Source organism: Mustela nivalis (genome assembly GCF_964662115.1).
Source record: "Mustela nivalis genome assembly, chromosome: 2".
In the NCBI taxonomy this organism is placed as follows: Eukaryota; Metazoa; Chordata; class Mammalia; order Carnivora; family Mustelidae; genus Mustela; species Mustela nivalis.
Window position 1 is genome coordinate 157,469,931 of NC_139021.1, and position 121,896 is coordinate 157,591,826.

At 39.0% G+C, this 121,896-nt stretch overlaps 1 protein-coding gene and 1 long non-coding RNA gene across 14 annotated transcripts in view; both read left to right on the forward strand.

Annotated features, from left to right (window-relative positions):
• LOC309860302 overlaps positions 1-11,554 on the forward strand; it is a 75,937-nt gene extending 64,383 nt beyond the window's left edge. The window contains exons 3-4 of the long non-coding RNA XR_014309305.1: positions 7,744-7,836; positions 11,484-11,554. This is a non-coding gene — a long non-coding RNA (uncharacterized lncRNA). The remainder of the gene's footprint in view (positions 1-7,743; positions 7,837-11,483) is intronic.
• Positions 11,555-28,863: 17,309 nt separating this feature from the next.
• R3HCC1L (R3H domain and coiled-coil containing 1 like) lies at positions 28,864-121,636 on the forward strand. 13 transcript variants are annotated; one of them, XM_082722218.1, is made up of 10 exons: positions 29,083-29,454; positions 47,003-47,111; positions 83,947-84,020; positions 85,367-85,397; positions 86,245-88,052; positions 101,061-101,236; positions 106,070-106,140; positions 107,015-107,110; positions 107,597-107,737; positions 120,855-121,636. In XM_082722218.1, the coding sequence occupies exons 5-10, from the start codon at positions 86,259-86,261 to the stop codon at positions 120,920-120,922; spliced, it is 2,346 nt and encodes a 781-aa protein (XP_082578344.1). In that variant the 5' UTR covers positions 29,083-29,454; positions 47,003-47,111; positions 83,947-84,020; positions 85,367-85,397; positions 86,245-86,258; the 3' UTR covers positions 120,923-121,636. The 13 variants fall into 13 exon arrangements, with proteins under 13 accessions (XP_082578332.1, XP_082578335.1, XP_082578334.1 ...); XM_082722214.1 differs by lacking the exon at positions 85,367-85,397 and having other exon boundaries at positions 29,041-29,126; positions 83,947-84,028; XM_082722212.1 differs by lacking the exon at positions 85,367-85,397 and having other exon boundaries at positions 29,041-29,126.
• Positions 121,637-121,896: the final 260 nt, after the last annotated feature.

The window sequence follows — 121,896 nt, forward strand, 5'->3', positions numbered from 1 at the left end:
TTCCAGCCCCACGTTTCCTGGAACTCAGGAGGGGGACAGAGCCCTGGACAATCGTCACTGTTTCTTCCTTCCCTGGGGGATTCAGGAGTAGATCATCTCTTCCCAAGCTCCAGTTCTCAAAACCAACTCTGATTTTACAGCTTTGTAAGTGTTCTTAGAATAGTAGTGAGCGGTCTCCTCTCTATAGGCCCCACAATCCCTGGTCCAGAGCTGTGTGGCTAGGCAGATGCCCAGCAAATTGTAAATTGAATGACTTCATGGAAAACCCTGAGAACGTCCATGAGTGATTTCCAAACAGCCACTCTTCATCTCAATACATCTTAACATGTCCCTGCATCCATCTTCGTGTCACTTCTTCTGGTTCTAGAAAGAATGGTGTCTCCTATCCCCTCCCTTTTAAACCTGACCCCTCCATCTCTGCTGTGCCCCTGTCCTTGGGGAACAACTTTCCCAGCTGCTCTGGGACAGGTCAGCAGGCCCTGATGGCCTCCCCTCCACGGGCTCTAGAAACCTGGATGGATCCTGCTTTGAAAGACCAATAGAACTCATTTCTATATCCTCTGGAGGGCCTCCATATACATGATTTCATGTAATCCTCCAGAGGAGTAAACCCATTTCACAGATGAAATGGGTTAGTTACCCAAAGTAACTAGATACCAATCGTACAGTAGGGCCTGCTGCAGGAAGGAACTATGGGGCGTGGTCTAGCGGGGGCAAATCACAGTGTTGGTTCCTTAGTGCCAACGACAGTGCCTGGGACATGGTTAAAGCTCCATAAGTATTTGTTTGATGAATAAACGAATGGATGGCCATTGTGTTTGTTATACTTTTCTGTTCATTCCAGATCTGTCTATCCAACATCACTATCGTTCTAGCTCTTTTACTCCAAGGACTTTTCTCTACCCTGCCCCCAACCATATCTCATGGTTAGTTCTCATCTTCTCATTGTCCCATGGTCTCCCCATCCTGTAAAACACTCCAAGGATCCCAAAGCTCCCATCTACTCACTTCCATTATTTGTAGAACCCTTTCCCTCCCTGGGGTCTTAAGGCTCCCCCCTCCTCCAGTTGCCTGAATACCCTTATCTCTTCCCATCTTTGCTCAGCTCCCTACAAACCTGCACCACGATGGGCTATTTCAGCAAAGAACTAGGGCATCTCTTGCCTCAGACCTCTGGCCACTGCTCTGAATGGCTCTGAATGGCTCTTTGTCTTTCTTTCTCTGCAAAGGGAGATTGCCTGAGAGCCATGCAGGTCAGCGTCACTACAAGTGCATGCTGACTGGCTTCAGCTGCTTGACAGCTTTTTAAGAAAAAATGTGCATTTAAACAATTTTATAAAGGGGAAAAAAAAATCTCTCCACCTCCTCACACCAACCGTTTACATAATTCAGTGACCTTTTATGAACCATAACATTGTATTAGCATCATTTTCCAGGGTAGAAATCAACTCATCCATCCTATTTCATACTGTACCTCGTTCACCTAACATTTTTCTGTATACACTTTCTTCATGTTTTGACAGAGAACTCCTATTTATCACTTGAAATGGTTATATAATATTCCATCATATTAATGTTCCATGGTTTACTTAACCATTCCTCGATTGTGGAGCATTTGGGGGCTTGCCAGGATTCTCCTGTTATGAACAGGCAGCAGTAAACATCTTTTTGCAAATAGTTCGTATTTCCTTTTCAGTTATTTTCATGGCATATATTCCCAGAAGAGAGATTATTGGGTCAAAGGCCAGAAACATTTTTGTGGCTTTTTTTTCTTTTTTTTACAAAGTGCCAGACTGGCCTCCACAAAGACTTTACCAATTTGCAAATCTTGGGTCCTTTCATTCATATTTTGTAGCCTCCTAATGATTTTCTGCAGAGTTGGTCCAAATCTCCAGGGTCTGCCTGGGGCTTCCAGCCACCCTCACCCTCCAGAGGTGATTTTACTGAGAAAGTTACAGGCACGTGTCTCCCAGTTTGCTCAACTCTCTTCCATGTCAACATTTCTCTTTTCACCCTGGCTCCCCTCCTAGGGTGATCTCTGAGGAAAAGATGCCCAGTTTCTTCCCAGCACACCTCCCTGCGGCATAGTTGACCTTGTTCCTTCCTGTCTCTTCAAAATCATGCGGCACTCACTTTTCGACCCTTTATAGCATCCATCTCTCTTGCTCTTTCTCCACAGCCCACAAGCATCCCCTTTTTATCTCCCTTTTCCTAAAAGGCGTCAGCAATTTCCCTTCTCTCCCAAACTATTCTCTTCTGTCGCTGTCCGTCTTTCTGAAGGGATGAGCCTCACATCACCTTCTCACCTGCCATTTCCTTCTCTGTCTTTTGCTCTTTCGTGGATGACCAATGCTCAACTGAAGTGGCCATCTCGAAGCCACCAATAATTTTCTTAGTCACCCAAACAAGTGATTTTTTTTTGTCAGTCATCGTCCTTAACACCTTGTTGACTAGTGTGTCCACTTGGAAATTTTTTCCTGCCTGGGGTTCCATGGCAGTGCTATTCCCTTAGAGCCCCTCTCTCCTATCAGTGTTGTGCCTTTAGAAGAATCTGTCCTTGGATCTTTTAGTCAACTTCAAATTACCGCTACCTCTCATTCTATGGCAGCCAAGAGAATTAGGGGAAATTGATCCTGACTGATCTAAGGCTATGAGTATAAACCCATTTCTTACCACAATAATGGTTCAGGGGAAAGCAGAACAGTGCCATCACCATGGGACATTTACTGGTGACCTATGGTTACTCCGTGAGATCAAAGCTCAAGCCTTATGTTTCATAGTTGAGGAAATCCAGTGCTTTCTCTCCTCTTGGAGATCAGTGATAAAGCATATCAATCTAACTGCTAATTGCTGTTGGCCACCATCTTAGAACCCTGAAGCAATCTAGTATGAAGATGAAGTCAAAACGCAGAACAGAGCAGAGCTGGGAGAACTGAAGCATAACCGATCCAGACCCCTGATTGTGTAGGCTGGTCAGAAGCGGGGATTTTTCAGTCACATGAGTCAATAAATTCCTTGTACTATTGAAATCATAAGGCTTAGGGCTTCTGTTACTTGGAATTGAAACTTGTAACCATTATCGCCCTCTTCACCGTTTCCCTTTATACTTTTTATCTCATCGCTCTCCCCCTTTCTAGCAGGTTCCATGATCCCATCTATGTGGATGATTCCTCTACAGCTCTGTCTCCCCATTTCCAATTCCAGCATTGCCAGCTTTTTACAGAGTAGCTGTATGTGGTCTATGAAGCTTTCATTTTAGTATTCAACACCACCTATTTCACTACCACCCAAGCCAAATCAGCTTTATTTCCCTCCTCCATGTCTGATCATTCAGTTGCCCTAGATCGAAACTGTAGAGTCATCCCCATGCTTCGCTCCTCCACGTCCCACTATCAATGGTTATGGTCTCACACTTAAACCTCTGGCTGTATCCTCACCTTCATTATCTCGCACTCATGTTGACTCTCTTCCCAGTTGGTCTTTCCTGCCTCCCGGCTATCCCAGCTGCTGACCCAACACAACACCTTTAGCAGAAACGTCTTCCTAAAACAGCAAAGCAAGAAAGCATTTTCAATGATTTGTCAGTGTTTCAGATTTAGACCACACTTTGCATCCTAATTCTGTAAGTCTTCCACCGCAGGGTCTCTCCTGATCTTTCTGATATTATAATCCCGTTACTTTCTCCTTGGTGCCCAAGAGACGGCCAAAGTGGGCTGTTTCCAATTTCTTTCCCATCTTGCTGCCAGTGAAATGGATCCCACCTGGACCACCTTCCCTTCTTATTTCATCCATTGAAATACTGCTTATCCTTTAAGATTCATCTCAAAAGACATCTCAATAAGGTATATTCTGATTTCCCCGAATAGATACACATTTCTTTGTCGAACGCCTACAATGTGTAACTCTCGTGACACTCATCAGAATAGAGAAGTAGACTTTTATTTTTGTATCTTTTAAGCACAGAGCACGGGGTCTTGGAAATAATAAGTGCTTAAATAAATACTCCCTACGTTAGCCTGAATCAAGGGCAATGTTATGGAGAGGAGATGCTGTAAGAAGGCGCCGGACAAGGAGTCTTACTCTTTTACCTGCAGATTCACTAGAACCTCTTTTTTTTTCTTTTTCTTTCTTGTAAAAAAGCTAGGGATTGGTCAACTACTTTATTTGGCACTAACTACGACACTTGAGAACTCTTGCATCCTGGGATGATTCGGAGCCATGGTTCTCTGAGCTTGGTCCATATGCATATTCCTGGAAGCTGAGGGCTGATATCTGAGCAGTATAGCTATTAAGCCTGGCGGGGCGGGGGGGCTAGAGAGGGAAAATGACACAAGATGAAACCAGAGAGGGAGACAAACTATAAGAGACTCTCAATCTCGGGAAACAAACTGAGGGTTGCTGGAGGGGAGGGAGGTAGGAAGGATGGGGTATCTGGGTGATGGAGACTGGGGAGATTGTGGGGAGCACTGTGTATTGTGTAAGACTGATGAATCACAGACGCATACTCCTGAAACAAATAATACATTATATGTTAATAATAATATAAAAATTTAAAAACAAAAAAACCACAATGGGGCACCTGGGTGGCTCAGTGGGTTAAGCCTCTGCCTTCAGCTCAGGTCGTGATCCCAGGATCCTGGGATCGAGCCCCACATCAGGCTCTCTGATCAGCAGGGAGCCTGCTTCCTCCTCTCCTCTCTCTACCTGCCTCTCTCCCTAGTTGTGATCTCTCTCTGTCAAATAAATAAATTAAATATTTAAAAAAAACAAAGCAAAACAAAACACAATGGACTAGGAGTCCGTGGACCTGAGTTCTGGGCCTGGAATTTCACTAACTAGCTCTGTGGCCTCAAATAGGTCTTTTCACTGCTCTGAGACTCTCTTGCTGCTTTACTTGTGAGACAGTACAGTCAGGTCACAATGTTTCTCAAAGCGTGGGCCTCAGAACACTTGCATCAGAGTCCCCCAAAGGACTTCTAAAAATTGAAATTCCCTGGACCCAAACCAGTACTGCTGAAAATGACTCTTGGGAGAGAAGGTCTAGGGGGTCTGCATTTGAGCAAGCTCCACGGTGAGTAACATTCCCACTCAGGTTAAGGCCTCTAGAATTTTGGAATTACAAAGTTCCTTCTATTCTAAGATGTGGGGGTGACTGGGTTCAGTAGCAATTTCAATTATTTTGCGGTGGTAAGTAGAATGGATACGGGAGTAATCCACAGGGCTTCTTGCCTTCAAAGTGTTTGTGAAGCGAAAGGTTAGAGCAACCTTGGTGCACGGCCTGCTTCCAGGGCCCTAGCCCCAGGCCCTCGCTGCAGCTGCTGGCTGCCTGTGGGTCCGCCTGCTGCCTCTTTTCTCATCCCTCCCTCTCTCTCTCCCCCTTTCTTTTCTCCTGTTCCTTTCTTCTCTTCCCCTCTTCCCCTCGCCCATCTTCCCCCCTTCCTCCTCCTCCTCTCTCTCCCTTCTTCCTCCTTTTCTTTTTCATTTCTATTTCCCATTCTTTCCAAAATCCCATCTGCACCTGCGGAAACACATCATTAGCAGAACATTCATTTGCACTTACCTAATATCCTATTTTTTTTTTTTTTATGAAGTCTTTCCGGCTCCCTCAATCAGCTATGAACATTTCCTGCTCAGAACTCTTAGAGCACTTTGAACCTCTCTTATGCCATTAATCATATTTGGCTGTGTAATATTTCTAGGTCTACTCTATCGTGTGCCCCTGGGGAAAAGGCTGCTTTATCCATTGTTATTCCCCCCTTCTACAGTGCCTAGCATGGGGCCTTGCCCACGTTGATAATACTTCGCACATGTATAGCATATTTTGGTTTAATAAACATTTTCACAGACATTGGTGGATAGCAGACACTGGATAAGAATTTGCTGAATGGATCCATGAATGAATTCCTCTATTTTCCTTGTCTGGGATTTGAGCTTATCTTATCTCTGTCTTGGAGGGAGGCTTGGACCCTGGCAAGGCCATTGAGCTTGGACTCTGAGGTCTGAGTTGGAAAGCTTTTTCTCCCTTTTAACAGCTGGGTAGTTGGGGTGAGTTGTTTAACCTCTCTGAACTGTGATTTTTATCTGTAAAGTAGACAGACAATATCTTATTTCTAGGGTTGGAGATGATGAACAAGTACCTGTGAACACATCTGGCACATAGCAGATAATTTTAAAATACTAGTTAATGGAAACTCTTCCCTTCCCCCAACACTTCACTTCTATTGGACTGTCCCTTAGGACAAACACTGGCTTTTCTAAATCTTTCCCTCCAGATTCATATTCTGTGTCTTGGTGCACTGCATACAAAGATGTGCAGAATACATTTTGTGGACTCTTAAAAAGTCAATGTGATAAGGCGAAATACATATGGAAAACACACAAGCTGAAATGAACAGACTGTATTTGTTAGGAATCTTTGCTGCAAGGTCTATAAGCCCAAGTCAAACAAGCTTAAGGGGATAAAAAAAAGAATTTATCGACTCCCACAAATGAAATGTTCTAGAGTGGGTCTGGTTTTAAGCACTGCCTCATCCAGGGGTTACAATCCCAGGGTGAGAGTGCTGTCTCTTTTTCTCCAGCTCCGAGCCCTGCTTCTGTGGCTTCATTCTGAGGCAGGATCTCTAGTCGGTGGGAATGGTGGCTACTTGTTTGTGAGCTAAAAGGGCTCACAACCTATCTTTGTGTCTGCATGCAAATCTCATGGAAGGATTCTTATTGACTCTGCTTGGGTCCTGTGCCCGCATATAGACCAGAGAGTGGGTCCAAAGGATGTAGTACTATGGTTGGCTCAGTCTGGGTTCCTTGCCCACCCCTGTGGCCCATGGGGAAGGACGCAGTGGTTGACCAACAACAAGAATGAGGGGGAGGTATTTCCTCTAAAAGAAGGGATATTGGAGAACAAAATTTATTTAGTGAACAGGTAGAAAAATACATCCTTTTCCATAAGAGGCTTTACGTTTAAAACTGCTTGCTTTGTCTTATTTAAGGGGCCCAGCTTTATTCACTGTTATTGGGGAAAATAAAACCATTGAGTGCCACTAAAGGCCCAGGACCAAGGTCTGGGGTAAAGCTGTGTTTAAAAAAAAAAAAAAAAAAGCAAGTGGGGGCTCCTGGGTGGCTCAGTTGGTTGAACATCGGACTCTTGGTTTCCACTCAGGTCAGGATGTGATCTCAGGGTCAGTGGGATGGAGCCCGGCATTGGGCTCTGCAGTCGGCGTGGAGTCTGCTTGTCCCTCTCCCTCTGTTCCTCCCCAACTCGCACACTCTCTCTAAAATAAATAAAGAAAATCTTTAAAAACAGAAGAAATGAAGACCAGCTTTGAAAATTCTGTGAGCAGAGAAAATCAGTTGGGTCATACAAACAAAGCTCGATTTAGTTTATTTGCAAGACTAACTTGACCTGGGTCATTCTTGGCTTATGCCTCTGAAAATTTTAAGCAAAACTTAAGCTGTTTCCCAAGGTTGATGGGAAGTAACCACTGACCACTTTCCTAGCTTCTAAAAAAAAATCTTGACATTATAACCAGTCTCTGTGAAGAAAAAACAGTCCCTGCTTTCTCACTATATATACTGCTTTGTAAAGATAGACTGCCGAGCCCCATTCCATGTTTTGGCTTGAGTGCTCCCAGTTTGCAAATTGCCTTTTTGGTGTGTGCATGCTCAACTTCTACTAATGGCTACTTTGGTGATTCACTGGTATTGCTTCTACTATTTCTGAACTTTGACATTTCATGGTGTGGGAAGTGGAATTCAAAGAAGACCCCTATGACTCTGAGGCCCCTGAGTGGACAGGTGCTGGTGAATTCCCTGCTGTCTTGCTGCCCCTGGGATTTGAGGGTAAGTCTCTCTTGAATCCGAGCGCCACTCTCTTTGTGTTTGGAGCTTTCTGACTATATTGTGCATTTTGTTTGCTGAAGCGCTTTGGTAAGTCACTATTCTGTTTAAAAGGGTGGGGTGCGTGTGATTTTCTGTGTTTTGGAACTGCTGTTGAAAAATGGGCGCCTTCATAGTTAAGACATCTTAGGAATTCTAAAGGCAGAGATGAGTTCCACCTGATCTGTGGGCCACATTCCTGTGCCTCTTTGGAAAACGGATCAACTTTTGGAATTGTAGTGGCCACTTTGGGGAAACTTTAACTTAGAGAAGTTTATCTTAAGGGATATCCTTAAAAGAGAGATTCCAAACCTCAGAGATGACGAAATGCATTCTTTGAGTGGTTTTCAGAAGCTTCTCAAAGACAAAATGACTCAAAAACAGCTCTAGAAGGATCTTGATGGCATACAAATTAAAAATCTTTAGTGAAAACTCTTTGATCACAGGAATAAGTAAACTTAACTTTGTCTGCCAGAAACACAATTTGGATACAACTATTTTTTTAAGTTTTTTATCTGGTTAAAAATTTTAAAACAACAGCTCTAAGATCTGTCTGTATGTTTATGTATGTCCAAGCACATACATTATAGATATGTGATATTTTTCTGCCTCTGAATGACATTGCCAAAATTAATTTGTAAAAAGCTCTATTTAATTGTCTTAAAGAAAATTAAGCTTTTATATAAATCAAATATACTTTCAGAAATATAGAAACTAATAAAATGTTTTTTAAGTTCACATGATCTGGGATAAAGTTTGATAAATAAAAGCTAGGTTAAGTTTGTTGGTTTAAGAAAAGCAGACGTGTCTTCAAAATTTGTCAACATGAAAAACAACTTAAGATGATGGTTAGTTGTGGGGCACCTGGGTGGCTCAGTGGGTTAAAGCCTCTGCCTTCGGCTCAGGTCATGATCCCAGGGTTCTGGGATCGAGCCCCGCATCGGGCTGTCTGCTCCGCGGAGAGCCTGCTTCCTCCTCTCTCTCTCTCTCTGCCTGCCTCTCTGCCTACTTGTGATCTCTGTCTGTCAAATAAATAAATAAAATCTTAAAAAAAAAAAAAAGATGATGGTTAGTTGTTTAATAAGTCATTAAAGAGTAATTGTTAAAGCAAGTAATTTAAATACATGTAAATAATATGGAAATTTTATGTTAAGTCAAACTAAATAATGAATATTCTTTAAATATCTAAATTGTTTACAAATATGATACTTGTCAAATAAATAAATCTTAAAAAAATAGTACACAGGTAAAAAATCAGAATTTGATTTTCTATTTGTTAGAATCATAAACTTTGAGATTATTGGTCTGCTCATAAAAAAAAATTGTGAACAAAGTTTCTTTATCTTTAATGTAATCTGCCTAGAAAACAAAAATTGTTTTGATTTATGAGACTTTTGATTACTTAAGAAAAATTAGTCTTCTTTATTGAAAGAACTGTTTTTTACAGCTATGTAAATTTTTGAATATGTTAAATTTCATGGGAAGCATTGTCAAATAAGAAGTGATGCTAAGGGGCGCCTGGGTAGCTCAGTGGGTTTAAAGCCTCTGCCTTCAGCTCAGGTCATGATTCCGGGGTCCTGGGATCGGGCCCCGCATTGGGGCTTTCTGCTTCCCCCTCTCTCTGTTTCTGCCTACTTGTGATCTCTGTCTGTCAAATAAATAAATAAAATCTTAAAAAAAAAAAAAAAGAAGGGATGCTAAGCTTTCTTTAGGTATAGATTTGTATGAAATTCTTAAAAATCTGACATGTCCTTGTATAATGTTTTCAATCATAATTCCAGATATTACCCTAAAATATTGTGCATCACAAAAATATCCACATTTAGTGGCTAATTGCATTGTGTGTGTGTGTGAGAGAGAGAGAGAGAGCTCTCGTTAGATCTCTAACGATGGCCATTTTTAAGTCTTTTATCTGCAGACAGCTTTGCTCTGATGCTTTTGCAGAAGTGTTCCTGCAAACATGCTTCATGTTAAAAAAGATCCATGGAAAAGATGGAAAAGATCTTGACAAGTATCCTAAAAGGCAAGTTTCTGATAACTTTAAGATCATGCACTAAACTGAGCAAGAATTTCTAAAACTTTTATGGAAAACAGATTAGCTATTAATCCAATGTAAAGCAAAAACAAGAATTAATTCCATGACATTGAGTGACCTGATGAACATAATTATAATTTTTATGACTTTATTCAAAACATTACTAGTTCTTTAATGTATCATTTTCCATATTTGAAGGGGCTTTTCTTTCCTTTCTTTAAACTGTCTATACCTTATAGCAATTTGGTAAAATCTATCTTTGCAACAAATGTTGAACATTTACGTTTTTCTCCCTAGCTGATCCCTCCAGAATTCTGAAACTCTTACTAAATTTTCTTATTTTTTCATGACAATGTAAGTGCTTGCATAAGTTCCAAAAGAATCTATTCTCCTTGTTTTAAGACACAATTGGACAAGTCCTTGTCTTGGTTTCCAAGCCTTGAGAAGCTTTCAAAAATCCAATCTGAGATTCCTTATGAAAAGTTCTAGCAAAGCAGATTTAAAAGAACTTATATGTTCAATCACTATTCCTGCTGCACTTATGTCAATAATCAGGCCGAGTTATTGAAACTAGACTTAATTTGCAAACAAACTAGCCTTACTTTGGTTGTCTTTGATAGATATGGGGATAATTACAGAGAGAAAAATTGTTTCAATAATGTGCTTTTGTGGATACCAGATATGATTGCTGCTAATTGTCTTTGGGGTTTTGTTTTCTAGCCGTAAACTGGGCTGGATCCTGAACTTTTCCAGTTTCCTCTAATATTTGGCTAGAACCCTCCAAACTAACCTTTCCAATTTTCTCCCACTCTTTGGACTTGGAATCACTGTGAAACTAAAACTGCCCTTTTCCTGAAGCCATGCAGGCTAAAGCTGGACGACTTGATGTAAACTTCAGGGAAATCAGCGCAACAGCTCATGTGTGGACAATTTTCATGCCTGTGGCTATGTGGCTACTCAGAAGGCTCACCAGAGACATTCATACTGCAAACCAGGAAAATTTGTCCGATTGCCACTGCCCACCCTCACTGCCATCCAAAGATGCTTGGAACCCGATGTCTAGAAAAATTCTCACTGGCTGCTGTTCAAATACAGAAACTGAATTTATAATTTTCTTCAAACTATTAACCTTCATTTTTCTTTTTTTTTTAAATGATTTTTTAAAAAAAAAAAGACTTTATTTATTTATTTGACAGACAGAGATCACATGTAGACAGAGAGGCAGACAGAGAGAGGGGGGGAAGCAGGCTCCCTGCTGAGCTGAGAGCCCAACACGGGGCTTGATCCCAAGGACCCTGGGATCATGACCCGAGCCGAAGACAGAGGCTTTAACCCACTAAGCCACCCAGGAGTCCCCTTTTAAAAGATTTTATTTTTTTATTTGACAAGAGAGAGAGCACAAGTAGCAGAGAGTCAGGCAGAGATGTGGAGGGGAAAGCAGACTCCCTGCTGAGCAGAGAGCCTGATGTGGGGCTCGATCCCAGGACCCTGAGATCATGACCTGAGCTGAAGGCAGAGGCTTAACCCACTGAGCCACCCAGCCGCCCCAACCTTCATTTTTCTTATGTTCCCACAGAAATGCCTCATTAAATCTCCTGCTTGCTCACATTGCATCAAAGCCTGAGGTGAAAGCTTGCCTGTCAGCACGTCCTGAAAGAAAACGTCCTCAGGTTCATCCTGTCCTGAGTGGCCACGAGGATATGGGTTTGTTAACACATAGTGTTGTGCCTGTGTAAATAACTTAAAAAAATTATAATACATTTGAGTTATTTAATCGGTTAAATCATGGCTCTTGGGAAATCTCTGCTCTGGGCAATTTCTCAATCCTTGGCTCCTGTTCTCCTTACAGTCATCATATCAACCTCTCTAGTGTGTTACATACTCTTGAGGGTTTTAAATGCCCGGCGGCAGCCACTCGAATGCCAAATGGTATTCATCAGGCTCAGAGAAAGAATGAAATCAACAATAACCACAAATGATGAAGACGGTGGCTGTGTAGCCCTCTGGCCTGACAGCTAAGCTCAGGGCAACACTGGACGTGTGACTTTCATCAGATTCCATCAGGGCTGCGAATGGAGAATAGCGCTCTACTGGTTGGTCGTGCTCTCAGCCTGCTGAGACAATGACTAAAAGGGGAGAATTGTTAAAATAAAAATTAGGGACGCTTGGGTGGCTCAGTGGGTTAAAGCCTCTGCCTTCAGCTCAGGTCATGATACCAGGGTCCTGGGATTAAGCCCTGTGTCGGGCTCTCTGCTCAGCAGGGAGCCTGCTTCCCCCCACCTCACTCTGCCCGCCTGCCTGCCTACTTGTGAACTCTCCCTGTCAAATAAATAAATAAAATATTTTTTTAAATAAATAAATAAAAATTAAAAAAAGAAATTAAATGGAGACCAGCTTTGAAAATTCCTTGAGCAGACAAAACCCGTTGGGTCATACTAACAAAGCTCAATTTAGCTTATTTCACAAGACTAACTTGGCCTGGGTCATTCCTGAAACTTCTAAGCCAGACTGAAGCTGTTTCCCAAAGTTGATGGGAGGTAACTGTGGACCACTTCCCTAGTAAGTAAGAAAATGCTGACATTATAACCAATTCCTGTGAAGAATAAACAGACCCTGCTTTCTCATTATGATAGTCCCCAGGCCCCATTCCGTATTTTGGTGTGAGTGTTCCTGGTTTGCACACTGCCTTTTTGGTGTGTGCACGATCAACTTCTACTAATGACTATTTTGGCGATGGATTGGTTTTAATTGTGTGTGTGGTTTTTTGTTTTGTTTTGTTTTGTTTTGTTTTTCGGAATTTTGACAGCAGTGGTGAAAAACACTGGCTTCCTCTCACATAGCTTCCAGTCCAATGAGACCCCTGAAACCTCTCCCTGCATGGGCCATCACAGTTCCTAAGCACTCTCCGCTACATACGACCCTTGGTTTCCAGGGATGATTGCCAGCAGACTCCAGTTACGGTGCACAAATGGGGAGAAGTATCACTTTACGCCGTTATCACCCACTTAGAACCATCCCTTTGTCGGCTGAACCAGTGTCTCCTGGCAGATATCACAGAATCAGAGACAGTGAGATGAAAGGGCGATAAGGCCGGCTCCCTTCAGAGGCTTGTGCTCAGTTCTTGGGGATCCGACAAGGGGAAGATTGGGGGAGTTCTGTGGGTTCTTTTCATTTCACTCTGTATTTGTAATTTTAAAAATGTTGAGGGACGCCTGGGTGGCTCAGTCAGTTAAGCATCTGCCTTGTGCTCAGGTCATGATCCCGGGGTCCTGGGATGGAGCCTCTCATCAGACTTCCTTCTCAGTGGGGAGTCTGCTTCTTCCCCTCCCTCTGCCCTGCTCCTGCTTTTTTCTCTCTCTCTAAATAATAAATCTTTAAAAATTGTTTTTAAAATGTGGAGGGGTGCCTGGGTGGTTCAGTTGGTTGGGCGTCCAACTCTTGATCTCAGCTCAGGTTATGATCTGGGGGTTGTAGGTTTGAGCCCCATCTTGGGCTCCATGCCGGTTGTGGAAACTACTTAAGGAAAAGAAATTGCTGAATTGTGGTAAAATACACAAAGTATAAAATATACCATGTTTGTCAGTTTAAGTGTATAGTTCAATAGTATTAAGTACATTCACACTGGTGTGTAACCAGTCTCCCAAACTTTTTTGTCTTGTGAAATTGAACCTCTATATACATTAAGTAGCAACTTTCTATTGTCCCCTCTCCCAGCCCTGGCAACCACCATTCTACTTTCTGTTTCTCTGAATTTGACTAGATACTCTTGGAAGGGAAATCCTACAGTATTCGTCCTTTGGGGACTGGCTTATTTCACTTAGCACATCTCCTCAAGTTTCACTCATGTTAGTAGCGTGTCAAGATTTTCCTTCCTTTTTACTGCTTACAAGATTCCATTGTGTATGTCTATACCACATTTTGTGGATGTAAGGTTTTACAGGCTCCATCTCCTCCCGGGTTTCGGCAGGAAATGTAAGGTTTTACAGGCAAGATACACATGACACCAGGCGAGATAGGCACAAGGCAAGGTTTATTAAAGGCGCCCTCAGGTGAGGTTCTGCGACTTGGGAGAGGAGAGTCCGGGAAGTTGTGCGCAGGTGGGGTTGACTGGGTCTTTTATCTGGGTTAAGACAGGGCATAGGTTCACAGCCATAAGTAAGGTATTTGGGGTGTGGATTCACAACTATATATGGTCAGGTATTTGGTGATTGGAGGGTAGGGGGAGTCCTGATGTTCCTGTTTCCTACATAGGTATCAGGTTACTTATGGTGACGTGTCCTCGGCATACGTCCTACTGGCAGGAGAGTCATGGGTTAAGGAACAGGGCGGCCTAGAAGATGATGGCCCGGTGGCCATTTTTATTGTTCCTCCTGCATTCCTGGGGCCACCAACCTAACAACAGACACTTGGGTTACTTCCACTTTGGGGCTACTGTAAATAATGCTGCTATGGACATCATGGGGAAGATCAGCTCTGATGGCCGGAGCCTGGGTGTTCTGGAGCTTGGCCACATTGGCCTGAGGTGGGACCCAAAAGGAGTCTGAAACGGACAAGTCCTGTGTTAGACCGGAAGGCGTGAGGGCTCAGAGCTCCCTCTTCTGGTGTAGGCTGAGGTAGAGGGAGGGATGGTTTCCTGGGCCTGAGGAAGTATGTCCAGGTTTGAGGGAGAGGATCCAGAAGGAAGGGAAATGCCAAACTTTCTCTTCCTCCCAATATGTCCAGCCCTGGCCCTGATGTCACACTTTGTTGACCCATCTTTGGAACTCTTGTCAGGCCATTGGAGATGACTTCTAAACTATAGCATTGTACTAATGACTTTAGGAGAGATCTGGACTCATACTCCCAGAACCACCGTCTTCTTCTTCTGAGCCTCCATCAAGGCTCCCCGCCCCTGACAGCAGCAGCAGCAGCAGCAGCAGCAGCAGCAGGTGGGCAACCCCAGCCCACCTGCCAGCAGAGCATGGCCTCCTGCTGGCCATCGCGCAGCCCCAATATTACTTTTGTTTGCCAGAGTCTCCTCCATCAGACTCGGTGATTCATCTGTTTCTCTGTCGTCTGCGTGAGACTGAGGTTTGGAGCCAGCCATATGCTATGTGCCCGTGCTGTTCCTGGCACCGAAGAGGCAGGTGTTCAATGTGGCTTTGATGGAAGGTGGGAAAGTAGTAGTTCTAAACACTGATCCAACTGGAGGCTGTGTGGTGGTGCCCAGCGTGAGTCGAGTGAGCTGGAGGTTGAGCCAAATAGAAGGCGAGTGTCTAGGGGACTTTGAAATGGCTGCCAAAGACAAGGGAATTGCTTGTTGGAACCAGGCGACCCAGGAGCAGGTTTCACGGCGTGGTGGATCAATACTGTTCTTTCTAAGGAAACAAACAGAATCGATGCCAGCTGCCCCGGGACTCTGAGCAGATCTGAAAGCCATGGGGCCCGTGGATGGAGGCTTCACGCTGACTTGGCAGAATCCAACCATGTGTACCTATTTGGGAGACCAGAAGACACTTCATTGAATTTCATAATTGGAATAGTATCAGGGCCACTGGATATACGGAAATCTAGCAATAGAGGAACATGCAATTGAAGGGGCAAAAGAGTCCTTTGGTGTTTGGGCCGCCATTCTTGGGCCATTCCCTACCCCTCTACCCACAGCAGACATTGCCCACTGACATCTATGCTTGCTGAGCAGAGAGGCAGCCTCCAAATGTTCTCCCCGGTGTTTGAGGTAGCCACTGCCAAATGTTCATGCCTGGGACTTAATGCGAAGGCTTTTCACCTCCCCTGATTTAATTCAACCTCACATCATTCCAGTAGGTCTCCTCTCTACAGCTTTCTGGAGGGCTGCTCTAGGGGCTTGGAGCCTATTTGGTTGTTGAATAACTCAGACAGTTAAATCTCCAATTCAATTAAAACACACTGTGTTCTTACTGCAGGAAAGGGCTGGGTTAGGTGTTGAGAAGGGACTTGTTTAAGCAGTTCCAGAATCAGCTTCCTTGTAATTCTTCCCATTGGCCCTAAACTTGCCTTATGGAACACACGGAGTATGGTTCTCCACTGGGACCTGACAGTCCTTCCACCACCTGAAGATGATTATGCCTTCCCTAGCTCCTTCCTCCCTCCTTTGTCTTAATTTTGTGTTTTTTTCTAGAGGAACTCTTCTAAGTGCTTCTAGCTGTTTCTTACAGATTTGGGCTTTCAGACCTCTCATTCTCTGGTTAACCTCCTGGGGTCATGCCCCCAATTTGTCTACCTTCCTCTCCAGTTGTGGCGCCCAGAACACACACAGAGTACAAACTAACACAGAAGGACATTTAGGTAAAAGTCTCATTTTATGAAAAGGAGTTCACCACATTGACAAGGTGCATCAAGGTGTCTCTAGGCATAGCTTGTTGGAGGTGAATCATGCAGACCCTTGCGTGGACCGACTCCTGTTAATCTTCATGATTTAACAATTATCCTTAGAATTACAGAGGCTCAGGGTTCTGAAGACACTTAAAAAGGCACAATCACGCCCATCTGATGATCTAAATCCAGGTTGTGTGATGCCCTGTGAACGATGGAGGTCTCCGGGATCTCCTCTAGAGAAAAGGTGATTTTTGAAGGCAGGCCGTTCCATTTGTTGACTCCTGTGTTCAAGAGTTCCTCTTTCTGGGGCACCTGGGTGGCTCAGTGGGTTAAAGCCTCTGCCTTTCGCTCAGGTCATGATCTCAGGGTCCTTGGATCGAGCCCCACATCGGGCTCTCTGCTCAGAGGGGAGCCTGCTTCCCCCTCTCTCTCTGTCTGCCTCTCTGCCTACTTGTGATCTCTGTCTGTCAAATAAATAAACAAAATCTTTAAAAAAAAAAAAAAAGAGTTCCTCTTTCTTCGTTGAAACCTGCCTCCTTGTACTGTTAGTCTTTTTTTTCAAAATTACTGAGAGTTTCATTTGCTCAGCAATATTCTAGGCATGGTGTGTTCACAGGTCTAGGCGTGCCTGTGGACATGCAGGCTCCAGAGGGGTCATCAGGGGGGAGGAGGGAGGGCAAGTAAACTCAGATTTTTGTCTCCAAGGAAGTGACACTCTTATGGGGGAAGGGGAGGTCACACACACACACACACACACACACACACCCCAAGATCACCATCCCAACTTGAGCTAGATACTGTGTGGAAGGACAGAGGAAAAGGTAGTTACTTCCAAAGAAAGGAGCAGAGATGGCTTGTCCTTGTGTCTACACAGCAGCCAGTTATGTCTTTAAAAACCAAATTTGATCACGTTCCTGTCCCACTCAAAACCCTCCATGGCTTCCTATCACACTCAGAAGGGAAGCTGATTTCCTCCCAGTGACCTATATGCCTTGCCTGGCACCTGGACACTTCTCACGACTCACATGAACTCTTGCACTTTTCTGTCTGGTGCCTCTGACCTCCTTACTGTTCCCTGAACCCACCAGATTCCCATCTTAGGGCTCTCACCTGTATGCATTCCTCCAGGCCTCCCTGTGGCTTGCTTCCTCACTTCATCCAGTCTCTGATTGATTGTTACTTGTGCTGAGAGACTTAAAACCCACCCCCTGCCATGACTTGTTACTTGCTGTTCCTTTACCTTGCCTTAGTTACTGAATAACATTTATTACCACCTGACATTATCCTACATTTATTTATTAATTGGCAGTCTCCTAGTGGAATGGAAGCTTTAGAAAGACATGGGTTTTATCCATTCTGTTCCTGCAGCATCGCTAGTGTGACAGACAGGGCCTGACATGTAACAGATACCAAATAAATATTTGAGGAGTGAATGAATAAGTCAATCTTCTGAATAACTTCTCCTAAAAGATGAGCAGCAGTTGATGTTAACATCCAGTGTACTTGATTATAGTTTCCAGAAACAAGTTCAATCTCTTTGAAAATGAGACCAAATCGTTTCTCATTTGAAATTTGGTGGTGGGTCATACTTTTCATGATTTCTCAAAGATTTTTTTTCTTTTTCTTTTTTTTCTCAAAGATTTTGATGGTGGCTCTGAGATGTGCAAATTCTTTTGGCTCTCTGGGAGATTTTCCACATAGGCCTAGGGACCTAGACAAATCGCATGCACAGAGAATTCACATCTATCATGAGGGTTATGTTCTCAAGTCAGCAGAGAAAGCTAAAAGGGACATATCACTGGAAGTTTCCTTGAATATCCGCAACATTGCAAAAAATCACTGATTCCTCAGTTGTGTTCCCCAGGCATTGGTTGGTCTGCATTGGGAGCCCTGCGGTATGCAGAATGTGGATCTCTGAACACCCAGATCATTCCTAGTCAGCTAGATGCTTTTCCTAGAGGAGGTGTTTGGGAGCTGATGCTAGGGAGTGCTGGAGCCAGACTGTCTCATTTTCACCCTGGCTCTATCACTTACTTACTTGCTATATGATTATTGGCAAGTTACTCAACCTATCTATGCATTAGTTTCTTTCCTTCTTTCTTTTTTAAGATTTTATTTACTTATTTGACAGAGATCACAAGTAGGCAGAGAGGCAGGCAGAGAGAGAGGGGGAAGCAGGCTTCCTGTTGAGCAGAGGGCCCGATTCAGGGCTCGATCCCAGGACCCTGGGGTCATGACCTGAGCCAAAGCCAAAGCCAAAGACTTAACCCACTGAGCCATCCAGGCACCCTATGCATTAGTTTCTTCATCTGTGAAATGGGAGAGTAGTAGCGCCTGCCTCCTACGGTTATACTGAGGACAGAGTTTAATCACGTATGTGATTAGACCAGCACCTGGCACACAGTAAGTATTTCAGTTAATATCAACAATTATTTTTTATTTCCCTTTTCATGTTCCAACTGGAACATGGACTCAATGAGTAGAAAAGGCAGTCAGAATGTGTTAGACTCTTTGAATTGTAATTGCTTGCTCATTTTCTCCTGGTCTCTTTTTTCTTCTATTTCCCCAAATGCCAAGAGTTGAATTTGTATGATATGACCTTGCTATATGTTGTGTAGGGGCTTTTCTTCTGTTGGGATTCTATCCATTCTTATACTGATTATCACACGATTTCTAGTTTGAACACCTTCACAAAGACTAGAGAAGGACGTGGAACGTCTTGACCTCCTTGCCTCTGTGACCCGTACATTCTGAATTTTCCACCACCAGTGGGTTTAGTCTTTCCGTGCTGTTCTCCTCCAAACACGGCTATTGTGTCCTTTTGGCTCCTTTTAGCTTTTCCTGGAGAACTGGCTCCTTCTCTAGCTTCAGCTTTTTTGGACACTATTTTTACAGATTCATGTTCTTTCCTTTCTTTTAGCACTGAGAAAGTAAAAAAGTCAGGAAGAAAGGCAACACTGCAGAAAATTCATGAAAAATAGTCAGCCAGTTTTTTTTTTTTTTTTTAATGTGAAGAACAGAAGAGAGAGAGGAGGCTTGAGGAGTTGGCATGAGGAAAAAGAAGCATTTGCTGTTATATACAGCAGGAGCTGCTGTCCTACCCAATGTGATGAATTCCCAGTGGCCAGAGCTGCGGGAGACAAGCAGGGCTCCTGGGAGCAGCCCGCCTGGGATAGGAGCTGACTGTGAGGGTGTGTAAGCCAGATTTGGCCACCTCTGTTCAGTTCAGTTATTATAGGTATTTGTTTTCTTTCTAAGGCCCGAGACCGAATTCCTTGTTTCTGATAGTGAGGCTAGGGAGGGAGGAGCTTAGTAAGATCAGGATAATATTATTGGGATCATCCTTTGATCCAATCCTTGTTCATTCATTCCTTCAACAAATATTTACTGAGTACTTCTGTTCTAGACACAGTATAAAACATTGAGGATAGCAAGGAGAAGTAGAACAGTCTCTCCTCTTAAGTCACTTCTGTCTAGTGAAAAGGAGAAGTGTGAACAGGTAAGGCTCATAGAGCGGCGAAAGGTTAGGGTACCCGGCTGGGAGCCCCTGAAACAATCCCCTGCCAGTGATCCCTAAAAGTACCAGGAGATGGGCGAGCAGCTGAGACAAAGGAAGAGTAGGAGCTGGGCTAGGCATTATATTAGAAGGTTATTGCTGTGGACAATGGGGCTCAGTTCCTTTGGGATTTCTCAGAGCTAGTATAGAGGCTGTCTCAGGGTTATCCCATCAGAGGGTAAGAATCTGGGGTATTGGCCCCGTAACTCCCCCCTTCTGGCTTGCCTTGCCCTCTCTGGGGGAGCACATGCTTGGCCGTAGGCACTAGAAATCCATGACTGTGTAGGAAATGATGGTGCCAAGAGTATATAGGCAGGCACTGACTGGGTCTGTTAGCTGCGCTTAGAGAAACAAGCACATGCTACTACCGAGGCTCCAAAAAGGGGCTCCCAGATCAACTGGATTGGGCCCAAGAAGTCTTCCTGGAAGAGGAGACAGTTGAGCAGTGTCCTAAGGGTTACATCACTCCGCAGCTGTTTGGCAATGGCACAGGCAGAGTCCCTGAGGCAGGACTACATTAAAGATGTTGGATTGAGAGTTCTGTCTAAGGTTAAAACAATTCCTACTTATCACCCTACCCATGGGGCTTGGGGAAGTTGAGAGCGAGACAAGAACTGAAATGGCTGACATCCTCACGGTGCTCTCCTCTCCAGAACTGGAGAATGAGAGAGAGAACAGTGAGCAGTGAGCTTGTGTTTGCTTTTTGCAAAGAAAACCCGAGGACTTTCTGGGTTTGCCCCAAACCTACCCCAGGTTTCTGTCTCCTTGGAGTTAGGTGCTTCCTCAGAACCTCCTTCCATCCCACAGCCCTGCCCAGCCCCCAGATGCTCGCTGCCCTCCCCCCTTCATCAGCACCACCTCCCAATTAGACCAAGGATGTGTCAGTCGGCTGCCCAGAATTGCTCTCCCCACCTTTGGCTTGCCCTGAGCAGAGTTCAGGTTGCACATTTCCCGACACTCAGAGAGACCCATTAATATTTAGCAAGTTACATTTCCAAAGCACTTTGCTAACACGAATTGATCTTTCCAGCACCCCCTTGTGAGACAGCTCAGTACTGCTAGCCGTACTGGGGACAGGAGGCTTGGGGAGGATCAGCTACTCGGGCTAGGGCCATGACTGGGGTGAGTGATGGATCCAGATCAGAACCAAAGATCGATGACACCAGTTGTCTCAGCCACCAGACAGAACTCCAGAGTGGCCCCAACCATCCCCTGCCCCCTGCCCTGCCTGGGATGTCTTGGAACAAACCCAGCCTTCTGAAGGTTTAAATAGAATGGGTTTGTCACCTTTAAGAGCGGATTGCTCACAAACCAGCTACTGTTTATGGACCCCTTGTGATGTGTCAAAAGCTGGGACGGATCATTTAGTTCCCACAACCCCTGTCTACCCTCTGTGATGTCACTACTATTATCGTCACTGTATGCATTAAAAAAAATGAGGTAAAGGAGGATTAAGTAACTTGCTTGAACTTGCTAGTTGATGCTGGAGCTACTATTTAAAACCAGGCTATTTTGTTTCAGAACCCTCTAACTGTGACGAACCAGCTTGAGGGTGGGTAAGAGGGACTGGGTTAAGCAGAATTACTCTTCGAGAAGTTCTGCTTACTCCCAGGCAATCCGTCATATGCTTTGCAAGATGCTTTGCGGAGGTAAAGGAACTGAGGGTAGGAGGCTGTCAGCTACAGCCTTCTCGAGGAATGAGAGTGTAAACTGAAGTCGTTGGTTACTTGATTTCCTCTGGTTTTACCCTTGGCTTTCCACTCCCAGCCTAAAAGGACAGAGAAACCAGTTCATGCAATAAATGAATGTGGGCCCCTTGGGCCATGCGTTGTCTTAGTTAAGGCACTCATTCTGGTGGGGTAGAGACACACGTAGGTGGGGAGCATTATGACCAAGGATGATGAGAGTTCACAGGGAGAAGGGGAAGAAGTGACTTGTTGGTCCAGAGCAGTTCTGTGGAGGTGATGTCAGTTGGATCCTGAGGGAGGAGAAAGGAGAGAATGGGCACTTGATGCTCAGGGCGTCGCATGTGCAAAAGGAAGGGGATGCGAATAACACAGATACTTGGAGAGTAACAAGAAGTTCTGTCTGCCCTGAGTTGGCCTTCTTAACTTGAGTGGGCCAGTTTCAGGTCCTGTCATCCTAGGAGGACTAGATGATGAACTCTAGGATATCCCTGAGAATAAAACTATTTATGACATGTCTAGCCAAATTCTTGCTATTCTGCTGAGTAGAAAAGATGATTTGCTTAACAAATACTCATCAGGTTTCTACTCTAGGTAAGGCAATGTGCTGGGTGTTGTTGACAAGGAATCACAACTTTCTGAGTGATATGGGGCCATGGAAAATAGTTTGGGACTAGGAAGGAAACTAAAGTAGGAACACTGTGCCTCTACCACTCTCTTAAGAGAGAAATAATTAGCTTTGAGATTTAAAAAATTAAGGTGTTCCCTACTCACCTCGGTCCTCTATGGGCACAACCTGGCGTAATGCTCATGCCCCTTCTCCTCATTTAGCCAAAACCATTCCCATCCATCTTAGGACTTAATCTTCATGATTAACCAATGAGGTAGGTGGCTTTGGTGGGTCTCCATTTAACAGATGAGGAAACTGAGGCTTGGTGAATCATCTATGTTATCTAATGGTAGAAACTCTAAGTAGCAGAATTTAGTAGACCAGTCCTCAGTTAGAACTCTGAGTAGTCAAGTTGTTCTCAGATCAGAATGAACATACCATCAACAGGCCCTTCCTTCCATGTGGGCACCATGGCATCAGATAACTTAGCCATACAGACCTAGAGGTCAAGGGGTAGATAGGTTCTGGGGTCTGGAGTCCATACTATGTGTCAGAGTTCTCTGTTCTTCTTTTCCTCATGAATTAAATGAGAGCTGACTTTTGTTACCCTGCCCTCCTATTGTCCTAAAAAGCCTTATCTTTGCTCTAGCTGATGCCTAATGCCCATACCTTTACTGGTACTAGTCAAGAGGGAAGGATCTAAGGACCCAGAAGTCCAATAACATTCGTATCCTTCTGTGGTTATTGGCTGAAAGTCACAAAAGGGGAGAATTCTCAAGTTGGTGGTAGCAGTCAGGGCCCACACTTCCAAGGGGTTTGGTTGATTTAGTCCCTCTGCTCAAAGAACATTTCCTCCTACATCTTACATACTGTACAGGTAATTATAGAATCATATTGGGAAGATTTTACTCAGGAAGATTGTATAATGTCCTGCGCAGAGGTTTTGTTTTTGTTTTTTGTTTTTACATATGCTTTGTTCAAACTCTTCATTTTGAAGCTAGGCTAGAGATGACCATGCCCTAATCATTGAGCAAACAAGCTATGTGGAATCCCTGAGTCTGAGACCAGATACCCTACTAGTTATCCGAGGACTTGCAAAGGGTCATGCTGCTAAAACAAGAGACCTGGCAGCAGGAACACGGTCTGAGAGGCTGTGTAATTTTGTGGTTGAGAGCTCAGACTCCAGAGTCTGATTGCCAGGGTTTAAAGTTCAGGTTTGTTCCGTATCAGCTGCATAGCTTTGGGTCTTAGCTTCCTCTGGTGCAAGGCGATGGTGCTGTTACCCAGAGTGAGATGGAAAAGGAAAGAAGCCTCAGGTCATTTCAATGCCACAGTAAATAGTCATAGGTCAGCAAAACGAAAGCAAAGCAGAGCAAAGTTTTATTGAAGTCCACATCAAGGGAGGAGCCGGCCAATCAAGACAGACAAGGGCCCAAAAAACTCCAGGGTGTGGACTTATACTAATATTTTCTTTTGGGTGGATCCTAGGGTCACAACCTCTGAGCTACAGGCCTGGATTCCATAATAATTAGCCAACATACTGTGTCCTTTCCCAAGATGTATTCAAAATACCTGCAGGGAATAGGAAACCCAACATTATTTCTATTCTAGGGACAGAGGTTAAATAAGAACAAAGTGGAGGTGGGACTTTCTGCACCAGTGCAAGAAGAGGAATTAACTCTTCCTCTCCGGGCATACTGCATCGGCAAAGTGACTGCTAGATGGGGGGCCTGGGCTGGTCTCTCGGCGGAGCTTCGCTGGACGTCAGGAAGTCAGGAGTCTAAGGTCCATCCCCCTGTTGCTCCTGCCTAGCTTCCTGCCTATCTATAGCAATAGATGGCACCTCGTATGGTTAATGTGAGGGCTGTCTCAGATCAGACAGGTAAAGGGCTTAGCACACCTCCTGGAACATAGCAGGCACTTGTTAAGAATTAAGTGCTATTCTTTGCTAAAGGGAGGGCCCTTTTGTTCTCTTCCTGGTTTCCTTCTCTTCCTAGGTCCTTGACCCCCTCCCTAGTTTGCATTTCTTTCTTTCTTTTTTTTTTTTTTTTTAAGATTTTATTTATTTATTTGTCAGAGTGAGAGAGAACATGCACAAGCAGGCAGAGTGGCAGGCAGAGGTAGAGAGAGAAGCAGGCTCCCCACTGAGCAAGGAGTCTGATGCCGGACTCGATCCCAGGACCCTAGGATCATGACCTGAGCTGAAGGCACTGGCTTAACCAACTGAGCCACCCAGGCGTCCCTAGTTTGCATTTCTGAAGCCTGTTGCTACAGCGTCCTTCCTGGTCAGGGGGTGCAAAGATAAAATAGCTTGCCCAGGGGCATACCTTTTTTCTGTACTGTTTACAGCATCACCTTAAACCAATACACCACAGCTCATTTTAATCCACGAACTAAGGGCGCTTTAAACCAACCATTCCTTACTTATTCTGTTTACAAAAAAAAAAAAAAAAAAAAATCAAGGTCCTTTGGTTTCATGTTCCTTTATTGTATTTTGTAAGGCACTGAGCACATATTGGATACTATGTAAATGTGACATACTCTAACAATAGTAACCGAGACAGATGAGAAACTCAAGGAAGCAAAGTCACCATTGTGAAGTTAGCCTTTTATTGATGCGCTGAGTGATTTGGGAGAGACAATGTGGCTCCAAGGCTAAAGAGCCCGCCGGGATTCAGAAGGCAAAGGTTTGACCCTCAGTCACAGCAGCAGCTCTGGAGACCCCAGGCCGGCGGCTTCCTTTCTCTTGACCCCAAATTCTCCCCAGGAATACTGGGCTCAATGCCCTAAAATCCTCTCCCAGGGATGTTAAGCCAGGGATGCCGTATGTGGTTGTGCAGATGGTACCCAGCACAGCGGTGTCCCCCAAGGGAGTAATTGGAGGTTGAAATGTAGTCTCTGCTCCGTTCATCAATCTGGGCACCCTGCTGTATCCACCTAGAGGACGGAGCACCTTTTTCTTTCCTTCTTTTTCTTTTTCTTTTTCTTTTTTTTGAAATTTGCCCAAAGGTACTGTGTGGACTATTGGAGGCCCTATACGAAGCAATGTGACCTTGACAGGGCGCAGGGCTTAGCATGTAGAATGAGGGAAATTGTTGAACACACAGCTATTGAACACCTACTATGCACCAGGCACTATTCTAGGGGTTGAGGAAATGCAGATAAATATGAACAACCTCTGTCCCTGGGTCCTTTCTTGCCTTCACCAACCCGTTGTCGCCTACCTCCGATCTTTCAGCAAGTCCTATAGACTCTGTTTGCAAAATACCTGTCAAACCAACGCACTTCGTTTCACGGCCAGCACTTTGTTTCGTTATTTCTTACCTAGACTATAGCCACAATGTGCTCCACTTCTACTGTGGTCCTCCAAACAAAACCAAGAGTGATCGGATCAAAATGTATATCGATAACATCACTCCCTTATTTAAACCTTTTGGTGGCTATAATTTAATCCAAGGTCCTTCCTGTGGCCTCAGGGCTATGCACACCTAGTTCTAGTTAGTTGTTCTTTTTCGTTGTCTTCTTCTTCTTCTTTAAAAGATTTTATTTATTTGACAGAGAGAGATCACAAGTAGGCAGAGAGGCAGGCAGAGAGGGAGGGAGAAGCAGTCTCTCTGCCGAGCAGAGAGCCCATGGCTCCATCCCAGAACCCTGAGATCATGACCTGAGCCGAAGACAAAGGCTTAACCCACTGAGCCACTCAAGCACCCCTAATTATCTCTTCTTGTCATCTGGATCACTAAACCAACATTCTGCCTGAATTCATCAGGGTCCTCCAGAGAAATAGGAACCAACAGAATATTTATCAATCTATCTCTATCTCTGTATGTTTCTCCTATTTATGTGTGTGTGTGTGTGTTTATGAGATTTATACACTTTTTATATCGTGAGGACTTGGTTCATGTGATTGTAGAGGCTGAGAAGACTCACAGTCTCTTGCTCTCTGCAAGCTGGTGACCCTGGAAAGCCAATGGTATAATTCTAGTCTGAGTCCAAAGGTCTGAGAACCAGGAGATCCAGTGGTGTGAATCCTAGCCCAAGGGCAGGAGAAGACCAATAGACCAATGTCTCAGCTCAACAGATAGGCAAGAAGGGAATGAATCCTCCCTTCCACTGATTTTTGTTTTATTCAGGTATTCAGCAGATGTGATGATGCCTAACCATACTGGAGAGGGGAATAATCTACTTTACTGAGTCTACTGATTCAAATGCTCATCTCTACCAGAAACATCCTTGATGACACACCCAGAAATAATGTTTAATCTAGGCACCTTGTGGTACAGTCAAGTTGACACAATTAATCATCATATCAACCCCACAGAACTGATGATTCTGTCCTTCAAACAGCCTAGCTTTATTTTGTATAGCCTGATCCCTTCGGCTGGAACACTTTTCCCCTTGACTATCTCCTTCTCAACCCTCTGGTGCTCAGTGGAATGTTCATCTCTTCAGGCAGGCCATCCCGGATCACCTTGTCAAAGCAGTGTTGTGTTCTCTGTCCATTACCACGCATTGCCAGAATGCTCTGTCACAAAGCAGACCAGCTCAATTTGCAGGTATGGAGGTCTTTTTTTCTGTCTTATCTGCTAGATTGTAAGCTCCTTCACAGTGAGGACCATACGTTTTTGTTCTCCACTGTATACCCTTCAGCATCTTGCTAGTCTCTTGTGTATAGTAGTAAATAACAATAAATACATGCTAAATGAAGTTGTTACAAGGAATTCATCTAATAGGGGAGTCATCACCACGGTACAATGTAGAGATGCATGAAATGATAAAGACAGTAATATGCTGGCAAAACGACTCTCCAAAAAAACCCCCCAAAGGCCATGATTTGTCATTTGCTTATTTGCATGGTGGTTTAAATACTCCAGTCACAGCGGATTTCAAGCTACCAATGGCTTAGAAACTGACTTGTAAAATTTCTTAGTATTTAACAGTTGGCTCTTCAAACCTGGTGTGATCTGGGTCTAGCATGTCACTGGAAAAGAGGCTGGGATGGGGGCAAATGATTACCTAATAAAGAGGCAGTGGTTTATCTTGGGGGAGCTCAGTAAAGGCTTCCTAGAGGAGGTAACACCTGATCTGGGTTGTGAAGGATGGGTATGTTGGCTCAGGCCCTATGCTTCCAAACTGGCTAACGTGGCCCTGCCCCCAGTAGCCCACATTCAACCATCCTGACTCCCCTCTGCTTGCCTGGTAGTGATCAGCTGACTCAAACCAATCCTCAGAAAATCCTTCCATGTGGCTGGTGTTATGCTGGGTTTGATTTTGGTCCAACAGAGGAGAATTAGACAAGGTAGTAATGAGTAAAGGGAGAAAGGGAAGGGTTTTCCAAACAGAGGGACAGCTTTTGCAAAGGTGAGAGAGCAAGTGCAATCCAGCAGTCTAGTAAATCTAGATGTATGTGGGAGGGAGTGGGAGGATATTAGCTCCTGACAGGTTTTGTTTGATAGACCAGGAGCATATGCTAATTTCCACCCTGGGCTGGAGCAGGTGGCAGAGGGGAAGGGAAAGGGACTGTTTGCTTTTCCTGCATAATTCTTATCACAGCTGGTAATTCTGGGTTTTGGTAATTGTGGTTTTTATTATCGTTGGTTTTGTTTTCTGGTATGTGATCATTCGATTTCTATCTGTCTCTTTCAAGAGAGTGTAAACTCCAGAAGGGCAGGTACTGTCTTGCTCGCTAGTATTTTCTCAGCACCCACCCCAATGCCTAGTGTGCATTAGACAATAAAAAACATTCTTGTTACGTGAGTCAATCACCTGGGGAACCTTTAAAATTTGCTTATGCCCACCTACCTTAAATTAAGATCTGTTATAAATCTTCCTTCTTTGAACCTCCCAACCACAATATGGGATAGCAATGGTGGGGGAGTAGTGGGGCTAGCATTCTTGTTTTGTAAAAGCTACATAAGGGATTCACCTCCATACCTCTTCCCAAATCCAATCGAGTGAATCCTTTAAAGGAGATTACCAAAAGTGAGGCATGATTAAATTTGCCATTTACACAAATGGGCCAGATGGCAGTAGGCAGGACTACACAGAGGTGCTGAGGTGCTGAGACCACTAAAGAAGCCAATGCAAGAAATGATGCTGGTCTGCGTTAAATCACTGGCAGTGGATGTGAAGAGAGAACAGATTCAAGAGATGCTTGGGAGATAGACTCTGTAAGATTCAGTGACCATTTGAGTATGGGTGGGAGAGGAATCTCATGGGAGAGAAGGAGGAATCTAGGTTGGGGGCTGGAGTGACTATTAGTGAATGGGATGAGGGAGGGGTTGTTCCTTGTCAAACTGCTGCATTTGAGATGCCTGTACGACATGGATGAGGAGTCGTCCCAGGACTATGAAGTTGTGAATACAAATGTGGCACTCAGCCCTCACTCGGTGCCCCCAACGTTCATTCCATTGCCAAGAACTCTGGAGAAGGCTAATAGTTAAGAGATGGGTTAGAAAAAGAATTCTTGAAGGAGACTGAAAAGGACGGCTTGAGAAGGAAAATGCACGTAAGTAACAGAGAAAGTAAGGGATAAAGAATGTCCAACAGCCTCAAATGGTGCCTAAAGATTAAACAGGAAGACCTGAAAATTCCTCCCGTTAGTTTGGCAATGAGGATTTGATTGGCAACTAGGGCACTTTCTGGGGGCAGAACCTGCAGGGCACGCAGGAAGAAGCGGATACGAGGTAGACTGCTTTTTTCAAAAAACTTGGCTGTGAAAGGAAAAGGAGGGATGTTGTGACTGAGCCGGACGTGAGGAGGCCAGAGCACGTTTATAGCCAAGAGGAAGCCGGGAGGGTTGGCAGACAGGAGCGCAAACGCCTTCCCTTCCTCGCCGTTTTTTTGCCAGCCCTCCCCCCACGTGACCTGGAAGCTGCATACGTAGCACCGGCATGGAAGGACTACAGTCCCCAGAAGGCGCCGCGGCGCGAGGCGGGGGCGGAGTCGAGGCCTGGCGCGCGCCCCAGCGGCGCCAGCGGAAGAGCATGAGCTTCGAGGAGGCGGCGGAAGCAGAGAGCCACGGCGCCCCCGGTAACGAGCAATCCCGCGTCCTTGTCCCTCCCTGCTTTCGCACCCCCAGTCGGGGCTGGTCGCTTCCACTTCTCCCCATACACTCTGGACTAGACTTCCTTTTCTTTTTTGTTTTTTTTTACCGGCACTTTTTCCCCCTCACGTGATGCGAGGGGCGGGCCCCCGCCCGGGGCGGAGGTTACTGGGAAGCTGCCGCCCTTCGACCCCTGCGGGCCCTGGGTTGCGGGATTCCTCTGAGCCCTTTTTGCTGTTCTAAGAGTGCGTGCCCGCTTTGAGCCCTCTTCCCAAGTACTCTCTGCAGAGAGGACATTTCCCCGGGTTTCAACAGGTACTGAGCGGGTCCTTGGCGAACCCCCCTCTCCCCGCCTTTCCTCCCTCCCCATCCCCCAGCCCCGGAGTATGGGGCTGTAGGCCACCGAGACCGTCCCGAGAAGTGCCCGGGGCGGCCGGCGATTTCCGGGCTGCGAGCCTTTCCAGTGAGTCCACTCGGCTGGCCGGGAGCCCCGGGCTACGGGCTGTAGGTTGGGCGTGAGCTGTCTGAACGGGAGGATGTACTTCCTGGTTGTCTTGGGCGGCCCTTGGAAAATCCCAAGTCCGATTATTAAAAGTTTTCTTTATCAATAAAGACGCCTGTCAGAGTTGAGAAAGGGAAGAAGGTTAGGATTTGGAGTCTAATGCCCTCTAAGAGTCTCAGGTCTGCCACTTGCTGGGCTTGTCATCTTTTGTAGCCCATTTAGCGCAGCCTTGGTTTCTGTATCTGAAAAAGGGGATGATAGTCTTTGGCCTGCCTGTTTCCCGCTGTTTCGGGGGTCCGACAGAAGTGATAATATGTGAGAAAGCATGTATCAGATGTAGCCTCGAAATCCTTTCTTCAGTGTAGGGCAGTTGTATTTTAAAACCACATTTACGTCTTTATGAACTCGATTATAATATGATCACACTCTTTGTGAAAATCAAATGAGTTAATCGGTGGGAGTGTGTTTGGAAATGAATACAAGCCATATAAACATTCTTAAGCCATGTTCCTGTTGAAGAGGTGACATTAAGGCCCTAGCACCTGTGGAGTCATTTTTTTTTTTCCTTAAGATTTTGTTTATTTATTACAGAGAGAGAGACACACAGCCAGAGAGGGAGCACAAGAAGGGGAAGTAGGAGAGGGAGAAGCAGGGTTCCCGCGGAGCAGGACACCTGATGTCAGAAAGGTCAGTGCTGGGCTCCATCTCAGGACTCTGGGATCATGACCTGAGCTGAAGGCAGATGCTTAAGGACTGAGCCACTCAGGCGCCCCTGTGGAGTCAGTTTTAAACTTCATCTGGATTTTAAGGTCCCCCAGAATTTGGACACTTCCCTTCCCTCAACACGCCCAACTGTCTACCCCTTTTGCTCTCTCATAACCTTCATTTATTACACAAGTAACAAATATCTAAGCACTTAATGTTCCTCATTTGTGGTGCTGACCTAATGCCTGTTTCCAGCTGGTCTTGTGTTTTCTTCCCCCCCTTTTCAGATATTACTGGTCCTAAATCTAGCTCTAGTGCTAACACAATGCCACTAACCTTGTGGGCATACTAGCTGAAATATTGGGGTTACCTTCACCTATCCTAGGTGTATGTGCTAGAACTCTTGTTTCCTCATGGTTAGGATTCAGAATATAAATAGCCCCTATCCCAGTCTTCTGGCAATTAAGATCTGAGACTCTAAGCAGGTGGCTTTTTGTCTTATTTTTCCCTTAGAGAGAATGGGGATTTTACCATCAACTTTTTCTGGGTTTGGAGGTGTAGTAATTAGGTAATCCTGTATTTACATTGAAATCATTAGCTAGAAAATACTTGAATGCGGTTCAAAAACCAGGATGGCAGTACAGTGCATTAGTTGAATGTACAAAATTGAACAAATTGAGTTCAAATCCTGGTGCTGTGACTTCTGCTTTGACTTTTGGCAAATTAGCTGACCTCTAAGCCTGTTTACTAGTCTCTAAACTAGATGTAATAACATTTACCTCACAAGGTGTCTATAAGGATTCATTGAGATGTGAATATAAGGACCTTAGTAGTGCCTGGAGCAATTGCTCAATATCTTATTTCTGTTGTAATTGTTGACTGTAATGATGATCAAAAATGATAATTTTAGATAACGTATTTCTTGAGATTCTTTCTCCCCCCCCCCCAATAAAATGAGGTAGCTATCCGTATCCCAAAAATACTGTAAGTAGAAGTACTCAGATTGCAGGGTGGGTTTTTGATCATTTGCACTTTATATAAAGATTATATTATGCCATTTTTTTATTTTGAGAGGTTTCCAGATGCTGTTGAGAAAAGGTTGTTTTGGGGATGTGCTTTGAACTGGTGCTTTATTTGTAACCTGTAGTGAGAATGGGGTTTTCTGTCCGCACATTGTAACTTGTAGTAGAATAATTATCTGTTTATGATTTATATTGACTATCAACTAGGACAGAGTTTTGTAGAGCATTTTTTGTCCTTCCCCTCATCCCTGCCTTTTAAATATTTTTAATTTTTATTTTTTTTTTTGAAAGTCAGACTATTCAACTCTAAAAGTTAGCTTAGTGGGTAGGTTCCAGAAGGCTTGGCGACCTCATTTTTTGAAGGTGAGAACTCTTAGTGACGTTGGTATATGTGCGTTTGCAAGGAAGTGAGAGTTTAGAGAAACCAAGAAGAAAAGTGAAGAAAAATCTAATAGAGAAAACTGATTTGTTAGTCAAAGCAAAATCTTAAGGTTAAGAATTGAAATGTTATTTTTAATTCTTACAAATAGGTTTTGACTATAAGAAATCCGCAGGCTCAGATACTTAGGAAATGTGTTCTTTACTCTATTTGATGTGGTATCCTCTGGCTCTGCCTTGCCAATTTCATTCTTATATTTATTTATTTTTTAAAAGATTTATTTATTTATTTGTGTGAGAGAGAATCTTAAGCAGTCTCCACCATGCTTAGCTCAGAGCCTGACATGGGGTTCCATCTCACAGCCCTGAAATCATGATCTAAGCTGAAACCAAGAGTAAGATGCTTAACCAACTGCCACACAGGCACCTCTTATTCTTACTTTTAGTTATGAATCAGCAAGATAACTATTTTTGCACTGTAGGCTTTTATATAAAGCTATGACACTAGTCACTTCCTTTAAAATTTACTTTGTGTCCTGTACTGTGTTATTTCCCCCTTTGTTTTAAACACTTTTGTTCATTGACTTTTTTTACTTAGAGAAGTTTTGGAAGGTAGACTCATTCTCAGCTGTAGCATCTGTTTGTAGTGTAGTATGCTAGTTAGTAATGTAATACGATATTTAGTATGTAGTATGCTCAGTTAGTAATGACTGCGCTGAATAGTTCTGAATAAAAACATTTTGTTGGTTGTCCTCTGTCCCTAAGACACAATCTAAAGACACTATATGGTATTGTAGAAGTAGCCTAAGCTTTGGAGTTAGATCAAGTTTTGAATCTAGGGTCTACTACTTAATAGTAATTTATGACTTTGGTTTACTGTCATTCCGAGTTCATTTTCTTATCATCTTTCAAACAGTAATAGTAATACCAGCCCCACATGACTGAAAAGATTAGAGATTATTTGGACTAGGCACATACTAACCAGGGTTGGCAAAAGGTAGATTATGTTACTAGTATTTCTTTAGAAATTTTTATGACATTTTTCTGATAGTCATTGATTTTGGTAATACGTCTATATTCATTCCCTTGATGCTTCACATGATTAGTGTATTTTTGTTGTTGTTGTTGTTAGCCAAGGTTAAGGATGTTGATTGTGACCATGGAACCTTGAAACACAGCAAAGCTAATTGGCCAGCATGTTTGAATCTGTGACCCTGTCCTCATTAGCTCCATAAGCTAACTACTCACAAAATAGCTCACCAGAATGTATGATAAAACTGGTATGTTGTTGATTCGGCACTCAAGCACTCATTAGACATAATAGAATTACATGAATTAGTGCCAGAAGTAAAAGTATAGATGTTTAATTATAACTCTGTATAAATATAAGAGTAGCTCCCACACTTTGTATAAAACTGGGGGCCTATAGGATGATCTTTGACGACCACTATCAGTTATACTTTAGACATTTCTTTTAGTTGTTGAACTATATTTGTTGCAGACTTCCTACTCATAGAAGAAGTGAGAAGAAATGGAATTAGGTTATTTATATCTTGAAAGAAAACCCTCCTTCTATGCCACCCACCAGAAAATGTGCTCTTAGCTAGTGGAGAAAACATTTAGAGTTCCCCATTAATGAGCCCAGCAGGATGGATGAAACCCGTGTAACTCGTAAGAGTTTATTGAATTACAGAGAAATTCCAGTTGTCAGAGCTTTAGATAGAAGAGAAGTTATAGGGTGTTACTCAGCAAGCTATAAGCATGCATTTGAAGAGGGTTTTCTCCTCTCACAATAAAAACAGACCAGTTGCTCCCAGTCTGTGGCGTGCATTTTTCTCCTGTCTTCTGCTAGTCTTCTATATAGTTTTCCATTCTTCAAATTCACTCTTCAGTTTTATTAATATTTGTTTTCCCTCTTCTATATATATTTTTTTTCTTTTTATGTCAAACATGGCTGTTTTCAGACTAGGGATAAAAATAGAGAAGCAGAGAAGCACTGTTGGAAACAGCAGGTTCTGGTGTCTAGTATCATGAGGTTCCCAGATAACACAGATTAATGTGTAAATGTGATGGTATCTATTTGTGACAGCTCCTGACCATTTAACTTGGCACAGAGGCAAAAATAGGAGCAAAGGGTAGGTGATACTCCTTAGTAGGAGATTTGCTTCTTAGAAAAGAATATGCATAATTTTAATATCGGCTTGTAATTGGGGTCTTTCAAGTTCTTTGCCATGGAATACCAGAAGAGTTCTTAAGAAAGAAGAGAAGCACTTGGATTCAAACCCTAAACTCTCAAATTTATACCAGTAGTCCAGTTTATAGTTTCTATTTTCTGTTAAATAGGGATAATAATAGCAATCCTGCTTGTTTACAAAGATCAGAGGGAAAAGGTAACAAGAATGATTTGGAAATGGGGTGGGTAGCTGCAGGGAAGAAACTCACTGAAAGGCAGAGTCCAAGAGAGAAACAAAAACACATACATGAATTTGGATTTCTGAAGCGCCTCTGGCTCCAAGATTTTTGGATAAAAGATTTTGGACTGGAATTTAAAACCTAGTGCTAGGAAAAGATGAATTTATTGGCCTATATATGGCTCTAAACTTTTTTATTCTGTGAATCTTTTTGGAACTTTCGTGCTTTCAATTCACATTTTAATTTTAGGAAAAGACCTAGAGGAAAATAAATAGCCTTGATTTGTTTATGTGATTGGTAATTCTCTGCAGCCCTCCCAGATAACAGATTCAAACTCAGTGTGACCATCTTTCAATACGTTCAGAATTTCCAGTGACTTTTTTGGCTTCTTGACTCTTCTAGAGTGAGAACCAGTGATTTATTAAGTACTGGAGTTGACAAGCCCCAGAAGCCATGTAGCTCTTGGTTTCTGCCACCAGTGTTGTCACATTTAGTGACATTGCTTTTCTTTCCCTTCTTGCCGTAGTGTTTCTTTTTTGTGCTGTGCTTCTTGTTTGTTTCTTTGGGTAGCCTGAAACTTTTCTTTGCTTCTGACTCTCGAGTTCACAGTTAGGGAATTTATCTTGGACTTTATAATGCCACACAATTTTAATTCTGTAAGTATTTCTTATTACTATTATAAAATCAATATGTGCTCATTACAGAGGATTTGGGAAATATATCTTATTTTCACCATTTGGAAGTAACTTAACATCTTGGATTATTTCCTTCCTTTCTGTTTTCTGTGTATGTGTATTAATGTAACACAAACACACTTAAATTGGAATCGCTTGTTATTGTGTGTAAATTTTGTATCCGGAGTAAAAAAAAAAAAATAACATTTTTATGAATAGTGTCTAGCACAGTTTCTGAAACTAGCAGGAATTATATTCTGGGCAGTGGTCTTTAAATTTATATTCATTTTGGGTGGGGAAATGAGAAGATGGGCTTAAATTCTGGCTTTACCATTGCCAAACTGAAAAGCGGGGCAAGTTGTAGGATATCTCTGGGCTTTCACTGTGGCAGCCGTCCAGCAAACTTTCTAAGGTATTTGACACAACAGTTTGATGAAAATTAATCTTTTCCTTAGAAAATCACTCATACATAGACAAAGACCTAGTCTGGTCAGTCTTTGAGATTCTCCTAGTTCTGCTACTGGATGGTCCCTGTGTTGAGGAATACATTATAGAGCAGTCTCTGTGAGGGTTATTTGGACTTCAAGAAAGAGGAGGATCTTGAAGGAAGTGATAGAGTAACAGACTGACTGGAGAGGGCAGAAGACAGTTCCTCACAGAGAGGAACGAGGAGAAGTTAGAAGCAAAAATGAGTGCAATATGTGAGTTGAGTGAGACAAAAAGGGAGTGTTAACAGTATGCACAAATGAAAGGTATGATTTTTACTGATGATGAGTAGTACAGAGGTGTGATTTGTTAGGTTTATAAGTGTGTGATAATGAGGAAGAATTAATGGAAGACTTTGAAGGCTGGGCTGAAGAATGTGGATTTGGTCCTGTAGGTGATGATACTTCTGTTGAAAGTCATATGATGAAAACAGTGAGAAAGGTTGTTCTGGCAGCTTTGTGGGATAGCCCATAGTCGAGAATGGCTGGAGAGTATTTCAGTAGGACAGTGGTGGGGTAATGTGGAAAGAAAACATGGTACTCTTGTGGAGGAAGAACAGTAAGCATGGGGATGGAAGAGCTGGACGAAACAAGAAAACCTCAAAGTTTTGAGCCTGACCTTGCAAGTATATTGTGGTGTCATTGATAGTGACATTGGGAAAGGAGCTCAGATAGGTGTAGGGAGAAAGATAATGAGTTCAAGGGCTAATACAAGTTTTAGGTATTAGATAATTTGAGTGGTACTTAAAATCTGGTGCTTTAAAACTAAAGAACCTAAAAACGAATGCTCTTCTTGTTAAAGTAATTTGTTTTTGAGGCCAGCCATTTATTTTAGCAAATAATTTTTTTTTTGGAATTTGTCTTTTGAAACGAATTTCAGAACCAGTAGAGTCATACAAGAAAACCAGTCTCATTACTTGATGATCATATATATCCTTTGTCTTCAAAAGAGTATTTTCTAGCTTGATCACTCATCTTATTTACTGATTTCTAAGTGATATTTGACAGTTTCTGAAAATGCAGAGGCATAAAATTTATTACCATGGTGGATGTTTAAATGATTATAGTGTGGTTGCCGAGGACAACTTAAAAAGTCTGAAGCTGTGACAGCATTCTTAGAATAAAGTACCAGTGCACTCTGGTTAAGAGGGTAGGTTCTGGAAAACCCAGGTTTGAATGATCTCTTTGATACATTAGTTATGTGTCTTGGGCAAGTTGTTTAATTTGTCTGGGTCTCTTTCCTCGTTTTTTAAAAATGGGTATGGTGATAATACTCCCTACTTCATAGAATTGTTGTCAGGATTAGCTCTTATACTTAGAACACTGCCGGGCAAATATTAAGAGTTCAGTAAATATTAGCTGTTTATTAGTGTCATAACAACCACTGCTATTGCTACCATCACTATGGTATTTATTTTGTTTGTTTTAAAAATCAGTTATGTTCCTGTTCAGTTATGTCTCATCCAAGTGAAATGATAGACAGCTGGAGATAAAACTAGAGTCCAAATAAAAGACATGAACCTTAGAGATGTGTGTGTGTGTGTGTGTGTGTGTAGTTTTTGTTTTGTTTTATGGCCTAGGAGAAGAGTGGAAAAGACCAAGGGTGGAATATTGGTGAGTACTCATAGTAAGGGTTTGGGAGGCAGAAAAGGGGCTGGCAAAGGAGAGGTGAAGATTGTTTAGATAAAGAAAACAAGAAGTGGGTCTGAGTTTAGAGGTTATACCAATTGGGATTAGATTTGGTTGCAGCTAAATAAAAGAGACTTAAACATCTTAGAAATATATTTCTTTTAATGTCAGGAAGTCCAAAAGTAGTCTAGGGCTGGTATGGTTGATTTGTCATGGTGCTGTTTTGTGCATGGATTCTGTTCTCTTCCAAAGTCACTTTATGGTCTAAGATAGTTACTGGAGCTCCAGCTGTTTCATTCACATTCCAACCATCAGGAAGAAGGAATAAGAAAATACATCTCCTTCCATTTAAGGATATTGACTGAAAGTTACATGTACCACTTCTGCCCATATTCCATTGGTGAAAATTAGTCACTTAGCCACACCTTCCTGCTGGAGATGTTGGGATATGTAGACTATTTTGAGTGGTCAGTGCCTGGGCACAAAGAACAGGAACAATGAGGATAATCCAGGTATAGCTAGATGAAGAATATAGGGTAGATAAAAGAGTTAATTGTCTCTAGGACAATTGGTCATTATTGGTAATCTTTGACAGAGTTTATATATAAATGTAAACAATTATAAAACCATTCTTGTTAGACTGTGTCAATAGTACTTTGTTTTTAGAGGGTAATCCTTCACGAGTCCTTGCTTTTAATAAGGATTATCAGTCTCTTTTAAGGAAAAAACTTACGTGTATATCTGTACATGTATGTGTGTATATATATACAAATACATAATGTGTGCATGTGTGTTTTTAAGACTTCATTTATTTATTTGAGAGAGAGACGGTAATTGAGAGCATGAGAGAGGGGAAGATCAGAGGGAGAAGCAGACTCCCTATGGGCCTGATGGTGGGACTCAATCCCGGTACTCTGGGATTATGACCCAAACCAAAGGCAGTCACTCAGCCAACTGAGCCACCCAGGTGCCCAGCGTGTGTGTTTTTATGTATTTCCTCATTTAACTTGGCATTGGCCTAAATTACTTCATATGACAATAATGTGCAGTAAAATTATATATATAATTTTATATAAATTTATATAAATTTAATGTATTTCTTTTTTGTAGTTTTAAGCCCATAATTTTACTTAGCTTTCCATCCACTCTCCAGTTTGGTTGTTTTGGGCAATGTTTTAATCCATCTCTGTCCTTTTATATTACTACTCTCTTTTACTGCTGTTATGCTGTTAATCGTACTTCCCCAAATAGATAAATGAGCAAATTTAATTAAATGTGTTATTTGCACCCTCCTGATCATTAATGAATTTGTAAGTAAGATCAGACCTACAGTCTTTCTAGTATTACAATTACTGAATTCTGGCTATCTACTCAAATGGTGATTATTTGCTTTAAATTTTTTTTATTTTTAAAGCTTCTGTATTTTGTATGTTTATGTTCTTTCAGTATTACGAATATGAAGGTCTACCTAAAAAAAGGGAAAAACTTTTTTCCTGTAAGATTTTTCTTATTCCTTTCAATTGAAAATATTTTATTACGTATTTTTTGAGTGATGAACAATACATTTAAGATAAATTCATCACTTGTTGTTTTTTGTATTTTATCAACAGACATATAGTTTAAAGTAGACAAGTTTTAAAAGTCAAATACTAAAAAAGGGATTTGTAATGAAATACAATGAATCCCCATGCTCTCTGGTTTCCTCACTAAAGGTAACCACTTTCAGCTCCTTAAGCTATTTCTTCTGGCATTTATGTATCTCCATGTTTCAAAATAATATATGTGCAGTGCTGTCTTTTTTCATTTTATATTGAGTCTCTATTATGGTAGAGAAAGCTATACTGTTCCTAAACCACCATCACTACTACTGTTTCTCCTCTAGCTTTCCAATTTAGTTATAATATTTGGTTAAATGAGATAGTTGTTGTTGTGTTTACATTATTATGCCTGTGCAAATTTTATTTGCTGATAGGTCTGAAATAGTGGCCTCTCAGTGCATTTTTCCGCAAGGTCAGTCATAGTAATCTGTCAGTTCTAATTTTCTTTCCTTTTAAAAAACTCTTTTGGCAGCTTCTCTTTGGAGACCTTCATTGTCCTACCGTCTGGGCTTACTTCACAGCTCTTCTCCTGGGAAGATTTCGCTTTGTTATCTTTAGACTTTCTCTCCTTTTCAGTCTGATTCCCAGTATTGTAACCCTTATCTTCCTTATTCATTTACCCTCTTACTTAGAGCACATCCTCTAATAGTTGTGTTGGATGAAAAAGATGGTACTATGGCAGAGAGCATGGGGATGACAGCCTTCAACCTTCTTGACTCTGTCACATAGCTTCAGTCTGAATTGTTTGCCTTCTACTTTTGGTGCAGTTTGCATCCTGGAATCCTGGAATGTCCATTCACCCACATTCCTTCACTTCTCTCTTGTGTTAGATATCCTGTTTTCTGTACATGCCTTTCTTTGCTTTGGTTTATTTCTTCATTTGGTGTTAGAGGGTGATGAGACCATCACCCCACTCTCTAGAATATCTCTCCAGTCACAGTCTCCTTGAACAAAGAAGAATTGTTAATCTTACATAGTGTTTTTTTTGGGGGGGTGGAGTTGTTTATCTTACATAGTGGTTTTGGGGAGAGTGGAGTTCAGGGACTGGAGGATTTTAAGAGGTGGAGGTGGGGGTTAACATCATCTATAGAAGCATGGTTACTTGGGTGGTGCTGTTGTTCATTGGTTGGCAGTAGGGAATGTGATTCTGTCCCTGACAGTTTGGCTTGTAAAAGTGCCTACTGGGTTGAGTTGTCCTTACCAATTGAATGGATTTAAAACCGATATTCCTGGCAGTTTTCCATGGCTACAAAGAATCCGTCTTTTCTTGAATTTGTTAGAACTTTGAATTATCAGTCCTGTGGTAATTTTCTAAGAAAGTATACATAGGAGGTAATTTTTTGAGCCTTTTCATGTCAAAGTGTCTTTTTTTTTCCCCCTTACCTCACATTTGTTGAATATAGTTTCGATGAGTGTAAAATGCTAGATTGGAAATGTTTTTCTTCCAAATTTTGAAGGTATAGTTTTTTTCTCCTTGTCTTCTATTGCTCTTGAGAAGTCCTCAGCAAACATGTGAACCCTCTTCTTTTGTTTGGGCCTACTCCTTGGAAACTTGTTGAGTTTCTGCTTTTATTCTGTAATAGTGATGTGGCTTGGTTGGGGGGGGTCTTTGTCTATTTTTATATAGTGCTGGGTATTTGTAGGTACTCAGAGGTCCTGGTAATGTGGCTTGGTTGGGGGCGTCTTTGTCTATTTTTATGTAGTGCTGGGTATTTGTAGGTACTCAGAGGTCATGGTAATCTACAACAGTTTGCATTTTTGGGGGAGTTGGTGTATGGGGATGGAGTAGGGAACAGTAGATCTTAGCTATTAACGTGTTCGCTTCATCACCCTGTTTGAAAGACCTCTGCACTTTTAGTCAGCCCATAAACCATAGATCATCCCTTCTACTTCTAAGTTCTGCAGAGATAACCTAAAGCTTTCTTTCAAGGGGTAGAAAGAGACCTAGGGTTCAACTGCTCCTCATATAGTCTCCATTTCACTTCCAATTCCAGAGGTGGTACTGGCAGTTCCTGACCCTTGTGTGAGTTTCTGGCTGTAAATTGGGTTGGGTCTCTGCTTTTTCCACTTCTGGATTGGGATTTGGCTTCCCAGGGACCTGCTATATAAATACCTGTATGTGTTCCAACTTCCAACGTTGTGTTACTCTTTTCTCCTCTTTCCGTCCTTGTTGATTTGTATGTTAAAAACCAAACTTTTATATTAGTAGGATTTTGTAAAGCAAATTTATATGTGTATGTCCATTCCATTCTCTTAACCCACAGGACTGGAAGGATTTGATAAGACTAACTATAACATTTTTATGTGAAATGATACTACATGATCATTATAATTTTAATACATGAAAGGCAAGTAATAGCATATGGTGCTCAAAAATAATAACTAAATATGGGTCTGCAGAGAGGGTACTGTTACAGAAAAGGAAAAATGTCATGCCTCCCTTGATTGCGGGCTGTCCCTTTAATTTCTACAAATAATTTTTGGAAAAAACATAAAAATGATTCATCTTCATTACAAGAAACCTATCAAATACTGATAAAGTATGAGGAAGAAAATAAGAATCACTTTGATTCCTCCACCCCGTGCTAACCACTGTGTGTTTTCTAGTCTGTTCTGTGCATTTACTAATGTATTTGTGCAAGTATGTTTAAATGAAACTTGTATTATTTTTTTAAAAAATATTTTATTTATTTATTTGACAGAGAGAGAGAGAGATCACAAGTAGGCAGAGAGGCAAGCAGAGAGAGAGGAGGAAGCAGGAGGAGAGAGGAGGAAGCAGGCTCTCTCTGCTAAGCAGAGAGCCTGATGTGGGGGCTCGATCCAGGACCCTGAGATCATGACCTGAGCCAAAGGCAGAGGCTTAACCCACTGAGCCACCCAGGCGCCCCGAAACTTGTATTATTTTACTTCCCCCTCTCCTTTTTTTCCCACTATAAATGTCTCTCTCTCTTTTTTTAAATTAAAGATTTCATTTATTTATTTGGCAGAGAGAGCCACAGCTGCTTGTGTTGAGGGAACACAAGCAGGAGGAGTCGGCGAGGGAGAAGCAGGCTTCCCACTGAGCAGGGAGTCCAATGCAGGGTTTCATGCCAGGACCCTGGGATCATGACCTGAACTGAAGGCAGAGGCTTAACCACTGAGCCATGCATGTGCCTCAATGTATATATCTCTTAAGAGGATTTTTTTTGTGTGCAGAATTTAGAGATAATATTAACAACATCTAATAGCTGCCATTTATTTGATTACAGATTATGTGCCAGGTTCTGTGCTAACATCTTTTTTTTTTTTCTGTTTAATTTATGTTGATGTAATTTCAGACTGTAGGAGAGTTATAAGAATACAAAAAATTTACCCAGATATCTCAAACATTAACAGTTCTGTACATTTCCCTTTTCTCTGCCTCCCTCCCTTTCTCCTCTTCCCCTTCTCATTTCTCTGCCTCCCCATTTCTCCCTCTATATATACACACTCTGTATATCTATTTCTTGAACTATTTGAGTAAGTTGCAGGCCTATTTCCCTGAATACCTATACTTCAAAGTGCATTTTCTAAAAATAAGGATATTCTTTTATGTAACCACATTGCAGTTATTAAAATCAGGAAATTATCATTGATTTAATATTATTATCTAATCTACAGACTTGTTCAAATTTCAGCCCTTGTCCCAATGATGTGCTTTTATAGCAAAAGAAAATTCTGGATCATGGTGTGCATTCCAATAGTCATATCTCTTTAGTTTCCTTTAATCGGGAACATTTCCTCAGTCTGCTGGGTTTTTTTTTTTTTTTATGACATTGACATTTTTGAAGAATTCAGGCCAGTTATTTTGTAGAATGCCTCTAATTTGGGCTTATCTGATGTTTTCTCATGATTGGATTTAGGTTATGCATTTTTGGCAGGAGCACCATAGAAGTAATGTTATGCTTCTCAGCGCAACATTGTCAGAAGGTGTAGGTTGTTGAATTACTGGTAAGTGATCTTGGATCACTTCATTAAAAATCCATCCTTATTTCATACGTTAAAAAAAAAACCCACACTTTTTTTTTTTTCTCCCTAAGTTTTTTGAAAGGTAATGCCTGCCGGGTTTTCCAGTGTAGTTAAAGATTCTTCCTTTTGTAATTTTTTTGGTGGTAAAATATACATAACAACATTGACCATTTTATCTATTTTTATGTGTATAGTTGGGATTAAGTACATTCACTTTTTTTTTTTTTAGAGAGTGAATGTTCACTTTTGTGCACATGTGAGCAGGAGTGGGAGAATGAGGAGCAGAGAAGAAAGAGAATCTCAAGCAGGCTTCATGCCAGTGCAGAACCAGATGCGGGGTGGAGGAGGGCTTGATCTCATGATGCGAGAGTCAGACACACAGCTGACTGAGCCACCCAGGCACCCCCACATTTTATTTGTAATTCTGAAGTATCTTTGAAAAAAATAGTTTGAGACTTTATGAATGTCTTGTTACTTCTTAAACTTTTATTCACCAATTTTAGTATCAATCAGTGATTTCTGCCCGAGTCATTTTTATGAAGGTTCCTAAATGATGTTTAGTTCTGCCATTTTTTTTCTATTCTTATTTATTTGTTTTGTTGCTGTCCCTGATTTGGCCAGTGGGAGCGCCTTCAAACTGATTTGTCTCCTTTTGGCTTGCCCTTCTCATTCTTTGAGTACTGCCTTACTTTTTAATCACAACAAAATGTTTGGACTCATCTTGTACTTTCCCATCTTGAGCCCTGGAATGAGTTATTTCTTTAAGGAACTCTGAAAGGTACCTTTTAGTAGAGAATGGTTTTAAAAGCCATGATCTGGATTCTTGATGCCCTTGTTAGTACTGGGTAACATTGCTCCAGGCCCTCTTGGCAGGCATCTAGGACACAGATGTGTGTGGTGTATGTGTGAACGTGCACACACACTCAGTACGTCTTCATCTGTCTACTGAAAGCATGGAGTTTATGCTGCTACCTCTGATACTAGCCACTCTGCAGGGTTTATTCTGTCCTTCCTTCATTCTGTACCCTCTTCCAACAGTGAGAAACCTAGCCTTGTTATTTGTATTTTTACTTACTGGCTCAATCCTAGAATATCAGAAAATAGATTAAGATTCGCTTACTTATGCCACTATTTAAAAGATACTTACTGGGGTGCCTAGGTGGCTCAGTGGGTTAAGCCTCTGCCTTCGGCTCAGGTCGTGACCTCGGGGTCCTGGGATCAAGCCCCGTGTTGGGCTCTCTGCTCACCAGGGAGCCTGCTTCCTCCTCTCTCTCTGCCTGCCGCTCTGCCTACTTATGATCTCTGTCGGTCAAATAAATAAATAAAATCTTAAAAAAAAAGATACCTACTAAGGAGAGTTCTATATATATATATATAGCCACTGTCAAATAGGGTAGCTAATACCCATGAACTGTGTTGTAAGTGTAAAATATACACTGGATTTCAAAAACTTACCATGAAATAAGGAATGTCAGATATATCATTAGTGTTTTAGTATTATCTTTATGTTGATTATACCTAAAATATTGAGATATTTTAAGATATTTAGATAAGATATATTAATAAAATTAATTCTACCTATTTTATTTTAATGTGGCTACTGGAAAATACTAAACATACTAAAGCCTATGTGGCTCCCATTATGTTTCCTTTGGACAGTGCTGATCTAAAAACCATGTTTAAAAGTTACTTGGGGGGCGCCTAGGTGGCTCAGTGGGTTAAGCCTCTGCCTTCGGCTCAGGTCATGATCTCAGGGTCCTGGGATCAAGCCCCGCATCAGGCTCTCTTCTCAGCAGAGAGCCTGCTTCCTCCTCTCTCTCTGCTTGCCTCTCTGCCTACTTGTGATCTCTCTCTCTCTGTCAATAAATAAAATATTAAAAAAAAAAAAGTTACTTGGATTAGTTTTCTCTCTCCAGCATTCTTCCTTCCCTCACATGGTTATGTTAGTCATTTGAAATATAGTTCAGTTCTATTTTTATTCTAAGTTTTTCTCCCCATCGTAATTGATCTTCCTTATTTTTGGGTATGTGAAACATTAACATGGTTTCAGAAGTCAGAATTGTACAAAAAATACATACTCAGAGCAGTGTCACCCTTCTTTCTCCCTTACCACCTGTTTGCACCCACCCTCTGATAGATAGCCAGCTTCATCATTCTCTGAATTATCCTTACTATGTGTTTTTCCCCCAGGAATGATACATGTATATTTTGTTATTTCCTCTTCTTTTTTACACAAAAGGTGCATATTATAGATAACTCTTTTATACTTTGGTTTCCTTATTTAACACAGTATGTTTTGGAATTCATTCCATATCAACTTTAGACTCACATTCCCTCTCTGTCTTTTTCTCCTTCTGACAGTTGTATAGTATTACCCTATTGTTAGGATGGTAACCATTCTTTTATGCTGTTTCCAATATTTTGCATTTGCAAACTGCTGCAGAGACTAACCTGGTCATGCATATTTTTGTATGTTGTAAAGAAATGTTTGGGTAGATTCCTAAGATGGGGCGGTTGGGTCAGAAGTTTAGAAGCTTATATAATTTTCATAAATATTACTAAATACACTTCTTTGGGGGTTGTACAAATTTGAATTCTTACCAGCAGTGTATGAGAGTGTTCATTTCTCCACAACCTTATCATCAGAGTGTGTTAATACTTCTTAATTTTTGCTGACCTTATAGGTAAGAAGTATCTCCATATAGTTTTAATGTTTTTGTTTGTAGTAAGGCTGAACATCTTCTCATGTGAATAAAGGTCATTGAAATACCTTTTTTATGTGAATTGTCTTATGTCTTTTTATTAATTTCTCTATTAGGGTTTTTTCTTCCTCAGTTTTTAAGAGTTCTTTATTTTAGGGATATTAGCTCTTTCTAAGTTGTATACATTATACATATTTTCTCCCAGTTTGTCAGTTGTCTTTTGACACAGTGCGTGTGTGTATGTTTAGGCTTTTATTTTATCTAGTTTAATTTTTCAGTCTTCTGTTGCAGCTGAATTTTGGGTTATAGTTGGAATACCTTTCCCTTTCCCCCAGGTAGAGAAGAATTTACTTACTTTCTTCAAGTATTTGTATTATTTTAGTTATTTCATTTAGTTCCCTGCTCCATTTAGAGTTTTTAAAATGAATATTATATAAATTTAATAATTTTTTTCCAAATGCTAACTAGTTACCTTGACTATTTTTTCTTTAAAAAGTCTAATTTGCCCCAGTGTTTTGAGATGCCCCCTTTAGCATACATTAAATTTCCATTGAATTTATTTCTGGACTTCCTATTCTTTTGCACTATCTATTTCTGTACCACTATCACTCTTTTAATTATAGAGGCTTGATAATCTATCGAGGGATAACTTTTAACATTTCTAATGCTTCATTGGCTGGTCTTACATCTTTATTTTTCTGTTAAGCTTTAGGAATCAGCTGTCTATCTCCATAAGAGAGTTTGCTCAAATGAGATTTTTATTGGGATTATGTTAAATTCATAAATTGCTTGAGGGAGAACTGACATCTTTATGATGTTGAATTGTGCTGAATCCATTTGTTTAAATCTACTTTTGTGTCTCAGGAATGTTTCAAGATTTTTATATTGGTTTTGTACCCTTCTTGTTATATTTTCCATTTTTAAAAAACTCAATATGTTTGTAGGTCTTTATATCAATATTTATAGAGCTACATTATTCTTTCTAATGACTGTCTATTTTTCTATAGTTTAGATGTACCATAATTTATTTAACCTTGCCCTTATGGGTGCACAGTAAAGTTGTTTATAATTTTTCACAATTATAAATAGTTCTGGAATAAGTATTCTGGTAGAAGTTCATTATCTGAAATTTGTTAAAATGCTTTATACATTAATAAAATATATACCTCCACCAGCAATGTGTAAACTTTATTCAGTCTCCATTTACCAAAACAGCACCTTATTGCTCTATTTTTTAATCTTTGTCAGTTTGATGGACAAAAAAATTTTTGCATTTCTCTGCTAACTGATATGCTTTATTTTTTCTTTGCTAGTTTATTTTTTAGCCATCCAACCATCCATTCAGTGTATTCTTACTGAGTAGCTGCCATGTGCCATCCTGTAAGTTAGAACTGTAATAATGACTAGAGCTTGATCATCTTTTTGTGTTTTTCATCATTTTGTATTATTTTGTTTTTTATCTCTCTATCTCTCTTTAATGGCAGTTAATAGGCACTTCTGCCCTCTCAGATTAGTTCTCAGAGGACTGAGAATGAGAAGATATGACATTTTTTATTCTTTTTGGTTGATGGGCTTCTAAGAAGTATTTCTGTCATTTGTGTTTATTTTCATTTCACATTCTATGGTAGTTCTGTGGTAGATTAATGACTGTGTTATGCTCTTAGTATTCACAAAATGAGATAATGAAAGTTAACTGCATAGACTAGTGTCAGAGAAGTGATAATTATGTTATTTTTATAAAAATAACTTTTATTATTATTATTTTCCAGGTGAGACTGCTGTTTATCAGAAGGAAAGCTTTGTGCTGTTTGCCTTTAGACACAATCTGTCTGCATGTTCTAGAATTTTATTATTCAGAAAATAAATGTCATTTATTTGGTAAGTCAATTAACTCTGATTTCTGCAAATATTATAGAAGTATTGTGTATTTACTCTAAATATTTGTTTGCTTGCTGATATATATTTTTTTCTTTAGTGTCATTTTATTTGTAACTCTCACGTAAAACAGGTTTGAGAGTGGCAACTTCCTGAAGGACTAAGGGTCTCTTAAAGATTTTCCTCTCTTTACTCTTAATTTTGGTGTTTGTTGTAAAGAGAACGGGGGCTGGTTAAATATTAGCATTAGTTCTCAAAACTGAAATACTAGCTTTGCTCTTTTTTAGTGTGTCTCCACCATAAGAACTGAGAATTGACATCCTTCCTGTCAAGCTCTAGAGCTTCCGTCCGGTTCATACAGGCAGCAGTAAAGAACCTCTGTTATTGTATGAATCAGTTATATCTTCAGTATGGCATAATGAAGCAGAATGAAGAATGCTATCAAAGAAATTAGAAATGAAAAATAATGAGGAATATAGTGAAACTGATTTTAATTGTTTACTATTACACTAAAGGTTTTTTTTTTTTTAAATAAGTTTTTTTTCCCAGGAAGACATAGTAAGTTGATATGATCACTGTTTTATAAGAGGCTCTTCTTACCCACATTCTCTTAATGATCTTTTCAGTCTGTTCCAGCTTCTGATTCTTTTTTTTTTTAAGATTTTATTTATTTAGGGACGCCTGGGTGGCTCAGTGGGTTAAGCCGCTGCCTTCGGCTCAGGTCATGATCTCGGGGTCCTGGGATCGAGTCCCGCATCGGGCTCTCTGCTCAGCAGGGAGCCTGCTTCCCTCTCTCTCTCTCTCTCTCTCTCTGCCTGCCTCTCCATCTACTTGTGATTTCTCTCTGTCAATAAATAAATTTAAAAAAAAAATCTTAAAAAAAAAAAAGATTTTATTTATTTAGGGACGCCTGGGTGGCTCAGTAGGTTGAGCTGCTGCCTTCAGAGGAGTCATGATCCTAGGGTCCTGGGATTGAGTCCCACATCCAGCTCCTTGCTCAGCAGGGAGCCTGCTTCTCTCTCTGCCTCTACCTGCTGCTCTGCCTGCTTGTGTTCTCTCTCTCTCTCTCTCTCTGACGAATAAATAAATAAATAAAACCTTTAAAAAAAAGATTTTGTTTATTTATTTGACAGAGATCTCAAGTAGGCAGGCAGACAGGCAGAGAGAGAGGGGGAAGCACTAAGCAGAGAACCTGATGTGGGGCTTGATCCCGATCCCGGGACCCTGGGATCATGACCTGAGCTGAAGGCAGAGGCTTTAACCCACTGAGCCACCCAGGTGTCCCTCCAGCTTCTGATTCTTATGTGTCACCAGTGTTTACCAGAAAGCTGATATGTAGGGTGAAAGCTTTAGTGGTATTGAGAGGGTCAGTCATAGCAGATGTCAGAAGATTATCATACTTGGGTGCTGCTGAAGCATGTGGCAAAAAATTGGAAACTAATGAAGTGATAGTGGTGACTTACTGAATTTTCTATTAAATGGTTTTACACAGCAATATATAATGAAAAGTAAATATTGATGTTGACAGCTGAGCTTAAAGTATTCTCAAATAAAATCTGAGGATGAGGAGCCACAACTACAGAAAAAAAGGAAAGATTTTCCATTCATATCTTTTTTGGTGGTCTCTTTGCTTTTGTTAGCATCAGAAAGCTGACTTCTGATGTTCTTGTGTGTGTATGGCTTGTGTGAGTAAAGGCATGGGATTTCATTGTGCATGAGTCTGAAACGGCCCCGATCTGAGAGCATACCAAAGTGAGTTTTAATCTTGGTTATTTAAAATCTCCTTGTACCTGTCTTATTAAAGTATTATTTTTTTTAAGAAGAAACTAATTTGCAACTGGCTATAAAGAGTGACATTGTGTCCGGGAAAATGCTGTACTAACACACTGCGTTGTCCCACAAGAGTACTTCCCAAGTCCCTGAACGCAGTGCTAACAATCTGTAACGGCCTGTGAATTGTTGGGCAGCGGTTGGGGAAGACGGCCAGCAGTGTGAGGTGGTTGTGTATAAGTTGTGGGGAGGGGAACAAATGAGAGAAGAGCAGAGCAACGCAGGTTCTGTGGGCAGTTTGAATGGAAGCTGTTGTTAGCTCTGCTAAAATGTCTGTGAAGTGAACAGCCAGACTGTGGGGGTCTTTGGTGGAGAAGAAAATCGGGTATTTCACGTTTCCTTTCAGGGTGTCATTGTTTCATTCTGTCATCAGAACTGTAAGGCTGTGTTCTTTTGATGAGAGTATGGATTGGATAGATTTTAAAAATTTGAAGACACTAGAAATACCACTTCATGCCAAGAAATGAGATTATAAAAGTCCAGGTGATATGGATAGTACTTATATTTTCTAGGAATTATTGTAATGGTAGTAAGGTCGGTTTTCATATCTAGATCCAGAATGACTGGGCCTTTATCTGAGACAAATGTATATCCTGTTATTTATTTATATTAGATTTTATATACACATATATTAGTTCTTGTGCAACTGCATGCAGAGAGGCAAAGGCTATAAATCTCTATATTAGATTTTATATACACATACCGTCAAGTGGTGGTGTTTTAGAAACACTTGGCCAGCTAGAACAGTCTTCATTGGAACAAGGCATACGTTTCTGAGTATTTCTAGATTGTGGAATAGAATTCAATGTGGGTCAAGTTATGGTTCAATATGGTTCAGCCTTTGGCTCTAGGTAGACTAGTTTCTTTAACTGTCTCCACAGTAACATTCTTTGACTTACTGCCTCTTCATATTAGTTAGGCTATTCCTTCTTGGAATATCTCCCTCTGATTCTCTTTCTGTAAACCAGCTTGTAAAGGCCTACCTCCAATTTCACCTACTTTATGACATCTTCAACCATTACAGGCACGTAGTGATACTTCTCTTTCAGGGTTTTTATCATTTACTGCTTTTGTCTCTATTTGGCTATCATATATTACCTTAACATTTTTTGAAAAAAATTTTTTACCTTCCCAATTAGGTGGGGACAACTTAAAGGGGAGTTACATTGTTCATGTGGTTCAGATCATGTTACATTATTGTAGTCTTACTTTACAATCTCCACTGTCCCGGTACAGTGCAGTATCTGCACTTAATAAATATTTGTTTGACTCCGAGAAAATGCCATTACCTGTTGTTAGCTTTTCCAATCTTTAACATTTATCTTTCTTTTTTTATCATAAGAATAATAGATTAAAATGCAGTTTAAGTACCTGAGTCATGTTTGTTCGGTACACTACTTCTTGGAAAGCCTTCTGCAGTGTTTGTTACAGGCTTCCTGATTTTTAAAGGAGCATTGCTCTGAAGTTACTATATTCTAAGGTAATTACATGTTTGTTTTTCTTGAATCTCTAATTAGTAAACCTTCAATCTGCATATAAGAAAAGCTCTCATTTGTTAATTTTCTAATGTTTTCTTTGCCTGCTTTGAAGTGAAACTTCTTTTGGTTTTTCAGATTCTTACCAGCCACATTTGGCCTTCACGCTTGCTAGTATAGCCACAAGGAGGGAAGAGAGAGTGGCCAAGTTATGACTGTATCTCTAACACAGGGATTCCACCACCTTTGCACTTACTCTGCTATTGCTATTGCACTTTTTTTTATTAAGATTTTACTTATTTATTTGACAGAGATCACAAGTAGGCAGAGAGGCAGGAAGAGAGAGAGAGAGGGGGAAGCAGGCTCCCTGCTGAGCAGAGAGCCCGATGCGGGGCTTGATCCCAGGACCCTGGGATCACGACCTGAGTTGAAGGCAGAGGCTCTAACCCACTGAGCCACCCAGGGGCCCCTTGTTTCGTTTTTAAAGCTCTTCTCTGCAATCTGTTGTTTCACCCCAATTTATTTATTTATTTTAGAGAATGAGTGCCCATGAGCAGGAGGAGGGACAGAGGGAGACAAACAGACTCCCTTTTGAGCAGGGGAGCCTGACATGAGGCTCAATCCCAGGACCCTGAGATCATGACTTGAGCCAAAACTGGGCATTTAGCTGACTTAGCCACCCAGGCACCCCTACTCCAATTTTAGAAGGCATATATTCTAGTCTACCATAGTAGTTAAGTGCAGGGACTTTGGAGTCCTAACCAACACTTGGAAGCTATGTGATTTTAAGTAACTTAAGTTTCAGATTTCTCATCTGTAAAATTGAGGTAATAATCATAGCTACGTCTTCGTATGTAGTTAGGAGCAAATGAGGTAATATATATAACAGCACAGATTAAGCCTAGTGGCTTCTACTTTGAAAATTTACTGGGTGGCTTATTAGCTTTAGTCTTAATAGCTTTAATCTCTCCCTAAAAGGAGAGAAAGATCAAGTTTAATGCACGTCAAGTTTGAGGTACAGTCCTAAAGTCTTGTCCATTTCAACTCTCTCGCTTGTCATCTGTAGGATATTGGAGTAAGACCCAGGATAGACCCAGGAGAGGAACTGATTTCTAAGAAGTCTAGAAATACAGACCAACCTCCAGATGTCTACTGAGGGAAAGAAGTTTAGGAGGGAGTTTTTCCTTTCTCTTTTCCCTTGGTACATATGTGGAGTAGGAAGCGGAGCTTTCTCTCCACCATTCTCTCTTACATGTTACATTGCTGCTGTTTGGTTATAGTAAGGTTTTGGTCTGACTGCATTTTGAAGTGGTCATTAATAGGTGTGCTAATGCACTAACATTAAACTTCCAACAGTTAAGTTGGTGAATGATGGGGTTACCATGTCAGTGGAGTGTGAAAGAGACTAAGCTTTGGACTGTTTCCCAGCCTATAAAGCATGAAATCAGTTGGTGCCGATGCATGGCGACTCTCGCCACTGGAGTGTAAAATAACTTGAGGACATGAATTGTGTTTCGTTGTGAGGAAAACCTTTTCATGCCCTAGTGTGTTTATGTATTTTGGTGCCCCTATGATCCTGTTGGAATCATATATACAGTTTCATTGTCTTGATAATCAGATTTTTCATGAAATATTTCTTCCAGTTATGCGAACTGTATTCTTGTGCAACTGCATGCAGAGAGGCAAAGGCTATAAATCTCTAAGACAGACTAATACTAATATACTGTAGCTGTTATATCCTGTTGAAGATTACATCTGAAAATACCATCTTCAGTAGGTATTTGATGTACAAGTTTCTTCTGTTTTTAGACTGATTTGAAAGTGCACTCTACATTCTGCCCTGAAGCTTCCTCCAGTCTAAGATTTGTGTTAGCACTTTCATTGGTTGCTGTTCCCGTGTTCACATGTGCCTCTGGAGAAAGGGAAGTATGGAAAGAAGGCTAATGTTTTCAAATGGTTGGGGGAGTTGGTAGGAAGAAGTATAGAGATTATTCTTAAGGGGAATAGAAGAGAGGGAGTTCCTCTCCTGACACCTGGTGAGATTCTTCACCATATGGCTTTGAGGGTGAGGCAAGGTGAATGAGGAAGTTTCAGAGACAATAGTGAATTATTATTGTCAGCACTTTTAAGGCTGGAAGGTTATTGGAAATAGGCATGCCATGAAAGCATTAAAGTTCTTTCATTCTTATCCTCTTTGGTTTTCGTGTTTTACTGCAGTGGTCTTTGAACTCTGTTTGCTTGCTTTTGTATTTATACAGAAGCAGATTTGTGAATATTTATGAATTAATACATTATTGTAAGAGACCATCCTGCTGAATATCACGCAGTGTATTTTAACAGTTAAATGCAGGAACTTTGAAATTCTGACTGGTGCTCAAAACTGTGTGATCTTGAATTACTTAAGCTTCAGGTTTCTCATTTGTAAAACTGGGGTAGTAATAACCACCCCGTAGTATTATAGTTGGAATCAAATGAGATCTTATATATATATATATATATAAGATTTTATATATATATATATATATATATATATATATATGAATGTGTGTGTGTATATGTATATATGTAAGGTAATTACATATATATATACACATATATGTACATATAATACAAATTATATATAATTAATAATTATATATACATATATATGTATATGTGTGTATATATATAAACATTTAGCGTAGTTCCTGTCACATGGTAAATACTTATTAAATGGTAGTTGGTTATTTTTTCCTCTTTTTCTTCCTCTGCTACTACTCTTGGTACTACTTTACCACTTCTTCAGTTTTTCTTATAGGACCTAAACCTTAATGAAACAGAAAACATAATTAGATATGGTTCACAGCAGCAGATTTTGAAAAATAATGTCATTGTTCTCTTAGACATTGCTTACTAGATCTTAACTAGATAGAAGCTCTGTAAAAAGACTTTTTTCATGAAAGGAAAGGATTGTTATGTTGGCTTAAGATAGCCTTGCAAATGAATATAAGAAATTATTTTAAAATGTATTTGGTTAATGGAAATAAAATAGCCTTTCTTGAACTTAAGGAGTTTATAGAAATAAGAGTTCAAAGTGTTGTCATTTCTTATTACTCACATATACAAGCTGCTTTTTCTGAAGAAGTGCCTTTTTAAAAAATTCTTAGGAGGAAGTGTTTTGTCTGGTGTTAAGAATAGTCATAGTAGAGTTCTTGTCCCATGTATGAAGCACTTTTTTTGTGGGAATGGGATGGAAAAGTCTTCCTGATCTTTTATACTAATGGAGATGAGCACTAGTGTGGATAATATATTTGGTTTTGTTCTGCATTATGTGATTATTTTTGCATCATGATTAGCTTCCTGATTAAACTTCGTTCAGCTAGTATTTCCGGAACACATACGGGGTGAAAAAACTGGGTAAGGCAGTATGATGAGGATAAGACTACTAGTTCTTGTTGATACGAGACCTGGGTTCTCATCTCCGTTCCTACTCACATAGCTGTAAGTCCTGGGTGAATTCCTCAACCACTTTCCTCATCTTTAAAATGAGGAGGTGATACCACTTGGTTTTCAAAGATCTTTTTTAGCTTGAAGCTTTTTAGATAGATACAGAGGGAGTTTGGCAGTTGGGAAAGGCAGCATTGACACATTTTGGCCACCAGAGGGTGAAGTCCAGTCAGTCAGCTTGTGCTATGTTTTGACAAGAAGGTAGCATCCTTGGAAATGAGGAGGTCACGTTGCTCTTATATCCATTTTGTTTAAATAAGTTATGGAGCTTCTCGCTCTTCTCATTCTACTTGGATTAAATGTATTTCTGCTTTTGTTATTGTTAGCCTTCTAGGTAGGACTGTGACAAATATGGAGGAAGGGAGAAGAGTAGAGGTTTCTAGTTGCCAGGGATTCATCAAATTTTGTTCTCCAGGATAGTGAGTGGCTCTCAGATGACCCGTGGGCAACTTTGGTGGGAGACACAATAGTATGGGTGACCAAATTCAGTTATTTGTGGTCGCCTTCTTACCCCCAGATACACAGGCACACACAAAAGTGATACCGAACCTTAATTACTTCTACTGTCTTTGTAAATCCCCAGAATGAAAATGATAGATCTGAGAAATATAATAGAATGAACACAGACAGTACTTATAATTAAAACCTAGGTACCAACCTTTCTTTGTCACTTAATATCTATTTAACCATGGGCATCACAATCTCAGATCCTCAGTTTTCTTATTTGGAAAATCAAGATGTTGAATTCTGACCTATGCAATCCCTTTCAGTAATGTCATTCTGAGGTTCTTTAAAAATTCTTTAATATTTATGTGAAGGGCAGTGATATTCTTTTTTTTTTTTTTTAAAGATTTTATTATTTATTTGACAGAGAGAGATCACAAATAGGCAGAGAGAGAGAGGAGGAAGCAGGCTCCCTGCTGAGCAGAGAGCCTAATGCGGGACTCGATCCCAGGACCCTGAGATCATGACCTGAGCCGAAGGCAGCGGCTTAACCCACTGAGCCACCCAGGCGCCCCAAGGGCAGTGATATTCTTAATACAACATTATAATTAAGTAGTATCTTATAAAAATAGTACATAATTTCTTTCTTTTTTGGGCAAGGAACAAGACTTTAAGTGTTGTTAAGGCATTAACATTAAAGTATTAAAGTAAACTACATAAGAGCAGGAAGAAAAACACTCCACTGAGACATTTTTCTAACCCCACAAACAAATTCTCTAGACCATAGGCTCAGGATGCAACAAGTCATTCAAGAGGGGCCACGCTGTGCTAGGAGCCAGGCCAAGCTAACTTGGGAAATAGCTGATAATGAAGCGTTCATAGGGAAAGTTATTTGGGGATAAGAGACCTTGAAAAAAGAGGACATCTGTATCACAAAGGGAATCTGTATCAAAAAGCTGGAGTCAGAGTCCCATTTCTTCCAGCTACATAGGTGAAAATAACTTTGATACAGGGTCCAGTTATATGAGTCTGAGTTGCCATCTGAGAGCACTAGATAACGTGGAAGGAACAGAGAGGATATGGAGTCCAAGTAGACAAGCTGAGATGAGTGTCTAGAAGGTGACAGAGGGAATGGATGCAGAAGTGTGTTTATGAAAACAGGCAAGGATTAGTACTTACAATGTGATATGTACACAAGAGAGTAGAAGCCAGCCAGGGAGACTGCATAGAAACAGAATTTCAGGATTATGAGCAAAAGACAAAATTTTAACCTGCCCTGGCTTTAATTAAGCATTATCCTTGGTTGTTGGTAGGCAGGGTCTGCTTGGTATACCCAAAGCTCCACACATTTGAGGCTAGTGAATTTATCACTGACAAACACTACATGGTTTGTATGGTCCTGATGGCTTTACACTCGAGTGGGTACACATATTCACAGATCTGTGCACTAATACTGCAGAATTCATTTCACAGAATTGGCTAGTAAAAGATTTGGCAGGCAAGCTAGCTTTCTGAGTGCTCCTAGGAATGGAGCCCAGCTGTTCCCTTTGGGCTTTGAGCTGTTGGAATTTATTGGGATAGCAGCTTAGAAAGAATGAAACTGTAACATTTTCAGCCTAGTTCATGACAGCAAAGCAGAGGTGTTAGAATTTCTGTTCTAGAGGTTTACACTGCAAGTAACTTAACCTGATTGTGTGTCTTAATATTACTGGGCTCCTGACCGCTGAAATATGGCTTGGATCGATGGTGGTTTGGAGAAAGTAGAAAGAGGGCTATCCATCATTCAGAGGCTCCATAGAAGCTGCCTGATAATGCTGCTTTCACCAAGCAGCCATCTGTCCATCCATCCATCAGTAGGATGAAATGAGATTTAGCGGAACAGGCAGCCGTAACTCTGAGACACTTTCTGACCAACAATTGCATCCCTGGCCCGAGTCTGACCACAAAGCACAGCACTGGGGTTTGGCGGGATGTGGCAGCAAGTGCAGTCTCATTCCCGTCAGCACAAGCCTCGAATGTGTTCAGTATGAGACCAGAGCACAACCCTACTTCCCATACAGTTTGATAAACTTGGGGTGACCAGGCAACATTACAAGTTGAACAGATCTTTTTGATGGAGAGTGAGTTTGGCTTGGAGAAGAAAAAAGAATTAAGACCTGATTTCATATTGCTGGAATCCCGCCACAGTGTAGCCTTTAACCTATGTCTTATGTTGGCAGAATGCTTTGTAAATGCTAATGAAGCAGGATGACCACCTTTTTCTCAATTGAAAACACTGGGTACTTTCGGCAACTCTTAGTTTTGTAGTATTGAGCGATAAGGCTAAATTAAATTCAAGGATAATTCAGTGATTTTATTTTATACAAATTATTTTTCCTGTTAATTTGAAATTTATACCTAGATTGTTAGGTAGCAGAAATTGAATTTTCTTTCTCATATTTCTCTCTACTTTATATTAGTGGTGTCAGTATGAAGGAAAGAAAAGAAAATATGTATAGAAAAATGGGTAATAGACTAGAAGCAAGAAGCTGGATTACTCCTAAAATGAATAATCAGGCTCTGCTTGAGTGTTAACTGTCATCTTCCTGCTTCCCTGCTTTTCCAGGGCGCTGGGCTGTCTAAGAGCCTCTTGGTCAGTACAGATCTTTCTTGACTAATGATGGGGTTACGTCCTGATAAACCCATTGTAAGTTGAAAATATAAGTTGAAAGTATGTTTAATATACCTAACTTACTGAACATAATAGCTTAGCATGGCCTAACCTAAATGCTCTCCTTTACATTAGCCTGTAGTTGGGCAGAATCATCTAACACACAGCCCATTTTATAATAAAGTGTTGAGTATCTCATGTAATATATTGAGTACTGTACTGAAAGGGAAAAACAGTATGGTTGCTTGGGTGCAGGGTGATTTTAAGTGTATCTGTTGTCTGTCCTTGTGATGCTGTGGCTGATGGGGAGCTGTGGCTCACTGCCATTGGCCAGCATCACTAGGAAGTATTGTACCACATTCCGCTAGCCCAGGGAGAGATGGAAAATCAGAGTATGGTTTCTACTTAATACATATGTGTTCCCACTGTTATAAAGTTGTAAAATTATTAAATCAAGTCATGGTAAGGCAAGGACTGTAGGTACAGCTCTGTGCTCATGTTGCCTGTCCTGGTCCGTTTCCTATCATGGCCAGCTTGACTGTGTTCTTGCAGTGGTCACTTCAGACCTCAGCCCCTGCTCTTTGTTCTGAAGCCTTGCTTTTCATTTCAGGTTGGGGGAGGGGTCAGGGGAGCCTAATGTACCGGAGATGCCTCGGAAATGAGAGCCTTGGATGAATTCCTGGGCCTATTGATCCACCGGCAGTTTATGCATCCTGACATTCATAATCTCAGTAGGCTGCTGATGTTCCTGATTAATGGGCCCAGGGGCTGTCCATCCGTCACTTCACATTAATTACTGAAGAGGTGTTTTTCCAGTGATTTACCTGACAGCGGGCTGTGATAAATACCCCTAAGCAGAGTGGGCAGTGATTAATCATGGGGGCCACACCCCTCCCCCAACTTTCCCTTCCCCCTAACCACAGGCCAGCATTGGGACCTGACCAGAGAGTGCCCCCTCCTCATAAACTATCTATCTCTATAATTGCTTGTGGATGCATATTTATTGGGGCAATGGACCTGGCAGATAGCATTCTAGAATTTTTGCCAAAGATGATGAAAAATAAATCTTCCCAGTAGGAAGAGTAACTAGTATGTTTTTACATGGAGCAGAAAAGTATATATGAGCTGCCTTTATGTTGCTTTTAAGAAATCTGATAGAAATATTGCCTACATGCTCTGCCTGTGCTCAGCACTATGGTAGTTGCTTTGTGAACTTTAAAAGGAGGAGAAGGTATAGTTTTTGTTTTTGTGATTTTTTTTTTAATGTCTATTCAGGGAGAATCTGTGAACACATATGAGAAATTAGAGAACATTTCAAGGTACTAATATAATCTTGGGAGGATTGGGATAGATCTCCGGGGTTTCTGTTCCTACTTTGGTCTTAGAAAATGAAATTTAGTAAAATATTTGAATATTAAGTACTTTCCATATGTTAGGCACTCTGTTCAACCCTGGAACTATGAAGATGAAAGTATTACAGCACAGACCTTGGGAAGGAAAGCTTGTACGCTTGGCTTCAGTTCCTCAAGCTTTAAAATCAGCTTTTCCAGGAAGTTAAGTATTTTATTTTTATTTTATTTTATTTTTTTAAAAGATTTTATTTATTTATTTGACAGAGATCACAAGTAGGCAGAGAGGCAGACAGAGAGAGGGTCTCTGTCCAGGACCCTGGGATCATGACCTGAGCCGAGGCAGAAGCTTTAACCCACTGAGCCACCCAGGTGCCCAAGTTAAGTATTTTAAATTAATTTAAAATTACTTTAAAATTTAAAGTGATTAAAAAAAAAATTTTTTTTTTAAGTAGGTTCCAAACCTAGTGTGAAGCCCCAGTGCAGGGCTTGAACTCAAAACCCTGAGATAAAGACCTGAGCTTACATTAAGAGTTGGATGCTTAACTGACTGAGCCACCCAGCCACCCCTAAATTTACTTTTATATTAACCTTCACATTAATTTTTTTGTTGGGATATTGAGTATTTGTTATGTTCCTGAAGATAGAAGAAGCATGTGAGGAATAGTATTTACTCTCAAGAAACTATGTTAGAGAATATGAGGTGACATTCATCAGTAAAACATTTAAAGAAGAATATAAGTTAGTATATAATGACATGAATACCGTAGATACGAATGCACAGGAATTCACAGAAGGGTGAAATCAACATGTTTTCAAACAGTTAAAGGAAAAAGTTGGATTTGAGAGAAGTCTTTTGAAGAAGTAGTGACTAGGAGGAGCATTTAAACAGACAATTCAAGAAGAGCATTTCAGAAGTTGGAGTGAATGGATTATGAGGCCATCTAATGCAGAATGGAGGATTTGTGTCAGAGAGTAATAGAAATATGGTTGGAACAGTAGAGTTAACCAAATTTTGGAGAATCTTGAGTCCTGGGTAAGATTAATTAGTATGTTGTAGACCCTGATGAGTCACTAAGGTTTTGAGCACAGGATTATGAAAAGAAGGTATATTTTAGATAAAAGTGTTATATATCGATATGCCAAATGTTATTTGGAATTACCAGAGTATCTTAGAATATCCTCAGTGTCCTCTTTTCTAAGGTTTGTTCAGAACAAAACTATCTGGATTAAAAATACAGTTTGATATACCTCTCTGAGTGCAATGCAAAGATTATGTGATTTGGTTATATATAGAATAGATTACAGACTAAGTTTTACAATCTTTATTCATGTTCAATTGAGTAAGTCAGGGGAAGTTTTAAGTAATGACTAAAGAATTAAATTAGGAAAGACTATAGCCTCAAGTTTTAAGAAACAAATTGATCTTCAGTCTTACTAATGTAACTTCATTAAGGTTGCACTAATTACTCTCTGGCTTCTTAAAGCCAAGAATTAGAAATTAAGAAGTCAGTGCTGTCACCTATATTTTGATAGGAATTTCTAAAGGATGTGATTTTTTTCATTAAAAAATTGATAATATAATTTACATACAGGAAAATTTATTTTTCTTAGAGTATATTGTGTCAGTTTTGACAAAAACTTGTAGTCCTGTAACTCCCACACAACTAAGATACAGGACAAGTCCCTCAATCCAAAAAAATTCTTCCTCTCTCTCTCTTTTTTTTTTTTTTTAAAGATTTTATTTATTTATTTGACAGATAGAGATCACAGAGAAGCAGGCAGAGAGAGAGAGAGAGGAAGGGAAGCAGGCTCCCTGCTGAACAGAGAGCCCGATGCGGGGCTCAGTCCCAAGACCTGAGGCCATGACCTGAGCCCATGACCTGAGCGGAAGGCAGAGGCTTAACCCACTGAGCCAGCCAGGCGCCCCATTCTCTGCCTCTTTGTAATCAGCCCCTCACCTGAGTTTCTGGCAACTACTGATAACATTTTCTGTCCCTTAAGTTTTGCTTTTTCCAGAATTTCTTTTAATGGAATTGTATTTCCCTAGTGGTAGATGATGTTGAGCATTTTGTGTTATGTTTATTTGCTATCTTTTTTTTTTTTTTTAAGATTTTATATATCTGTTGGACAGAGATCACAAGTAGGCAGAGTGGGATGGGGAAGCAGGCCCCTTGCTGAGCAGAGCACCCGATGTGGGACTCAATCCCAGGACTCTGGGATCATGACCTGAGTCAAAGGCAGAGGTTTAACCCACTGAGCCACCCAGGTGCCCTTATTTGCCATATTTATATCTTTTTTGGTAAAGTATTGTTCAAATTGTTGTTTGTTTTTGGATATTGACTTTTGAGAGGCCATTATGTATTCTGGATAAAGTTCTTTATCAGTTACGCATTTTGCAAATATTTTTTCCAATTCTGTGATTTGTCTTTTCATTTTCTTAACAGTGTGTTTGAGAAACAGAAGTTCTTAATTTTGCTGAAGTCCAGTTTATCTTATTTAAAAAAAATTTTTTTTTAAAGTTTTATTTATTTGACACAGAGAGATCACAAGTAGGCAGAACAGCAGGCAGAGAGAGAGGGGGAAGCAGGCTTCCCGCTGAGCAGAGAGCCCAATGTGGGGCTTGATCCCAGGACCCTGGGATCATGACCTGAGCCGAAGGCAGGGGCTTAACCCACTGAGCCACCCAGGTGCCCCTGAAGTCCAGTTTTATTGATTTAAACATTTTTTAAAATTTTATGGATCTGCATTTGGTGTTGCATCTAATAAATCTTCGCTTAACCCAAAGTAAAAAAAGATTTCCTTCAATATTTTCTTCTAGTAACGGTATAGTTTTAGGTTTTATATTTTGGTCTCTGATTCATTTCGAGTTAGTTTTTGTATATGGTGTGAGGTATGGATAGAAATTATCTTCTTGTTATCAATATGAATTTTAATTGTTTCAGCACCATTTATTGGAAAGACTATTCTTTTATCATTGAATTTGCTTTGTACCTTTGTTGAAAGTCAACTGATCATATATGTGTGGGTCTGTTTCTAGACTCTTTCCCCCCATTCTGTTGATCTGTCTATCCTTTCTCCAGTACCACATGGTTTGATTACTATACAGTAATCAGGTAAGGTAGTGTAACGTAGAGTAAGTTGTCTTAACTTTGTTCTCCTTTTTCAAAATGGTTTTGGCTTTTCTAGTTTCTTTTCCTCTACATTTGTTTCAGAATGAGCTTGTTAATTTCTGTAAAATTCCTTCTGGTATTCTGATTGAAACACAGAGACAGTTTGGGGAGAATTGACATTGTGATATTGAATCTTCCCATTCATGACCTATATTTAGACATTCTTTGATTTCTTTTATCAGTGTCTTACAGTTTTTAGCATAGTTTCTACATATACTTTGTTAGATTTATACCCAAGTATTTCATGTTTTTGAGTGATGTTGTGATACTCTTTACATTTTTTTTTTACATTTTCTATTTTTATTTGTTCATTGATAGCACATAGAACTACTACTTGTATCCTGTTACCTTACTAAACTCACTTACTAGTTCTGCTAGCTTTGTTTTAAGTTCTGTGGGATTTTATAATGTAGAAGGTAATTCTGCAAAGACAGTTTCGTTTCTTTCCAACCTGGAGTTCTTTTACTTTTTTTTCTCCCCTTGCCTTATTGCATTGGCTTCAACCTTCATTTCACTGTCAAGTAGAAGTAGTGTGAATGATCATCCTTATCTTTGTAAGGGAAAAGCTGTACTCTTAAGATGGCCGACCAAACCAGCAAGGGAATTCCAGTCCCTGTCTCAGAGCCCTTCCAAGTTCTTCTTCCCTATCCTGTTTCCTGTGCCTAAAGTTCCAAGTATGAGGAAGTAGAAGGGTATAAATTATTCTCCCGGCTTGTGCTTGGGGCTCAGACCTTTGGAGATCACTCTCCTCAGAGCCTGCCAGTGTTAAATAAACCTCCTAACCTCCAAAGTCTCTTGAGTGCTGCCTGATTCTTCCATCAGGACCCTGTCCAGGTTCTTTAACACCTTGTTTTTGATTTTAGGAGGAAAGCAATTGACTTTTCACTGTCAGGTGTGATGCAAGCTGTATTTTTTTTTCACAGTTTGGTTTCATTTTTGTGTTTTGTTTTTAGTAGATATCCTTTATCAAGCTTGAAGATAATAAGCTTTATCAACAAGCTTGTTGAAAGTTTTTGTTATGGACAAGTATTGAATTTTGTCCTACTTTTCGTGCACCTGTTGAGATGATTACATATTTTATCTTCTTTGATCTTTTGCTATGGTGAATTATATTTTGTTTGACTGAGAAAGTTTTTATTCTTCAGTTTTGAAGGTATTCTTGCTGGGTGTAGAATTCTAGATTGACAGTTTTTTTCTGTCAGCATTTTAATGATGTCTGGCTTTCATAGATTCTAAAGTTCTTATCCTGTTCCTCTGTATATAATAGGTCTTTTTCACTGTGGCTGCTTTTAAGCATTTTCTTCATCTTTAATTCTTCTTTCCTGCAGTTTAAATATGATGTGTCTAGGTGTTGGTTTCTGTTGTTTGTTTGATGTATGGTGTTCAGTGCTTGGTGTTCTCTGAGCTTTTTGGATCTGTGGCTAGGCATACTTTATTAATTTTAGAAAATTCTTGGCTATTATCTTTTTAAACATTGCTTGTCACAGTTCTTTTTTATTTCCTGGGATTTCAAATACACATATGTTAGGACTATTTGATATTTTCCCATAGTACTTGAGTGCTGTCTTCTGCTTTGTTTTGTTTTCAGGCTCTCCTTTTTTGTTTGTTTGTTTCAGTTTGAGTAATTTCTGCTGATCCATCTTTACTTATTCTTACCATGGCTGTGTTGAGTCTACTGATAAGGCCACTGAAGGTTTTTATTTATGTTAGTGTGTTTTTCTAGCATTTCCATTTGGTTGATTCTTCTAGTTTCTGCCTCTTTGCTTAAATTGCCCATCTTGTACATGTTGTCCACATTTGCCTTTATAACTTTTAACATAATCATAATTACCTTAAATTCCATGTATGGTAGTTTCAACATCAGGGTCATATCTGAATTCGATTCTCTTGGTTGCTTTGTCTCTTAACAGTGCAAGTTAAATTTGTTTCATTTTTGATTTTTGTGTTTTGCTCTTTTTTTTTTTCCTTTGGTTAAAAATCTGTGTATTTTGTATAGAGTAGTAAATAGTATTTATGCCTGGAAATGAGTGTGCTTTATCTTTTGCTGAAGATGTTTGTATGTGTGTTGAGGGGAGAGGGGTTTGAGCCAGCCCTGTCTGGTCAGTATTTTGAGCTGAGTTTTGGTTTGACCATAGGCTTCAACTTTTCCTTGTATTACCTTGTGTTTAGGGTGGGGTTTGTTTTGCCAAAGAGTTTTTCTTAATGTCTGCTCCCCCCTTGGCTTTAGATCTTCCCTTTGAACTTGTATCTCAGATAAGTCTCTGTGCTTTTGTTCCTCTCACAGTAGTCAATTGCTGTAATGTTTTATTAGCCTGTTGTTGGGGGGAGAGGAGGAAGGCATGGCATTTTTTGTTGATATGGTTCAGTTTCAGTTTTAGGTAGATGCTTTCCACGAGTCTCAGAGGGGTGGTTCTTTTTCAGCAGTCTTGCCCCTTTTTTAGGGGTAGAGGTGTTAGTGTTTTTGTTTGTTTACTTTCCTTAGCTGCGTGGACCTTTACCTGCTGCCTGAGGGAAACAGGATTTGCTACCTTTCCCCTGCTACTTAAGGGTGGAGAGGAGGTAGGGGAGGTAGGCAAGAAGGATCCAGCTGGGGCTTGGTACTTTTCCCACATGGACTGGTAACTTATTTCTCCCAAGTCTGCACTACAAGGCTAGACTTAGACTTCTCTTGTCTCTTGCCTAGTCCTTAGTGATTTGAGCCTCCTTTTTGAGGTCTGTGTAAAAGATTTTGTGAATGGTGAGAATTCCTCTTGTTCCTGTGTTTGCCAAGCATTCTGTCTTCTCCTGGTAGTCCATATTTGGCCTTTAGCAACTTTTAAAACATTTTAACTGAGTTCTTCATACTGGCTTTTATGGCATCTTGTGTTCACTGTAATTAAGAAAGCGTTTATGTTCTGTCTCTCCTTTGAGGACCCTGTCTTCTTTCCTTAGCTTTTGGGTGAGTTGCTTGTCCTGTGGCCTTGCTTCTTTGATGAGTTCCGGAAAATCTATGATTGTACACATTTTCCACATTTTATTTTATTTGTGTTAAAGGTGGAAATGACATTCTCCAGCTTTCTAGATCATAAACAGTGTCTGGAAGTCCTACTTATTTGAGGATGGGATTTTGATATGGCATTTTTGTTGATCAGAATGCCATTTAAATCTGTCCTTTTCAGTTTCTACTCTCAAATTGTTATTTTTGTTCTTAATTCATTTATTCTACAAAAAAAATTTATTTTGATTCTGTCTTATATGTCCAGGCACTGTATTAAGTGTGGGGGATACAGTGATGGGCAGGAAGACATAATTCCTTCTTTAATGAACATACAGTACAATGGTGAGGACCAGAGAATTAAAGAAGTAATTATTATCAAATACAGGAGCTATAACAGAGGTATATGGCAAAGACACCTCACCTAATCTAAAATGATTAGGTAAAGCTCCTAAAGAATAATGATAGAGTCCTAAAGGTTAAGTAGAAATTAGTTGAAGTTGGTTAGGAGGCTGCTGGGGTGTAGACTAGGTAGAGGAAAGAAATTGTGTAGAGCCTAAGAAGAAAAAAAAAACAAAAGCAAAAAAACAGAAAACCAATAACATGGAGAGTTGAAGAATCTGAAAGAAGTTTGATGTGGCTGTATGGCATATGAAGACAGGAGTGACAAAAGCTAAGAGAAATTGGAGCCAGGTTAAAAAGAGTCTTGTAAGCCATGTTTAAAAAAGTTGAGTTTATCATAAGAATGATGGGAAGTCTTTGAAAGATTTTAGGGAGGGGGATGCCTGAGCAGGTAATGGATTTAAAAGGGTCATAATTGATGCAAGGTGAAGAATGAATAGAAAGTAAGCAACACAGAGAGGCCAGTTAGATGGATTTTTAAGGTAATTTAGGCATTTGTATGAATGGGTTTAACTTGGAGTAGTTATGGGGAAAACTAGACAGCTTGAAGAGATACTCAGGATAAGATCAGTGGAACTTGTCAAGTGATTGAGTATGGAAAGAGAGAGAGAAGAAGACTTGAAGTATATTGAGTAAAAGTCTTTGAGGAAACCTTTCTTCTTTTCTTTAGATCTGGGGTTAGTTGCTTGACCTGTGACCTTGCTTCTCTGATGAGTTCAAGAAAATTTGTGATTGTGCACATTTTCCACCATTTATTTTGAATGTATTATGGGTGGGAATGGTATTCTAGCTTTCTACATCATCAGCAGTGTCCAGAAGTCCTGCTTATTTGAGGATGTTTCTGCAGAACTTCCAAATTTCCTTTGTTCCCTAAGAAAGGAAGCAGAAAGAAAATATATTTGGTTTACTTATTTATTTGTTTGTTTATATGACAGAGAGAGGGAGAGACAGTGAGAGAGGGAACACAAGCTTGGGGAGTGGGAGAGGGAGAAGCAGGCTCCCTGCCGAGCAGGGAACCCAACACAGAACTCGATCCCAGGACACCAGTATCAAGACCTGAGCCAAAGGCAGACGCTTAAAAACTGAGCCACCCAGGTGCCCCAGTGGTTTACCTTAATTATACCACCATTCATGGCCCATGATTCAAAATTCACTGAGGTTTTGGGTGGAAGTAAGTCAGAAAAGGAGACAAGGAAAATATATCTAAATAATATGTAAGCCATGGTGAATAAAGTTAGCTCTTTTCACTGATTGGGTTTGAGTACTGAAAAAAAATATAAGACTGTTTGATTCCTTCAGTGTTGATGTTTAGCTTGTTGGCATATAAACAAATAAAATCTGCAAACTGGTTTCCTTGCTTTTTTGGAGCAAAAATAGCGTACAATCGATCTTCTGAAAGAGCTGTTGCATGTAGAGAGAAATTTACTATATTTAATCACTTAATTTCCTTGTTTTTCCCAGATGTTTTTACTCAACATTTCGTGTGGTAGTGATTATAAAAACCTTCAGAAAAGTATTAGAGAGTACAAGTCTTCTAAGACTCCACCAAGTGTCACCGAAGTAGTGACCACTGCCACCAATAGCTGTGGCAAGTTTTATACAGAATGCAGTGGTGGATGCTAACAGTGTTTTCAGAGTTTTGGAGGAGCACAGTCTTAATTTTCAAAAAAAGGGGAAGTTAGTGATAAATGGCCTCATTTGAGTCAAGATTTCAGGGGATTGAGTTAGGAAAGTATGTGTAGATCTCATGAAGGTAAACAATTTTCCTTAATTTTACTTCTCAGAATGATGAAATAAAAAACAAATATGGTATGTTATCACACTGTTAGTGTGATTCAGAAAATTCAAGAATTGTTTTGTTGAGGGTATCCTGTAGGGTGTGGAGTTTTGAGTAGTTATGAACTTAACTATCAGTTAAATCTGGGTTTCAGTTCTGGCTCCAATGCTTACTAGCTAGTTGTTTGACGTTGATTCTTAGTGGTGTTATCTTTAAAATGTTAGTAGTTGTACATATCTTAAGGACTTGTTTATGATGGTTAAATGAATTATTATATATGAACACTTAACATAGTGCTTAATTCATCATCTTTTTAAATGCAGTACAAATTTAAATTATGTTGCCATATACAGTTCTTTAAATTCAACATACTATAAGGTTTTTATAATCTGGGAAACATTTATAGTCTTAGTGCTTTTCAGCATCTTGTAATTGGAATATGTCTGTGTATGTTAACTATCTGTAAAAATGGGTAATACTTTAAAAATATAGAGCATCATTTCTTTGATGGTGGTAGTACATTATGGTATTCTGGAATGAACCAGATATGGGGGATAGGGCTTTAGCCTGGCTCTGGTTTAATATTGCTCTCACTGTTAGTTTATACATAAGGTCTCTTTCTGTAAAGAGATATGTACCATGTGTTACATACACAAGTTAAGAAAGGTCCACTTGTGGGAAACTAGGTAATGAATTGTATAAAAAAATAGTACAATGAATAAATGAATAAAGAATTCTTAACTTTCATTGAGAATACTTTGACTTATTGAGTCTCAAGGAGAGACATCTGGATTAATACTGGTTTGTGTTAGGAACATTTGTATTTATACTCATTTATTTACCAACCATTCATTGAATGCCATCCATTGCCAGGAGTGGTGCTGGGCACTGAGTATATAATAGTGATAAGGCATGTCTTGCTTTCAAGGAGCTAAGGTAGAATTGAGAGTCAGGTGAGCTAGTAGTTTGGTATGGCAGCAGGGAACAGAAAATACCTACCCCACATTTACTCAGGGAATATTTATTGACATCTGCAGCATACAACAGACATTCAGAGAGATCATCTGGGGCTGCATCTCAAAAGGGGCAGTCCTAAATCATCCTTGGCAAGTAGATCTTCAAATGGTAATGGAGAATCTTGGATTTGGATTCACTGTAGAGCAGGCATGGTGTAATCTTAGACAAGGCTAGACCTCTGAAAACTTCCTGAACAGCTTTGTTGACCCACTGGTATACCTCTGGCTTTTCTTTCTTTCATGGCTCAATTATGTTTTTTGGAGCAGCTTTTGAAGAAGTGAAAGGTGGTAGTTAGGGCTTCTGATCTCCTAAGCATCAGCTCATTGATGCAGTTACTCCTAACTATTTTTTCCCCCCTCAAAGGATTGTCAGAGATACTAAAGCTGATGGTACTAAACACACTGGGATTTTCGTATTGTCATAAGGCAGCAAAGCATATCTCCAAAAGTAGAGTTAGGAGCACACACACTGGAGTCAGATTATTTAGATTAGAATCAGCCACATTCTAATTCTTTGGCCTTTGACGTATTATTTAACGTCCTTGCTCAGTTTTCTCATCTATAAAATTGAACCGGTAATAATACCACTTTGTAGAGTTTTGGGAAGGCTTGAATGAGGGTGATACTATTTGAATATTATCAAATAAGCAAATAATGTGAAAGGGGGCCAAAATAGGTATCATAAGGTTCAGATATTAAAGTTCATACAATTTGCTCAAATAAGAGGCATCTCTGATCCTTACTTCGAAGGCTTTTTTTTGTTCTTGGGGTGCCTGGGTGGCTCAGTGGGTTAAGCCATTGCCTTTGGCTCAAGTCATGATCCTGGAGTCCTGGGGTCAAGTTCTGCATTGGGCTCCCAGCTCTGACGGGAGTCTGCTTCTCCCTCTGACCTTCTCCCCTCTCATGCTCTCTCTCTCTCAAGTAAATAAATAAAACCTTTAAAAAAGAGCTTTTTATTCTTATTTTATATATACTTTGAACAATGGAATTTGCAGCACTCACTAGATTGAGAGAAATGAAAATGCTTGGAGTGGCAAGACATGACAGGTGGTGAAGAGGCAGAAACAATGAAAAGCAGGTACTCTACTAAAAAAAATAGTAATCTGGAGGTCATAATATGGTTGTGTTGTATGTGGGCTGAGAGCAGACTTTCACTGTGAATAAGGCCCTGATGTGTTACTTTATACATGGCCAGTTTAGCAGTTTGGATAATACTTCCCATTAATGAATCTGTTTCTTCCATACCTTTCAGTAAAATCTATACAAGGTCCTCTAAATGAGTGTTTAAAACTTACTTTTTCAGTCCAGGGTATGTTAAAAGAAGGCCTTAGAGTCATCTCTTCAACTATAGATATTAATGTCACAAATTATTGTCTTTATTCTGTTAATTTGAAATATAAAATATATTTTGTAAACCTGGTTTGGATAGAAATAAGAATAAGCCTTCACATGGATGTAGGAATTATTTTGTGTCTTCGAGTATAAAATATGTCATTGTATTAACTAATGCAAGTGCATTTACGGAAGGATGCATTAAGAAAACTACAGCAGAATCAGTTGTGGTTCATTAGCAGATTTTATAGTTTTTAAATATGAAGCCATTTCTCTGCTGTCCAAGTATAATTTTTTATGTTATTATATCACACACAAGTGCCTCTGTGTTATATTTAGGTCAAGTATATTTTAAAGTGAAGCTCTTTTGCAGAGGAAGGACATTTCTTGTTTTCTTTATTTGCAGAAGTGTTTTCAACCGTGGGTAGAGGACCTTAAAAGTGTGGGAATATTAATAATTAATATTATTATTTTGCTAAAGACTCCTGGTAAGGTGGTAGAACCTTCTGGTGTCTTACTCATGTTTTACTTTGCCCTTTATTTTGTTCTACAACAAAAATTTCAAATAATTTTAAACAGAGAATGTTTTCTATGCCTGCTGTGAAAATTTCTGACATGAATATGCTTTTTAGTATTTTTCAAAGTCAGTCAAGTAAAACAACTTATGAATAAACTGATTTTAAATTATGATAAGACTACAGTTTTTTAAATTAAAGTAAAATAAAATAGACTAGAAAATAAGACCAGTGCAAATAGTAAGGGTGTTTTATGGAATTTGTTTCAGTCTCATCTATGTGTGTGAATCTACTGTGTCATGATGTGAAATGTCTTTAGCTGGAGGTTAAGAAAAAATTAGAAAAAACTAGCTTAGAAAGCCTAACAGGAATCTATTCTGATAAGTCTCACTCACAAAGCTTTTTAAAAAATACAGAAAGGCCTGGGAGAATATATAGCAATATGTTAATAGTTAATCTTTGTAAGGTGAGAATACAGCTTTTTTATTTGGGGGTTTATTGTGTAATGCTTTTGCATTAAGGGAAATACCAGAAAAACTTTACTTTTTTAGTTAGTTTTATACTTTATTAATTTTTTTCTTAAAATGAGATTTTCCCTCTATCACAGACCTTTCTTTGAGCCATTTATAACTTTATAAAAAAGGTAACCTGTCTGAAAAAAACCTCTATTTTTTTTCTTTTTTTTAATTTGGAGACTTCGTTCCTCAGGTAGTAGCCCATAGTGACCAAGTAAAAGAACTTTGTAATCTAACTTGGATATCAGAACACTGAGTACTCTATACAAGTATGTAAATGGGTTTTAACTGCTGCATTCCCAAAATTATGACCCAGTACTCCAAAGTTATATATGTCCATTGTTGAAAAAGCAGAATTTAGGTATTTGTGAGTGAATTCAAGCGACTGAGGAACTGATTTTGTAATCCTGAACTTTACTAAGGTGCAAATAACTTTCAAGAAAGATGTTGAATATGTGAGCTTGATTTATGTATAAATACTGAGGCTCACAGTACTTTAGCTGTCCTGAGGTGAATAATTGAGCTCTTCATAATATTATATTCTACTTAACACAGCCCTTGCGTTTCATTTGGCTTCTGGGATACCACATGCTTCTGTTCCTCTTGTTTTCTTCTTCATTCTCCTTGCTGGCCACATTTCCTCTTCCTGACATCTAAAGGTCATAGTTTTCCCCCATGACTCAATCCCTGTGGCCTTTTTTCTGTGTCACTCCCTAGGTGGTAGTCTTAACCTCGTTCCTTGGCTTGAATCCTTATGACAGTGACTCGCAAATTTTTATTTCCCAATTCTTGCACCTCCCCTGAGCTTTAGACTCTATTTCCAGTTGCTTCCTTAGCAACTACATAGGATGACCAGCAAGCATTCAGATTTAAAATGTCCAGATCACAACTCTTGATTTCTCTTTTCCTATTTCCTTCCACCAGTCTTCTGTAGCTTAGTAAATGTAACTGTCTTCACCGAGGTTGATCAGACCAAACTCTCCAAGTGACTCCTCTTTTCCCTTCACATCCCATATGGTCATTCTACCAAGCCTTTGTTAGCTTTGCCTTCAGTATATATCATTACTCTGGCTACTTCTTGTGACCTCCTCTGTTGAAGGAGACATGCTGCATGCCTATTAGTTATTAGACTTTTTCTTTTTTTTTTAACAGATTTTCCTTCTTCTACTCTTACCTTTATAGTCAGTTCCTCACATTTCTGCCAGAATGATCTTTAGCAAAGGTGAGTCAGATCCTGTCATTCTCTTGCTGAAACCTTTTAGTGATTTTCAACATGTTCAAAATAAATTTCCAAAGCTCTTGCCTTGGCCTGTGAGCCCCTACTTGTTTTGGCCTTTAGCTATCTTAGAGTCTTCTTACTTTATTGTTACTATACCTATTTTCTTGCTATACCTTGAATGTTTCGAGCTTGTCTTGTCTCAGTGCTTTTGCACTTGCTCTTCTTTTTTCCTAGGATTTCTCTTTTCCCTAGATAATTCGTGTGACTCACTGAATCAGTTCAAGTATCAGCTCAGGTATTAACTCCTCAGAGTGGTCTTCTCTGCTTTACTGTATGGTTTTGCCTTCTAAAATAGCCATAGACCCCATCACTCTATATCTGTGTCCCTGCCATTTTACTTCATTGCATTTATCAGCATCAGGCGTTAAATGTTTAAACATTTATTTATTTTTTTAATTAATTAATTAATTTTTATTTTTTATCAACATATAATGTATTATTAGCCCCAGGGGTACAGGTCCATGAATCTCCAAGTTTGCACACTTGACAGCACTCACCATAGCACATACCCTCCCCAATGTCCATAACCCAACCACCCTCTCCCTCCCCCCTCCCCCCGGCAACCCCCAGTTTGTTTTGTGAGAGTAAGAGTCTCTTATAGTTTGTCTCCCTCCCAATCTCATCTTGTTTCATTTATTCTTTTCCTACCCCCCAAACCCCCCATGTTGCTTCTCGACTTTCTCATATTAGGGAGTTCATATGATAGTTGTCTTTCTCTGATTGACTTATTTCGCTAAGCATAATACCCACTAGTTGCATACGTGTCGTCGCAAATGGCAAGATTTCATTTCTTTTGATTGCTGCATAGTATTCCATTGTGTGTATGTGTGTGTGTATATGTGTGTGTGTGTGTGTATATATACCACCTCTTCTTTATCCATTCATCTGTTGATGGACATCTAGGTTAAACGTTTATTTCTTATCTCCACTACTACAGCGTAAGCTCCATGAGGCCAGAGACTTTGATTTGTTTATCATTGTGTTCCCGGTGCCTAAGATGGGATTTGCCACATAATAGGTTTTCAATAAATGTTTATGGAATGAATACATACATCTGTGGGGCCCCAGATCTCAACTGGAGGTTAGGGAAACATCATCTGTCAAGAAGTCTCATTTGCCATGATTGGATAGGTATTCGTTTAGTGTCAAATGTACTGTTCTGACATTGTAGACACAAAGATAGAAAGACATTAGCCCTACACTGAAGGAACTTCATTTTTAGAAGAGAGCCAGATATGCAAACCCTAACTATAAAAGCAATATGATAATTGCTTTGGTAAAGGTATAGGTAAAGGTGTATAGTGGGAACTTACTGATAGTACCAGAGCATATCAGGGAGAGTCAGTAATGAAGTTGCAGAGGAGGTAACCTTTAAGGTGAGAGTTGACAGACAGGAGACCATTAGGCAAGCATCCAACAGAGAAGGTTGTAAGTCTTAAACCACAGAGATGGGAGAAGGCAGCTGGGCATGTTTCTAGTTATATGAGGGTATGGAATTGATGGTATATAAAGTCTGAAATTAGGAGTGGCTGGAGTTGAAACTAGGCAGATACATAGTTCTAGGGGTCGCAGTGAAGTTACAGCACATAGGGGCAAATATGCTGTGCAGGATAGTTGACAGTGTGTATGTGGTAAGGAACCACGGAAGAATTTTGTACAAGGAAACGGCCAAACCTAATTTTTATTTTAGAAAATTACTGAAAACAGTGTAGAAGTAGAATGAACAGGGCTTGGTAACTGATTGAAATGTCAGGGATAATGACTTCCAGGTTGCCTGTGTGACAGCTGGGTTGACAGTGATTCCATTCACCCTGCTTTGAGATTGGGAATGGAAGAGCACTGAATCTTTCTGAGGGGATAGCTAGAATTTAAAAGTATATCATTATTTTAGTGCTCAAAATCTGTTAGTTTACTTGTGTCACTTAATATATCTTGCATATTACCTTTTATTATAAACATTATTAAATTTACTTTTTTTTTTTTAAAGATTTTATTTATTTATTTGACAGACAGAGATCACAAGTTTGCAGAGAGGCAGGCAGAGAGAGAGGGGGAAGCAGGCCTCCCGCAGAGCAGAAAGCCCGATTCGGGGCTCGATCCCAGGACTCTAGGATCATGACCTGAGCTGAAGGCAGAGACTTTAACCCACTGAGCCACCCAGGTGCCCCTTAAATTTACTTTTAAGATATCTTTATTTCTTACAAATGGACATACATGATGTTGAACTCAAAGATTTTGGCATGTCTTAGTTTTGCCAGTTTGTAAGTAGACCAGTGAGAATAAGAATGCTCTTGATAGAATAATAACACAAAGGAAGCTTTATTATTATGTAAAGAAATAATTCTAAATCTAGGGCCCTCAACAGTTTTAAACATATATGGAAAAAATGCACCGAAATTTGAGTTGAGGATAACTTTTACCATATAGTTAATGTTGTTTAATCAGTCTTATTTTCTGATTTGTGAAATATAAGTAGTCTTTACTTCTTTTGATGCTTTATTTTTCTGATCATTGTGAACTTACAGAACGTTAAAGTATTTCATATGTGCAGAAATAATAAGCTTATCTACACATTTATGTTTTAGCTGATTTCTTGGTTTGGTGTATTACTTTGTTGTAAGTGGAAAATTCTGTAACATGTAAGACACGAGAGGAAAAAGAGACTGTTATTGTGGTCTTAAGGTTATGGCAAGATTTTAGACCAGTGCTGTTGCATTAAATATATAGCCCAGCCCACAAATATAAGCCTCATCTGTAATTGTAAATTCTGTAGTAGACATATTTAAAAATACAAAAATAAACAGATGAAGTTAATGTTAATGTCTTTTATTTAACTCATTATATTCAAAATAGTATCACTTCAATGTATATAAATTTAAAAATATTAGTGAGATATTTTCTTTTTATTTTTTGGGGGGTACCAGGCCTTTGGAATCCAAGGGGTATTTTACATTCATAGCACATCTCAATTTAGACTGACCACTTTTCAAATGCTCAATATCTACATGTGGCTAGTGGTTATGTATTGGACAGTGTTGTTCTAGATCATTCTTAGACCAAAGAGTAGAAGTTGGCTCACCATTCTGCATCATTTGAGGGTATCTTTCCAACATCAAGTAATTTATATGCCACTTGTTTTATTATACTGTCAAGTATATTAAAGAAGTCGCTTTTTTCTCCATTCATCATTTTCCTACTTGGAGTGCTTTTGTCCAATCAAGTCTGTTTATCAATTTTCATTATCTTTGCTTTCTCCTACAGCAATTCATGGTAATGGCCTCTTACACAAAAACAACAGCACATCTTTAAATTTTAGGGATTTTGTTTTTAATTACAAAAAAGTGTAATTATTATAACAAATTCAAACACTATTAAGGTATGTGTATGAAAAGATAATTAATCCTTAATTCTTTTTCATCTGTCATTTTCTGCTTTCCAAGGGGTAACCACTGTTAACAGTTTAGATGATACTCTTTCTCCCCTTAGAAATATACATTTATGACGGGCACCTGGGTAGCTCAGTGGGTTAAGCCTCTGCCTTTGGCCCAGGTTGTAATCTCAGGGTCCTGGGATGGAGCCCTGCATTGGGCTCTCTGCTCAGCAGGGAGCCTGCTTCCCCCTCTCTCTGCTTGCCTCTCTGACTACTTGTGCTCTCTCTCTTTCTGTCAAATAAATAAATAAAATCTTAAAAAAAGAAAAAAGAAATACACATTTATGAGAAGTTCTAGGTGAGAAAATTGCTACTTTGAAAATACCTCTTAAAGTAATGAAAAAAAGATTTGGTAGTGACAGTTTTCTAAAATAAAAACATTTATCTTACCACATATTTAATAAAATTTAGGTTTTCATTATGGCTGTCCTTTAACAAAGAATGATATATTTTGGTATAATTTTTCCACTAAAATTGTATGATAGTCTAATAGCATCTTTTGCTTTGGTTGATTTTCTTATTATCATTACAGAGTAGACCTATCACATTGGTTTAGGCTGAGAGCTTTAGCAGTTTCTCAAGGGATTTTTCTTAATCCCTTGACATTTTCTTTCTTCTTTCCTGTTCTGTCATCATCCTTGTTGCATTTTCCCTTCTTCAGTTTTTACTGGTTTGATTCAGCCAGATCTTCATTCCCCAAGGGTTTTGTTGTGAGATGAACGCTTCCTTCAATATTATTTTCGTAGACTTCATGAAATCCTACATTTTTTCAAGATTGGTATTTTCACTTTACAACTGAGTTGGATTGTGTTTACTTTGAATTATGGGATGTTTACAGCATGAGACTTTTCGTGAGATAGTGGTAGACAAAACCAGGATATATAGTTGGAGTAGGTGTTAGTGTTAGGTAGAAATGGGTTTTATAGGTGATCAAGGCACATTTTGAATATTGTAATAAGGGGTTTTGATTCTGCGAACTTGTAACTTAAGGAACTCGACTACCTATTTAAATAATAGCTAACTTTCATCGAGACTTTACCATGACTGGCAAATTTGTATACATGGATCATTTTATTTAATCTGTTCTGTGTGCCTATGAAATAAGTCTGTTATTATCCTCTGAGTAAACTAAGGATTAGAGTGGTAACTTTTGCCTCAATAAAGTTAGTTGTCCAAGGAAAGGGCTAATCAAGTGTGGGGCTGGGATTCTAACCTGGGATTCTAAGCCTGTATTGACTGTTCACTATGTATGTGTGCGCACACGTGCACACATACCTGCACACACACTTGTGCCAAAAAAAAAAGAAAAAGAAAAAATGATTGGATTATAATTTTCTTTTTTAACTTAATATTATGTTTTGGATATAGGTCCATTTATGAATGGACCATACTTTTAAGGAGTTACTCCTGTTTAGATTGTTTACAGTTTTTGTTTATTATTTATATTGCTGTTGCTGGTGTTCTTGAGAACTAAGAAGCTTAGATTGCAATAGCCATGTGGGAAATAGGAGTGGAGCCACTGGGCTTAGGACGGATGAGTTAGAAACTGAGTTTACAGCGAAATAAGTCAATCAGAGAAAGACAACTATCATATCATCTCCCTGATATGAGGAAGTGGAGATGCAACATGGGGGGTAAAGGGGGTAGGAGAAGAATGAATGAAACAAGATGGGATTGGGAGGGAGACAAACCATAAGTGACTCTTTTTTTTTTTTTAAGATTTTATTTATTTATTTGACAGAGAGAGATCACAGGTAAGTAGAGAGGCTGGCAGAGAGAGAGAGAGAGAGAGGGAAGCAGGCTCCCCGCCGAGCAGAGAGCCCGATGTGGGACTCGATCCCAGGACCCTGAGATCATGACCTGAGCCAAAGGCAGCGGCTTAACCCACTGAGCCACCCAGGCGCCCCCCATAAGTGATTCTTAGTCTCACAAAACAAACTGAGGGTTGCTGGGGGTAGGGGGTTTGGGAGAGGGGGGGTGGGGTTATGGACATTGGGGAGGGTATGTGCAATGGTGAGTGCTGTGAAGTGTGTAAACCTGGCGATTCACAGTTCACAGACCTGTACCCCTGGGGATAAAAATACATTATATGTTAATTAAAAAAAAAAAAAAAGAAAAGAAACTGAGTTTACCCCCTAAAGCCTTAATACTCAAAAGGTTGTGCTCCGCTCAGAGGATAGACTAGAAAAAAAAAAAACAAACCAGGGTTACAGAAAGAAATTAAGAAGCTTTTCTGTTTTCACCTGGGTTCCGAGTGAAGTGGAAAAGGTCCCTGAGACTTTTTGTAGCTGCTGTTGTTGGTGTTTCATAGTTATACTTACTGAATGGTCCAGAAAACAAACCTCAGTCTTAAAATTGGCATTAATATAAAAAATAAAATTTAAAAATTTAAAATAAATGGCATTAATGTAGAACCAGTCGGTAGAGGAACACTTGTAGTCTCACTTATTAAATTCCCATAGATAAAGCCCCACTGGTGTTGAGCTCACTGACCCAAAGTTAGAGAAGATGATGACGAAAGACCGTTCCTTAAGCAAAACTCAGTGATACAAAACACAGCAGAATTAAATCCTCAAGAATTTTGAAAGTAGAACTGTTAAATAATAAATACTTGGTATTATAATAAAAATTAATAAAAGAAAAAGCAAATGCCACAATTATAATGAATGTAATAAACATTTAAAAATAAAATGGAAATTTTATTTAAATTTAAAAATGATTAAAAATGATTAAAGAAGTCTCACTTCTTTTTAAAAATGATTAAATGTTTAATCATTTAAAAATGATTAAAGATAAAAAGAAAACAAATATCAGAACAACATCAACACAGCTGTTCAAAAGACATAAGATCAGGGGGACTAGAGGGGTGATAGGAGGTAAATATGACTTCTGTGACAAAACCTTAGTCTTTCATATTTAAGAACTGGATAAGATAAAATACAGAACAGGCAAATTTGGAGAGAAAACTAGTGATGGGGAAGGTGGATCTGAAGGTATTGACTTGAATGAATAGAATTGGTGAAAAGACTCAGAGCTAAAATACTCAAATTCAAGAAGCATAGTCTTGTCCTAGGAGAAAAATAATACCAAACACATACTTAAACGCATAGTGGACACTTAAATACCAAATACCTAAGAGACTATTTTAAGAACATCTTGAGAGTAAACAGATTACCTACAAACCTATGACAGACTGACAACACATTTCTTAACAGTCAAAATCCATTAAAGGATGGGAACAGTGTAAAGATATTTTCAGACAAAAACTAAGAGTACACATGGAAGGCATTGTGAAATAAAAAACATTGTATGGCTGTATAGGAGACAAATACGAATAATGATTAACTTTAGATACTTAGATAAGCACTCATGTTAAAACACTAACAGACTAGAAATAATATTTTAGAGCCTTTTGAGCAGTAGGAAAAAAGAACTTGATCAACCTTAAAGAAAGCAAGAAAATAAGAAAATTATAAAAAGTAGGATAAATGAAAAGGAAGCACAAAATAAAAAGGTAGAGATACTTCCAGATGTATTCATAATTGCAATAAATAAAAATGGACTAAATTCTCAATTAAAAGACTGACATTGACAGAGTGGGTAAAGAATGCACTGTTAAGTTGTATTCGTTTTGCAAAGGATGAACCTAAAACATGGTGAGACAAGTTGAAAGTAAAAAGCAAAAAAAAAAAAAAGGTTAAAAAGGCAAGATACCTCATGATACCAATGAAAGTTACATAGTTCTATTCCTTTCAGACAAAAGCCTCTTTAGTAGGGCTTGCTGCATAATGGTAAAAGTGACAATTTACCAGGAAAGAGGAAGAATTCTAAATATAAGTGATAACATCAAAAATTATATAAAAATATAAAAAAAATACAAAAACAGAGAAACCATTAAATCTACAAACAGGTACTTTATATATACATCTCAGTGATTAAGCCAGCCCATAATAAGTAAGGATATGATTTGAACAATGCTTTAATAAATATGATTTAGTAAACACACACACAAAATACCCATGATTAATTAAGTGGACAGAAAATAAGTAAGGATACCATTTGAATAATACTTGAGTACATTTGATTAATGATTACACAGCCCCCCAAAGTTAGTAGGGATACATTATTTTTAGGCACGGATGAGACATTTACCAAAATTGACCTTTTACTAAACCATAAAACAAAACCAACAAATTTTGAAGAATTGATCTCATTTTGACTACAATGTAATTAAGTTGGAAATCAACTTAAAATGGATATATTGGCAGATACTTCTGAATAACTTAGGAGACAGAAAAAGCATAGAAATAGGTATTTTTGTTACCCTTTCTGGTTATCAAAAAGCTTGTGAGATCTAAAAGGGCTTAGACACAATGACCAGCCCAGTAGCAATAAACTCATGTTAGTGCCCAGATTGTAGTTTTAAAGTACTATTTTTTATTAAAATGAACTAGGGCTTCTTGAAAAATGTGGCTGATTCCAGGTGTAGGTAGGCCATAGTAGGACATTTTGTCATAAAAAAAGGAAAAGAAGAAACTTCTTTTCACAGTTTGACTAACTCTTCTTGTCAAGAGACAATTTGAGATTATGTAAAAAGGGCCCTCTGATGGGGCTGCCATTGGCCAAGATAGTTTGAGCTTCAAGAAGAATATTGCAGTGGATTGAAGCACATTAAATTAAAATCAACAAAATGTTGGTCACCTTTGGAAGATGCCATGGAACCAGTTCATTCAGAAGCTGGTAAAGTATTCTGTGTTACCCATATAAACTACCTCAGAGTCACAAAATAGTTGATGAAAGTTTATTATAAAAGAATTTCAGCTAATAAATACAAAAAGAACAATAGCTAGAATGTCATCATTTTGTAAACCCTGATGAAATAGTTTATCTTGGCACTATTCATCAGGGGTTGCTAAAACCATTGGGTGACAGTCTGATACAAAGCTTTATGGTGAATGGTTCAGGCTGACAGTACATGAACCCATTGATCAATGTTAACATTAGAAGAAGGAGACAATCAGATATTATAGCTTTCCGATGTGATGTGATAGGAAGTTCATTGCACCATTTAAGACATATTTTTGCTATAAAAAAATTAAACCCAAATCCTGTCAAGCCTCTAGATCAACCGCTACTTTATAGGAAATACAGAGACTATATATAAGAATTTATTGAATAATACTGCAAGAATGTAATCAGCAAACTCCAGAATATGGGAAATTCTATAGGACAAATAGCCCAGTTTCTTTAACAAATGAATGGCAAGATAGGAAAACAAAAACAGATTGACAGGTACCTATAAATTAAAAGACAGCAGATAGATCTTTTTGGATCCTGATTTTAACAAACCAAGTGTTCAAAAAAGGCAGGCTGTTGGCAAAATTTGGGCACTGGAAATGTGATGATATAAGGAATTATCCCCTCCCCCATTTTAAGGTATATATTGGTATTATGATTTTGTTAAAAAAAAAAAAAAAGTGTAAGTCTTTTAAAGATAGATACCAAGATACTTAAGGGTGAAATGAAATATTTGGGAACATGTGCACAGATAAAATGAAACACTGGCCATGACTTGAAGCTGAAGGATGGGTATTTAATAGTCATTATAAATGTTTTCTCTTTATATATGTTTGAAAATTTTTGTAATACATAAGTAATAACAGCAACAACAAAAACTTTAGAATATAGCTAATTAAGTCACTAACTTGGGAAGTTAATCAAAGAAGAACAGAATTGTCCCAAAGAAAATTGAAGGAAGAAAATAATAAAGATGAGAGCTGAGAGCAGAAATTAATGATACAGAAATGATACTGAGAAGATCTTTTTTCTGTTTATTAACATACGTGAATTGATTGTGCCTTGCCTCCTTCCCAAAGGAATTTGAGATGACTTTAAAAAGGAGCAGAGAAATAAATATTACCAGACATCTGGGATGGATTAATCATTGTATTTGTATACCCAACTTAATTTTGGTATCTTCTGGAAAAGAGCAGAAAGGGACATGTTTGCTATACCTACTAGAGGGATTATGTTAACTTTATCTGAGTGACATGTCTTTTCCCCTTTTTCATACATGTGAGGTGGGGTAAGATGACAACACCTTTGATCTGCAACATTTCCTCTATCAACCAACTGTGAAAACAGATTTTAACTTTGAATTTTAACTTAGGAAATCTTAGCTTTTGTGGTGAGTGAAGATACGTGGTTTACTTCTGCTTTCAGGAAAAAAGCCAAGGATTGACTAGTAAATGCGAAGGGACTTTCAGAGTTTGAAAGATCATTTTGCAACCATCATAATAAAGATTGGATCAGATTAGAATCATTAGTGGATGCTAAATCTAGGGATGCTAAATCCTTTGATGAGGAACAGGATATTCATGTGCTCTTGGAGGGTTACCCCACGACTGCTTTTAGTTGAAAGGGAGAAAATACACAGTAATTACTCTGTAGAGAACTTGGACAATACCTTGACCACAGGTAATCAAAATAAAGTCACCAGTGAAGGACAGATGGGAATCATGTGCCTCCAGATGTGATGCCCTGAGGACATTTGACCCTCTGTGTACTATTCTGAGCATATATAACCTAATATGGGTGAAAATGTATAACCTCAATCTAATCATGAGAAATGTCAGACAAACCTTAAATGAGGGATGTTCTATTAAAAAAAGGGTGGGAGGGGGAGCAGTTTTCCAAAATGTCAGTGTCATAAAATACAGTGAGAGGCTTTGGAAACATTCTAGAAGGTAGGAGGCTAAAGAGATGTAAATAGATGCATTACCTGATTCTAAACTGGATCCATTACTGGAGAGGGAAATATGCTCTAAAGGACATTACTGGATCAGCCAACCAAATTGGAATACCTGTATTTGATTTGATAGAACTTCCATGTTAAATTTCCCGACATTGTTAACTGTAAAATATGCCTGCTTATAGAAAATATACTCTGAAGTATTTGGAGATAAAGGGCCATGTTGTCTGTACTTTGCCCTCAGAAAGTTTAGAAAAAAATTCGTGTGTGTGTGTGTGTGTGTGTGTGTGTGTGTGTGTGTGTGTGTGTAGAGAGTGGGAACATGCATGATTGCAAATGATAAGCAAATGGGGTAAAGTTACCAGTAGATAAATACAGGTAAAAGATGTACAGGTGCTCTCTGTAGTATTTTTACTTCTGTAACTTATATAATATGAAATTATTTCCAAGTAAAAAGGCAAAATATATATTGTTGTTATGATGCATTTTAATGAGCTAACAAAGTGATAGTGCTTAATTTGTTCTTGAAGAATGAATGGTCTACATGCCCATTAGGCAGTTTCTCTCAAATAATAGATTTCCCAAGTGAGCCATTGGTAAGTACTGGATCAAATCAGTTCATGGTTGAATTAGCCAATGAATGCCCTAAGTGCCAGTATTCTCTGTTGTTGATTGAAGAGGGTTCCATATGTTTTATATGCCAAACATGGACAAATAGCATTAAAATTCTGTTATAAAGATTTAAGAGTCTGATTTGTTTTGTGCTAGTTCACTTACTCATGAAGATGGGGTGGAGAGGTACTTGAGGAAATTACTGATTATTTTTTCTCAAGGAATATTTGAAACCATAGAAGTAATTGGACAGGTTCTCACATATGATCCCAGTGTTCAGAAGTATAGTATAGAAAAAGATGGTTTGACCTAAAATATTTTAAAGGTATATGTTAGCAGTTAGCTGCCCATCATTAACAGATGAATCTTTATCTCTTTTAGATAATATAATTTTAAACAGAATTGCATGCTGATGGCCATTCCAGGATAAGTTGACTGCAAAATACACCCCAAATAACTGATTCTCTACTTCAGTTAAGAAGGAAACTGGACCAATAAAAGCATGTGGAATATTGTAAAAAAAATTAAAACCATGTTAGAGAAATAAAACATCAAGTGCTATTAGTAAATACTGAGTGGGAAATTTTTAATCTAAGTTATTTTTTAAAAATTGTTTATGACAGGCACCTCTTCTCTTCTTGTTAAAGGCCTTTCGTGCCTAGAGTTGCAAAAGTTCACAAAAACACACCAAGGCTTTAAACTGAATTCGCATTATCTTGAAAGTCCACAAGATGGGGATGCTCCTCTTTTTTTGTAGGTCTGTGTTATTATGAAAGAATTGTTTTAGCCAGTGGTATATTGGAGAATCTCTTACTGGCCTGAGAGCTGACTATTAAAATTTTAGGAATTATGCAAACTGATTGTTAAACACAGCCATCAATAAAAATTAAATTACATAGCTTGTTAAATAAATGGCATGTATAAAAAGGTAGTAGATACTTAAAATTCATTACTTCCTAATTATTTCACTATATTTTACTATGATTTATGTTCTTGAAGCTATTTATTAATATTGTATCTTTAGGTTGAAATACTGTATTATGGTGTGCTACTGTGTGTCTTTTCCCAGCTCTGTTTTTAGTGATGTTACAGTGATAGCTTGAAATTAGCTATGCTGGGAATATTTACATCATAGAGTTAGGCAAATGCCATAAATCAGGGCTTGATTTATTGTTTATTGCTTGTCTAGATGTAAGGTGATGGAGAAAATGCTAATAATGCAAACTTAAAGGTGTCATGTCTTTAGCTATTACATTGTACATAGCTCAAAAATTTGAAAATATATTTTGCAGTTCAAAAATGATTATCCACTTCAGCAACGATGTTACATTGTTGACATCATTGATGTAAGTGAAAATATCAACCAGTACTTGGAATTCCACGTGGATATGTATTTAGCTGGTTGCTAAACATGTTTCAGCACATTGCTGGTCATGGCATAATTGAGTTCGGTGTGTTGGTAAGAAGTGGGTGGTATAAATTTATTATGCTTTTTTTCAGCTTTAGGAAATCATATCATGACATGTGGGCATTAATTAAGAAAAAAGAAAGGTTGAGTTTTAAAAGTCATTAGCTATAGCACAAATAATTTTAAGTTTGAAGCCTTTGATTATATGTCTACTGTAGAACAGAAATAGAATCATAGAATTTCAAGTTCAAAGAATGCTTAAAATAAATCCAGACCCATTTAGAGATAGAAATTCTTTTCTCCAGTGTATCAGTCAGTCATCCAGACTATAGAGATGGAGCTCATTACCTGATAATAGTGTTGGAGAGCTCTTAGAGTTCTGTATATTGAGCTAACCTGTTTTCCTTTAATTTCTACCAGTTGGTTCTGGTACTGACTTCTGAGAAATACAGAAGAGAACATTTATTTCCTCTGTAGAACAACCAGCCCTTCAGGTATAAAGGTAGTTTGGATGTTTCCATTTAGACCTCTTTGGGCAAGAAGTATATCTTTATTTAGTTCCTTTTTTTTTTTTTTTAAGATTTTATTTATTTATTTGACAGACAGAGATCACAAGTAGGCAGAGAGATAGGCAGAGAGAGAGGAAGGGAAGCAGGCTCCCTGCTGAGCAGAGAGCCTGATGCAGGGCTGGATCCTAGAACCCTAGAATCGTGACCTGAGCTGAAGGCAGAGGCTTTAACCCACTGAGCCACCCAGGTGCCCCTATTTAGTTCCATTAACTGTATTTTGTGTGGTATTTTTTCTGAGCTCTGTAATCTAAGATTGTGAAGCCTTTAAATCTTTTTTTTTTTTGTGCAAATTATACACAAGTCAAGTGTTGGGTTGTTTCTTTTAAATCAAAGTAGATCTTTGTACTTACTCCTATTGCTTTCAGCACAGCATTCCAGATCGTAGAAATATTAAATTGTAATTTTACCATTTTTGGTGTTTATTAATCATATTGACTTTATGTCAGTTGCAGGTTTGATAAGCAGTGTTTATTGTTTATATTCAAATTATTGTTTAAAATGTTGAATTTCAAAGGACTGTGGGGACACAGTTCACCTTCAGATAACCCTAAGTTCTCTTTTACCTATTATTTTTTGCTGTGGGTGCTACTAGTTCTATTAAGTAGCCTACATTTTTTGTCTTATATGCAGAAGTTCATCATGATGTATATTGTCAGATGCTTTGCTGAGATCAAGACACATGATGTCTGTGGGATCTCCGCCAATGAAATACACTTCAGTACTTCTGTTTTTGAAAAGTAGGCATTTTCCAAAATCCTGGCATGTCTAAATGTTAAAGTTCTATTCCCCACAATCGGAAAGATAGAAAATCCATCATGAATTGTGGGTTAGATAATAATGAAGATACCAGAAGAGAAAAGGAGAATTCCTGGGAACACTTGATGGTCAGGGTCATGGTATATACTTGGGCTGAAAAGAAAAAAGCCTGTGCTGTGAGAGCCCAGCATTTTCACTGAGCAAGTATTCTGGATCAGGTGAGAAATTAGGGATCTGGAAATAGTTTCTCTCTTGTTATCTATTTCCTTTGATGTGTATGGTGAACTCTTAACAATAAGTACTTCTGAGTGTATAAGGGTATTTCTTTGCTGTGGAGTGTACCTCCTTATTCTCTTTGTTGTGGATACACTAATACTTCATAGTTTTATTTTGAAGATTAAAAGAACTCAATATGAAGTTGACTGGCACATTCTCTTGTATTTTTCTTATAGTAGATTTGGGTTTATTTAACCATTTGTTAAAATTTTCTCCCTTTGTTAATTTCCATTGACCAGGCGTGGTGGAGGTTGTCAAGCAATTACTAATGTGAGTGGTCTTATCCCATTTCTTTTTTTTTTTTTTTTAAGATTTTATTTATTTATTTGAGAGAGAGAGAGAACATGAGAAAGGGGAGGGTCAGAGGGAGAAGGAGACTCTCTGCCGAGCAGGTAGTCTGATGTGGGACTCAATCCCTGGACTCCAGGATCATGCTCTGAGTCCAAGGCAGTCGCTTAACCAACTGAGCCACCCAGGTGCCCCTCTCATCCCAGTGCTTGGTCTCCACTCTCTTTCTTCCTGCTGATGCTGTTTTTTATTGCTACTAGAAGAAAAATTTATAGTAGGTCATTTGATTAAATAGTAAACTTCTTCTAGAAAGCAGTCCTGGATTCGTTGTCTCATTTTCTCACCTACATTTGAGTTATTTTTAAAATTCTTACTTATATGTATACATTTATGTTGAACTGATGAGTTTTTAGGGCTCCTCTTTGCATATACTTTTCAGTGTAAGTTCTGGTCTCTAGCAATAGGGAGGTAATAGTGTTTTATGAGTACTTAATAGCTGGCAGTCACTTTTTGAATAATTGTTTTATTTAACCAAGATAAAGCTACTTGTTAAAAAGGTAGAAAGGACTCGGGACGTACAGATAAAGGGTTTTGGGATATGAAGAAGGAGGATATATGGATAATAAAATTCATGGGCTCATGAGTTATTTTGGAATTTACTTTCCTTAGTTGCATTAATTACTTTATGGCAGGTTTTGCTTTCTTTTAACTTGAGGGTTTCTGTTTCTATAGGATGGATTAGTAGGCCCTCTACCTAGCCTTTAAAAATCTTTTGGTTCAATACATTGTAATTAGTTTTTGGTAATTGAATTATTCTCTCTTCTTGCAGATTGAGGTGGTACCATGCAGCAAGCAGCAGAGAGATGCAGAGTTCGAGTCAGAAGGCCTGACATGGCACTTTATGTACCTAAAGCTCGAAGAAGTGTAGTGCTGCTCAAGTCAGGTGATGAGGAAAAAAGCTGTGGTCCACTTAGCTCCGTGGTGAAAGAAGAACAAAAAGAGGATTGTTTCTTCCAAAAGGAGATCTTCAGAGACAAATCTGAGACTCAGAGACTAAGCATTAATCCTGAAAAAAAGGAGCACAACCGTAGAGAAGGAAAGAAGTTTTCAACAAAATTAAGAAAAGACGTGTGCCTTCAAGAAAGAAAGAAAGATAGGATTTGTGTTAAGAGGCAAACTACAGGATCCAAAGAAACATTATGCCAAGGACGTCAGGAGGGTGTCCCAAATCCCAGGATACCTTTACAAAGACATTTTAAACCAAAGGAGGTGGAATGTTTGGAGGTTGAAGCCACAGATGTGACGGGACCTGGGAAGTTGCTTCTATCTCGGTCTTATTCAGAAATGAATGAGGCCCAGGTTCTAAACAGACCATTCCGAAATGTGGAATTCTGTGATGTCAGTAGGCATGAATTAAGTGGCGAAACATTTGAAAGCAGAGGTTTAGAAAGCAGAATTGAAACTGATGCCAAAGTTGTGGAGCTACTATCGCAGTTTCCTAGAGTTTTTAATTGTGTGTTGAAATCTGAGAGTATGATAGTACCTGTAAAACTGAATTCTGATTCTGTAATTGCACAACAAAGCATGCAAACATCGTGTGGAATGTTGACTCCCAGTAGTGGAGGCATTACTGCTATTTCTGTTCCTGGAAGTCCAGATGGTGTCACTGACCAAACTTGTATAGACTTTGAAGCTGAGAATGTTAGTGAGGTAGCCAACAATACAGATTTCATCTTGGGTCAGAGTGGTATAGATTCCATTCCTGAGACTCTAGATAACATCTCTCATAAAACGACTATAGTCAGCAAATTAGAGAGCGTAAATGGCATTTTTGATCCTGCAGTGATTGGAGAATGTGAGGAGAATGACAGCACTGCTGATGACTTATGTATAAAGTATGAACCTTCTGATACAGCTCTCCTTGCTCATGAAACAGATACAGATGAGTCGAAGAGTGTAGGTGACATTACTAATAAAGCATGTAAGATGGACATTACAGATGTCCCATCTGATCAAATAACTATGGACAGCCCTTGTGTAGTTGCAGTTAGAACAGCTGATGAGGTCTGCAGTAACACAGGTAGTTTCTCAAAGTACTTAGAAATGAGTGCAGATGCAGCCCCTCTTCATGTAGCTAGATGTGGGAATGATGTGGAAAATTCCAGCAGCCTGACTGCTTGCTCAGATACTTACCCTGAGAGTATTTCCTCTGGTTTCACAGAGTCAACAGGAAAGTTGATAGAGAGCTTGTCAGATTGTGCTTCCTCCTTACCTATAAAGAAGATTGCTGGTAGTAATTGTAACACTTTTTTGGACTCTGAACTCAGTACGTTAAATGGGACAAAAGTACTTTCAGACAGTGCCTCGGGCAATGATCTGGATTGTACTGGTGACACAACAGAGGCATTGCACGAACTAAAAACTGCTGAAGAGTTCAAAACAAAAGAGGAAGATGACTCAGAGAATATGGAATTTGGTGTATCTTTTCCTGATATAGAAACTGTATCTATGGAAACATCCATGGAACCGAAAGCAACGGAAATGGCTCCTGTGGAGGGAAGTGCTGCTACTGAGGAGAGCTGGGAGTCTTTGTTTAATGATGATGGTGACTGCCTGGATCCACGTCTTCTACAAGAGGTCTGTTCAGTAGAAGCTGCTCAGTGTTTACATGATTTATAGATTCGTAGAGCCTGATATTTTGGGGGTAATTTTGATAGACATTTGTGCACACTCATATATTTACTCACTACATCCAGTGAGGCTTCCTGTGGTAAACAAATGGATTGTAGATTGAGAAGAGAATGCCTGATAGATCTTACCAAGTAAAACATACCGAATTGAGCTGTACTTATAAAAGCCACGTCCTGAGAGATCTTACTGAGTAGATTAGGGATGCAGTTAATGGGTTCTGACTATCTGTTGCGGGGATACAGAGGGAAACATCTTCAGAAGGGCTCTTCTACATTGACAAGCTGTATTTTACACAGGCCTATTTGAGGGAGGAGAATAACTTATTATTATTTATATTTATTGCGTTTTTCCGGGAAACATTGCAATGTTGTTAGACACTGTGGAGGGAAGGAAGGAGAGAAGGGAAGGGTAAAATAAGGGAAGGTGTGATTGTTTTTATGTAGTTTATGCTGAGTTAAATTAATGTGTAAATGATTGTTGAGTACATACAGAAAATATAAGTGAATAATGCCATGCTGGTTAAAGTTCATAAATACAAAATGTTGGGTTTGAAGACATTTTAGAAATTATTTAATTCTTTTCATTTTCTTAATTTAGACATTCACTCTATATCCAATATTTAAATTCCTCACCACAAATAACAATCATTGGTTTTAAATAGAAGAACCACTTCCCCCTTCATTCCTTATAGTGGGTTCACATAACCTTTGTCTGGAAGGAGAAAAAATAATTTCACTGTGAAGTCCCCAATTTTGGAAATGAGGAAATTGAAGCTTAGTGGTCATACTTTTAGGAACGGCATAATCAAAAAAAATTTTTTTTTAAGATTTTATTTATTTGACAGAGAGAGAAATCACAAATAGGCAGAGAGGCAGGCAGAGAGAGAGAGGGGAGGAAGCAGGCTCCCTGCGGAGCAGAGAGCCTGATGCAGGACTCGATCCCAGGACCCTGAGATCATGACCTGAGCCGAAGGCAGAGGCTTTAACCCACTGAACCACCCAGGCGCCCCAGGCATAATCAAAATTTCAATTTAGTTCTCTCAATCCAGTGTTTATGTTCTTTCTACCAAACCACGTCTTTACCTATAAAATACTTCTGAGTGATTCCAAAGAGCCTTTTAAATATGAAGTGAGTAGTGCTTTTGTTTCTGAGAATTAAACCAGAAGTACCAAAAAATGATTACACGGATGTGAAGAAACACGTGAGACTACAGAGGGGACAGGCCATTGGACAGAACTGACTTTCCAGTACCAAGCAGTTCCTCGTCGTTTTTAGGTGTCTGTGTGCGCACGTGTCTCACGGTTAGCACTCCTTGTGGGCAAGTCGTTGTCCTCAACATCCTTTGAAAGAAATACAGAGCAGAAGGTATTTGTGAGTGGGCACCCACAAACCCCTTGAAATTGCATGCAAAATGTTATGTGTATGTGGAGTTTTTCATAGCTTTCATCAGGTTCTCAAAGGCAGTGCTTCACTAAGTGTGGTCCCTGGACAAGCAGCGAGAGTGCCACCTGGGAACTTGTTAGAAATGCAAACTCTTTAGCCCAGCGGTCTATATATTTATGTGTTTTCCAGGTGACTCTGATGCACATAAGGTGAGAACAGTTGCTCAAAAGGTAATAGACCAACATAAATAGGTATCAGAACGTGAGTGTGGTAACTAGAGATGGCTGTCCAACCGTAACTAGAAAGAACACTGTTCAGCAGAGGTTTTAGACCCAAATTAGGTTAAGAAATACTACTAATGTGGGAAGGTAGGTGACTATAGAGAAGTTGTTAAGGATCTCATCATTGGAAGAAGGTCTCAGGGATGGCAAAGGGATTACCTGAGGGGTAGAGAGCACAGTTACGCACAGGAGAGAAGGAGTAGCTTCCTATGAAAGAAGGGCATGGCACACAGAGCCTTTTACACATGATGGGTCTCAGTATTTATTGAATGGATGTAGGTGATAGGGTAGAGTTGGAGCTCTGATTTTTTAGGGTGGACTCCAGGGGCTGTCAAAACTTTACTGCTGCTGGAATTTGGATTCTCTATGGTGGTAGCTTAGGGATACGGCTTCTCTAACAGGGGAGGAGGGTTCATGTGTGCAACTGTTTTTCAGGTCTTAATGCTTTTTAGAACAGGTGCAAAAGAATGTAGGCAATCACACAGTGTTCCGAGGCGCATAGTAATATAGCCAAAGAGGACACTTGCATGATGTAAAGCTGGGAATGGCTAGAAGATGGAGTAATGTTTTAAGCTAAAGACAGCTAGTTCTTGGGGGTTGTGTTTGGATATCACATACTGGGTTGGTGCTTGCCAGGGGTGGGGTCTGTGTTGAGGTATGAGGGGTGATGAGAGCCCAAGGGAAGGAAATGGATTGAGAAAGTGAAAAAAAAAAAAAAAAAGTAGCAGCTCCAACTCCACAAACTATGGTCTCCTGTGCTTTGAGTTTTAGGAGATGTAATAATAATGTTATTAAAAGATGCCACAGATCCAGTAACATTAATAGCCCTCTAGTGACTATTACTCTTAATTTATTATTTATATTGCTCCAAACATACTTTATTAAAGGCTAAACCAGAATGTCTGCCAGTCTTGAAAATTTTCCAGCTAATGATTTTTTGGCTCTTTTCCCAGCGGGCCTGTTTCTTTGTTGACAGTGGCTACAGATGGAGGTGTGTAATACTTCTAATGGGCAGGGAGGTATGCTGTGGAGCAGGGTGTGGCAGCCATTGGCATGTGAAGCAGTTTCCTGCAACATCTGAACTTCTAAAACTGCGTGAGGGGGTAGAGAGCATAGATAGGTCATTCCTGAATTCCTGGAACTGCCATTCTTGATGAGCCTCTAAAGATCACACTTATTCTCCTTAAGCCATGGTTTGGGATGCCCAGAAGTTTAAGTTGGTAATTGATAAAGAGAAAGGATATTGGCCTGACTTCTCCTTCTAACCCTCTGAGATCTGGTATGAGAACACAAGAATTACTGTTGTCTAGATAAAATGTCCATAGCTGGGGCGCCTGGGTGGTTCTGTGGGTTAAGCCTCTGCCTTCGGCTTGGGTTGTGGTCTCGGGGTCCTGGGATCAAGCTCTGCATTGGGCTCTTTGCTCATTGGGGTACCTGCTTCCCGCTCTCCCTCTGCCTGCCTCTGCCTGCTTGTGATCTCTCTGTGTCAAATAAATAAAGACATAAAATCTTTAAAAACAAAAGCAAAAACAAAAAAACATCCATAGCTCCTTCTGCCTCCTAGAGTGATCTGCAAATCTATTGATTGGTAGGAGGGTTAGTAAGATACCAGCAACGTAACACTGATGTTGATAGACTGTGGCATCTGGTCCCTTCACTGGTCATTTGAAATTGGTCATTTCTGGTCTTGATTTAGGTAGGAGTCTCCTTTTGCTACAGAAGGCTACTAACAATGTTACAATCATGAAAAGAGAAGAGTAAAGGAACACCAGCCGTCCCCACAGACTTTGGGAAAAATGCTCTCTGAGTTTAAGTAGGAAGCCCAAAGACAAAAGGAAAACCTCAAAATTCCATCGCTAAAAGCAAATTATATGAAGAATGAAGGGAGGAAAGTCCTTCATATCCTATCCCCTAGAGACTTCATTAGTAGTTGGTACTTCTTCACTTTGCAATTAAATGGAAAGATCGAGTACTTAGAGTTTGAGAAACTGTAAATTGTAAATAGCTAGGTATATATGGTTATTATCACTTTTGTTTTATTTTATTTTATTTATTTTTTTAAAGATCTTATTTATTTATTTGTCAGAGAGCAGAAGCAGAGGGAGTGGGAGAGGGAGAAGCAGGCTTCCTGCTGAGCAGGGAGCCCCATGTGGGGCTCAATCCCAGGACTCTGGGATCATGACCTGAGCCAAAGGCAGATGCTTAATGGCTGAGCCACCCAGGCGCCCCATCACTTCCATTTTAAAGGCACTTTGTTACATGCCAGCTTTTTTCTCAGCTTTATCTAAGGTGTTTGTTTGTTTGTTTGTTTTTTTAATTTGGAGAAATGGGATATAACCATGTGATTAGATAGTCATATAACAATCTGAAGGATAATTAATATAAAACCACTTTATGAGAGATGTCCTAAGTCTGACTGTCTGATGGGTGATCTAGAGAGTGGCATCAACAGAGGATGAGATCCCTGAGGGCTAGACTGGTTGATACTGTTGCATGTTATTGAGGCTGTAGAATTAAACAAGATTTGAAGCCCTACTTAGATTGTTGTTATGTTCCCAATTTCTGTTTTCTTTTTCTGTTTCTTAAAATTGATAGATTTTTTTTTTTTTTTAGTGGTTTTAGGTTTACAGAAAAAAATTGAGTGAGAAGTTTAGGGTTCCCATATGACTCCTTCACTGTTTTATTACTATTTTAATTTTTATTTTTACAGTACCTTTTATTATTAGTTGCAACTCATTTTAGCAGACTTATATTTAATATTTTTATTAAAGTGTCTGAATTAATAGGTCATTGGCTGCCTAAGTGAGGATTCCAGATGCCGTAAATTTGAATGCAGTTACTTGGGACATCCAGTGAAGAATCTGGTTGAATGAAGTACTCTATTTGTTGTTTAGTCCACTAGTGGATGATGACTGGATCTCTGGTTGATACAGAAAGAGAGGGAATACTAACATTGCTCATAGTTTATTTCTAAACCAAACATGTCCTAAAATGAAAAAAATCTCCCATCTGAGCTCCATTAGGTTTGTTACATAAATTTTTTTCCTCTTAATCTGCGTTTACACCAACAGCATTTAATTTCTGATGCTTTTTCAGAACTGAAGAGAGGTAAACAGTTCTAGGCCTCTATTGTCGGTACAAGGAGGCATTCTTGTCTGCAGCTTGGGAGATTCCTGGTGTGCTGTACTCCGTCCCTGGCAGTGCTTTTACTTTAGTGAGCTCCATGAATGTATATGTGGAATATAGTTGGGGCAACTGGGGTAGGAGTAGCGATATCACTTGTAATGTTTCTTCCATTAAATTCATTCCCTGTTCAGTGACAGTAGCAGGGAGAGATAATGGTAGGGTTGGCCAAGAGAGCCAGAGTGTACACTCTACCCCAGTCAGGAGAAAAACATACTAACAGCTTTATCACAAAGATTTTAAACATTTTAAAAATGCTCAAATTTTTTCATGAATTTTTTAGTTCATTTCTGTTAAAGAGTTTGGTTAACAAGAATTAAACTCATCTACACTTTGATTTGAATTAATGTAGTCATTTGTATCAGAAATTTCTTGTATGGCATGTTGAATACTCTGTTGCTGGGCTTTGAGAGGGAGGGCTAGAAAGGAAGAGAGGGTCCCAGCTATAGGCTTGACTCCTGAAGTGGGTAGCCAGCAGTCAAAATATATTTAAATTCAGACTGTTTTGTGTTATGAATCTGGGGATGCGGTGTGAGGAGGTATAAATTAGCAGTAATGCCGCATGACAGAAGGAAATTAAGTGCCAGTCAGCAGCCATGTACAGATCATTTGTGTGAATTGACCCAAAACTGAGACTGTTGAGGAAAAGCTAAGAGGATGCCCAGGCGTGCTGGATCCTAGGCTTGATGCACGGAGACTGTGTTTCTGATCCTTCAGATGATGGGTCATGCTCTTATATTGCCTGCCCTGACTCATTTCTTAAAGCAGTGGGTCTGAGTCTGCAGTTTGAAGGTCAGAAGCACATATGTATTACCTGATGGAGACAAATAGGCAAGGGCTAATACTCTCTAAAGTAATAAACACAAAGAAGACATTTTTATTTGGGAGAACTGGCATAGATACGATGTAGGATCTTAGGTAGTTGAAGGGAGCATAATTAGGAACTAGAGAAATCAAGAAGTGGAATGGCAGTGAATGCTACATTTATCTGTTTTGCAGTGTTTCTTAGGACTTGTGGGCAGCCATTGTCCCTGATTATCATAACAGTACCTGAGTCAAGCTGTCAGGGATAGTTTGGGAAGATTCAGACCTCTAGCAGTCTCCTGTTCTTGGGTTGTCTGGTCTTTGAGCTTTCTGCATCATCATTGGCATCTCTCCATCTAATCTTTCTAGTCATGCTGCGAAGAGGAGGAAGTAGAGACGTCTCCCTGCCTCCTCAGCACTTCTCTTGACTATTAATTAAATCTGTTTGGTGGATCGGTTTAGCATCTTGTCAAGGATGCCAACACCAGTCTGCCATGTTAACTTATGTATGATCTGAAGAGGAACCAGGTCCATGTCGGTTCAGGATGTTCACTTGATCTTTGCCCATATATTCATGTGTCATACATTACCATCCATGGGAGAGAATTAGAGCTCTTCAAAGTTAACCTCTGACACTGGGGTCAGTAAATGATCATCTGAACCAATTGCTGGGCTGTTGTACATGTCTCACTGTTGTACCTTTTCTCTTAGATCCTTTAGCCCTTTTCCTTTTCTGCTTCCTTGTTTATCCCCACCCCCGCTTCTTCTCTTTAATTATGCCTTAATCCAAAGCTGTGGCCATGGCTTTCTCCCACTGAGGATAACCAGAGGTATTGAGATATTGCTTCTACCTATTCTAGAGAAATCTGTAGATGACACCTTACAGGGGATTCTACACATTCTTGTTACAAATTTTATGAAGCCAAAGTTTGCCTTTCCAGCTGTGGTTTCCTGGTAAGGTCAGTGGGGGCATAGCCTAGATAGAGTAGATAATTTTATTTGTGGGTAGAGAATTCCACTGGGGACATTTTCTCCTCTTACACTTACTATATAAAATGTTAGAGTTTAAAAGTCTAAATTTATCCTTCTGTTGAAAAGGATGTAAGTCCAGAATAGTACAGAAGAGGCCTAGAAGCTATGACTTATGCTGCATAGCATATAAATATTTATGCTGTAATACTTTAATGGCATTATCTTTTTAGGGAACTCCTTTTGAATGTTTTTGAATTTGGGTTATGAGGAATTTGAAAAAAACTTGAAATACCTTTTTTTTTTTTCCTTTATAAATAAATAGTGTTATTTCCCTGTCTGCCAAAGAGAAGTTAAATGGGTAAAACATTTTAATTCTAGCTTTTGGTCTATTCACAATACTGTAGACCAACATGAAAAATTCTTGGCTGTTACTCTCAACTTTCTGTGATACTGGCATACCTTAGATAGAATTAAATCCAGATAGTTCAAAAAGCTTTTTTTATGTTTTTGTTTATAGCTTTAACCTGTTCTCCAATGAAATCTTTCCATTTATCAAGGTTTATAGTAAATAATGACATTTTAAATTGATTTTCTTCAACAGAAAGTGAGTTAATAAGCAGTTGTGTAGCCATAAGATATAAGCAGGAGAGAAAAATAGAAAGAAACAAAGAACTTGGATACCCTAGTCTATATAATTGAGAATTGACTGTATGGGTTGATTCTGTAAATCATGTTATCATGTTATACCACCAACTTGTGATCAAGTCTTTGTTGTCCTTTTCCCTGCAACTTATGCCCCCATGTGTAAATTTGTTACAGACATACCTATAGTTTAAAGTGGTTTATTATATTTCATACAACTTTATTACATGTTGAAATTCAAGTTCTTTTTGTAATGTATGCTGAACATACATTAAATGTGTGTTGGTTGAGTGATTAGGTGATCAGGATGAGGTGGAAGGAAGAGCCAGGTCCAGCTCTAATATAAGGTCCTGTGTAATGAGTATTTCAAAAGTAGTACGGATGAAGTAAATGTAGATGATGTAAAACTGAAAAAGGGTAGAGGACAAGTTAGATTATCCATGCTTTGGGGTGTTTAGGGGAGGAATCACAGAAGAGGTGGTATTTGAGTATGTCCTTGGAGAATGGTGTGATATTTTGAGATGGGCAGACTGACAGACATTAGCACTTGTGAAGTAATAAGACCAAAGCAATGGGGAGGAGGAAGTAAGGTGTGTTGAGGCAGAGTGAATATTAATCTTTGGTTGGAATTTAGCATATTTTAAGGGATAACATGAGATAAAGCTAGAAAGGTATATTAGTATACTATTGCTGCTGTAATAAATTACCACAAAATAGTGTCTTAAAACAACACAAACTTATTAACTTACAGTTCTGGAGGTCGGACGTCTAAAATGGGTCTCACTGGGATAATTAATTAAGGTGTTGGCAAGGCTGTATTCCTTTCCAGAGGCTCTTGGGGAAAACTTATTGTCTTGCTTTTTCAACTTCTTGGAGTTTGCCACATTCTTTGGCTCGGGGCCCCAGAGTCTTGCTAATATCATCACTCTGACTCTGAGTTTTCCTCTGAGTTCTTCTGCTTTTAAGGACCCTTGTGGTTATAATTGGGTCCACTCTGATAATGCAGGATAATCTCCCCGATTTAAAGTCAGCTGATTAGCAACCTTAATTCCATCTGCTGCCTCAGTTCTCCTTTGCTGCATGTACCATAACCACAGGTTAAGAGAAGTTAGGACATGGATGTCTTTGAGAGGCTGTTATTCTGGTTGGGGCCAAATTATGAGAGCTTTAAGTACAGCCACTGAAAATTTTTGATCAAAGGAATGACATGGTCACGGCAATATTTTGGATAGTTTATTTTATGCTCCTTATGCTATCTAGAATATACAACTAGAAAGAAATCAGCAACCTTGAACTATCTTTTTAGTTTTGCCATTGATCGTCCCTTTCTCCCTTCCTCCTTTTCTCCTTTTGCCCTTCCCTTCCTTCTTCCTAGAATACTTTATATCCATAAATCCGTAATCAGAATTAGTTGTCCTGAACATTAATACGGCACTGTTTCTGATTGTGTTCACTGAAAGACCTTTTCATCATGTTACGGAAGGAATACTAGACTAGCAGTCAGGAGACCTGAGTTATGATTCAAACTCTGTCAGTAATTTGATTTGTAATCTTAAGGATATCCTTTAGTTTCTCAGTGATGCAATCCTCCATCTTTGTAATCAGGATAATAATAGCAGCCATCTGACATGCTCATCTGACAGAGATATAAATATGACTTTATTCCAAAGTAATGTAGCATATTTTTGTTTTTTTTTCTGTAGAGAGTAACTGGCTTCATAACTTTGTAACTTTTTTTCTTTTTGAAGAAAAGATCTTTTTGATCCTTAAAGAACCAAGGATCAAACAAAAAACAACAAAAAATAAAAAGCTCAAGGATCCATGCCTGATTGACCTACTCTTCTCACCCTTTTTTTTTTCCTCTATAAAAAGGGATCAAGGCAATTAAGTCATAGCAAGTCAGGTACTATTTTACAGACTTGTTTTTAAGACCAGACTATTAGGCTTTAAGAGTCTTAAAAACCCTCACTTTGGGGAAGATGATTTTAATTTAGCTGAATATGGAAGCTGGTTATGCCTATGAAGGAATACTCACATTTTACTTATACTTTATAAATAAACAAGACAGACCACTGGCAAAAAAAAAAAAAAAAAACAAAAAAAAAAAAAAACCTAAAATGTTTGTGATTCATAACTCAAAATTATTTGCTCTGAGTTATTTTATTCCCTTGGTCTAATAGAGAGATTAGAATGAATCAAATTCAAAACCTCTATTGCTCTATCAAACATTTCTTAGTCATCAGAAAGAAAAATACATATGTAGGTCTTAAAATATGAAGGTTTCACATTGACAGTATAGCAGATACTTGCTCTATTATATGTGACTTAGAGTAAATGTTTCAGTTGTCTAATAGAAATATGATGCAGGCTACAAATAGGAACCATGTATATGATTACAAATTTTCTAGTGGGCACATTAAGAGGAGTGTCATCTAATAATATACCCAGAATATCATTTCAACATGTAATCAATATAAGAAATTATTGAGATATTTTATTTTTTGTATTGTCTTTGGAACCTGATGTGTATTTTATGTATAAAATACATCTCAATTTAGATTAGCCACAGTTTTCAAGTTCTCAGTGGCCACAAGTGGCTGGCAGCTACCGTGCTGGGCTGTGCAGGTCTGCTGCAGGTGTATCTACGTAATTGGTGTGTGAAAGCTTAGAGCCTCTCCTTAAAGCTGTCTGTATTGCCCTGTCTAATCTGCTGACAGCGGCCCCGCCCCCTCGCTTCCCTTCACAGTCTTGCTCTGATCTTCACTTCATTCCGTATTGTTCTCTTAGACATTTCCCTCTTCAGTGTCACAAACTTCTCTCTCCTTTACTCTGTCAAGGCTCCCTGTCATGTTTGGCTGGGGTTCTCAGGAGAGAAAGTGGCATTAAAAGTATGGCCTCCTACCTACCACCAAACCATAACCAAAAAAAATGTGTTACTGTTAGAAACGTAAACTGACCTCACCAATATCAGTGCCGTGGGGAAATGAAATGAAGTTCTTCCTCCTCCTTGGAAAAGTTAGGAATATCTGATAATAGTGGTGTCTGATAGGAAAAACTAGTCAGGAGTATCTAATTTGCAGGCTTTATATCTATTGTTATAAAATATAGAATAAGAATTGTGTTTTGTTATTATTAACACTTTGTGTTTAACCAGTCCCAGAAGCCAAAACACTCAGCAGTTTCCTTAGAAATGGAATATAAGTATGTTAAGTTCAGTTTTGCTGAGTAGATTAGAGCAAAGGACCATAAACAGATGTTCTTGGCAGACCATTTTTTATTTTATTTTTTTTTAAGATTTTATTTATTTGACAGAGGGAGAGAGCACAAGCAGGGGGAGCTACAGGCAGAGGGACAGGAATAGGGAGAAGTAGTCTTCCTGCTGAGCAAGGAGCCTGATAACTGGGCTTGGAGCCTGATCCCATCCTGAGACACTTAACTGACTGAGCCACCCAGGCGCCCCTTTCCTTCCTCTTTATAATCAGTTCTTAGGGTTTATAATTCCAAGGCATTTTGTAGTCATGCATTGTTTATGTCTCACAATGCATTATTTAGCCCCAGTTTATAAATGCACAGACATGCAGTGATTTATTTTGTTTTTTACAAAGTACCTCAAAAAGTTAATGCCAGAAATCCAAAAATGAAATTAGGAAAACAGTTCCATTTACAATTGCATTTAAAAACTATTTAGGAATAAATTTAACAAAAGGAATATGAAACTTGTGCTCCAGAAACTACAAAACATTGTTGGAAGAAATTAAAGAAGACCTAAGTAAACAGAAAGCTATCCCATGTTCATCTTTTCTTTTTACTGTTGAGATACTTCTCAAATTGATGTGCATATTCAGCAAATCCTAGCTACCCCCCTCCCCTTTTGGGGCAGAAACTGGCAAACTGATCCTCAGATTTATATGGAAATCTAAGAGACTAGAATAGCCAAAATGATTTTGAAAAAGCAGGACAAAATAGGAAGATAAAACTTTCTGATTTCAAAATCTATTAAAAAACTACAGTAATCAGGATAGTGTGGCACTGACATCAGGATGGAGTTGGAAATGACTACTGACCTTCCTTGTTTCTGGGACAGTTCTCTTAAACTGATAGACCAGCCCCCTTTAGGCTTTTAAGGATTTGTTAGGTTTAGCTGATTTCTTCTTGCCCGATTTGTAGTGCCCACTTCTTTGACCATGATCTGTCAGTGGCAAAACAGTTTCTGTGTTCTATTTCTGTTTGGAGGGATTTTGCCACTCTTGGGATTTCAGTTTTTTTGATCGTCTCGCATGCTCAGTGGTCTGGTGAGTTCAAGAAAAGCTACTATTTTATGGATCACCTAATCTTTTCTCATTGTTATGGTGGAAGGAATAATTCTCTTTCTGCTTTCTGCATCCTAAGCAGAGTGGAAATATGGCACTTGGCCTGTAATACATTCAGTACTCAGTTAAAATTTAATTAAGTGGGTTGAATTCATTGAATACTTAGTATTATATAAGTGTTATACTTAGTGTGCTGAGCACGTACATATCATTTAATCTACACACCTATCTGTGAGGTATAGGTGCTATTATTATTCCTGTTTTTTTTTTTAAATGTAAACTAAAGCTTAATGGAGAAAAGGAACTAGAGGTACAGCAATGAATAAACATTTTTGTTAATTCTACCTATATCACTTTCCCTCTCCTCTTCCTCCCAAATAAATTCTTGAATCCATTTTTTACTTCTGCAAGGAAAGGAGATGTATCCTTGGCATTGCAAATTCTCATTTCCTCATTTGATGGGCAGTAAGGCATAGTATAAACGAGGGAAAAGCTGGAAGAGACCTAGTTGGACTCTCCCCTTCCGCCCACCACTGCTAGTTGGACTTCTGATTAACAGGGAGAAGATACTCTCAGGTCCGAAGGCTTTGGGTGATCAGTACTAGCCCCTAGGTTTTATAGCAGGTGAATGACAAAGGACTGTCTTGGCTTTGATGCCATATTCCATTTTTCCCCTTCCCTTCTGCTTCCAGAAGTGTGAAATAGTTAATAGCCTTCAGTTTTCTTTAGAATAGTAGAATTTTGAGTATTTTTCATTACTGTTAATTTTTTTTTAACTAATCTGTGATGTGGGAATTCCTGTAGGTAACTGTCATGTTAGAGACCTTAAATATAATTACTTCTGCCACTCACATTTGTCTTAACAAATTCCTTTGTAAGCTACATGTAAGAAAAGGTAGGCTAACAAAGTGTTTTCATTTTAAAAATTTCTTCTTTGTTTTTGTTTACTTCCAGAAAAGAAACTATGAGATGAGCCTGATCAATAAGGCCAAATAAAGCAAATATTATTAATTCATCTCTTCAGCTATTTTCTGAAATTCATTTTCCAAGATGTACATTTTTAACTCACCACATTAATCAGTCTACATTTTCTCACACTCTGGTTGATAGATGCAAGTGAAGTTTCATGCATTGCCTATCTTTGTTGGAATTTCAACACCTTTTTTAAGTATTCTTCATGTTAATATAAACTGGATGATAGACTTCTGGTCATTGTTGTATTTGTGTATTTGTATTTGTGAATAGCATTAATACAGAGACACTGTTAAAGATTAAGGAATTGGAATATGGAGACAAGGACGGATCATTTATATATGGTAGGATATTTTATAGTGCTCTGACTTGATGTAACCGTCAATTATATGCTTCTTCTTCTCTAGTTATCAGGGAATATGAAGAACAGAAAAAGCATCCAGGAACCTAGATTTGATTATTACAACCATGAAGTTTCTGATATTGACCTCAGTGACTGTGAATTTCCACATGTCATTGAAATTTATGACTTCCCCCAAGAATTTCGTACTGAAGACCTCCTGCGGATTTTCTGCAGTTATCAGTAAGTATTTGCAAATAGTTGGGCATGTTTGGGAAGGTGAGATGAAGTTTTCTTAATATGTCTTCTGAAAAACCATCTCTTGTTTGCATATTCCCTATTGTTTACTTTAGCATCAGTTTTGTTTATTGTCTTTTCCAAGTCCATTAGAAATCTTCTGTATCAAGTCTGTCTTCTTCTAAGTTCTTTAAAAATTCCAAATAGTCTCTCTAGACCCCATTTTGGGCATTTAAGAAGAATGTCTTCGATTATGACTTCTGGATGTCTTCATGGTGTGTTTAATCCATTTATAATTATAATAATTATAATTATTGATGTATTTGGATGTATGCCTGCCATCTTTTTTTGTGTTTACTTGTTTCATCTATTTCTCTTCTTTCTTGCCTTCTTTTGGATTGATGAGGTATTTTTTTCTCATTCTATTTTGTTTGGAAATGATACTCTGTTTCTATTCTTTGGTGGTTACTTTAGAAATTACAAAATGCATGCTTAACTTACCAATGGCTAAAGTTAATGTTTTTACACTCTTTCCAAACACTATAAGGGCTTTTTAACTCCATTTCCCAATTCCATTCTCTCCCTTTCCACCACTCCCAACTATATGCTATGGAGACTATTTTTTAAAAAATTTTTTTCTTTTTAAACTCCATTATTTGCTGTTACTCTTTTATAGAGTCAGCATTCAGATTTATCCAGTTTCTGTGTTCTTCATTTATACCTCTTGCAGCTCATATCTTCCATCTGAAATCATTTTCTTTTTGCATGGAACATACTCTTTTACCATTTAATTTAGTAACAGTCAGCCATCAACAGACTGAATTGGGTTTTGTTTTTTTAATGGCATTATTTCAACTTTGTTTTTGAAAGACATGTTTGCTAGGTATAGATTTCTAGGTTGGCAGTCATTTTTCTCTCAGAAATGTGCAGATTTAGTCTACCGTCTCCTGGCTTTCTCTGTGGAAAATAAGAAGCCAGCTGAAAGTTCACAACCGTTGCTTCTGAATGTAATCTCTTTTTTCTCTTAGGGGTTTCTCTTTGTCTTGTGTTGTGCATTTTAGTGTGATGTGGCTTTGTGTTTTTAAAAATTTATTCTTCTTGAGAGTATTTGAGTTTCTTAAATCACTAAGTATTTTTCATTGGTCTTGGAGAACACATAGTTATCTCTTCAGGTAGTTCCTTTGTGTCAGTCTTTCTCTTTTATGTTCTCTAAGATGTCAAGAAAATATATATTAGACCTTCTCACTTAATCCTAATGTTACCTCTCTTTTATATTTTCTGTTTGTCTCTGATACATTCTGAATCGTTTCCTTAGTTCTAATTTCCAGTTCACTGATTTCTTTCTTCAGCTGTGTTTAATTTGCTGTTAAATCTGTCCATTGAATATTTAAATTTCATTTTTTGTTTTTCATTTTTCTAAGTTCTCTATTTCTCTTTAAAATCTTTGTGGTCATTTTTAGTTTTTTTTTTTCTAAAATATTTTCAAGATTTAAAATATTTCTTAAATGTATTAAACATAGACCTTCTATGGTCTGTGTCTGGTAATGCCTTTACCTGAAGTCTTTTTAGTTCTGCTTCTGCAAATTCTCAGGTTTAGTAATATTTTTTATTGTGAGCCAACTGTTTTCCTTGGAATTTTATTTATGGGAATTGAATTCTACAGTAGAAGAAGAGGATTTCTCCTGAGAGGATATGTGTTTTCTTCTGCCAGGCCCAAGGGCCCGAAGAGTTCAGCAGCACTGTAAATTAAATTACTGATTAGAGGTTATTTTGACCACTGAGTTAGAAATAGTCAAGTGGAGAATGATAAAAAATGTTTGTTCTCTGTCTCAACTAGTTTATTTTAACAACACATATAAATGTCTAGTCACTTGCCAGTCTTTGATGTGGTGCCAAGGCCTTTTTTTTTCTTTCAAGTTACTGGCCTATTGATAGAAGAGTTCTTATATGTTTTCCTCATAACATATCAACTAAAGTGGAATGAGAACTTTAAAGTACCTTTAGAGGCATCTGAGTGCTTACTCTTTATAGATTAAAATGTTTTCTGTCCTTTATAGCTGTTTTGCCCAAACATAATTGATAGTCATTTTTGGATTTTTTAGTGACTTCACCATTCTCTGCTGTTCCACAGCATTCAGTTAAGTTTTTATAGAAACAGCATCTTTTCTTTTTCACATTCATTTTTCATTGTTTTAATTTTAGTAAATTACGTAATGAAAATACAAATTAAAACTGATATAAACCATTTGAAAACAATTCCACTAACTCTTGTTATGTATATAATTCATACACATATAGGACAAGATAAAGAATCAAGTATACCTTTGTATCTTTAGCTTATAAGAAGAAAACAAGCTTCAGGAATAAAGAAACAATAAAAAACAAGCTTCAGAAAGAAAGTTATTAAAGAAAAGATCTTCAGGATCTGGAAGAAGTCAATACGAAGAAGGATTATACTTTAACATTCTCATCCTGATACTAAAAATGAACTAGGTCTTTTGTCTCGTACTACAAATGTACATTTAAAATTCAGTTCATATAGATCTTGAATTTGTTAGATTCTGCATCAGGATTTAACCTCCCACTTTTTCCTAAAGAGCCAGATAGGAAATATTTTAGGCAACTCTGCCATCATTGCATAAAAGCAGCATGAGCATGATTGTATTCAGTGAAATTTTATGTATGAAAATATGGGGCACCTGAGTGAATCATTTGGTTAAGTGACTGCCTTCAGTTCAGGTCATGATCTCCGGGTCCTGGGAGAGAGCCCTGCATCAGGGTCCCTGCTCAGTAGGGTCTGCTTCTCTCTTTTTCTCCCTCTGTGTCCCCCCAACTGCTCATTTTCTCTCTTCCTTGCAAATAAATAAAATCTTTTAAAAAAGCACCCTGTTTTTCTATGAAGTTCTTAGAATAGGCAAAATTAGCTAGCAGCCAAGTACCTCACTTAAATTTGGATGGGGGAGGATATCAGTTCTATAGCTAAAAGAAATAAGAGGGTAACTGGATCCCAGAGAACAGTTAATCTTTCCGTAGACTTTCCGCTAAATATATAGGTTTGGTTAGTCAGTCAAATTCATTAACATGTTCAGACCCTATATCAGGGCCTGTTCCATATAAAGTGCCTAATGGATTTTAAAAACCAGTCAATGAGCTTAAATCTCAAATTAGTACTACCTTAGATTGTTATTAGTAATGATGATTTTTAAAACCAAGGATTAGTTTTATTGATGACTAGAATTTCCTACTAAAGGCTAGTTAATTCTTATGAATTATTAATTAACTTTTGCTTTATTTCTTCCTAATCTTACCTGCAAGACCATTTTTCTATCAAACCCAAAAACATTCCCAAAAGAAGAGAAACATTTTAAAGGATTATGAAATTCCAAAGTCTAAAAGACTCTCCAGATCCCATCTAAGGTCTTTTTCTAAGCTTTTTGTAAACTCTTATTATACAGGCTCTTCTGCTATTGAACTTTTTCAGTCTCCAACCCCTGTGGTCATTTTAAGCCATGGTCAAAACTTACTCTTACATTCAGGAAATTCTCTAACCTTCAAAGCCTCCTTCATTCCTTTTTTCCTCAAAGGAATTTTTTTCTTGACTGAAGGAAGATATTTTAGCTGTTGTTTCTTTTTCTTTCTTTATAGTGCTTTATAAAAATAAAGTCAAGGTCACGGTGCAGAAGCCTACAATAATGTCTGAGAGTCAAATACCCAAGTCAACTTTATATTTTAGTCACCATTTTTTATCAGTATTAATAATCTTCCTAATGAATATTGTTATTACTCATAAAAAATAATGAGCACTGTTCATTTATTAAAGGCCTGTAAGTCCTCAGCACTGTGCTCTTTGCCTTGTCACAGATGATCTCATTTCCATTTTCACAGTAACTCTGTTTGGAAGGTGCTATGCCCATTTCTACGGATAAGCAGACCTAGCTTCAAGAGAAGTCAAATCTGCCCAAGAACTCAAGGTGGCAGAGCCCTGAGTCCTTTTGTATCCAACCCTCAACCCCATGTCCTTTCTACAGAACTATGTTGAATATATGAGCAGTTTTTAAGTTCCCTGCTGAAAAACTAATGCCATCATTTTGATAGTCATTCTGTTCACTATGTAATAGCTCTGCTCCAAAATAAATGTGTTTTTAATGGTCATTGTTTTGATTCTAATCCCATCTGATGTTTCTCTGATCTTGATATCTTAATTATCCTGAACTGTTCTGAGTTTGCCACAGTTCTTTCCTGTTCTCCCTTTACTTCCTTTCTACCACTCGAAATAATAGGTCAGCCTCTCTGATTATAGTTGTCTTTTTTCTCAATTTCTTGGGTTTTTTTGTTTGTTTGTTTTGTTTTTTGGGGGTTTCTTTCTTATTTGTTTCTTGCTTTGAATGACCTGTGTCCCTCTCTGTCTCTGTCCGTGAGGCTACATTTGCCTTAAATCCAGACCTTCCCTGTCTCCCTCCTCTTCCAATATTCTTCCGTGACTTCTCTGCGTCCTCCTTTGACCTCTTCTTGTTCTGTGCCCATAAGAGCATCTCTTGTGAATAGTGTGATAAACACTTTGCCTCCCCAAGGGACATGCGGAGATTAATTAGTTGATGTCTGTAACTGGCTGGGAATGTAAAATACTGCCAGGTAGTTCTTTAGGATGGTGTTATTGCTTTTAAAATTCAGTGGCTTCTTCTGTCCTCCAAACTGTTTTTTGTGGCATTATCCCCATTCCACCTGTGCGCTTGTTGAGTGTTTATCTCCTCATGAAATGCTTTATGAGACTCTATTTGAAAGATGTTTCATAAAAGTAAATTTTATTTTAAGAAATAAAATTGTGTTGTTTTGTTGCAGAAAGAAAGGTTTTGATATTAAGTGGGTGGATGACACACATGCCCTAGGAGTATTCTCCAGTCCGATTACAGGTATTCACCTAGTGGATTTCTGTGGTCTTTCCTTATTGTCTGTTTTCTCTTGCTACTTGTTCTGATTTCCCTTTTATTCTAGCAACTGGCGTATTATCCAGCCAGTGTAGGTAAATGGCAGATGCAGGTTTTTGAGGCACAGTACTTTGTACCAGTGTGCTTTCCCTCTCCCTTTCACCTTAATCCAATAGCAATTTGGAGAGAGAGCCAACTCCTTCCAGGGTTATGTGCTGTGTAACTGTCCGTTACGATCATACATAAACAGATAATAGGTAGAAATTTAAGAAGCCAGTGTGACTGAATCCTAGAAATGTTGTGATGTTTTTTTCCACCCAGACAAATGAATTTGAAGTAGGCCTTGATCCTGAGAGATTATAATACTTGCTTCCTTTTCACTTACATCATTAGCCTCATGAAAGATGTGATACAGAGGCATTCAAAAGATGTTAGAGATGTTGGTTCCTGTCTGAACCACCTAGAAGAGGGGTCTGCAAACTATAACGGGCCAGGTAGTAAATATTTTAGGGTGGAAAGTCTCTGTCACTACTTAATTCTGCTGTTGTTCAAGAAAGCATCCCTGAACAGTATTCAAATGAATAGAAGTGGCTCTATTTCAGTAAAATGTTACAAGAACAGGTGGATGGCTAGATTTGGTCACAGAACCATCTTTCGTTGATCCCTGATCTAAAATAATCATTTGCCAAGCTGTTTATGGATTTTTTGGAGCTGACCATCTCTTTTGTTTGCCATGAAAAAATTAATAAAGCGGAACATCTAGACACCTAGGAAATATTTTCTGAGAGCTAGCCTTAAATTTTCCTTTTATCACTCTTCCTCATATCTTCTATTTTCTTGTATTTATTCCTCTTTGCAGCTCGTGATGCTCTGGGTAGTAAACATACCATGGTGAAAATCCGGCCCTTGTCACAGGCCACAAGAGCAGCCAAGGCCAAAGCTAGAGCTTATGCTGGTGAGCCTATAATCTCGGGCTTTTTCTTGTGATAGTTGTTATTGTTTTTTCTAGCACTTGTACCTCATCTGGAGTTCTAAAGACATACCACTTTTATTTTCAGTGTTAAACGAAGTATGTTTTTAAAGAAAAGACAAAAGGCTATGTTGGAAATAAGGCATCTGTGCAGCCACTTAGAGAGAGGGAGAGAGATGGCCAATCAATGCAGCAACCATTTTCTGATGACATCCTTATCTGGTTTACCTCACTGTTGACCTGTTTCCAAGGGTCACTGTAGAAATTGTGTTAATATAGATAACGAAGCCAGGGTTGTTTGTGTTTTGCCTTGCTAGTTTCCTCTGATCATCATCTATTGGCCTGTATTAATTACTGCTAAGGCAGCCCTTGTTAGTCTGTTTTATATGTTAATTACAGAGTTAAATCATTTGGCGCTAGAGTGCTTTCTCTTCTTACTCCCTCCTACTGCCCCCCCCTTTTCCCGTTCAGAGTTCCTGCAGCCAGCAAAGGAGCGTCCTGAAACTTCAGCAGCCCTAGCCAGAAGGTTAGTCATCAGTGCCCTTGGGGTTCGAAGTAAGCAGAGCAAAACGGCAAGGGAAGCAGAGCTCAAGAAACTGCAGGAAGCCCGAGGTGAGTTGAAGTGGTGGCGTTCCTCTCTAGCTCTCTAGACCTCTCTAGTTCTATAGAGCTCACTATATATAAGGCATGCGTTTAAAAAAAATGAATGAAGCCCATTCCATTTTGTCATTTCCATTTCCTAGAAGCCTCCCAAGTTTATTGAAATTGTTTTCATGCTTTATATTTAGGGGGAAGGCATTTCAGGATTTGTCTTCCTATTCCACAGACAAGGCATCCTAATCCCTGTTCTTAACTGTTGTTTTCCCAGAGATAGGTTCGGCCTTTTCAGCTCGCCAGGGCTTTTTCTGTAGTTCTTGCTCCAAAGTCTGAGCAGAATTTTCCTGTGAAGACATAGGAGTCTCCCAGGCATTAAACATTTGCTCTGGTTTTACAGGGCCATGATTTCCATGATATTGTCTGATGATTTAGATTGCAGGTAGAAGACAGATTAAGGAAAAGCCAGCGACTGACATGGATGGTAGTTACTATAGGAGGTATTTTTTTCTCTAAAGACAGTCTTAAGTGGCTCATTAGAGTACATCTAGATAAACCTATCTTCTGATTATTTTGCAGCACCTATGAGTTCTTAGAAAATATTTCCATTGATCCACAGCAGGGTTTTTCTTTCCCTGTAGTTTGGAATTGAGGTTAAGTTAAAATCTCTCTCTTCCCTCTTTCTAGGCTGTTGACTTATATGTAAGGGCCTGGGATTCTGGCTTTACACTTAAGTACTTTTTATCAACCTTCCAGGCTTTAGACAGTCTCATTGCCTTAGCTCACGATCTGTGGAATCTGTAAAGGCAATTTATTCTGAAAATTCCACTTACCAAAAAGTAACTTCATTTTTCCATTAAACGAATTGAAGTTTCAAACTCCTTGTTTATTGCCGGTCTAACAAGGCCATTAATACTTCCTGTCCACTCTCCTGTGGTGATAGCAGGCGGCTTGGGGACTCTCAGCTGCACTGGCCAGATAACCAGTGACAGAGTGTGTCATGGCAGGTGCTAGAGTTTCAGTGTGGAACCCAACTAATTTTTGAAGCCTTAATGATTAAAATGAGGCAGTTTTGATTTTTCCAATGCATGTTCACTCAGAGGCCCTTTACAGACTATACAGAAACTGTTTTTTTATAGATGGCAGTAATAGAACTAGAGTAAAGGTGAATGTGTCATAAGACCCTTTAGTAGTTCGTTATCTCTGAGGAAAGTGCTTTCTCTGTGATAACCACAATGATCTCAGAAGCTCAGTGAGAGAGAAGATTCGACTGTGCAATGTCTCATGCTTTCCTACCCTGTGTGTCACCTTAACTGGAATGCTCCGTGTACTGCAGCAGGAATGCTGCACAGGGATCGTCTGGAGGACTGCTCTCTGTTTTTCTGTAAACACAGTGGCATGCAGCTTCATTTGAAGTATTTGTTTTAAATGCTCACTTAACCAATGGGCAGTTCAGTGATGCAAGTAAAAATCGCTCAGTGAATGTCCTGTTAATTACTTTTTTAAAGAAGGCCTTTAGTTGTGAATGGAGACTCCCTGTGATAAGTTCCTCTTATCCATTGGTGCTGAGGCTGTACAGATTATAGAAGATTCTTTATTATGCTTCAGAGCTCTCCCATTCTTCATATCTGAGAAAACGTATATGAAAAATTCCTGATATATCTCTTTCTGACTTCTTTATGCATTAGGCAGATATTCTTGTACCTGCCTGCGTAGAGCCCAAGACTGCTCACTTAAAGAGTTTTTTCTTAAAAAAAAAGGGGAAAAAAGTGTCTTTTCCTGTGGAAATTAAAAGTACCATTTACGTATTAAACAGAACAGTTCTTTTTGTCCAGATCTTCTTCTACTGGAGGGGGAGGGGTCCATACAGCATAGTGGATAGCATTAGATTCTGTAATCAGACTGTCTACGTCTACTCTGAGTTCTACCATTTACTGGCTGTGTGACCTTGGACAGAGTACTTACTCTCTGGAGGCCTCTGTTTCCTCATCCATAAAATGGAAATAAAGTGAGATAATTCACAAGGAGTGCTTAGTCATTTTCAGAACCCATCAGAATGCATGCTCTCCTGTTTCTCTTGGCCTGTAATAAGTATATGATGAATGTTAGCTGCTGCTGTTCTTAGTAATAGTGGAAATATTATTTATATGGTGAGCCTAACACAAATTCCAGTGCGTATTTTTTATCAGTACTTTTTTTTATTTTAAATTTCCTGTAATACTCTATTTGGCATTTCACTAGGCACCTGTCCTCTAGCATTGTGCTCTTATTTGGGAGAATTAGACAGATGGGAAAATTTTGTTCTTGACTTAAGACTTAAAATCAGGTGAGGATATCTGCCTTGAGTAAGAAAGAAAATATGATTTTAAGCAGTTGTTTCTCTTCTCACTTCCGTTCTGAAGAATTTTTTTAAATTCCAATATAATGTACAGTGTTAAATTCGTTTCAGGCATCTGATACTGTGATTCAACAGTTCTATACATTACTCAATCCTCATCAAGATAAATGTACTCTTAATCTCCACCACCTGTTTCACCTATCCCTCCCCACCACCACCACCCCTCCACCCCCGCCACACCACGCCCCTCTGGTAACTATCAGTTTGTTCTCTGTAGTTAATAATCTGTTTTTTGGGTTTGTCTCAAAAGAGACAAGGGTTTGTCTCCCTTAGTTCTTTGGTTTGTTTCTTAAATTCCACATATGAGTGAAAAACCATATGCTTTTCTTCTGCTTTACATTACAGAAATGATGCTAGAGCATTACAGTCTCTAGCTCCGTCCATGTTGTTGCAAATGGCAAGATTTCATCCTTTTTTATGGCTCAATAATCTCCATTGTATATATATATATATCACCTCTTCTTTATCCATTCATCTACTGATGGATGCTTGGGCTACTTCTTAATTTGGCTAATGTAAATAATGCTGCAGTAAACATAGGGGTGCATATATCCTATCTAATTAGTGTTTTTTAAAAATCTTTGGGTAAGTACCCAGTTGTGTGATTACTGGGTCATATGGTAGTTCTATTTTTAATGTTTCAAGGAATCTTCACACTGTCTTCCATAGTGGCTGCCCCAGTTTGCATTCCCACCAACAGTGCACATGGGTTCCTATTTCTCCACATCCTTACCAACACGTGTAGTTTTTTATTTTTAAAATTTTTAATAAACATATATTTTTATCCCCAGGGGTACAGGTCTGTGAATCGCCAGGTTTACACATTTCACAGCACTCATCATAGCACATACCCTCCCCAATGTCCATATCCCCACCACCCTCGTCTTTCCCCCCTACCCCCAGCAACTCTCAGTCTTTTTTTTGAGATTGAGTCTTTTATGGTTTGTCTCCCCCACCAATCCCATCTTCTTTCATTTTTTCTTTTCCTACCCCGCAAACCCCCCGCATTGCATCTCCACTTCCTCATATCAGGGAGAGCATATGATAGTTGTCTTTCTCCGAGTGACTTATTTCACTAAGCATAATACCCTCTAGTTCCATCCATGTCATTGCAAATGGCAAGATTTCATTTCTTTTGATGGTTGCATAGTATTCCATTGTGTGTATGTGTGTGTATATATATATATATATATATATATATATATATATATATATATATATGCCACATCTTCTTTATCCATTCATCTGTTGATGGACACCTAGGTTCTTTCCATAGTTTGGCTATTGTGGACATTGCTGCTATAAACATTCGGGTGCATGTGCCCCTTCGGAGCACCATGTTTGTATCCTTAGGATATATACCCAGTAGTGCAATCGCTGGGTCATAGGGTAGCTCTATTTTCAGGTTTTTGAGGAGCCTCCACAGTTTTCCAGAGTGGTTGCATCAGCTTGCATTTCCACCAACAGTGTAGGAGGGCTCCCCTCTCTCCACATCCTCGCCAGCATCTGTCATTTCCTGACTTGTTAATTTTAGCCATTCTGACTGGTGTGAGGTGGTATCTCTGTGGTTTTGATTTGTATTTCCCTGATGCGGAGTGATGTGGAGCACTTTTTCATGTGTCTGTTGGCCATCTGGATGTCTTCCTTGCAGAAATGTCTGTTCATGTCCTCTGCCCATTTTTGATTGGATTATTTGTTCTTTGGGTGTTGAGTTTGATAAGCTCTTTATAGATTTTGGATACCCAGAATCCCTTTATCTGATATTTCGTTTGCAAATATCTTCTCCCATTCTGTCAGTTGTCTTTTGGTTTTGTTAACTGTTTCCTTTGCTGTGCAAAAGCTTTTTTTTTTTTTTAAAGATTTTATTTATTTATTTGACAGAGAGACATCACAGGTAGGTAGAGAGGCTGGCAGAGAGAGAGAGAGAGAGAGAGAGAGAGAAGCAGACTCCCTGCTGAGCAGAGAGCCCGATGTGGGACTCGATCCCAGGACCCTGAGATCATGACCTGAGCCGAAGGCAGTGGCTTAACCCACTGAGCCACCCAGGCGCCCCCAAAAGCTTTTGATCTTGATGAAATCCCAATAGTTCATTTTTGCCCTTGCTTCTGTTGCCTTTGGCAATGTTCCTAGGAAGAAGTTGCTGTGGTTGAGGTCAAAGAGGTTGCTGCCTGTGTTCTCCTCAAGGATTTTGATGGATTCCTTTGTCACATTGAGGTCCTTCATCCATTTTGAGTCTATTTTCATGTGTGGTGTAAGGAAATAGTCCAATTTCATTTTTATGCATGTGGCTGTCCAATTTTCCCAGCACCATTTGTTGAAGAGGTTGTCTTTTTTCCATTGGACATTCCTTCCTGCTTTGTCGAAGATTCGTTGACTGTAGAGTTGAGGGTCTATTTCTGGGCTCTCTATTCTGTTCCATTGATCTATGTGTCTGTTTTTGTGCCAGTACCATACTGTCTTGATGATGACAGCTTTGTAATAGAGCTTGGAGTCTGGGATTGTGATGCCACCAACTTTGGCTTTCTTTTTGAATATTCCTTTGGCTATCCGAGGTCTTTTCTGGTTCCATATAAATTTTAGGATTATCTGTTCTATTTCTTTGAAAAAAAAATGGATGGTATTTTGATAGAGATTGCATTAAATGTGTAGATTGCTTTAGGTAGAATAGACATTTTCACAATGTTTATTCTTCCAATCCAGGAGCATGGAACATTTTTCCATTGCTTTGTGTCTTCCTCAATTTCTTTCATGAGTACTTTATAGTTTTCTGAGTATAGATTCTTTGCCTCTTTGGTTAGGTTTATTCCTAGGTATCTTATGGTTTGGGGTGCAATTGTAAATGAGATTGACTCCTTAATTTCTCTTTCTTCTGTCTTGTTGTTAGTGTAAAGAAATGCAACTGATTTCTGTGCATTGATTTTATATCCTGACACTTTACTGAATTCCTGTACAAGTTCTGGCAGTTTTGGAGTGGAGTCTTTTTGGGTTTTCCGCATATTGTATCATATCATCTGCAAAGAGTGATAGTTTGACTACTTCTTTGCCGATTTGGATGCCTTTTATTTCTTTTTGTTGTCTGATTGCTGGGGCTAGGACTTCTAGTACTATGTTGAATAGCAGTGGTGATAATGGACATCCCTTCCATGTTCCTGACCTTAGCGGAAAAGCTTCCAGTTTTTCTCCATTGAGCATGATATTTGCACTGGGTTTTTCATAGATGGCTTTGATAATATTGAGGTATGTGCCCTCTATCCCTACACTTTGAAGAGTTTTAATCGGGAAGGGATGCTGCACTTTGTCAAATGCTTTTTCAACATCAGTTGAGAGTATCATGTGGTTCTTGTTCTTTCTTTTATTAATGTATTGTATCACCTTGATTGATTGGCAGATGTTGAACCAACCTTGCAGCCCTGGAATAAATCCCACTTGGTCGTGGTGAATAATCCTTTTAATGTACTGTTGGATCCTATTGGCCAGTATTTTGGTGACAATTTTCACATCTGTGTTTATCAAGGATATTGGTCTGTAATTCTCTTTTTTGATGGGATCCTTGTCTGGTTTTGGGATCAAGGTGATGCTGAAATGAGTTTTGAAGTTTTCCTTCCATTTCTATTATTTGGAACAGTTTCAGGAGAATAGGAATTAATTCTTCTTTAAATGTTTTGTAGAATTCCACTGGGAAGCCGTCTGGCCCTGGACTTTTGTTTGGAGATTTTTGATGATTGTTTCAATCTCCTAACTGGTTATGGGTCCGTTCAGGTTTTCTTTTTCTTCCTGGTTCTGTTGTGGTGGTTTATATGTCTCTAGAAATGTATCCATTTCTTCGAGATTGTCAAATTTGTTGGCGTAGAGTTGCTGATAGTATGCATGTGGCTGTCCAATTTTCCCAGCACCATTTGTTGAAGAGGTTGTCTTTTTTCCATTGGACATTCCTTCCTGCTTTGTCGAAGATTGTTTGTATTTCTTTGGTGTTCGTTGTGATCTCTCCTCTCTCATTCATGATTTTATTTATTTGGGTTCTTTCTCTTTCCTTTTTGATAAGTCTGGCCAGATGTTTGTCAATCTTATTAATTCTTTCAAAGAACCAGCTCCTAGTTTTGTTGATATGTTCTGTTGTTTTTTTTGGTTTCTATTTCATTGATTTCTGCTCTCATTTTTATGATTTCTCTTCTCCTGTTGGGTTCAGGCTTTCTTTGTTGTTCTTTCTTCAGCTCCTTTAGGTGTAGGGTTAGGTTGTATATTTGAGACCTTTCTTGTTTCTTGAGAAAGGCTTGTACTGCTATTTATTTTCCTTTCAGAACTGCCTTTGTTGTGTCCCACAGATTTTGAACCGTGGTGTTTTCATTGTCATTTGTTTCCATGAATTTTTTCAATTTTTCTTTAATTTCCTGGTTGACCCATGTATTTGGGTTCTTTCCCAATGTCCTCTTGTGATTGAGTTCTAGCTTCAGAGCATTGTGGTATGAAAATATGCAAGGAATGATCCCAATCTTTTGATACTGGTTGAGACCTGATTTATGACCCAGGATGTGGTCTATTCTGGAGAATGTTCCATGTGCGCTAGAGAAGAATGTGTATTCTCTTATTTTGGGATGGAATGTCCTGGTTGGAATATATCTGTGACGTCCATCTGGTCCGGTGTGTCATTTAAGGCCTTTATTTCCTTGTTGACCTTTTGCTTAGATGATCTGTCCATTTCAGTGAGGGGAGTGTTAAAGTCTCCTATATTATTATATTATTCTTGATGTATTTCTTTGATTTTGTTATTAATTGGTTTATATAGTTGGCTGCTCCCATGTTAGGGGCATAGATATTTAAAATTGTTAGGTCTTCTTGTTGGACAGACCCTTTGAGTATGATACAATACGTGTAGTTTTTTATGCTTTTTGATTTTAGCTATTCTGGCAGGTGTGAGATGGTCTTATTGTGGTTTTGATTTGTATTTCCCTGAGGTTGAGTGATGTTGAGCATCTTTTCATGTCTTTGCCTATCTATATTTTGTCTTTGGAGAAATATCTGTTCAAGTCTTTTGCCCATTTTTAATTGGATTATTTGTTTTTAGTTCTGAAGATTTTAGGATTAAAAACATGATGGGGTTTTTGTAATTAGAAGGATGGGAAGACAACTCCAGGCAATGTTGTAAGTTATGATAATCCCATGATGGAAGACAGTATCTTCAGTTTCGAGCTGGCCCAGGGAAGTTAACTATGTGGCCCAAAGTTATCTAGTTGGTAAATTGATAGGAGGCATTTAAACCAAGGCCTCTCTAATTAAAACCCATGCTCTCTCTATAATGCTATAATCCCTCTTGAAGGTCTTTGGAGTAATTAACATTTATGGCAGGCTTTTTTTTTTTTTTTTTAGCAGCTTTCACTGTCAAAAAATTCTTCCTTGGGTCTTACTTAAATCTGTATAATAGTTTAAGCCAGTTTCCTTTTCTTTTTTTCCTTTGTGGAAATAGGGATCATGTGGACACCATCCTGTTCTAATCTTTAGACGCCAAGAGCAAATTATTGAGGAATAAGGGAACCTGGGCTATAATAGAGTTTTGCCATTAACTTCAGCTGTGTTGCCATGGGCTTGTTTCTTATACTCTCTGTGCTCTAGTTTCCAACAAAGCAAAATGAATGCCTGACTTACCCTGGAGAATTTTTTGAGCACAGTCTAAGTTAATACGTAAAAACATTTATGTAGAAAGGTGCTTTACAAATTCAGGATACTTCTGTTTATGTGACTCTTAGAAAATTAGTGTTCAAATGAGAGTGAAGACAAGTATGTACTGCAGCTTCCCCATCTGCGACAAATAGTGCTAATCAGTCATGACAGTGTTTTGTGAGTTTTGACTTGAACGCTGCCATTTGATCAGAATTAGCATGGAAATTGAAATCTATGTGCCATCCTGATATAGGTACTTTTATAAATAGTATTATAGAATAGCTAGGCTTTGTGCCCACCCCCACTTGAGGAGTTCTGCTGTCTGGCATTGTGTCTGGTTCATTAAAAGATACTCATTGTGTATGTTCATTGACGGAAGAATGCATGACGGACATTGGTCACTTTTTCTTCATAAATCTTATTTCATTCGTGATTCTACTCTGAACTCTTTCAAGTCCTCTATAATTTTCTTTATAAAACCCAGAGTCGAACACTTCATGTGAAAACCTTCTAATTAATGAATTTGGAATTTGTGATTTTGAGGTTTAAATACTTCCTGGTAAGTTCCCTCACCCTACTTTGGTCCTCTTACTCTTTTGATAAGAAGTCTATGTTTTAGCCCTTAATTAAAAAGGGGATTCAGGGGTGCCTGGGTGGCTTAGTCAGTTAAGTGTCTGACTCTTGCTCTCAGCACAGGTCTTGATCTCGGGGTTGTGAGTTCAGGTCCTGTGTTGGGCTCCACAATGGGCAAGGAACCTACGTATAAATAGGTGGGTAGGTAAATAGATAAATAGAGAAAGTAGGTAAGAAAGGTTTTTTTTGTTGTTTTTTCCTTTTCTTTAAAGGAGATTGAGAAAGTAACATTACCCTGGGACAAGTTGAGAAAAAAGAAGTACCCAAATCATTTTAAGCAAATCATAGTGTGTATATTTGGAGGATAAAAACTTTAGTGTGTGAGTCTTAGAACATGGGAGAAGTGATTTTTAGTCTAGCAGAGTGCATAATCAGAGCTGCACGGAGAGCAGGAAATCAAAGCATAGTTCATCCTTGATCCTTTGTACTTGACTTAATCATGTTTTTAACCAGTGATTCACACAAAACAATAAAACTGACTTTTAAAGACCAGATGCAGGAGTATGTGTAAAATTTCCCCATGTTTCATTTATTAAAACACTTGATTCCCGCCTATAATTGGAGATAGAAGATATCATTGCTTCTCAGAATAAGGTACTCTCTGATTTTCAGAGCCTGCCAAAATTTTATTTCATAACTTATTTCCATTTTACTCTTGGGGCTAAATGATTAATTGGCTGGTTCTAAAAGTCATGTTTTGGGTCACAGGCCTAAAAGGCAGAGTAAGTAAACAATGATTTGATCCCCTAGTATGCTTAATTAAATCACTAAGAATATAAAAGTAAAATCATCCCTATAGAATACTTAGTCAACTGTAATAAAAAAAAATTTAATCACAACTGCTACCTTTTGAAATCCTGGTTAAGCATTCTATTATCTGCCTTCAAGGACTGTGTTGCATTGCTGACTCATAATCTGGGTTGTGTGGCATTTTTCTTTGTGTCTTTTCTTCCCTAACGTGAAATTCCCTTCATTTCTAACCACGTTTCTCTTTTCATCTTTATGTGATCATCTACTCTGAGATGCAGTATTTACTCATATTTTTGCCTTTGCCTTCTATTTAGTAAACTTATATCCCTGACCTAATCAGAGATGAAAATGTTAACCCTAGGATTAACTGACCAGTTTACCAACTATTGCTAAATAAGTAGCACCTAGTTCTTTGTGTTGACACTTAATAATACATTAGTGAACATTCCGCTCTCCACTGTTAAATGCCCCCTTAACACTTCTGTGATCCAGACTATTTCCCGGGATACTAATGATTATATAAATACCTGGTAAGCCTAAAATCTAAAACCTTGCTAAAATTAAGAGGTTACTTAAATTACTTCTCCTTAATCTATCAGCTCTGTCAATCCATAAAAGAAGGCAATTAGATGAGTTTGACCAGACTTGTACTTCCAGTCTTCATGTTGATTATTACTCTATAGGTAGCTGCCCGGGAATTTTGTGATGATTTTTTTCTCCATTATTTTTTTAGGTGTAGAAGTAGATTTTGAAAGTGTTAATTTACATCCATTTTCTTTATTTTCTTTTGAAATGACACCAAATTGGCCCTTCTTTTTATCTTCAGGCCTTTTTGTTCCCTCAGTGATAAGTGGTGATTCAGTCGCCTCATTTAATAGAATCATTGCTGCCAGCTGGTTTCTCATACTGGGCAATGACAGTCTGTAGGGCCCGCTCCCCGTGCGCTGTAGGTTAATCATTTCATACAGATTCTTTTCTTCTTCCATTAGCTCCTTGTCCTTATGGCTGTGGTTGCGCTTTCTCTTTACTTAATTTACTTTTTTTAATTGTTGGAGGTAAAGTTAACAGGAGCTTTTTTCATGCAGTCTGTCAGCTATTATCTGCTTTCCTTTCTCTTTTTAATAAAGGGATGACATGCTTCCTTATCTTTCTGACTACATTTTTTTTTCATTTTTCCCTTTTATACATATTTTCACATGTCAGGATACTAGAAAGTATGCTGGTTGAAGAATTAAGGATCCATGTTCCAGCTTTAGTTTTTCACTGGTTATGTAACCTTAGGCAAGTCACTTAGCCTCTCCATACCTACATTTCTTCTTTAAAAATCCCTCGTCTACTCGTGTTCTGAATTTCGGCATGTGTGCCTCACATTAGTACCGTTTCCTTGTGCTCAGTTCATACCCCAGTCTTCACTGGTTTCTGGTATGGCTGACCACCGGAGTTGTCCCTTATATTTACATATATTTGGCAGTAGAGATCTATAATCTTTTATTAGAAAGCATCAGGGTAGAAAATGTTTTAGTATTCTAAACTTTTCTAATTTTAGAAAGATAATATGGTTATCCAACATAACCTAACACCAAAGTCAAATACACTAACATTAATATTTCTGCCACAAAGTGTATGACTGTTCCATAAAATGACATGTGTAAGACTATAAGCAGCCTCTTATTTTTCCAGTGTATTTTATCACCAAGTGAGCTTTGGCCCTAAACTTTAAAAAACATTTTTTTGTTTTCAGAACTGCTTTGATTTTGGACTTGTGGTTTATGGGCAGTTATATTCTTCTACTCTATCTCTTTTCTTAGAACTTCCCAGATAGCATTTCTGATTTAAATTTCTAAGCTTATTATTAAAAAATTTGAGTTCTAGTATTTCACTTTCCTGGTTTCTTCACTTTTTCTAGGAATCCAGAACCACTTTTTGATGGCTTTCATCTGACATTGCTGATGTTTTTTTTTTTTTTTAAGATTTTATTTATTAGAGAGAGAAAGCTAGAGACAGAGCGCAAGCAAAAGGAGAAGGAGTAGCAGACTCCCCTCTGAGCAGGGATCCTGATTGTGATGAGGGGCTACATTCCAGGACCCCGGGGTCATGACCTGAACTGAAGTCAGACACTTAACTGACTGAGCCACCCAGGCACCCCTCATCCAACATTGCATTTACTTTTAGAGAAGCCAGTTTTCCTTACTGCTGTCTCCCTGGAGAATCCCAATCCCAGTTCAAGCCTGTCTTAAAGCCAAGTCACAAGGCATTGAATTAATTAGCCTTCAGTTTTGAATTGCCGACCACCCCCTCACTGGACGTCCCCCGGTTTGTCTCTTAAGTTAGAACTTTGCTGCTATATTCAGATAATGCCACAAGGTGGTGCCCAAATAGCAGTGAATTTCTCTTTCTCACATTTCCAAGTGCCAGTCAACTTCCTGACCAAGTTCTTTGCCCTTAAAGTACAGTCAAATATTTAGTAAAGGAATTTTGTAAGGGATTATCCTGATTTGGAAAGGTATGTCAACATAGCAAGTGTTAACTCTAAACTCCCCTTGATTTCTCTAATAATTCTCCTGGGTCATGACTTTCAAAATCTTTTACAGGCACTATCTGAAATAATAGTCTTTAACAGGAAGCACTTAGGCTTATCATGTACATTTCATTGTAAAGGTGATGAATTACTAGCCATGAAATTAGAGCTCGTATGGTGGTACTTCACAGAGTGCTTGCGTCACCAGATCATGTGTAGTTTGTATTGTCTCAAGTTTTGGTAAAAGTATTATTATATGGAAATTAAGCTTCTCTGTTACAAATTGAAGATGGATTGCCTAGATTTGTGTTTTTGTTTTGGTTTTAGAAATATTTCTTTGTTTCTCTTGATTATATGTGGTCATTTTTCCAGGTGGGAATTGTGCATTCCAGAAAAAATTTTTTTTTTAAGATTTTTATTTATTTATTTGACAGAGATCACAAACAGGCAGAGAGAGAAGGAGGGGAAACAGGCTCCCTACTGAGCAGAGAGCCTGCTGCGGGGCTCGATCCCAGGACCCTGGGATCATGATCTGAGCTGAAGGCAGAGGCTTCAACCCACTGAGTCACCCAGGCGCCCCACCAGAAGATTTTTGACTCCTGAAAGTGCTCTGAAAATACTGAAATTTGATTTGCCTCTGAAATATTTTTTCTGTGAGACTGTAATAGGGAGATATAACTAAAGCCAAATGGCTACCATTTCCATTTGCGCAAGAAGGCAGAAGAATATTGAAACGTATTCTCTATCCCTATTGAATATTTTTAAAGATAAGTGAAGTGGGAATAACAGGCAATTATGTGTAACCACTAACACAGTTGAGAAGTAGAATTAAAATAAATACATTATCAGCAAGACTGGATTGTGGAACCCAGTAAGTGGGTTGAACTCACAATCCTGAGATTAAGAGTTGAACACAGTCTGCTGAACCACCCAGGCGCCCCACTCCACAGACTTTTTTTATTTCTATTAGCTCTAGATCTTTCTCTTTATTATAAAGTACTAGTCACATTATTTCCACTTAAAAAACACTTGGAAAGTTAAAAATATTAACTGTTGGAATCAGGTACAAGAAGACCAGGAAATCTTTGTCTCGTGATTAAAGTTTGCTTATAATTTGGATGAAAGGGAATACCTGGTGGTATGAAGGGTACTCCCACTTCTAACACTGTCCTTACTTCCAGAGAGAAAACGACTGGAAGCCAAGCAACGGGAAGATATCTGGGAAGGCAGAGACCAGTCTGTGGTTTGAACATCACTCAACAAAGGGGATAGTTCTATGAATTCAGAAAATATTTCCATAGTCTTCAGCTAGGAGGATCCTTCTAGAGTTGTGTGTATGTGCAGAAGTGCTTGTTAATGGAAGAAAGAGAGAAAGCCATCAAGACAAGCACTGACTAGATACAGAAAGCAGATGAGCTCCTGTCCGTCTTCACTTCTAACTGCAGTTCTGTGGAACTACCCTCCTGTATTGGGCATAGAAGGGAGCCACTGGGCAGGATGCTCACTTGTGCCGGCTTGGATAGGACTTCCAAGAGCACTCTGGGTGGGGCAGGTCCCATTGTTAGCCTGGCTCACGCATCTAAGATGTCTGAAGAAGTTACAAAACAGAGGATTCAAACCTGCGATGATAGATTTTGGCCTTGCAACGGCGGTGTGCTCCCTCGGACCTCACAGAGCTGCGGGCTGGTGGAGGGAGCAGTTAGTACCGAGGTAGAACAGTGTCTAAAGTACTTGGTTCTCACAGAATCGACACTGTCACTTCCAGAACTCCAGAGCGGGTGAGCTGCGGCAGATGTGGGTGTTTGGACCGAGCTGAGGCCTGGGGCTGCACCAGCAGCCAGGGGCCTGCCAGCCTCCGTCCTCACAGGAAGTCAGCTGTGGAAGCCGTGTGCTAGTTCCAGTTGAAACAATACTATCATGCTGTGAGAGGGAGACATTAAAGCTCATTTGATGACACACATCACTCTCTTTGTCAATGTTGTCATTTCCACAAAAAACTTGGAGAATAGCTCTCCTCGTATCCATCCCTGTGGTGCTGTGCACGGGTTCAGTGGATCTGCTGGCTGTATTGTGCCACACCGAGTAGTCCGCTGCTCCTCTGTCTGCCCCAGAGTATACTGCAAACATGGGTCTCTTGGGATTGGTGTGCAATAGCCCCCCTCCCCTTCTTGCCCTCCCTGTACACCCCCACCCTGGCCTCTGGCTTCCTCCTGTTTCTGTCAC

Bases quoted from the DNA above. Each gene is read 5' to 3' on its own strand.
- R3HCC1L (XM_082722206.1), top strand. From the start codon at position 86,259: ATGCAGCAAGCAGCAGAGAGATGCAGAGTTCGAGTCAGAAGGCCTGAC. The intron at 106,141-107,014 runs GTATTCACCTAG...TCCTCTTTGCAG, and splicing joins ATTCTCCAGTCCGATTACAG to CTCGTGATGCTCTGGGTAGT. The intron at 107,111-107,596 runs GTGAGCCTATAA...TTTCCCGTTCAG, and splicing joins CAAAGCTAGAGCTTATGCTG to AGTTCCTGCAGCCAGCAAAG.